Source organism: Styela clava, chromosome 4 (assembly GCF_964204865.1).
Source record: "Styela clava chromosome 4, kaStyClav1.hap1.2, whole genome shotgun sequence".
NCBI lineage: Eukaryota > Metazoa > Chordata > Ascidiacea > Stolidobranchia > Styelidae > Styela > Styela clava.
In genome coordinates this window covers 13,828,796-13,959,628 of record NC_135253.1, presented here as the reverse complement: position 1 = coordinate 13,959,628, position 130,833 = coordinate 13,828,796, and the positions used below count along the sequence as shown (strand labels likewise).

At 38.9% G+C, this 130,833-nt stretch overlaps 3 protein-coding genes across 4 annotated transcripts in view; 1 reads left to right on the top strand and 2 right to left on the bottom strand.

The window, feature by feature from the left end:
• The first annotated feature begins 9,823 nt into the window (after positions 1-9,823).
• Positions 9,824-50,869, top strand: LOC120325768 (homeobox protein Meis1-like). Of its 2 annotated transcripts, none has more exons than XM_078111609.1 (12): positions 9,824-10,011; positions 12,977-13,260; positions 14,778-14,919; positions 16,589-16,645; positions 19,770-19,820; positions 19,995-20,141; positions 28,279-28,474; positions 37,563-37,711; positions 39,090-39,166; positions 48,180-48,238; positions 49,284-49,388; positions 49,474-50,869. In XM_078111609.1, the coding sequence occupies exons 1-12, from the start codon at positions 10,000-10,002 to the stop codon at positions 49,815-49,817; spliced, it is 1,623 nt and encodes a 540-aa protein (XP_077967735.1). In that variant the 5' UTR covers positions 9,824-9,999; the 3' UTR covers positions 49,818-50,869. The 2 variants fall into 2 exon arrangements, with proteins under 2 accessions (XP_077967735.1, XP_039247863.2); XM_039391929.2 differs by lacking the exon at positions 9,824-10,011 and adding an exon at positions 12,030-12,669.
• Positions 50,870-53,784: 2,915 nt separating this feature from the next.
• Positions 53,785-69,141, bottom strand: LOC144421988 (uncharacterized). Its single transcript, XM_078111635.1, has 18 exons — positions 63,679-69,141; positions 63,330-63,518; positions 62,736-63,091; positions 62,061-62,287; positions 61,115-61,332; positions 60,404-60,652; positions 60,033-60,225; positions 59,540-59,763; positions 58,523-58,666; positions 58,227-58,346; positions 57,763-57,906; positions 57,182-57,336; positions 56,616-56,781; positions 56,238-56,434; positions 55,498-55,778; positions 54,905-55,155; positions 54,566-54,755; positions 53,785-54,360 (listed from the first exon to the last, which is right to left on the bottom strand). The coding sequence occupies exons 1-18, from the start codon at positions 69,139-69,141 to the stop codon at positions 54,074-54,076; spliced, it is 9,054 nt and encodes a 3,017-aa protein (XP_077967761.1). The 3' UTR covers positions 53,785-54,073.
• Positions 69,142-114,289: 45,148 nt separating this feature from the next.
• The window catches only part of LOC144421987 (uncharacterized), a 25,253-nt gene continuing 8,709 nt past the window's right edge, over positions 114,290-130,833 (bottom strand). Inside the window, exons 14-31 of the mRNA XM_078111634.1 lie at positions 129,347-129,527; positions 128,019-128,207; positions 127,469-127,618; positions 127,001-127,141; positions 126,381-126,605; positions 126,023-126,109; positions 125,714-125,825; positions 125,142-125,371; positions 124,707-124,807; positions 124,041-124,312; positions 122,923-123,341; positions 122,060-122,238; positions 121,741-121,919; positions 121,269-121,498; positions 120,647-120,946; positions 119,908-119,997; positions 114,759-119,370; positions 114,290-114,303 (exon numbers count right to left, since the gene is read on the bottom strand). Of these exons, the coding sequence (XP_077967760.1) occupies positions 114,290-114,303; positions 114,759-119,370; positions 119,908-119,997; positions 120,647-120,946; positions 121,269-121,498; positions 121,741-121,919; positions 122,060-122,238; positions 122,923-123,341; positions 124,041-124,312; positions 124,707-124,807; positions 125,142-125,371; positions 125,714-125,825; positions 126,023-126,109; positions 126,381-126,605; positions 127,001-127,141; positions 127,469-127,618; positions 128,019-128,207; positions 129,347-129,527 (7,711 nt within the window). The remainder of the gene's footprint in view (positions 114,304-114,758; positions 119,371-119,907; positions 119,998-120,646; positions 120,947-121,268; positions 121,499-121,740; positions 121,920-122,059; positions 122,239-122,922; positions 123,342-124,040; positions 124,313-124,706; positions 124,808-125,141; positions 125,372-125,713; positions 125,826-126,022; positions 126,110-126,380; positions 126,606-127,000; positions 127,142-127,468; positions 127,619-128,018; positions 128,208-129,346; positions 129,528-130,833) is intronic.

The window sequence follows — 130,833 nt, the reverse complement described above, 5'->3', positions numbered from 1 at the left end:
TGTATACATATTATTTTATTCACATTCTCTGCTGACTTTTACGAGTTCAACTTGATTTGTGAAGTTGCCAGTATATTTTATCATGGTCAGCGGAAGTGAAATTTCGCATTACGTTGGCTTGATTTAGGACAAAATTTGAAAAGACTTGTTTTTCATGATATTTACGTATTAGAGGAAAAGTTACAACACAAGTTCGGCAGATTAGGTGTAATTATAGATAAATAAAGACCAAGTCTGGGTAATCGTATTACCTAACGAGCGACAGCAGGATTGAAAGTAGTAGTGACAATATTGCGCGTTTTCGATTCGGCTATGAAATATAAAATTGATATTTAGAAGCACGAACGATTAATTAATTTAATTGTCCGCCTGTGAAGACATGATATTCACCTAATTCGCTGCCGACTTCAGGCTGGGGCGCATTTCGCGCCAGAGCCACGGATATTCCGAAATTGAAAATGAATATTCTCATCGCTGGATAATATCAAAGAAGGTATTGGGTCTCTTTCACTTCTGGTGATTTCTGGGTTGTGTTTTAATTATTTCAATTCGTGATCTGTATATTTTCTTTTACTGGATCGTCAAATCGAAATTCGTGTGTGCGATTAATATCTAAAACTGTCTCCACTTCAATTTTCTGGCAAACCTTTCAGATAGCTGCTGGTCGACTTCGGACTATGGTGAAAATCAGTAAACACAAATTTTTTCCACAGTTCGTTCTGAATGCAGCTCCACTTTTTAACCAGTTTCAGACATCATACATTGATTGCAATTACTCAATGCTCTTTTCTATGACCGATAGGACGACAATAATGGCAAATCATATCACGACGCTCTGCGCCAATTTGAGTAAATTAAAGCGGAATATAACTTCCGCAACTTGTGGATGGCTCTACTTCGTAAGGTCACGACCTTCGACGCTCATTTCTACCCTGTCACAATTTGATTTTATTGTTACCTCGAGGCAATCGTCCGCGCTTCATACGTGCCCAATGATAATTTTGATGGGATATTGCAAAAGTCCTTGTTATCACCATTATCAGCTGATACTGATTTTTGTACGTTCTGACGTATTATTTGTCAAAATCGACAAATATGATCAGGGTCACTGGCCTACATGCACTATGGACCTCCGCATTATTACTAGAAGGGACCTTCAAGTCCTCAAGTTACCTTCAGAGTTGCACTCAACAAACAGCAATATCCGGATACAAAAATTCACTCCTTTTGTGCCCTCGGTTGGTCCGCGTCACGTGCAACTTCGTTTGCTTTTCCATTTCTTTCTTTGGTGATAGCAGACGCCGCGACAATACACAACTTGATCTTCGTTCATGCGTTGTCGCACCGCCATTTTTCTAAATTCGTCGGTGTGGACCGTTCTTCGGTAGTTTATGTGTTGAGAAGGAACATGCGCATTTTTCAGAACAGTAGCCAATTAAATAAGTTTAAAACTACGAGTTTGCAACCTAATAAATATGTTCAATTTCACGTCACGTGTGTTATAAAAAAGTTTAGTTTGCTATGATACTACTTATTACAGAAAGTATAATGCTGTGTGGATTTAGAGGTTTCTATATTCACTGTATTAGAATAAAATAAGCATTTTCCTGTAGACTGAATGAAGTGAGTGAATTAGAAATAATTCATAGAAAGTACTGAATGAAACAGTTTGTTGGAACAATAAAATTTAAAATATTCAAGTAGAAATACTTTATTATTACTCTCAGTCTTGTTTTGCTATTTCCTACTTATGCTGAAATAGTAACATCATCTATTTGTAAGAACAAGCAATTTTGCATTTCAACGACGTTATAAACCTCGAATTACGCCGAATCTTTCTAACAATTTAACAACAATCGAAAACAATCTTTCTACATTTAATATTGTAACATAATAAATTGATTCAGTAAAGGTTTTGTTCTGAAAACAGCAATTTTGTGCTTGATTGCAAGAATAGTGTGGGCGTTACAAAAGTTTGTCAAAGTATGTTATTGAATTACATTTTTTTTTAAACTTTTTGCATAGATAAGAGGCTTAGTGGCAGGATCGACTTGCCCCCAATTCTCAGTCACGATTTATTGCCTATATAAGTACTCCGTACAATAGCTACTGGACGGGTACAAGGAGGCACAACCGCCGTTAGTATTGCGATATGCCTGGTTACTTATATAAAATAAGATAAAGCATCGTTGTGGCGTCCGCTGGTTTCATACAAAAACACCAATTGCTATGCGTCAATCAGTGTTATCTGGGCGGTCGCTGTAATTTACCCGTTCAAACGCAATATAACGTACGTACCACAAACTGCAAAAAATGTTAACAATTTTCTTTAAATACGGTGTACTGTTTCCGACCTAAAAGGCGTTTACAATAGAGCGGTACATAATGATACTTCCAACGTATATCGCATATTCAAAGTGTTCGGCTAAATTATTCAATACAATGAAATCATATAGTTAATTTATCTATTACAATTATATCCCACTTGATGACATCAAAAAAAAATATATTAATTCTTTTTTAACAGTTATGGTAAAAGATAATAAGTCTAGCCTTAGGTGCTTCGAAGTTTATGCTTAGTGTTATTTCGAAGATCATCTAGATCAGTTCGTTTATAACACGACACACTAAATTCGCTGTAAACAAGAAGGCTATTTCATGTTGCCGCCTTTCGTTATACAAAGATTAGATTCTAAATTTTAATTTTTTAAGAATAAGTAGACCTTAATAAACCTCACATTGTACATGCGAAAAATATTTTATGTCGATGACTTTTTGCCACTTTGTACAAGGGTGCCTCTTTAGTTAAAGCAGTCGCGCGGCGTCGATTCATGTCAGCATTCAGACACACGTCAACAAATGTCAAATTTTAATCGGATGGTTTGTCTTTTGCTTTTCGAGAGAATGAACTGTCGCTGCATTGCGAGGCCTATATGGATGTGGGAACCAATCTCAAATTAGTGTTATGAGCACGTAAATTATAGTAGTCTTATCTAACAGTGGAATGGCTTTCATGTCTACTGGAACGTGTTTGGCTTGTACTTATCCAGCAAACAGAATTTATCGAGATATTTTTTTGATGTAAATCATTTCTCTTCCACGGTTGTTTCATCTCTGTCCGTTTGTTGGCGATGCTGTCAAGCAGATTAACGTAATTTACAGAACTTTCAGGTATAGCGGTATATGCATAGCATCTTACAGTATCGGTGCAACGACACGCATCCTTAAAAGTACAATCTGTCTACGTATATGTACTTGTATAAAGATACAGTTGTCACCTTTATTGGTCCCACTTGAATAAGTAATAAGCAGTCCTTGATATGTAAAATTTCGGCTGGTTTTCTTCTTTTTAAAATAAAACTACGCCACAATAAATTATGTTGACAATATACAATGGTTTCTCTATACTTCAAGTCGCCGGTTTAGTTTTGATCCCTCAATTTGTGCGGTATAAATCACGCAACACAAATAAAAATCCGAATCGTTGTTTCATCTCTCCATGATTAATACGAGTTACATTTCATAATATTTTAATGGCCCAAGATTTCGCCCAAGAAGCAAATTGAGAAGATTGTTTGTTTATTTCGTTATTTGGCGTCACGACGGTGCGTCTATCAGTTAGGTTTTCAATAATTGCCGAACGAGATCAGACTAGTTTAGCAACCATATTTTCATTTCTTTTATTAACTTGTTGTTTGGCACAAATTAAGCAAATACTCGCGTATAGTAAAATAAAAATATTTGAACATTCCTATATCTTGAATAAATTTTACAAAACCTACCTTACTTACAGAATGACCAACGAGAATAAAAAATGTGTAGCAATTGTTTAGAATTGAATACACGACTCATTTTATCATTCATATTCAAGGCTTGAATATTGGTTTTCATTATTTACTGTCATTGAATTATTTTATACACGTCTTATATCAGTCAAAATATATTACTTTCATATTTACATGGCTGAATATTTCTTCCCGTAGAAAGTTTTGTCGCATTTTTAAATATTAAGTTTCAATATTTTTTCGTCTTCTATTAGGGATTTCAATATTTAATTTGAGAGTGATGTTTTCGCACCTTTTTATGTCATTATGAACAGAACATGTGCATTACCTATAATAATTTGAAATGAAAATTGTATTATTATACAAATATCAATATTGAAAATTTGTAAGATTTATTGAAATTATATGGGGATAATTTTTGTCACAATTTCTGGGTGTGAATGCTTCGGTAGATAACCCTGAAATTGATTATTATGTTTCAATGCAAATAATTATTTTTCATGATAACTTGATTCCAATAGTATATTTTACTAGGAAAATAACCCGCCGTGTATAGACGACGGATTTCGTTGTTGTTTTTCGTTATCTAATTTATCAGTTACAAGGTCGACATCGCATGGTTCATCTATACTTCCCTCACGTACAGCCATCTCTCCCATATTGTGTCGCCATATATTTTGTGGTTCGGGTTCAGGGGTGAAACACGCGTATAGTGAAAGAGCGACAGACGAGAGGTAGCACAGATAGCCGTGGCATGGCATCATAGATAATGATTTGGCGGTGAATTGAGCTGACAGGTACATAGAATACGCATTACCCCATCAGATTTCAAGTTTTTTTTTTGTCAGCAAGAATACTTTCGTCGTTACTCGCTTTTAAAATAGCACGAGCGTTCGAATGATAATCAGCATTGAATTTTTATTTTCGAGTAATGTAATTTATCAAAGGAAAACTAATCCGACATCTTTAATTCGATCGATGTCATTTTGACCTGACTTATTTGCCCTTCATGTCACAAGCTTTGTCAAATGATTTTCTTTTTCTTTTATATACTTCAAATCTTTCATTCTAGACCGTGAGTCGATTGGTGACTGATTCTTTAATAGACCATCCGATTGCATATGCTTTTTCTGTACGTCAGTAGTAACCTTTAAGGTAGAGACATTTTATTGTATAACACTTTATTTCCGTAATTTGTCGCCAACGTAATACGCACTGTAGCAAAGTTCAAAGGTCAGGTTTATGAGTAATTATATGAATAAAAGATTCAAAAAAAAACAATACATTAAATATGTTCATATTGAAATAATAATAATGAGTACTTGATTTATATTCAATTGCATTACTTTTTGTGATTTACGGTAATGTTACACACATACATCACCTAACACGATTTCTCTAAAAGTTTCAATATTTTTAGATAAATGAAAATATTATTATACAATTTTTTATTGATTTCAATGATACAAGATAAAAAATTATTTTGTTACTTGCATATTCACTATAATTGATAATGAAAAAAATGTTAAATCATTTATAACATCCATCCTAACTTCTTAATTTAACTTTCTGAAATATTCCATGTAAAAATACAGAATTTTCTCAGTCTTCCATATTTAGACAGCGTCAATCAATTTCAAATAAAGTACGCAGTAGTCAAATTAGTGTCAAAACTATAATACAACATGACGGTACGTTTTACAGTTGAATATTATGTAAATACATAAACCATGTTTCGTGGCCTGTATCTTGTGCTTGAGGACATTACTTCGTTTGAAAGTATCGAAAGCATAAGAGATTATTTTATTCTTGTATGAGTCGTTATTTGAAGCAGATTAGAATAAACTCGGAACAATATATCAAGTTTAATGCGGTTATTTTACTCATTTTATTCTGCCATATTTATTACATGGATTTAGTATACTGCACATACCTATTACAAGAATTTCTTAATAATCTAGTTATTCTATTTTGAAGAAAATCATAAAATATATTCAACATTTTATTGATATTAAAAATATAATGACTTCGCTGCAAAAAAACAACAATTTTTTCAAATTTTTTTTTTTTAAAACACCGTTTTTCATAATATTACCAGTTTCAAATTTATTGAACATGAAACTTTCATATATTCCCACCTAAAATTTGACGTTTAACAAAATTTGATTACCAAAAATTGGACTGATATGTATAATTTGAATAACACAATTAATTTTAATAACACAATTCGTTCTAAGTTGTGGTATAAAGTTATGCTTGTTTCATTTGGTACAAACTTTTTAAAGCACCATATTATGTTGTCTCAAACTCAGACGTAGGACAACCAAGTTGCATGGTTTTACAGTTATTTCCTCGCATAGGAACTAATAGTACTAAAATTAAATATTTCAGTAAATATTTTTTTCCATAAAAAGTTGTTGTGTTGATAGCACCGAATATACTGTAGATTGAAAAAATGGTAAGCAAAAATGCATGCTATTAATGTGTAATCATTCTTCAGGCAAAAATTAATTTTACAATTTTTTGCTGATATTATCCTACTTATCAGTTTGACGTATATTAATGGGATGAATCTATTATTCGATTTTTTTTCTTGTACAAGAAGCATGTGTGGACGACGACCAACACAAAACTTCAAAAACAAAATAGGCTGATGATGTTCGGTGCTGATTAGATCATTAGAATAATAAACTTTCTCGTTATCCAGTCACGAGCTGATTCTGTTTTTGATTGTAAAATTCAAATATCTCTTTATCCGATTGCGGATTAAACGCATCAAGGTGAAAATCTCTTTCCTAAATCATTTTTCTTCAGAGCATGATCAGTAGATGGGAGTGCCACATATCTATGAGCCAAATGTACTTTACGTTAATTTCTATTACTCGGTTGATCGTTTTTAGATATACCGAGACGATTTATTTCTTGATAAACTCTCGTTACGTTAATGTTTGAATTCGCTTTTTAAAACCTGTCAATCACTTTTACCACCCTGAATTTGACCAGAAAAATGTGGTTTCCATATATGATATAATACGAGCTTCAAAAGCGACATGTATTTTACAGTATAATTAATGAAAAATTGGATCATCATATAAAGATGTATTTCATGATAAAAAAAAATGACATTGCATAAAAAATCAGTCGAGAATTCGCCATCGAAAAAATTTATTAGAGTACTATTTCTCTATACTGATCTGCGAAGGCAAATTAATACACTCACAAACAAAAGCAAGATAGCCTATTTAAAAAAATACAGGCAGTTGCAAGCAAGAATTCGCAACACTAGGAGATACACTAGTTATAAATGGTTTCTCTTATACAACTCAGACTTAGACTTTTTCTTTTACCATTAAAAAAAGTGAATCAGAAACATTTGTAGTGTTTAATTTGCATAACAATAAGCATGGTTGTCATGTTTTATCTAATTATCGCTTGTTTTAACACTCATTAACACTCCTATTACCGCACTAGTTAACTTGTCACAGACTTCCCCTAATGTGACAAGCAGCAAACAGGGTCTGAAGACATTTTTCATTTGTCACATGGTTTCCAGCGTTTCCTCTTTTATAGGAAATCAATTTGGCAGGTTCATAAAATTTTTTGACAAAGTACCGGTTATATGTATAGCACGTGTATGGTTTGATTACAAGATCTTACTGTAGTTGTTGCAATATATTATGATATCATATACCCACACTTTTCGTAGTCAGTGCATAATCGGTGATATTTGTCTAATATAAGGTACAATATTCCACTGGATTAAACTCTAAATTAGCACTCTGTAGAACTATTCCATCAACTACTGAATACACTCAAGACGAGTGATATTGCACTTCTAACTTGGACGCTTCCATGCAAGCGAAATAAGATACTACGGATTGAATACAGGGCATGTATCATATCTCATATAGTAAAAGTGCACGATTGTCTTTTAATTATCTTGTGATCTTGTTGCATCGATTTCATCCCTACAGGAAGCATTTGATCATAAATCACGACTTAGAATTAAGGTTAAGTATTAGTTACACAAGTTGGATTTCAGACGTCACTTGATAAAATAGACGCATTTGATATATTTTTGTATAGGTTATTTTAATGGTTCAAAATATATTCGTTGTTGCGTTCTGGCATGCAGTTACTTTTTATTGGCACCTCATTAGTAAGCAATAAAGATGATTCGATGCAATAAAATCTCGATCGGGTTTTGTTACGAATGGAACATTGTCTTTGCTAATGGTGAAGCAATATAAAATGCTTGACAAATTTGATTAACTTTCCCGCCACGCCTATTTCGCAGTCTGATTTCTATGCTTAAGTATCGATTTAGTCAACAATAAAGAAATTGTCCTCAGTACGCTTGCATAAGACAATTGATGGGACAAAAACAACATATACTGTAAATTGAGCGAAACAGGGCAGCATGAGAAGCCGGTGCTACTTCACAATGATACGTTCCCATCAACAGAATCTGGTCAGCTTCGTTACTTCCTACGAACGCGAAGACGTAAAAAGGGGATTGCGTTCTGCTTTGGTATTTCACGCTCTACGGACTCGCTGTAGGGGTTGTTAATAGCCAAGAAGGACTTCAGCGAGGTCAACAAACGGTCAGGCGACGATAACGAGTTTCAAGAGCTGATAGAGAGTGGGAAAGAATTGCACAAACACATACCAACACAACAATTCATTTCAAAAACAAAACGAAATCGAGAACCAGTAGAACTACTTTGTTTGATTTTTATATGATTGTCAGTAAGCTCATTGTCGATTTTGACCTTCTTCAATGTTGAGGTTTTTATATGGGATGTAGATATAAGGAATATGGAAATTTATATATATTTTTTTGATTTACGCGTTCGAAATTGTGAATATCGCTTTCTTTCATATTGCCCATCTCTGGAAGATAGGCTTAAAGTTGTTCATTGACTTAACCGGCACTCAAATTTTTATTGTGCGTAAATTTTGTTGTTTCGGAATTATATGATCGAAACAAAATGGAGAAAAGTTGCAATGGTGAATTGATGAAGCGGAAAAAATGTCGATCGAACGCTTGTTTCCCCTTTCTTCACACTCATTGCTTTTACTTGAACTTGCGATCATACGGAACGATAACAAAATGGCGATTTTGCAGCGAACTAGGTAACTATATCTTGTAAATGTTTATTCATTGTGTAAATGGACGCCTACAGTCCATGTTTATTCTGGTAGCTTGTTTTACTTCTGGATAGACACGTCTATCATACGATAGTGTAACTACGTCTGCCGAGTTCACGTCTTCAACGATTCACGAGAGTCTCAAGACGCAGTCTGAACAGGGGAAGCTTTCCAGACTAAACATACTATCCTCGTATACGTACGTATACAGGTATAGCATTCTCTTATAGTAGTTTAGTGAACGTATATCACAATCAGGTAGCTTTATTTTGTTGTAACGTTGGTTGGAGAGATGTCAGCTTTGATTGTATATTACTTATTGAAATAACTTTCTTGTGACCATAAAACAATGTATCACAAGGGTGGTTACCGGGACACAGTCAATTTAGTAGGCTATCCTTATTTGCAACATAAGTCAAAGAGAAAGGAAACTCTATTGTATTGTATCAACTTAACGAAGGTAATCAGGTTTGTTGGTTGGTAAAGTGACGGCTTAGTTTCGTTGACGTTATTAGGGATAGCCTATGCAAGCTCGTAAATATCACATGTTGCTTTAACAGTACCAATATTTTATCTTTCAAAGTAAACATATTACGTAAAATTATATAATCTTGTACTGTAGTCCGGTCCCATGTTAAGCCTACCAATCACAAATGTATCAATGATTTTCGTACGATATATTGTCTCTTTTTTATGTTAATGAAAAGGATGTTAATTCAATATTTAGAAAAGATGATTGACCTTAGACTATGCTTTCAAAATATTCTATCTAACGAATTCTTTTAATATAAACGCAAACAGAGCCAAGGTGTTTGCATCCTGTATTTTCCCATGTTCTGTTCGATGCACCAGTTGCTGACCTTTAACATTCTACTTTCAGGTCAATATTTAATCTGATTGTATTTCACATTACATGCCTTAGAACTTTTATAACTCAACATTAACCTAATATTTCATGAGTGATTCAGTAATTTGTTGTTACTGTTGCATTCAAGCACTGGATTTATTTTTAACTCGGAAAGGCTGCGAATAAATATCCTCACCTATAAAAGAGATCGATTGGATGGCAAATAGGGTAAGTTATTTTTTATATTTTTGCTTAACATTATAGATCATGAAATGCTGTATTTCTAGGGTATTTAGAGAAGCTTTACACAGAAACGGTAAGATAATAAACATTTGAAAAAGAGTTTGAAGCAAGTACGAGTTGAATATTAGGCATTATAATTTTTGACTGAGAAAATAGATGGAATTGCAGCAATGTGGTTACATTCAGGAAAGTTTAAAACTGTATAAGTATGTTTAAGAACGTCAATTTTAGAAAATAAAGATATCTGCAGCTAACTTTGAATAAATTATGTCACTCAATATTGTTATGAAAAGAACAAACACTTTCGAAGCATGTATGTATGTTTATTTATTTCAATGAAAATAAATTTGCAAAAAATATTTTGCCAACGTTTTGTTTTACATGAAATATACTAGTATGTATTGAATATTTTGCAGCAATTAAGCATCGCAATAATTTGTTGGCATATTGTTATCATAATATTATAAATTTCTCATGATTGAATCGAGTTTCTGTTTTATCAAATCAAAGCAAGTATTCTCCCATATTTTGAATATTTTATCCTTGAATACATCAGTCGCCTTTTGCAAATTATTTTCATGCGCGATCAAGACGCGTTTTCATGGGTTTAGCTAACTGCTGGATACTTTGTTTCGATATAACGCGGATGCCAATCAACCTTTGCTGTTGGGATTATAAGGCTACTGTGTTTGGCAGAGGTTTTATCACAGTATGAAACTTGAAGTTCGATCTATGATGGTATATGTACAATAAAATTTCACTTCTTTCTGTAGTTAAATTTTTAACATGCAATTGGCAACATGTTTCAAAATCCATAATTTATTTTCATTTGTAACTAACGTTTTCATCGTTAGATATTTGATTGAATACTAGGGCAAAGCGGTGAAAATTTTCCCTGGAGTTCAAGTATTCAACTAACTGCTGAATAATTCTCTTTTCCATGCCTTCATATATCCACCATGTAATGTTGAGGTACACAGGTCGATTCTAGTGCGTATGATAAATGATCGATTTATTGTCTTGTACTTTACGACAACAGCAGAAAGAACGCTAGGTTCTCAAAAATTGACAAGCAAATGGCATTTGAAATTTAAATGGATTTTTGCGCCGCATAAAAAGCAGCACTAAAATTTTTTTGTTTTATTCCTAGTAAAACAATGAACCACCAAGAGATAGGATATTTAATTTGAAGAAAAAATGGAACATATTGCCTTAGGGAATCTTTTTTGATAAAAAATCGAATTGATTTTTTACCATTTTTTCATATTTTCACTCTTCATCTCGTATTTTTAGAAATTGATAAATTTATAATAATTATTTTGCTCAGTTGTGAAAATGTATAAACATGTTGTTCAGTCATCATCATATGTATATATGCAAATACAGTATATTTAAACAGAAAGGTATTCTGGTTTAGAATTGTAGAGACTGAAGTCTGTGTATTTTCAGGTTTCATATTTTGCATGTGTATTCCATTAACCAGTTCTCATGATAGGCCTCATGATATATATATTACTATTATTTTGGCGAACACCTGTCGTATCTCGGTTAGGCATTGTTATTTAGAGTAGATTATGCACCACGGCTATTGTACTCACTCACCTATTCTAATGATTTCTTTAGGTGATCGAGATAATCATGGTGTTAGACCGATCTAGGGTTTTATATTTGCATATTACGTTGGATTGCATAAAGCCTCTGGTCAACAAATTAATATGTAAAAGAAAAATATACACACTCCGCCATGACTTGTCGCCTTCTTCTGATTACGACGTTCGCGACACAAATCTCGAAGCAATAGATCCGCATTGCCCACATTCTTAGCGTAAGAGAGGAGTTAACAACAATGCGGTTGCGCTTCCAACTCCGAAAAGAAATGCCGCAATCCGAGCGTGAAAACTGACCACCGTAGTTCATCACCTCGCTGACACTGAGTCAGTCGCCTTTTAATATCTCAAACTTATAGTTAGTTGGCCGGAGGGGAGTGACGTTTTTATGATTTAGACGTGAAAAATTTGGGTAGCTTTTAGTTTAGATAACGCGACGATGGTTACGCTAGTGCGTGTAGTCATCAAAAAATAAGTGAAAATATTTTTAATAGAACGTGATACTTGAATAATTGGAAAGTTGAATATAGCTATTAAAATTGTCTTGATTCAGTTGTTATGCTCCATATACTTATGCTAGTTTTGGAAGAAGTAATATTTGTTGAAATATGCTGATAACGCAGATAGTACTATTATTCCAGACAAAGAACTAACGCCGTACCAATTAAAATGGAGTCGCTTTTCAGGCCAGACAGATCACATCTTTAAACGCAGGTACATACACGCACCTACGAATCTAGCAGGCTTTCTTTTTCTCGCACGGTTATGCTAATGTGCGGCGCGTGTAACATTTCGGCATTTTTGCAGTTCAATACGTGACAGTTAATACTATTAGTGTACCTGTGTGTTTTTGTTACATTATCGCGCATGCTAATACACCTGGACCAGCAAAGCACGGCATTCGCGGTATTGTCATAAACCGGATTATATTGCCAGAAGTCGGACAAGTAGCTTAGAATCGAGGTGGAGAGTCAAGAACCACAGAAAAGTGAGAATTGAAGAAGGAATAAAGGCTCAAATGGCCGCGACAGTTTGTGTGAGTTGCGATGAATATTGGAGTTGTTATAGTCGATTGTCGTTTTTTTTTTGTCTATTTTCGATAGTTGTGCGTTGTGTAAAAATTTTGAATCAAAAAGGTAACGTTTTATTGAAGTCGAAGTTGTTAAAAAAAGCAAATATCATGGAAGCAAGTCGAATTTAATTATAGTTAGCAACCCGTCAGCCATTTTATAAATTTGTGACGACAGCATTGAAGAATAAACTTTTTAATGTAGAATAGCCGTTTGACAGTGTTTATGAATAGTTGGGGCTGATTCTATTTAAAGCTATAATATACTTTTTAGTATGACGATCATATGGGCCACTACAACGGCATGGCAGCAACGGATATGAGCACAAACAACTCGGTAAGCGGAGGATTATACAACGGTGAAATCAATCGGTCGATGCCGCATATTCCGCACATCAATCACGGTGGATCTATGTCGCATTACCCGGCCTCTGCGCCTATCACTCCTCAGTCAAACTCTATGCATAATACACAAGCACCTGGATCATCAGGCATAGACGATAGGCTAAATGACACAGAACGTTTGAACATGAAACGTGATAAAGACACAATTTATTCGTGAGTTTATTTTTTATATTAAAATGTCACAATATATTTTGTTAGCTCCATTTTACAGTATGGAATTTTTAAATACAAATTTTGTTTAAATGTTTCCAAAGATATAATTTTTAATCGTATTATATATCAATATTATAATAATATCAAATATTAAACATGACAAATATACACTATTTTACCTATTTTCAACTAATTTATATTTATGGGTTCGTCCGAATTTTTTTATTTATTTTACAACGAGATTCTTTCTTCTATACATGCTAAAAATATCCCAATTCTTCAGAAAAAGTATTTATTTCAATATTGAAATACTAAACAATCAAACAATGAATGCCGTAAAAAAATATTTCCAAAATATGCAAAATTCATGCCACAAGTCATGATCACAAACCGAAATAACCCGAAGCGCTGAAATAAATCAGTTTAAAAATATAAGAAAACGTGGTATTGTTAATTGACTAAATTGTGTAATAGATAAAAGTGGACAATCGCTTGTTTATGGTGGTTGATGATATTTTCGTTTTCTTATCGTTATCGTCTTTTCGTTTATTTGTAAATTGGAGCATGAATGCATATACCATCATCGTTGAAAAATTAGTCGCAAAATTCATCACGTTACAACAATATATCTAAACGTTTGGATAATAATGACGATAAATACAAATATGGCTAAATAACCTGACACGCACATGAATGCTTCAAATTATGTATTCATGCCAAATGTGTAATAATCATATTATTGCGTGTCTGCTACCGAATTACATAACTATCCCTGGCACGACTCCTTCAGGATGTTAAGATAGTTTTCATCATTCGTGCCAAACAATATCACTTAAAGTGAGACACTATCACGAATATGTATGCTAGTTTATATTTATTATTACCTCAGATAAATTTGAATATACTCATAAAGTAAGTAGTTAACGTTTAAAGGTATACTTTGTTTTAATGAGACTTTTAAATACAAAGACAAACTGGGGAAATAAGATAGTAAGGCCATCGACATTCTTCTATTGTTTGTCGCACACTTTGCCGATTTTGAAACTAGGGCACGTGGAAACGCAAAATAAAGAATAATCACAAATCCGTGGCTAATCTCCGCATCAGATCGGAAACTGTATTGCACCGTACAATAAAAAGATTTAACTAAAGTGTGATCTATTTCCGATAGAAAAACTCTGATGAGATTTTTATTTTCATTATGAATGACAGACAGGAAATATGACTAACACTTGACTGTGCAATTGAATCAAAAACGTACAGATTAATTTTTGAGGTGAAACACAGTTTTAAAGTGTTCCTAATTTTAGGCATATTCAATATTATAATCCTAGCATTTTATTATTGCTTTATCAAAGATTTTATTTTATATATATCATGTACACACAACGACGAAATAGTAGACGAAATAATTCAAAAACGTAATGATTGACTGCTTATTTTTATCTATCTTCTCAGCTCAGAAACTTATGAAATTTCTTTCAGTATTGATGTTAACATTTTTTCCTTCTATTTAGACATCCCTTGTTTCCTCTACTAGCACTCGTATTTGAAAAATGCGAACTTGCAACTTGCACACCGCATGATTCTACCGTAACAGCCAGTGATGTATGTTCCTCAGATTCCTTTAACGAAGATATTGCTTGTTTTGCTAAGCAGGTAGGAAAACTGCATAATGTTATCACATGCTAATTAAATTTAATAGAAGCATGCTACTCTGTCAAGATTATATTAGACGTACTAATACATTATCCTTGAGTGCATATGACGACAAAGATTTTGTCTTTTCATATATACGCCACATTAGTTGTGTGTGGTATTTTATCACAGTGGTCTTGTTCTCCTTGTCATGCTGACTATATAATTTCGTAATCTACATTTTTCTTAATGGAAATGCATGCAAAAGAGTTTATAAGGAAGATAGTGTCACCTTGAAAAATATGACCTTAATGAGCCCTCCAAATTAAATTTTATTGCAAACTTGTTCTTCTGCTTATATTTATCCATATGAACGAATAAATTAGCGTAATTAATTTTATGTTTTGTAATATTCCTATTTGCTCCATTCATATAACGTGGATTTCTCGATGAATGAGCGTTGCAAATTATTATGACAAGTCGGCCATGTTGGTTTCGTCAAAACTGACGGCGATCCTCTTTTATAACCCATCACGATATCGGAAGCAATGCAATGAAATATCTTGGTCGTTCAATATTTCTGGTGACATATTGGCATAAACCTTGTCATGAACTTTGATAACACTTGCATTTTGTCACGTTGCCTTTGTCGTTTATGGACAAGCTGTAACCAATATTTCTGAAGTAACCCAAATATTGTTTAATATCGAGACATTGTCTCGTAATCGCGTTTTTTACTCCAAATTTGCTTTTTTAAATAATGTTTATTAAGAGTCGATATGATTCCGTCCGTGGCTGCTTGTTCACCTCTTGTAACAAAATAGAAACAACAGTAGATTCGGCAATACTTCATTTTCATCTAGCATAATTGGTGTACTGAAACAATACAGAAACAAGGATAATAATATGTGTTTCTCAAATTCGATGGTCCGTATCTGTGAATGAGAGTGTGTCGACGGTAACGACAGAATCAAATTGTTATCGCTCTAATCCAACGTGCAAAACATTACAACTCTGTTAATGGGTTAATAAAAAGAGAAATAAATCTGGAGTCGTCGATTGTGGATTCGGGGTGAAGGAAAGGTCGACTCGGATTATGACGTTCCAAATTTGGCACTTCTCACTTAACAATCGTCACCTCCGGCAAATCGCAGCAGTGCGCCGTAAAATCAGTACGAGTTATTGGCTTCTCCTTCGCTCCATCATAATGATATTGTTACCACCATATTACTTTCAATTATTCCTAGCGGTAATAATTGTTCCGCACCCATTTTCCATCGGATGCCCTGTTTGTAAATCGAGCATGTCGATTCGCAGCCGCTGATTATCGCCAATTATCAATTTTTATTCACACTTCTAATTACGACTCACTGCCTTCTCCGTTCAGTTACCATTCTTCTGATTTTTTCCTATTGTAATCGAGTGCCAATTTTTAATCGAATAAACGAACAGCACCGTCACGGTTTCAAATAGATTTCCAGTTTAATTGTATGGATATAGAAAACTAGACCAAATCGCCGTTGGTGGATCCCTGCTACACTTTCCATGAAATCGTTAACAATAACATTTTGTTGATGACTTGGAAACAGTCAATAATTTCAACTGCTGTGAATAATTAGCGGAGTTCTGTGTCATCAGTTCTTTGTGCAATATTACTATACTTAACACTTAAAAAATTTTATATTCACAGATTCAAAATGAAAAAAGACCGATATCTTTCGACCCAAACAATGAAATTGATAATTTGGTAAGTTATGCAATGCTGAATCTCTTCTTTCTGTATTTCCTAACCGTTGTGAATGAAAGCTATAAATTGATTACCAGGGTATGACGACAGCATTGCAGATAAATGGCTAACAACAAAAAGGCAAACTTGGTACATAAATCAAAATAGCACTCGAAACCACAACATGAAATTCAAATTATATAAAGACTTAATTGTCAAAAAGCCACCTTAATCAAAGTAACGATAATCTCAAGATATGATCAAAAATAAAAACCATAACGTTTACATAAAATAGGGCGGAATCTTTGAGGAACGGTTAAAACCAGATATCAAAAGTAAACTACATATGAATCCGTTAGCGGTATAAATTGAATATAAACAAAATTGTATTTCTACTAGCTTTTTTATTGATGCCGATTTTCAGCTTCAACTGTAAAACCAAAACGTCGCAAAGAATTAGCTGCTAGCCGCCGGCATAAATATTCTATTGTTTCAGCTGTGTAGGCAGCAATTTTCTTCCATCCATTGATGCATTTTTAAAATAAAATTTATATTTTATCACAACTATCTAAATTTCATGTCTATTTAAAGTGAAGTTATTCTCACATTTGCATATCTTTGCACCATCAATCCGAGGCTTTTCACAATTGTTAAACGGTTACACTAATTTGACCACATATAGTAGTCGAGTTACCAATAATGTGTTAAAATTTCGTCTAGTAATTTTGTTATTGTATATAATAGCGCTGTTGCTTATTTTGTTAGTTACTTACCTAAACAAAAACGAACAGAAAATTACTGCTAAATTTGAAGGGGAGATAATCATCTTTTTGTAAAAGATAATATGGGACCTGTATTACGAGATAGAAAAATAAGATTGCATGACAATGGCACGAATATTACTTTAACAATACGAACCTAAAATTTAAGGGTTAGCGTGAAATTACGAAGCCTACAAAAACGATTTTGATATCAGGTGTCTTTATTTTGCTGTAGCTGATATTGAACCTCTCTTTGATACGTATGACGCATTGTACTGGAAGAAATAATGATAAGTTCGTGATATAACTAACAAGAAAATCGCTATCTTTTCTCTCAATTTCAATTTTGCACGACAAAACTAGGGCAACGTGAATCTGCTGTTCGCAATGTAATCCCCATTTGCCAAACCGTGTATCATGTCCATACGGAAAAAATTTTGTCGACGTTTTTAACACTGTTATCACTAAACGTTTCTTCCTTCGCAGCAACGGACGGTATTCGGCAAAAGTGCAACTTTTACTTTGAAATATAAAAAGCATTGTGATTCACTATTCCTCCACTATAGACCCCTATATTATATCATAAGATAAATATTTCATCAACGTATTATGTGGTACTAAAAACGATGTGAAGTCTCTGCCACATGTTAATGGAAGCTATCTTTAGTAAAATTTGAACAGGACCAGGAGTATAAATGACAAAATTCCGGAAATAAAATGAAGTTAAGTACCATCGCCCACGTTAATCTTTTTCACACCCGTTTTTAAGATAGCAACTGCCATCATCGCCCAGTCGCTAGTAGTCTTTGTTACTTTCACTTTTTGATGGGCGTCACTCGCCAGGATTAATATGGAGGCTTCCTCATAGATATCGGTATGGTTGAATACCAAATATTAAATGCTGATGCCGCATCCAATGTTCATATATTAGTATATTAATAACTAACAGGCCTTGGACTTGGAGTTCTTATATATATATATGCATATAAATTGTTGAACTACCTTTTGTCCTAACTAAAAATACAGAACAAAAACATCCATTCAAGCTTCAACGTATCAATCAGGTAATCAATCACATTTTTGATTTGACGGCGTGACTTTTTTTTATATAAAATATTGGCGTAGAATGATACTGCAAAACAACCCAGGTGTGTTGCTGGATGATTTCAGTATTACAGCAAAAAGAATTCTATCAAATCTTTTGAAGTAATATCGTATTTAATATAACAACATATAAAAATATACGCTATTTGCATCGTTTATAACACACGACTCTATAGCACATCAGTACAAATATGTTGCGACATTCAGTAGTTATATTAGAGCAATAGTACTTCCCAATATATTTTTACACGGTTTTAAAAAAGGATTGAGCAATATTTTTTTAGTTTATATATTTCTGTTTAAAAATTTGCAGAAATAGTTATGATATATCAATTCGTTAATAGACTTACTATTAAGATAAAATATTGAAATAACATGTCTGTAGAATAGGATTTTGCTAATATACAATGCATTCATTCATTTTTTCAACTATGTATGCACTGCACAATACAAAGTTGATTGAAACTCAATTATTTATATCAATAATATTCCCTACAACGATAATAAATATACAAATAGTAACTAATGCTTTAATTCTTATGTTAATGTTGCGGTAAGAAGGATCGTTCCTTTTTTTACATTTTGTTTAATAACTTCCTTCCACAAGAAATTAGTCGTTTTCCCGTCTCACTTTGATTGCAACAGAAAACAAGAAAAATGATCTGTCATTGTACATGTAGAGGAGACTTGTTGCCTTAAGATCAATAGAATCTGCAGGAGGAATAACTGATATAAATACAATTTAATACTACTTAATTATTGGGCACGAAATGAAACTATGGATCGTTTTGTCATTTTGAATTTCCTTCTTCTTGTTGAGAAGAAATCTCTTTAACAACCGGACCAATTGCTTTGAAATTTTCATTGGTTAAATATTGTTGTTGTCGCTAGAAGGGTATTACTTTCAATAATTTTTAAAAATTTTTGTGGGCTCTATGGAATCCGTTTTTCTCTTCAAATTTTTGTGTGATGACGTCATCAAAGTGGAAAAATGTGCACCGTACCGTGGTTCCGTGACCGCCTTTCTGTGATCTGGTGGTCAAACTACCGGTACAGTGAGAGATTTTATGTTACTTCGTTTGGCCTTTGTGTCCATATATTCAAGCATTGCTGTCTTGTATTTTGAAGGGAAACCACGGCCCACACCGTTTAAACCTATATAGATTTTGGCAATTTAGAAAGTTTTTTTTTGTATGAAATGCCTAATCTTGATAAGAATATAAACATCGTATTCAACGCTATATAAATGGAAATAAACAATAAAAATTACCTTTTTTCAGATGATTTTGTCGATACAAGTTTTAAGGTTCCACCTACTAGAATTGGAAAAGGTAAAAGGAAGATATTATTATTGATTATTATTAATTTTTTTATTAAATAATTGTTTTATTGTTATGTTTAAATTTCTGTGTGTTTTTGTATTAACTCAGTTTTGATATAAATAACAATATATTGCTGTTTTTGCTTCATTTTACTTCTAAGGATTTTGTGTTTTTATCATAAAGGTCCACGAACTGTGCCAGAATTTTACTTCACGTTATATCAATTGCTTAAAAGGAAAAATGCCGATCGATTTAGTAATAGAAGACCGAGATGGGTCGGGCCTAAAAGCAATCGAAGGATTGGAACCTGGTTCATCGGGGTCAGAACAGGTAACGATTTTCTAATTGTTAGCCGTCGACCACTTGATTATATTTTTAATTACTTAGCAGATTATATACTTTATTGAGATGTATTATTTTGACAAAAAGAGTAAAATGAAAAAAGATCATAACAAAATAATAGGCATATTACAATGACATAATAATACTAAGTACTATATCATTATTATCACTAATTTTCTTTGAATTTGTTTATATTATTTCAGTAACCATATTTCGACGTTTATCTTTTATTGTCCAATACTTTTACTAAACTTACTTATCCTAGCCTAACCTAAGATGAAATCCAAGAAAACTTGGTGGTGGGGGTGGGGCAATGATAATATCTAATTTCTATCAAAAAAAAAAAAAAAATTCAGGAAGCTTGAATAAATGGTGTTCACCTTTTGTATTATTTCTGATTATTTTTCTAATTTTTTCCATTTCTTAATTGCATTTTCTGTCATATTTATGATTCCTATTTGATGTAGTTCTAGGGAGTCATGCTATTATGTTTCCCACGTCGTCAATTGGAATGATGTAACTCGTAACTCGCGGTTTCAAAGTCCATCCATTTCTCCGTTGTTTTGAATTCTTAGATAAATGTTTGTCTTGCCACTAACTGGTTGTAAAATTTTGATATAGCGTAGTATACTTAGGAGGTTGGGACTCGTAACATCAGAGATCTCATGAAACAATCTCGTAGAATATGTCTTATTCCCCCGCTACAAAATTTATCGCTGCTGACTTTGCAAGAACATGTACGAAATTTATCACGATAAAAAGCTTGATCGCGAGTTTTATATTGGCCCGTTCTATTTTTGATGAAAGGTTGTTTATGTTATATTGCACTCGAACCAGAAACCATTGGCAACTTTTAAAGAATACATTTCTTGTTTCGCGCGTTTACAATACATATGCATTGTCTGACAACGGCTTACCACTGGAGAGTGATTCTTGTTACGTCGCCTTGTTGACGCTATTCTGACATTTCTAGTTATTCTCGCATACGCTCTGTAATCCACTCCCGATAAGACGACCCATATCTCGAAACCTCTTTTAACCCTTTACGTGTAGTTAGAGATATTTGACCTATGTTTATTACAAATGGCTAGTAACCAAGGGGTATGATAGTACTGGAATCTTTGTGATGTGTCTTAAAGCCAGTACCGCGCCTACTTTCTTATCTCAATCAAATATTCTCCACCTATGCTTGCCGTCTCCTGCTTAGAAATCGTCGTTTTGCTTTCATGTTCCCATCGTAAATCGTAACTAAGACCGCCGTAGTCATTGTGTTACATTGCGCGAAATAATAAATATTATGTAGGTGGGACATTGGAATCACTCTACAACCTTATTAATAAAGACTTAATCAAAACCTAATATATATATGTAACTATGTATAATTAATATGCGTGTGTTTAATACACTAACATTTCAGAGTTATTTTAATATTCAAGTCCGAAGTATATTCCTGTACAAATTATTGGCTTGTTGATATAACTCTCATTTACATTTTCAAAAAATGAGATGTAGTTCGTTACTTTGAAATCAAAGTGAATTATATCGTACTTTTTATTTACTATAATATACGCCTACCCATACAAAGTATACGTCACTCGGACACCAAATGACCACATCAATAAATAAAAGCGTCGCCATGTTAGGGTAAACATGACATCTCGGACCTGGATTTAAACCTTTAACCCTTTAGTAATATTTGCTTGCGTGAAGACAGTGCTTGTTTTCGTTTTCGGAGCCGTTTCATGTGTAATGACAATGTTTATATTTGACGTGTTTGCTCGTTAGGGGAAAATACGCGTTTGGAGCCACTCGGGGTGGACAGTTTTCCCGCCTCTCTTCTTATGTAAAATATTGGTCTGAAAATGCCAATCTATAATTACTGACTGTCATTTGCAATAACTCTTCTGTCAGGATCAAAGTAACTAACCAAACGCTGAAGATATGAACTACGTTCTTCACGCGGAATAATTCTTATTTCACCCAATGTAAATACAACTTTGTATACGAGAAGTAGATCAACTTATGGTTTAAAATGTAGTGGTCATTATGTTTGGCGAGGTGAGAAATCTGATTGTCCTCAGTCTGTATATCGCGTGACGACTATTGAGTTTTGCGTTGTCCAAGAAAATAAACTTTGGTATTTCATGAGTCATTTGCCCACATATCAACAATACAAGACGAGTTGATTGACGTTTGGTCGCTCCGATGCGACTATAAGCGTCTTGGGGAAATTGCTTCTTAGCTGAATTAGATTATACTTCCAAATTGATAAATTCTGAATTCTGCATTAATGCAGGAACACCAACACGGGTATTGGTGCGTAATCTTTTGATAAGAACGATTGTGTAGGTGATTTGTTTTTCAAAAGTATATAAGTTTCAGGTTTCTTAAAAACCCACTTTGGCCATAACGTTCCTCTCTTGAAGTTGATGGACGTGCTTAGATTTTTTGTCGCCCACTTGCTAACTTATAACAATAGGTTATCACACTACTTTTTTTATACTAAACCGTTCCGGACGTCATCAGAAATTAACACTTTGTTTTATTCCAAGAATCATCCACTCCGGACGTGTTTCAGTCAGCTGTATAGCGCAAAACCGGTTTCAAAGCGGGAGTTTCCATTTCCAAACCACGACGTCTTATCGGACGCCATGGCATGTCATTTGTAGCGTGACATAATTTCAAATCATATGTGACGTTCCCAAAGTTAAAAATGTAATTTCAATATGACCTAATATGCGGCCGATACCATTTCAAGTGGAGTTTGCAACGATTTCAGTCACTTAAAACGTCACAATACTAAAATTAAACTTTAATCATTTTGAAATCGGAAATGAACTCTAATTATATTATTGCTAAGTCCCGTGCTAATCGCGCAATACGGTGATTTCCAGTCCAAGGCGAATCATTAGTGTGTTATCTTAGTTCAGAATTCCTATCTTTCTCCTCGCGTCTTCGCGAAGCTCAATCATGCTGATGACACACAAAATTTACGATTTTTTTTTAACAAAAAACAAAGTATATTTTGAACAAATACAAATAACACAATTATAAGTAACCAATAAAACATACATGAGTTTTTACAATGCAAAAAAAAATTGTATTATAAAATATTTTATTTGCATTTTTACCGTTTTGTGGCAAACCAACTTTTAACCTATTTTTATACATTGACGTCAGCTCTATGACTCAACTGATTTGCATTGATATAGTAATTAGCCGTACTACAAATTATTGTGTTATAATTCCTTGAGATCAACGGCTATAGTCTTTGGCATAACTATGTCAGTCTTTTTCACTCGTGTGCTCCAATTATTGTTTCAGACTCCCGATGCATAATGCATAGATCAGTCGTATGATATAATTGCATGTGTTCCGTCTAAAATGATCACACTGCCATTCCGCCCGGTCGAGACGCGCTTCAGAATCTTAATATCTAGGTTTGGGGGCTATCGCTTAGTTCAAAGTCTTTTCAGTCCCGTACTTCAACATATAGAGAAAATGATATATTGGAGCGACCTTTCCCTTACTTATTTTGAGAAGGTTTTCAAAGCAAATATTAGCAATTTGCTTTTACAGGAGACATAAGTGACTATGGTACTGAACTATAATATCAAAATAACTAATATCAATAACTTTGACAACCTTGATGTTCTGTCACAGTCATGACTCATGATTCCTGTTCTCATAATCCTGACAAGTACCTTTACATACAAGGCGTGATTTTCCAATAGTTTTCATTTATATTAGTTGTTATAGAAGTTGTACGTAATGTATGGTATAACGCGAACGATTGTTTTCTGTCATATCAAAAATTTCGTAAAAGGTTTTGGGTGATTCTGAAGAAAACTCTGAGAAAAACGTTATTCAATTTTCGATAAAATGGATTAGAAGCAATAAATTTTCAAGCCTTGTTAGTTATCTATCAATCCATACAGACGATACAAATTGCACGTCAGTGAGGTCATCTTCATCTCGTATCAAATGATCTTTCCAGACAGCCAGTATTTTTGACTGACTACCCAGCATTAATTATGGCGATAACGTGCTTGCGCAGCCATCCTCATGTTTTATGCAAGCTGAAAATAAACAAACGACAAGTGCAAATTTGTGTTATGAAAACGAAATGAACGAGATCGAGTCGATAATGCACTTGGGCAATTCACAAGAAAATAACCGCATCCAAAGCATGTATTTTTGTGTCTTTTTATGAATATAATAATAATTTCCGGGTTCAAAGGTCACATTCTTGCTAATGGTGCTCATATGAACATATCCTGCCGTCCAAATTTATTTCATGCAACTCATTCCGAAATTGGCCATTTCTGAATAAAAATCATGTCAGATAGCAAATTGTATTAAAATCTCATTGCAAAGCTGTTTTAGTTGTTCAAATTATTGAAAATCAACTTTTTGGAATGTCATAAATTTTAAAGTAAGTTTGGTTGGCAGCTCATCATTATGTTGTCGTTTAGAACCTCGAAGCTGAGAAAAAATGTGGCCTCTAAAATTAATAAGAAATGTCTTCTTTCACTTCATTTAAAGTGTAAAACGAAGTATTAATTAATAAATGGGACAGGATAAGTTCTATAACATATTATATTGTAATAATTATGTTGGTTGCATTTCGTTATTATCCATTTCGTGTACTCAAGGTTGAGTTTTCATACTTTTCAGAGAAATTTATTGTCACACTTTTTGCTTTCGTCGTAATCGACTAAGCCTGTATAATTGGACAAAAAGCAACGATAAGGATAGGGATTGACCTATAATTCCCGAATAAACAAATCTATTTTCGGCAACATCATGCCATTTTCTTCGGCGTTTTATTTTATTACAAGGCTATACTTCCAATTTCACGCCCATTCGTCGACCGCTCAGCAATTGTCTCCACAGTCGTGCAATAAATTATTTACTGGGCTTTCAGCCTGGATAGAAGGGAGGCCAAGTCCATAGATTGCCCTTGATAACTAAACGCGAGACAGATAACAAAGACATGCGTTGCAGAGCCATTAGAAATGTCTGAAATATTCATTCAAAAGTCCGACTCGTTGTATTCCGCGTACATCTTTGTGACCGCAAATGATTCTGCTACTCGTCTCGATGAAATGTAGATTGTACAAAAGCCCTATCCCCGCTGATTACGGGAACTTGCTTTGGAATTGTCAACTTAAATTTGGAATTTGTTTTAGAAAATACCTACTTGACTCAAAGTGATTTAATAAATATATATTAAACTAATGACCAAAAGATAATGAAGTACCTCACAGGTGTGGTTAAGCTAATCTCGTGTAGACCTGCAGTCGTTTAGATTGAGATTATGCTAAGATTTTCCAGCCCTAAGCCGCAGAACGGGGCACCCGTCGCGTTTTACAGCATTTCTGCTAGCACAGAACAAAATATCGAGTTAACGCTTCCATAAGATGTTCGTATGTACGCATAACAGTCAGTTCGTTTGTGTTTTGAGATGCAGTTCCAAACACACCTACATTGTTACCGAAATTTAGATAATCCTGTCCAACAGCAACGGATTTTTTCACTATGGTGTTACGAAATCACATACAGAAAACTGATATTTTGAATTCAAATGATAACAAAGAATACAAAGTGACATATCCACGAATAACGTATAAACTTATATCTCAATTACTAACGGTATTTAATAACGTATAAGTCATTTTTCTGGGTACCTAAAAATAATCGTTTGAATCTTTTCTAATAGGTCCCTTTGTAAGTATTCAATTTGCAAATAAACTCTTTAAAATATTAACCAGAGTACGCATCATTTAACCTGATCATTAGGCCAAAACCACAGAAATTCGTAAACTATGTATTACTCGACAACAACTTAATATGTGCCTGATTTTATATTTTATTTTATGACACAATTATCGTAAAATTGTGGATACCGCGATAAAAAAATGTGGTTTTTACCTAAAGTGTATGAGTAATATCAGTTCGGAGATGACGCGATCACAATTTTTCGCTTTTATTTTCATTTTTAAGATAGCTGGTTTTGAATTAAAGACGGCCGTGGTCGAAAATGACTTGTGTGCCACGCATAAAGCTATAATAGTAAGTTCAATGGTCTGATATTCCTGCCTCGTGATTACATGCCTGATTTTGTTGTTCGAAATTTTGTATCCATACCCTCTGGATAATTGACCAATCTGACAGAAAATTAATCTTAGGACCACACACATAAAATATTTGTTTCAACTTTTCAAAATCACAGAAAAAATTATATGAATATCATGATAATGAAAGAGACTTTTTGCAATAATCGTGTAATTAATTGCCGCATTGTATCATCATAACGAATGCAAAAATATTTTTAATAAAACGTGGAGTTTTATTTCTGCTGATTAATTATTTTTTGTAACGATAATATTTTTGAGTCAATATTGTTTTTTTTTATACCTCAACCAATTTATAAGTTTTGCACTCAGCAATACAGCGTTCCATTTACATATATGAACTTGCGGAATTTTCACTACAGTGTAAAAATAAATAAATCTTACTTTATCCAGGTGCTCATATAGAGCCTTTAGCGATATATTTATTTATGTGTTAGGCTTAAGAGTGATTAGCTCTTGTTTCGCCATCGGTTCTCGTTTGTTCATTTGACGTATAACCCTGTCTATCGCCGACAAAATGTATCTTAATGACGGGTTTCATGACTTTAATTGTCGAATGTCAAGGTTCATGCCATAATTATTACATCACAAGGTGTGAATGAGTGAAACCTTTCCATGCGAACTTGGAATCGGGGTTTTGATTATTTGCTCTCAAACTAAAACCAGAATTAGTTTTTATTTGAATAACAAAAATGAAGGAGGATAAGATGATTCGAGGCGCATGTCTTCATTGGTCAATATACCAATATGCCAGCTCAGGATGTGCACCTGTGTTAAAAAATGACGCTGGTTCTTGTCGTTATTATCTTTGGTTAACATACGTTCATGCTGCTTCATTTAAAAACCTGATTATCCCAATCGTGTGCCAACTGCCAATGCGTCTATAATCTGTAGGCGGAGGTGCGACAAGCAACCTAAATGATCGGGGATACTAATCCGACATCAAGCAGCGATGAACGTCAAATCTAACTGCTATTGATGTCAGATATTTTGTTTGTATTATGATTATCGTTTAAGAAAAAATGCAGCTTACAATCCGCTTTTGCTTAATATACATATACTTGTGGTTTTGATCTAATTCTGCATAGAAATCTGAGTGCGAGTCGTTGCAAAGGTCGAAGCTAGAGTTTTCTTAGTATTTTGAAAGGTTACCTACCACCTATTGACGACCACTCGTCGTGTGCCAGTCTTGATTATATCATAGGTAAGATCAATTGCTTTGAACTTCTTTGCGTTTGCGTGGTTACTCGTGGCAACTACATACGACTGTGACGCATTTCCTCTTCCGATAAGATCACAATTTTACCTTTATATGTAAGATCATAATTCTCGCTGTTGAAAAATACAAAAATATAAGGTGTTTCGCGTTTAATAAAGTAGCTTCTTTTAAATAGGGAATGAAAAATTTATAATCTGTCGTTTATAGGCCACGTCAGTGAATTTTTCCAGTCTGCTATTGTAGGTAGAAATTGAATTGGGAAGTTGCGGTTTTCCTCAAATAATACACTTGCGGCAATAGAAATATTGGGAACAGGATTTCAACAATGAAATTTACGCAAACGCGCATCCGATGCTGCAATATTTGCAGCGAATTATTTTCAAATAAACGATGTAGCCAGTCGATTTGTTTGTAGGTATTGTGGTGACGGGGCTTTTGGTTTATTATTCGAATGTTTTTGATAGATAAGTCATTGAAAATTGCTGTAAAAAGACAATTCATCTATATCATTTGCCTTGCACTCTTCAGCATTCAAAGTCAACTTTGCGTACATTGATGCATTTGACTTTATTAGCATAACTTGTTATGAATGATCGATTTTGATCTCCTTTCCAAATTACGTTGTTGTGCAGAATTGTTTTTTTGGGAAGTATTATTTATCCATCGTTTATGAAATATTCAGACTTCATTCCTATATCTCTTAGTATCAGCTTTTTTATTGATCATAATTAATCTTTCACTCATGTATGTTATATATGTTTATTTACAGTCCTTCTTCCCACAAGATATACCGAATATTTCGGGACCCGATCCTGTGACGTCATTAGGTGCAGGAAACAGCAGTTCAGTTGGAAACGTTACTCCAGCGTCATCCTCAATTAACCATCTTCATCACCAAAATCAACAACAATCAAGTCATCACCAACATCCTAATATGAACAACACAGAATCTGCAAGTCCAACAGGTATGTAATTTATGATGATGTTTTTTACTTTAAAATACCAAGTTCATGCGACATTTTTTAGCAATTACGACATAGATAAGGTGATTATATGATTTGATTCATTTCTACTGCAAATGTAGTCAGTTTATCGAATGAGACTTTGTTCACAATCAGTCACTCTGTGGAATATTTTATTATTTAGTTTGGTGTTTCGGTATGTAGTAAGTTTTTGGAAAGTTTTCTAGTTATATTATTGCGTTTTTTTTAAATATTTGCTAATATACTGGCTAAATGGATAACATTTAAATTGAATGTGTATAGACCACGTAAATGTAGACATATATATTACATACCGAAGCTATAGGTTATATACTATGCATATGACCTTTGTAGAAATACATGGGTAATTAAGATCAAGCGCTAATCCCCAAACGTTGAAAACTATAGGGCACATTCCCACGGAATTTTATAGATATTATATAGTTTGTCACTGAATGGATGTCAGTCCAACATTCAGTGATATTCTATGTCGTGATAATTCATTAAATATCTATCTATACATTGTGAACTGATATCAACTGGTTATATAATTTAAACGAAAATGAGCGGCACTATTTTGGAGTAGTAATAAAATTTAAGTAATTTCAACGTCCATTTTTACAAGGCATGTGATGTTGTTTATCTAACGCCTGAAGTCTCGTTTCGGGCGGCTTCCAAGTATGCTATACCCCGATTCGGTTTCCTGGATAACGACACTTTCATTTCACACCTTCTCCGGCCTGTTATCAAACTAATCCGTGCGTCACGAGGCTTATTTTTCAAAGGCAAAAACACATGGTTTGGACTTTAGTGGAAGCCGAGGGTGTGAATAATTTGGAACGATTTGCCCGCTTTGATTTTGACATCGGAATTGACTTTCATAGTTTAATATAACAAAAATGATTGTTATAATATAATTTTGACCAAACACTGAATTTCAGAACGGTTTTTGGGCTTCTGTCTGTCTGTCTTTCTGTTTGGTTAGAATACGTTAGATCAGGTCAAGTTATTGCGTCACTTTCTATCGTATCCTAACATAACCTAAGATTGCTTTGTCCCTAATGCGAACATCAAAATATTTTTGTGTCGGGGAAATTGCAAGCTTTGCTCGTTAACGAACAGTTTTGTGATAATGGACTTCATAATATCGTTCGTGTTTCTCTTTCCATTCAGTTGTAAAAAAACTATGTGTCGGATTTATACATTTTAGGTCCTAATGCCTGTAAATATTGCGAAAAGTTTCATTCGCCATTTTGAATTTTTAACTTACCACTGGAGGTGGTAGACTATTATTATCTGTTCTAACTACAAATCACCAGGCGGGAGTGGGCACCAGTCTTTCGTCAATATTTACTTGTTTTATTCGCCGCGGAGCGCCCGTTGCTTATTGGCGGCTAAATAAGCCTTTCATCTGTATCGTGCACCGCTCGGAAAGCTAACTATATCTTGTATGATTTAATTGGCGCCGTTAAGTTGGCAAACACAGTGACATACGCAATAAAATAGCCGGCCCGCCTTCATGTTGCCATCAATGCCTACTATCGATTATCTGGGGTGCGAATTCTGAACTTCCAAAAACTTTTTCCGAAGGGGGAATTCCCCCACCACATCTACTATTGATTTCTATATGATGGAAAATTACTAAATTTAACTGCAATCAGGGTGCCGTCTATTTTGAAATGGAAATTTAAATTACTGATTCCTACCTAACAAATTACATTATAGTTTGAATGAAAATGTATATATACTTTGAGAAAACAAGTTAATATTACATTCAATCTGTAACGTCGCGATGATTTTTTTCAATTTCCTAATTTTATTTCGTTTTTCCGTGAAAATCAATTATAGCGAACCAACAATAAACGAAAGAAAGTTTTCTTTTTTGCTTTTCGAAACTTGTTTACAGATTGGTTTCAGTAGTTGGCAGCCAGTCTGATAACAATAATAACATCATTAGTGGGAGAAACTAATTCCCTCTGTGGGAAGGGGTCCTACACTCCTGGGCCCTCAAAAACTGGTCTCTGCTTGCATCTCGGAGGTATTTTGAAATCGATAGGGTATAAATATTTAATTTTGGGTCGTCTCGAACGCGCGGCAAGAATATATAAGTATGATTGCTTCTATAACAAATATACAAAGACGCATGCATTTTAAACTGCATATTCCGCAGAAGCGTACATCAAGGGAATCGGTGGAACGATATCCTCGTCAAACTCGTTTGTAAGGTTTAATGTATACGTTTCGTGTATGGACGTGACTTGATAAATCGTTTTCTCAATTCTGGCAATTTGTTGTATTATACTTATTCTATTACTTTTTTGTCTCCATGGATGCTGTAAGGCTATTGTAATTTGCATTGTATGCTTTACCAATACACATTATAGTATAAGCAAATATAGTATTGTCGTTTCCAATGTAGCTTGATACAATCCCCGAATTCTGTTTCGCTTTTGATCATTTATACATTGAATGCAAATGCAGTTAGTTTATTTGAACGATATGTAGAACAAATTTCTTCCTAGGTAAATGCGATGTATGGAAATTTAATATTATAGGATTGCATTTGTATATGAAAACCTCTTATATTTATTACACAATAGTGAAGTGGCCGTGTATCTCCTATTTGTGAAACATAGATTGCATAATCTAAATCGAGGATTAGCTCAGAATCGGATGCGTAGAGCAAGGATTAGGCATGTCGCTCGCGGATGGTCTGTTTGTGAGTTCTTGATGGGCTTGCGCATAATTAGTTGCATCCCGCTGCGTTTTCAATGATGCGGCGTTTTCTCTTGACGCGAATTAACTTGATCGATCCACAATTCAGGTGTCATCGACATCTGTTTACATCCAAATTAATTACATGTCACACCCAGAGGTACAAATTCAATATAGCTTAACTCGTCTTAGATTTGTTAGGTGGTCACAATGAATTGATTTTGTTGTGAATGCAAAGAGAATGGCTACTTGAAATTGATGTTTTTCCTGGGATTTAATCTATTGATGAGATCTGAGAGTTAATCAGAAAATTGGTTTTGTGAACAGACGTATCCCTAGTTGTATAATGATATATATTTCTTTTCGGCTATCATCTACAAAATTCTACACTGACCAAAAGACCAGTGAGTGACTTGAATATCAACTGTTAGTAACAAATAAAGTACTTTTTATATTGCATATCCGGTATAATTCATGAATAATTAGGTTATCAGAATAATAAATGTTGCAAAAAAAAAGTTTTCTCAAATTTTACTTCATGCTCGAATACATATACTGTTTGTTCGTACAATCTCGAACTAGGTCCAGTTTCTCTCACATGGGCATCAATCTCGGCAAACAAATTCAAGTCAAGAGATGTATGATAATTTGTTAAGCCCTGTCCCCATTAGCATTCGATACATCATATCTGGATTATTTGAGGCAGACCAATCACTTGTTTACTGAGTTTGAAAAAGATTTCTTTCACGTTAAACGAATAGAAGAAATTAGTTACATTTAAAGAGACAGGGGTGATTAGACGGGCTCTACGTACTCATAGACCGTTTTAAGCCACGCGGTAATTACCCTCGATGTTATTTTACTGAATTAGGTATTAAGGCGAACTTTTGTAATTATATTTCAACCCAAAACTGAGCCACCGTTCTTGCGGCCACCCAGAGAAATTTATTACTCTCATTATTGCCAATTATCTGTTTTAACGTCTACTACCCGCTGCCAAGTACCGCCATATTTGGATAAAGATGAATGTGGGTAACTGTGAGATAAAGATTGGCATCTCGTTCAAAATGAGAGTTCTAATCACAGTTGGGTATACACATCACTTTTATAATAATTCACAACAGACACTTCTTAGAATTTTTGAATTTTATAAATTGAATTCTAATGCTTGGTTGTAAAAGTTATAAACCAATAATGAATATGCTGCTTATTTTTGCTTACTCGGTTAAAATCAATGTTTGATATAACAGTAAAACGCACAATAAGATTTCAGGAATTTTAACCATAATGCATCTCATCTTAATCAAGATTTATCGACATTATGGTATGCTTAGTATCAGATCTAATGACCCATGATAGCAGGTCGTGGGGGCTTTCGTGGATGCTTTTTGTTTTACATGCATATCCAATATGTTTCGTGAATGAAATCATATTATTGAATATATAATAACATAAATGGTTCTTGAATGGCCTCAATGTAGTAATATAATGTTCGTGGAATGCCTCATTATATAATAACACTTGCTGAAAATTTTAAATAAGTTCAACTTTTAGCTGCGACCAGCCCATGAGTCACAATTGGTTTGTTGCTACAGCTTGATTACACGATTTTACAGCCCACGCACAAACTCATTTTTTTGGCGAAACGAACCCCCAAGTATTGGGCCTTTCTCATAAATAGAAATTCCACCATGTAGGCTAGTGTGCTTTCACTGTTCGTCTGAAGTAGCGTGGAGTGGTTGCTTTAATGATCTAGTTGAGAAATAAACTTCATTAACACATATTTCATGTAGGATATATACAAATATTAATATACAGAAAAGATATATGAGGGGCCATATATATCAATGTGTAATATTTCACTAAATTAGTTTAATAAAACAAATTGAAGACTTCTTTTTCAATTTGGGAACACTTTAAAAGTGCGTGTGGCACGAAACTCCGAAGGCGATGTAATTAGGTTGTTCAGAAGTGGGAAGCGAACAAGAGTACACGTCAGCATAATGATTGGTTGGAATGCGTGAACTTTCAACGACCCCTATTACGAAGCGAGCGATCACGCTGTTATTGTACAAATGAAATGCACGGCGACGAAATCGTCGGTTCCGTAGTTAACGCATATACAATAAAATTGTTAGTCAGTCTTTCTAAACAACTCCGATCGCTATGAATCGACCATTGTGACCTTATTTACGATCACAATGATTGGGATAATGTTTTATTTGTGACCGCGTAATATTTTGATACATAAAACGCCAGTTTGTTGTCTCAATGGGTCAGCCAGCGGTTGAGATTGAACAAATACAAGTTTTCTTTAGTGGACTGAATAAACCAAAATAGTTTAAATCAAAACAGAAATTGTTTCATTGTAGTGTATATACTTTTTACTGAATACTCTAATCGTTACAAATTAAAATATGTTTATCATGATATTTCAAACGTAGTTTTGTTGTCGAGAACAATAAGAACATCGCGTTGTTGGTGTTGTAATGCAAGATTGTCCTCAATTTGACTATGTCCAAGTTATTCATTTTGATAATACAATTATTTTATAGGCTATACCTGTTTTAACATTCGATTTACCGTATGGATATTCTTTTTTTCCTAAAAAGAAACTCTTGTGTTGACACTGTATCAAGTCAAGTTTTGGCCGCTAGATAAAGCCCAAAATATCAGGTCTACCGTGAACAGAAGCACTACATTCAAGCACCTTCTCTCGTTTGTATTTGATCACGATGCGCTTAAATCTTTGATTCGACGTAAAATGGCGAAACGTACAAAAGCTCGAAATATATTCTCGGCGCCCTCCATTTTGTTTAGATAGCTTACGTGTATCGTCGGCGCATTGAAATTTCAAACTTGAAACAATGCGACTAAAACGTGGAAAATAGGGAACAACCAAGAGTGGACCCCACGAACGATGTAGTAGTTAATTTTTATAGCATAGCATAAAGAGATTCTATCCTAATAATCTACTTCGCATGTCGCTGTTATACCAACAGAGACGTTTGGGACAATTATAATAATAACAACAAACTACAAAATATACTTTCACAAAGTGATTTTCTTCTTAAAATGTGATATAGAGTGTCTGCTACCCCACGGAAGTTTAACTTGTTTCGTATTAGCGCAACAAGTTCATATTTATATGATTTTCTTTGCATTTTTGCCCGTTTCATTAATTATGGAAGGTGTACTCCGACGGATCCCTCGGTCTATATATGTCTGGTCTCTGGTAAACAAATGCCATTCTAGTACCACAGGGTAATGAAAAAAAAAATGACTCTTTAAATTCAATAGTTTTAATTTTGTTGAAACCATTCCGTGATTATTCAGGGTTATATTTTTGAACTTTTTAATAATATAACAAGCCGTTTCCAATGTGTTGTCACAAAAAGTATTGTGTGCTGAAAAAACTTGCATTTTAAAAAGAATTGCGGTTTCGGTATAGCTTTGAAATTGATATCGTTGCAAGTTTTCCGCTTTCCCGGTGTAAAAAATAATAATTTTAAAATAAGTTATAACTCGATTATTTGAATTCATAAGTATAGTAAAATTGAAATAAACTAAATATTAGTAATGATTTAGACATTATAAAACATATCATGCCTCGATTTCATTCATATGGAATGAGAATATATCTTCTTTAGAGCAGGAGATAATCCGAAATCGACGAGATCACAATATTTCCTATACTGACGACCAAAAATATTTTTTAATGGGAGATGACACAGGTGACGAACTCATTGCCAAAGAAGGCGGTAAAAGCATCATTTGCTCGACAAAGCTATTTCTACCATTTGGCTCATGCATTAATGATAAGGCGTTCTCTGTCTCGTTGCGGCAATGCCGGTATACACTGTGAAAATGTGTGAAAACTACTTCATGTCGTTTGCGATAATACAATGCGATCATGTCATTAGCCTTATGTACCATATTCTAAAAAATAAAAAGTAAAGTCTACAAAATTCTTATCTATTTTATGCGGTTGTATATATTTGTTTCTTCTAAATTACTTCAAAATTCAAGTTTTATTTACAAACATTTTCCAAAGTACAGGATCACTTTCACGCGGGATCTAACTGGAGTCGCGTAACATTACGAATAGCAATGTGCTTAGCCGTGGATTACCTGACTAATCTAATTGGCGAAGGTTTCGCAGCCGCCCAAGGATTTGAAACCCGTTAAATATGCATTAAACTACACGGAATCGCATTGATAATGTGACTCGGTGGGAATCAAATATGTTACGGTCTAGAAAAGCGATTCGCAAATTACTATAAACGTATTATGCCACCGGAAAATTGGCGGATACCGTTTCAACAATTTCCGATTAAATGCATTCACGTTAATTTTGTTTCATATTATTTTAACTGTGATATCTGTTTTGAGAAACGATATGCATACTTATTAAATTAGTTTTGTTGATTTCAATTTAGCGACACAACATGATATAAAGTTAATACAATCGCCGTTATTGCTTAAATAAATCTGGCATCCCTGAAGTTATGAATGTTGCGTCGACCTGTCATCCACAGAATTATTACATGGCAGGCGAATTATGGAAAATAATTTTTTTCGCCGCAAATGTGGTTCCTTCAGATGTGTAATGGAATTTCGCCATTTCCCATTATACGGTCAGCCATCCATATGGCGCCTTTGGATTTACTTTACAATTGAATATATAATGGTATATATTGAAACGTGTAGTGCACTGTTATAAAAGTCAAGTAAATTTTCCGTACTTTTCAAAATGCCCATTTAGAATGACTCATTTTTTTTTTCAAATCGAATTGCTGCTATGGAGGATATTATAGAAAAGACTATGCGCCCAAAAGAAATTGTTTTAATGGATCGAGTCGTTGTAGTTACTTTGAAATATCATTAAATTTAGTTGGATTTTATGCAGCGTGTGCTATGATGTGAAAAACAAATTGCAGGAAGTTTTCGTGTCCGTTCTTCCGATGCGATGCCTAATCGGACGCCCTCATGGGACAGTAGAGAAGTGAGACGGGACAAAGCCAGCGAAATCGGAGTCGTCGCGCGGTCATCAAGGTCGTTCATGCTGGAAAATAATGTTTTCTTCATAAAAAAAATTGCCATTTGTTCTTCATAACTTACCAACGTTGGAAAAAACTGATCATGGTATTGCATTTGCATTCTGTCCGTTTAGGTCAAACATTTTGTTCATATTAAGGATATCACGAGGGAACTAATTATAGAGAATATTACCAAAAAATGTTAGTGTCTCGTAAACATCCGTTAGTTAAGGATTGATATTGTAGATTGGGTATGTAGAACTAAAACATGACTCCAACAAATTCATATTCATCATATTGCATTTCGTCTTTGCCAATTTCGTCATTGTACTCACATTTTCATATTTGAGCCTATGCAAGGTGATGTTACATTTCCCATTGATGGTAACCGTCCACGCAAGGCCGGTTACCATATCTATTTCATTACGACAAGTCTCCTCTCGAAAAATATTATTTTATTTTCATTCCAGTCAAATCGCTAATGGATCGCTTTACTGAAACACACCGTATCGATGTATCATGGGGAAACCATAGACGTATAGGCATGCATCTTCCACTCTCATTTTTGATAATATAAAAACCATGTACCAAGGCATTCTCTTTTATATATCTTATAACTTTCCTGCAAAGACAAAAAACAACGACGCGGGTCGGAACACGAAAAATCTAAAAGGTCGTTCCGCGTATTAATAGTGTCTTAATCCTCAGTCCGAACTACGCCTACTCAAAATCATTTGTACCGTGCCTAATTTCTAAATCCGCATAAGGACAGTGGCGTAACGGAGGTTTTTACAATACGATGATGTTTGGTTTGTAGATTTGCTTCATATAACCGTGTCAATACACTTACTCCAAATACTTTGTCCAGATGACCAATGATGGAACCATCAAACGTTTTACAATCCGCACTTATACAGGTTCACACCTGTAGTTGGCTATGGAACACAGTGAACATATCATATCCTTAATTATAACACCATGAAGTACTGCTTTGCAAGTTGCTGCTGTCGCGGGAAGCGATCAGTCGGTACTTTCTTAATTCTGCGGTTAAATTTCATAATTTGACAGAAAGTCACAAAGAATTCTCATGAAATCATCCCACTTATTTACGTGAGAATTTCATCCCAAAACTTGTGAACTTGGAGTCTTATAATTGCTATAAACTAGGTGAATTGCTTTGAATAATTCACGATGTCGTGTTTTGAAGTGTGACTGCAAAACTATGTTGTGTCTTTGATACTATCTTGCGCGTTCTGTACCTGACAATACAAACATCAATAATAAAAAATAAGATTACGAATAATTTTCTTTTGTAGAAAGTACTCTGGAAGGAAGTACCTATTCAGGAGAAGGTGGGGCTGAAGACAATGATTCCGATCCCTGCAAGAAGCCACAAAAGAAGCGAGGAATTTTTCCAAAGCAAGCAACAAATATCATGAGAGCATGGCTCTTTCAAAATTTAACAGTAAGATATATTACTCTGAAGCGTAACCTCAAACATTAGCGTATCGTTTCAATCGAAATAAAAAAATGTTCTTTTGTATTTCACCTCAAAATACGCCGAGACTATAAGCGTACTTTTAGTTTGTTCCCTAATGTTTCTCCACTTTATTATAGACTGACAACCTTACCCTATTTTTATTTTTATCCTGTTGATAAATTTATACTACTAATTAAAGCATAGACTTACATCTCCTAATGATGACTCACGTAAATAGCGCAGGTTATGTATTTATAAAGTTCAGAGTTTGTCCTATCATTTTTGACATATCGTGACATCACTAAATATCAGGTATTTTTAAACATTCCAATAAATATATTAAAGCGATTAGACAATAACGTACCTCGGACAAAATGTATTAGGTAACACTGATTTGATTGTAATTCATAATTTCCATCACTTTTCAAAAACTAAACATGATTTAAATTTTTTCTTTACCATTTTTGAAAATGTTCAAAATACAAGTCTGTTTTGTAAAAGTATAACCATGTCACAACTCACAAGTCCCTTGTATTTGAAAATAATTTTGTAACTTGGTCGCTATTTTCTTCAACATTCCTTCACGGTAGTATTAATAATTTTGGTTCTGTATTTATTAATAAGTTTTTCTCTCAATTCCACGGATCGTCTTCGTATGATAAAAGTATGTTAAAGGTACTTATCCGAAGAGAAAAGTCCTGTCCAAAAAAGTTACCATGTCAAAAAATTCGATGAAAAATCAATTCGAGCGAGTACGTATGCGACTCGGACACGAGTTTCATCGATTTCTTGCATACGCCGATTACATGACAACTTGGCAGGCAAAAATAAATAACAATCACTCATTGGAGCTTTTAAAAATCCCGAGAGCGAATTTTTGAGTAATACAGTTTGCCAGCATGTTTAGAAGTTCATTTTATTTTATTTTTTCAATTGGCATCTTTATTATTTGCAACAACAGTACAATTTCGGAAAATTTTAAAAACGTCAAAAATTGTTACACAAAATACAAACGTTAACGGCAGATAACGCTGACATGTCGCTGGCGAACACAGAGGCCAAAGGATTTGCCATATAGCCCGCGGCGAAGTCATCGACATGCGTCGCGCGCAGGTCCGCTTTCATCTTGCTCTAAATGTGCCCAGGTGCCAGGTGCGGTGGTCCTATCACTCGGTATCTTGATGACTTACGCCCGAATAATGCCAAAGCCTTATGATCCTAATATCTCGTAATACAGAATTACATCGCGGTTTAATAGTTTGCCATCTATTATTCCACAGCAGTAAGATTACTAATTTAACTACAGAACCAAACTGAATCTTTAGTATGGAAATCAAACTCAATCTGCCTTTTCTCCTTACAGCATCCTTATCCGTCCGAAGAGCAAAAGAAATCACTAGCTAGCCAGACAGGATTAACCATACTGCAAGTTAATAACTGGTAAGTAACAAAGTGTTGTTTAGGCTCACACCCAAGATTATCAAACGTATCATTAGGACTTTTTGAATCAGCGAGTTATTTTCTCGCACTTTTAACTCCATAAACTATCTGTTTAAAACGCGTCACATTTTTTGTAATCATTCAGAATCTTAATTTTTTTTTGTGATCAGCACTTGGTCCTGAAGCATAGATTTTATATCACAGATTACGATTTCAAATACTTGGTTATGTAATTCAATAGTTATCAGAATTTGCTAACGCCTCACCAAAGGCGGCCAGACAGAATATGCTGATTTGAAAAATACATTTGTTATAATACAATATTTAAAAATATATATGCGCCTACTTTGTTCGGCGGATTCAAAAAATGCACATTGCTGTAGACTTTTAGTGTCCGGTCGCAATTATAGCTTATCACCAAATTCCATTGTCAGATTTCGACGCCTAAAATTTGGCCCCCAGGCCTGCAAACGGTCGTTGTGCGTTCCGGTGGATTCGGTTGCCTAATCTGCAAATGATCACAGGGGGTTTATACCACGCTCGTGGCAGTTTTGCTAGTTGGACTTTTCGTACACGAGCTAGGAAAGTTGAATAGGATTAGATAAGATTTGAATGCCACCCACTGCGTCGTAATTCAATCCAGTCATTGACTTTTCATTGTCGTTGCGTTTGAACTTAGAATACATTTTAAGAGTCAGGACGAAAAAATCTGAAAGAGTTAGAATACACCTAATTCAAATAAACATTAGCCACCTCTGATCATTTGTCTTTTCCATGCATGTTTGTAGTGGTATTTGACTAGCTTTTCGCGCGGATCCAAAGTTTATTAATTCAAATAAACTATCCACAAACCAAATTCTACTGCTATCGAATAAAAATTTTTTTTAAAGCTGTATCACTCTAATTTGTCTAGATATTGCACAAACAACGATCAACTTTTAATGATTCCATCATCGTTTTGGTGGCTTTAGATATCGATGATTATCCAGCATGTTTCATAGATGTGCAGCACGTAATCCCATATGTAAACGAGCTTGAGCGATAATATGTCATATATGTATGTACAGACCGAGAGGTTTCTCAAAATAGCAGACAAGTTCGTTTGACGTTATCTGTACAGGTTATTGAGCTACGGATGAGCGATAGGTTGGCTTACCTAAAACTGATCGGGCGATAAATTAACATTACTGTCGATCGAATGCCATATCTGTCTTTATTGAAACCCTATTATCCATTGACTTCCAAGCGCATCACGTACAGCCTACTTGCAGATTTGCGCCCTGAAGTGAATTCTTAAAGCGAAAAGAGCAGCGGTAGAGTGTATTTTAAATTTTTAGGAAAACTTATAAAATTTTATTTCCTTGTATATAATATATTATTTCACTGTACCAATATATTCATGCAGTTATCTAATCATCTGTAGACGGTTCAGCAGTACTGAAATGTACAATTTTGCCATCTCTTCGATCTGGTAAGCGGAAAGAATTGATAAGATGTGGTATACTTCTTTGACGCGGTCGATCAGCGCTGTCTTTGATTGGAGATTAAATCGGGTATTTGTTGAAGGCAAAATAAATAAGACAATAAAACCGTATTAGATGTTACCGATTATTTTATTCGCCTAAATTTCTAACCACAAACTAAAGTTAATTTTGAAATGAGAGTTTAGGATGATGAAAGCTTGACTATTCTTCTTTGAAGATTTGAGGATAAGCTTTATAAAATTAGTTTTTTTTTCTGAGTGACAGTAATGCTCAACACTACAGTTTTTGATCAATTACATCAAAAATTGATACAACATACAATTCTTTTTTAATTCGTAACTTCGTTTTTTCAAGTTGTCAGTTTTTGTTTTTTCAATACCTTCCTGTCGAATTTCCCGTCAAAACGGATTGTTACGTTCTATAATTACAAACAGACGTGGTCAAAAGCTAGATTTCTTCTGTGCAATCAAACCTCGCAAAAATAGAATTGTGTAGTAATGTAGAGTTGTTTAATGGCCGTGGGAATATCCTAATTTTGTGCTCAAGTCCGAAAAACAGGATTTTTCACATTCAACCAACCCTTCTCCACGACGATACAAGGCTGCAGTTACAACTATGTCAGACAAAAGTGTGATCAATTGGCATTGAAGTCGATGTCCGAGCCGTCGGGTCGATAGCCAAACCGTTTGTTTTTATATTTAGGCGCCAACACAAAGCTCTCGTAGACGAGGAGAATATGGTTTTGGTTGCGTTGTCCCCTTTGGAGAGGCGTCTGGGAAAACTCTCATTGTCGCTTCTGAAAATGTCGAAATTGATGTTTTCGAAAATACTCCATGTTATACACAGACGTAACATGAAATTCTGAGCCAATCTATGTACGTACTATTTATTCAATCACTGAGACCAAGCCAGCTATCTTCGCAATAAATTCCCAACGTCAAAGTCTCAAAACGCCCTCGCGCGGTTCATACAATAGATTCGCGCGACGATCGTCTGTTTACAACGGACCATGTCATGATAAGTCGTTACTTCCATTCGTGTTGCTAATATAATCACTCGTTATTAATCGATCCATCAAACAATTGAATTTCAACACCTTTATGGTTACCAAACCTCAATGATGCCAAACACAGTAAAATTAACGCCTTTACACGCCGATAAGCTTCTGCGAATACTAGATGCGCTACTTGTTAATTTTCAAAAATTCTTCCGCCTACTTTTCTCATTCATATTGGCTTTTGTCGAAATATATTTGCCGGTCGTGCCCGCTCAATAGAATGATTTTACGGTGACAAGGAAAGTGTGGGTTTTGTGGTGATCTGGAAGGCCGGGCAAACAAGAGTAGTCACGAGCTACAGGTTTATTGTGCTACTCCCTATGTCGACAAAAAGCTCTTATACGTTGAATAACCAATGGAATGACATTCTGTACCTGATCGATCATATTGGGCGGGCTAGGACTGCCTTCCTATGACCTACGATATTATTGATTTGACAAACATGCCTTCACAAAGTAGGAATATCATCGTTCTATTGCTACCGTTATAAACACGGCCTCGCATTAGTGCAATAATTTGATCGAGTCATGCGTAGTTGACTGTGGAATGTCGACTTACACAACGCACTATGTAAAGCAAGAGACAATGGCAAAAATGGAAATAATGATATAAAAGGGTGGTCGCGATTTTGGCAATTTTGTCAGTAGTTTACTTACCCCCAACCGAAATATCATCATCCATCATTGGTTTCCGGGATTGTCTCATTGTTATTCATTTTTATCTAACTTGCACTAGGGTAACGTGTTAATCTGATAAATAATGATGTTGTCATTAGACTGCTTCATTCAATTCCAATATGTTTGGGCCAGTTAGGCACTTATTTGGGCATGGATAATGTTGCCATTCTCTTTTTACCCTTATTAATGAGAATATGGCGGCATTACAATATTCTCGTTTCAAAATAATTAAAATAAATAACTGGTCACAGAGGCATTCCACTCGTCAATTCTCAGCATTGTTGTTTCAGATGACTTCACATTGTCACGTCACTGTAGTTATATTTTTACTATGTTGCTCATGACAACAATTCCGAAAAACATAGATCAATGAAGTTTGCCAACAGATGTGCTACCGACATACCCCACTACATAAACAACTGGTTGTCTTTAGAGTAAACGCGCCTATTTTTCATATTACATTTGCTGTCAGGAGTACAAAGGTTGGTAGTGTGTAAGGAACGTGCTCGAAACCCGACACATCGAATTCTTGTCCGATCAGTTGGATTCTAACCAGCTTGGATTTTATTTTCTTCATTCAATTCAATAAATTTTTTTAGAAAAGCCGTTTGAAAATGAGATATAACCACGGGGAGGGATAACACGACAAAAAATCCATCGTCCGTGTTTACTTAAGCGATTTCACAAAAGATGGGGCGAGGCGCTAAGCACACTAAAGGTCTGGTAATAGCTCAATATGGGCGGGAAATATATTTTATCTGCTGGGTACTGGAAACAAAACAAAAAACGACAAAAATTTGGGATGACGTCACCCAATCAGTCATCTTTTAGTTTGTACCCAAGCTTTAGCTTTTCTATATTAGTGTCAGATGGGATTCTTTGTTGATATTAATATACAAAATTATCACGGAAAGCGCCCCTGTTGCAAAATATGATTGCTTTAAATTTTCCATTTAGTCAAAAAATAAAATAAATCCCTACACATGGAAGAATTTCCGATGAAGTACACAAAACTCAAATGAAAATTTAAAATATCTTAATTTTATGTCATCAAACCATGTTATGTCAATGTTTAGCATATTGGTGGGTTTGTTTCCATCTTCATGCCCCGTTGTTACATCGCACTTGAGGTTCAGAATTCAAATTTTGTTTAGTGCGTTTGTAGGCATTGTTAACCAATAAACCGTATTGTTGGTTTTGCAGGCGATCTCACATAAAGGTCACCCATGAACACCAACGTTGACGGTTAAAGCAATTCAATACAAACGCGTAACAACGCCATTATATCCTCTCCGCCCGCTCACTTATATAACCATGTAACAATACAATGTAAACGTTTCTTTTCTCGCCAATTGTAATTAATGTATGATTGCGGTCAGGAATCCACCGACCCATTGTGAAATGGACGAAATTTTAGATGCTTTCAAATTTATCATATTTTTAAATGAATTTCAATCTATATTATGTATTTCCTACCTCAGTGGCAAAACGAGTAGAAATCCGCTGTACAGTGGGCGTTTTTGTCTGCAATATAAAATACAAAAACATTTTATTCAACAACCCTCTTAAACCGCAGACAAAGCAGGGCAAAGAGAGGCTTATAAATAGGAGATGAGCCCACGATTTGTTATGATGTTGTTTTTAACAAGAAAAACAATAATGTACTTCGTTCCCATTGTCGCCATCCCTAAGATAAACCCTCATGTCCGTCTGCGCTCTATATATGAAACATTGACCCACGATTTTGCTGTGCAGATTTGGCGGGCAACACAATTTACTTTTCGACTGCAACGCCTACCTGAAGAATACGTTTGAATCATTTATGGCTATTGATGATGGTGATGGCTAAAAATAGAATTTACTACTCGAAAAATGAATTCACCAGTCGTTTTGTATTTGAAGGAACAGCAGTCAATCATTCGTCAGCCGTTTTCACGACTTCAAAGGTCACGCCCTTAAAATTTTAATCTTCGTTACTGTAAATAAGAATTATAGGATTGCTCTCGTGCGGGGGCTATCACGTACTGTTTGCAATTTGGATTTACAAACGCTGGTTTCTTATAGTGAATTTAAAAAAATTGTTGTTGATTGGCCTACTACTAAACTTCGGTCACGTCTCAGTTGAAAGGCCTTTATTCAGCAACGCTAAATCTCAACAGAATACGGCCGTGTAAAGTACTTTTGTAGTTGGACACGAAATGGACCGATATACCGTTTTGGTATTATGCTGTGATAGTTCTTTTTCTCGTTAGTATAAAAAAAATCGCATTTGTCTTTATTGCTTTGAAATTTTCCGTGATTAAAAATTGTTGTTGTCGATGGAATGCTATTACTTTTATTTATTTCAAATTTATGTGAGCTTTATGAGATTCGTTTTTTTTGTCTGTAATTACGTCATCAAAATTAAAAATGGCAATTCGGCGTTTGCGTTCGTTATCGCTGCGGTGTGTAGTTCAGTCGAAGTTGAAAAGACTACGAAGGATTACAACATACCCGTTCTACCACATTTTGGTCTCCGTGCCCACCTATATGAGCATTCCGCTCTGGTTCTAATTTACGTGTGTTTCCTATTAAAAAGTTGATATTCTCACGCATCATGGTCCACCCTTATAGCTGGAATGTTGTATCATCTTAATTCACTTGTATATAATCTGCAATTATGTTCAATTTTGTTCATTTTGTTACATATGTTTTTATACGCTCCTGCGACGTTAGACATTGTAGAATCAAGACCTTGTTTCAAATCAAATCCAATGTCCCAATGTTCGCCTTGGATTAAATTTGATGGGCTATATGCTGAAACGAAAAAATGCCGTTACTTTTGAAAGTCTACTAGCTAGAGCAGTTGTTTTCAACCTTTTTGGTGGAGAGGAACGCCGGTAAAACTTCTAGGCTGCTCAAGTAACCCCTGTGGAATGGTTTAATTATATGAGCTATAAATATGTATAAAAGCGAATCTAATACTGGCAAAAAAATGGTCTTTAGGTGGAGCATGTTCAATATTAGTGGCAAACCTAATACTGATTTAATTTTTCTCAAACAATAGACATATTTGAATCGGATTTGAATGAAAACTCGCGGAACTCCTGGACTGTACTAGCCGAACCCCGTGGTTTAAAACCACTGGTCAAGAGTCTTGCTGTTAGCGAAAAGTATCATAAAATATCAAGCACCAATTCAGAATATAAAGGAAAAAATGTATTGAATACAAAAAATGACTTTGCTGTTATGAAATTTATTGGAAAGTAAGCGTAATTTAATTTCTGTAAGTGATGTCGTCTGAGTAACGAGTCTCACACAATTAATCCAAGTTCAAATATTAAAAATTGTTATTATGATCAGGCAATTTTTTCTTTATCTGAAGCGGTATTGGCTACCAACTTAAATTTCCTAATGAATGAGCTGGGAAAGCAACTTTGCGGGATTTCGGAAATGGATGGTTAATGACTCGTAAATTCAACAAATAACATCACTCCATAACGATATAATATATACTGTAACAGCTTGTATTGTATCACTAACACCGGTGTCATTTTAGGGTCATCGATTCACAAAACATTATCCTAGTGGAACGCGGGTTAGCCTTTCAATACCTTTAGCGCGGACTTTACTGCGGTAGGCTGCTTATTTGTCGAACCATATCGCCACCTAGAGGTATGTAACTTTGAAACCAGTGTGACGTTTTTGTCATTAGGTCTCGTCTTTCGTCAGCAGCTCGTGTCATGGTGGCACGCAGCTATATCTAATAGGCGTGTCGCGAGAGAATATTTCTGGATCAGATGTACGTGACGTTTCAATGTGGCATCGGCTTACAAATGGGTCACCTGGACATTATATCGAACGTTTATATTTTGGCGCAGCAGGTGGTATACTGCTTTTTACCCAGGTGGGGTAGCCGGACAATTGGGTATCACGTATTTCACGCACGATCTGTATCATGCCCACCACAATATTTAATTTAGACAATATAATATAGATATCGCGACTTCATTACATTCAAGTTTTGGATACCCCATACATTCTGCCAGAAAGCCAGCAATCCTGATACGGTTTTACTGACTCACAGAAAAATAACGTATTAAAGTTTTAGGTGGTGTGCGTACTCATAAACTCAATTTTAGACCAAATTTATTTGCGGCTATTGTCGATACTTGTTATAGGATTTAGTTGAAACCATTCAGAAGCGAAAGATTTGAAAATTAGAAAAATTGAAAACACGTTCCAACTTTGATACTTGCAATGACCCGCGTCGACAAACTTTCGCTCGATCGCGAATCACCCCACTCAGCTTTTATCCCATTATTGCACCCACAAAACAAACTACGCGCTTGGGTGAAACTGAGTACCTGTCAGAATATCGTCGGTCGTATTTCATAAATCCTTACGTGTACACGACGTCTTCCCTTGTTATTAGGTGTTCCACAGCTCATTCAAAGATGAGAGTTATATAATATTGTTTGCCGTTCTATATTAAATTCACTCGTACATCTCCTTGTTGTGTTACTAATGTTATGTAAAATGGTCAGCCATTGACAATTCAACCGTAACCTTAGATGCAATTACCTTATCTCAAGCGGGGGTCCCCACTATTAAGAGTGTTGGCGTCTGGCTGAGCCCCAAAATTTTGTTTTTAGTTATCGCCGGATTAACAGCGGTTTACCGATAACTCAATGCTAATGAGAAAACTCAATTAGCCGCTGTCTCAGTAGGTGGTGTGATTGGGGCAAAACATTTTTCAACCTGAAAAATTTACATCAGCACAAATTATCAGTCACATTTACGGACGATCTCCACAATACCACAAGTATTTTAATTTGAATTAATAGTCGCGCGGAAGTGCGTATAACAGTTCCTGTAATGGCATCATCAGTATGAGTGTTACAAGCCCATTTATAGTCGTCCTCGCCAACGCTAGTACGTTTAATGAATTGTTTTTCTTTGTGGAGCCAATGGTTTTTTTCGTGAACTCGGTCGGACATGCTCAATGAAACCTTTCGTGGAACACGGTCACGCGCAATTAATTCGACAGAATGCACAACAGTTTTTGACAACAATCATCTCCGGCAAAAACCACAAATTTTTGTATACCACAAAGTGATGCTCAATCCGTAGACTAAAGTCGGTACTGGATCACTTGCCAGTCATCGATTTTTATTAAACTTAATTTTATGTGACGAATATAGTATGCTTATATAGTGCTTTTTTTGATAGTTTTCTACTATGCAACCTGTTTGTGACCCTTAGTCGAACGCTCCGTACGATGTGAAAAGTTCACGCTGGGGTTCTGTCATAGCGTAACCTAACACCGCCTCCCCTTTCGACTGTGTCTTGCTTCGATGGCGGTACACTATAGAAATGGGAATTCCTTTGCTATTGTTGTTAATGCATTTGCGAGAAAAATGCTTTTTCTTTGCTAAGCTACAGAACAACAGATGTACTCGATGCGCTCCATAGATTTTCCTGATTATCGTTCCGATTTCTGGTAGGCAGTGGGTAGCGCAAAATTGCCGAGATAGTTATCTTTTCAGTGCAATGCGATAATAAAGACGGATGAAAGTTGTACAGTGTGCTTTCATTATAATTTAACTTCGTTACTGAAAGGTTTATCGATTAAAATTTCAACAGCAGAAGTAACTTTCCTTGTATGTGGTAGTTTTATTTCATCCCGCCATTTTTTTTTTATAAATAGCTATCGTCATATCATTATTAAAATATGTTCATGGCAGGTATTGTTTTCAAACAAATATTTAGTGCTTTCACATATTATTTTGAAAGTGTTTCCATTTTTATTTTAGGTTTATCAATGCAAGGCGGAGAATCGTGCAACCCATGATTGACCAATCAAATAGAGCAGGTTTGTTTGTATTCATTTTATCTATTCGCCCTGATATTTATTCCGGAAAATTGTGGGATTATTTGTACAAAGATCCCGCCAACGTTCAAAATAAAAAAAATAGTAGGTATAAATTTAGGGTTAGGAATGCAGATTGCGCTGAAAATTCAAATTTTCAAATCATTCCTAATCCTAACTGGATAATTACTAATTTTTATTTTAAAACGTGACGGGGTGTTTTCCTCCAATTTCACATTTTTGAATCAGTGGCGGGGGCTTTGTACAAAATATCCAAATGTTGGTATTGAAATGAATTAGACTTGTTTTTCTCGCTGGCTTCAATAATAATTTTTGTCAGATTGTTTGTGAATAGCAGTACAAAATGTACTTTTATCGTGCGTTTGAATGGTTACTTTTCCTCGTGCTTCATACACAATCTTTAAAAACGCGATATAGTTTGATATGCATATAAAAAGTATTTCCTACCTACGTTTTGTTGCCCAAAATCGTAACATTAGCCAGTAATAGTTGCGAAATGCAGAGAATACTAAAAGCTTGAAAGTTTTTAGTTGACCGTTCACCAGTCGTTTCCTTATAATGTCGCGTATTTTTATCTCGGTTTCTAATCGACGACCTTTTAGCAGTAAAACTTGTATGCTTATTAATATTTCATTATATCTAAGTGATATATTATGTCGCTGATCTAAAAGATTCCGTTATCAAAAAGCATTTTCTGAATCGTTTGAATATTCCCGCAAGTATGAGACATACGTATTTCGTTAAATGCGCATATCATGTAAGTTCATACTTGAAGAGGATCATGCAAACATAAGAAATCGAAGTTTGGACGGAGCTAAAACATTGGTATCTTTCCGTTTGTAGTATTTTCGTACCAGACGTTGAAGTTCTGTTTCTTTTCATTACATATGCCTAATCATGCCATGTTTTACGTCTGCCAATTTTTTATTATTTTTTGCATTTGAGATACTAAAATCTCCCCCCATTTATTTAATATGCTTGATGCGTTAGTGCATTTGCAAAAATTGATATTGTTCTTTTGTTTTAGTGAGTGGTGCAATGGGCGGTTACAGTCCTGATGGTCAACCCATGGGTGGATTCTTGATGGAAGGACAAGGCCCTCACATGCCATTGCAATACGGCTGGCCATCAGGTGCGGTATTTATACTTTAATCATCCAGTATTACACTTGTGCGACTAATTTTTTATAATAATAATTTTTGTTTTATGTATTATAGGAATGCAAGCGGCAGACATGATGGCAGCTAGAAACATGCAGTTTAATCCTTCTGTAACGATGTCACCATCGCACCATCATCATCACGGAGCAGGAGCTGGCGGCCTATCTCATCAATTACGGCCACCCCCGGTACACACACAGGCTATGGCGCTGCTTCCAGGCCAGTACCCAAATCCGCACGCTGCTGCAGCAGCAGCGATGATGATGCCTCATCACACTGGACCGGGTCTCGGACATTCTCATAGCCATCACCCCGGACAAAGCCCGACAGGCAGCTTTAGTGAATCATATCGGTACCCTGGCTCTCACGTGTTAACTATTGCTGGCGTTGAACAAAATTGATCTTTTGTGTTCAAGAGTGAAGCTTACTCGTGCTGGCCATAACCGAGTACATGTTTGTTGGCGACGCGTAAAGATCTCACATGTGATGTCGATTGTCGGATGAAGTCCCAACTGTACCATCGCGGAAAACTACGAAAACACCCTGGTTTATATTCAAAGAAGCCGTCCATGATTTCAAATACTGATGCCGTATGTGCAGAATGACATACAATTCATTTTATCATCGACGATGACATCAAATTCAGTCAATCATCGAGAACGTAAAATTTGATTTCTATAACAGTTTCCTGTAGGATTGGACTAATTGCGATTGATACTTGATTTTACAATAATGTACAGAATAACAAAATTCCTGGAGAGCAAACTTCATGACCCGCAGAATTTTTAAGAATTTATATAAATAGTTTTATAATCTAATAGCGTGGAAGGTCAAGAAGTAATTTCAAATTCAACCCGTTTACAAGGGTTTCCCTACGCCACAATAAATATAAGCGCAGAATTTGGTCCAAACACTGGATTATTTTTTATTAGAACTTAAATGACATTTAACTACTACCGTAAAAATTTTAAGTTGTTTCCTCTGCGTCCGTGAAAGTGCTTTGGAATGGGGCCAATTTGTATCCTTAAAAACGCACAAAAAATATTGTCTATCCTTGTAGCTCAGGGACGCTGGGGAAATGCTATCAGAAATAAAAATTTTAAAGGGAGTAAACAAATTTGTATTTGGAAGATAAAGTTGCAACAGTTGCTCAGTTCACACAAATAATTAAAACTAATCAATGTAATAAACCTCCAGATTATTATACATGTGTCGAATGTGTTTTCATTATTATTTTTATTGTTCACAACATTCACAAGCACCGTTTCTTTGTTTTTGTATTTCATTTTTTGCTCTTACGATGAGCTTTCTTACATTCTTTTTAACATTGATTCTTTTCTATTGTTTACTATTATTGTTATTATTATTAATATTGTTATTCTTAAATTTCCAGTATTCTTATTCTATCGACTCAAAGAACGAAGAATTTTAATAAAGGGTAAAGGCGATCGTGTTTTTTTGGTTTGATTTCTGAAATTGCACTGCACCATTCCCAATGTAAAATTTTTACTTTTGGCAAAACATGCTTTAGCTGTTAAGGGAGTACTCCCGGAGACTGTCTATATTAGCCAAGCGAATATACCCGCTGCCCATAGGCTTCCGTCCTTATACTCAGCTTGATGTAATGTAGGCAAAAAAATAGTTACCTCCATATACACACACTTCTGGAGCGCCGTCTAGGGTATATTAAGGCATAGATTATAAACAAGTATTTTTGTCATTAGCATTCAGTGAGGTAAATTCAGTATTGTAAGATAGAAAGAGTCTAAGCCCATTTCATTGCTATCCCAAATCAGAGGGAACCGCCAACACTATCACAGAAACCCAACTCTTTATAGGAATGTAGAGCGTCGATATCGTTTTTAAAATTCGCAGATGATCAGCAGGAGAATGGCTAAATGCGGTCTATACGCATTTTCAATTAGGCATAATGATAGACGATATGCCGAGGTTGTGGACATCGTTGCACAAAACTTGGTCCAAGACCTGTGGGCGTGGAGCGTGATTACTATTCAGTGCTGAAGTATTTTAGCCAATATGTAGATGACTCTAAGGCAGTGCTCGTCAACCTTTTTTGTAATGATACACCCTTTCAACCATTTCTTAAAATCTGTTATACCCCGCTCGTCCTACATTTTTAATACAAAAAAACTCAATATTTAGAAGTTATATATGTTTATGTTGACGCAATAATTTATTATTTAGTTAATGTGACCGTTGCTGTTGGATTCTATCGGTCATTTGTTCTTTTCAGGATTTAATTTCAATGAGTGCAGACAACCCTTGTTTGGAAAGGTATGTCGTAGGGCTGTAGGCATTCGGACGAATATGGTGAGAGCTTTTTGTGAAAGATTGCGATACTCGGGAACTCCTAATAGTGCTGCTTAAAATTAGTTGTCGTTTTTATATGTGTTGAACTCTGCCTTTTGTAAAAGATCTGATTGTATTTCACCAGCTATCTAGTCAAGAGCAACCTCTCCACTTGTAAATGGCTGGCTGAATGGCCCATATTAGAGAAACAAGATACTGATACTCAACATCCGAAAAATAGGCTCCGAAGTTTAGCAGTAGCACATCAAGATGCTTACCGTGTTTCCCCGATGATAAGACAAGGTCTTACTTCATTTTCTTTTCTTTCTATACTTTTATTTTTATTCATCAAAAACAAAATTACAAAGTAGAGAATTACGAAATTTTCAAATATACTTACTACTCATAAATAACACGTTCTTATTTAAAATAACTGCTAAATATAGATTATTAATCATTTGAAACGTATAGATGTCATGCTATTGGATAGATCAAAAAAAATTCGCTACCGAGTACCGACTAAGGAGTAGGTCCTATTTGAAGGGGGGGCTTATATTGAGATCATTTTAAAAATCCAGGCTAGGTCTTACGTTTGGGCTGGGCTTTATTTTCGGGGAAACACAGTATATATGAACAATTGATCTCATCTTGGTTTCCATCTTCCCGTTCATAAGTCTCAGTGAAATAGTCCAACCATTCCAAATTTAAAAAATCACATTTTGATACAATATTCTGCCACAATTTCATTTTAAAATATTCAATCTTGCTACTAGCTTCAAAATTATCACATCCTTTCCCCCTCGATAAATTTAACTGATTTGTGATTTTAAATATGGCTGTTAGATAAGACAATTTTGCAAGCCAAAGGATATCTTGAAAATGAGCAGCCATCGAAAGTCTTTCCCGGGTTGGACGCATATCGTGTGATAGTGTGTATCTTACAACATTCGGTACGGTACACCCTATTAATGTGGTACATCATTCAAACTTTTAGGTACACCCTGGGTACTATATACCCGGTTGACGAGCACTGCTCTAAGGACTGACGCAATTGCGACAAAGAGTAGAAAATGCAGTTTTGCGACTTCGCAAGCAGCAGAATCTCTGTATATTACTTCATTAGGCCTACTAACATTTTACCTGATTTTGTTTGCCAAGACATTTGAAGGTTTAAGTCGCTGGTTTGTATCTCATGTCCATTTTATATGAAAAAGAGTATATACCGTATATCACGAATGTTTATACTCAACAGCAACCTTTCGTCGCTCGCGGGCCAAATTAAGGGTTGCAAGCCATTGGCGGGCCGCACACATTTTTAGAAACTTGAAAACCGAACGGAGGATACTTTTTATAATAAGAATGAAGCAGTGATACATATCTCGAATAGAATATAGATTTATTTCCTCATTGTGCATCTCAAAAAAATTCCTTTTAATATTTTCGGCGCCATCGAACCCTTTGCACTTAGCATCAATTTTTCTGCGTTTTGTCGCGTTTGTCTAATTATAATTTAATTATAGGCTCATTAAACGAGTGCTTGTGAATTTTATACTTGTTAGATTATAATATACTTTAGTCTACATGTGTCTCACAATAAATTCTGTTACGTAAAGTATAAAATCGTCAAAACAGCTGTTTACTATAATTAAGTGAAACCTCGCGGGCCGCGTTATATTACTCCGCGGGCCGTAGGTTGCCGACCCATGCTCTACGAAAATGAAATTCTGCCGTAATTCAGTCGCCTTTTTCAAGCATTGTAAATATTTCCTCATTTTTGTATATAATTTGTCAAATTTTAGTCGTGTTTCTATAATTTAACAATAAATCAAATAACTCAGTTATCATTTTTCGATGGAGGGTTTTCCTTTAGATGTATTTCTGAATGAAATAGCAAAATCATTCACAAAATGAGAATGGAAACCTCTCAATGCTTTCTACAAAGTTTCTTATTTTTTATATCAAAGATCGTGGACACATGTAATATCTATACTCGCAGTCGACTTTATCCTGATTATCAATTTCCCACCTAGTTCCTGTTCGATGTAAACCAAAAGACAGTTTGTTTAATTTGCAGGATGATTTTATTATTTTTCTTACCATACAAGAAATGATAAAATGGCACTATACTTTTGTTAGATAATAATTGCACTGAACAAAACTCACGATGTAAACATATGAAGAAATATAGTATATATATATATTCTACTTTTTTTAAGTCGGCTAAAACAAAAGAAGCGCATGCTGATATGTGAATAAGTTCAAGTATGGCAAGGTGAGTTACAACTATATGACCAAAATAAAGTTCAACTATCTATGTATATACACAAGAGAAACGTCGTCGATGTATTCAAGGTTCAACACACACTGATGCATGACATTGACACTCTGTTGCTGATTTGTACGTCTTTGTGATAACCGATCCATCCGGACATTTCAGATTGACTTCGACTTCTTTGCTATCAACAGCAGTACAACAGCTGCAAGACTTCGTAAAATTTCCTGATTCGAGCGAGAATGTTGATGTGCTCACGCAGCTTCCAGTACAAGTTGACAATGTGACCTTCTCATCACTGGAACATCCCTCGTATTCTAAGTATGAGGCCAACAATGGCATCGGCGAGCATTCTGTTGGAACTGCGTAAAAAATAATCACTGTTAACAATCGACAGCAATAATGAAATCTTCATACCAATACATGCATGACTTTGAAAGCGAGAAACTATAATATAACCCCAAATAAAGGGATAAATCAAATAAATATTTGCAAATCTGACTGAAACAAATAATCTGAGGTATTTGAATGATATACAAAGAGAAATATGTCATGAAAAACACTCACTAGTTCTAGTTGGGTCGCAATACGTGCAGCAGCCATCTGGAGTGGTCAATATTTTGTCCGCTGGGCATGATGGATCAATGGGTGGACAAGTCGTGTCTAAGCATGTAGTATAAACTTCACCGGTGTCTGGGTTCATTTCACAAGTACATGTTGTGCAGAGATTGTCGTCCTGAGCCCAGGATTGACCAACCTTTAGACAAAACGTTAAAATATTTAATTCAACCCATTGGCAAAATTCTTAATATATATCAATAGAACCATAAATCTCCATCGCACGAGACTAGTGTTTGTAACTAAGTATATCCAAATAAAATATTTGAGTTATTATGTATATCTCACAGCATATTGAGCCCCGTCGTGATGGCAAGTGATAGGCACGCAATCTCCACAGCAGCTTCCAGCAACAGGAACGTATGTGAATCCTGAACTACATGTTCCGCATTTGATGTCTCTGCATTCAGATTCATATTCACCAAGCGAGTTAGTAGTGCTCGAACATGTACATTCCACACAAAGGTCTTCGGTCCAACTGGAGCCTGGTTCATGTGTCTCGCCATTGTAAACGCAATGTTTAGGTGCCTCGCAAGTTCCTGTTGAACAAAGTAATACAGTATTACATAGAAAGCTACTAATTTGCAACCCCAAGTACTCAAGTCTAGTCTTACAAATAATCATGCCAAATCGTGTTGGTGGTGACTTTACTGCAATACACTATTCAGAGATAGAACAACAACTTGATTTAAATGTTGAATTGAATAAACACAATACAATTTGGGTCTATTGCTACCTTTCCATCAATTATCTATAATTCTGACAAGCGTAGTTTTTATTGCCTTTCCATTAACAAATACCTAAAATGAGAGAGCAATGAAAAATAATTCAACGCTCCAGATGATGCATGGATTGTCTGAATATTCAACAATTCAACTTACTGATTATGCAATCACAATCGTCCTTAACGTCCTTCACAACCCATCCTGCTTTGCATTCAATCGGTGCTTCACACTTGTTGCATTCGCAAACGACTTCTTCGCAGCAATTGTCTACCAGGGAAACGGTAGCATGTTTGTTTGTTGGACACCAGGTACTGCCGGAATCACATTTATGAAGGTCACAAGCACATTGTGGTGTTGTGCAGCATGCGGAAGTTTGTTCATACACGACAGATTCGTATTTGCCACAAACTGGTTCCTTGACGACTGGGCAGAGTGAACTGAAATGAATGATAAAGATTGTAGTAAATAGTCCCAAACCGTACTGGTTTTCAAGATTTTTAGATGGTCGTAGTCTTTATTGGACACATTCCTATTGCCTCTCGTCTTAGTAATCGCACTTACGGTACTTTGGCATTTGAATCATCACTCAATAGCACGCACCGCAAATTCGGAATATGCATTGATGCAAAAAAATAATATATATGTTTCCGAATTTGAAAGTAGTTTTATAATAACAAGATGACTTTTTTGAGTGAATGAGTAGTTGCTGTCACTTTCAAAAGAACTTGAAATGTTCGTTTTTGTTTAAATCAAAGCATTTTGTATTTCCAGTGGCCATGTAGTTTGACAGCGGGCAACTTTTATCCCTTAGTAATCAAAATAAATTTTGGTGATAATTAAAAAATTAATTCAAGTACAGTAATTTATCATAAAAATGATAGAGAGTGAAAACTCACCTGTCACAAACGCAAATACGTTCATACTGTACTGGGCAACAGCTTGGTAGGCTGTATGCAAATCGTGGTGTAATGGTTGTGATCAGTTTATATCCAGCGGTCGCATCGCAACTGATATCCAAAGCGGCTGGACAAGCAGTTTCGTCACATTCGCATTCAACTATCTCTTTACAACAAGCGTCTTCAACAATTGTTTTCTGAAACGATGTGAACGATTTCATTTCTAATAACCAAATGTAGCATTGGAAATATTCAATTAAACCAGGCTATTTCTATGCCCTGTTTGTACAAGGTAAAATTGAATGGAGTGCAATTGAAACTTATTCTTTAAGTACATAATATGCAAAATAAAATACCCCAAAAGCTATTTGGCTATACCTTAACTTTATATCCTGTTGGGCAATACTCAATTGCACTTGGGCAAGTGGATTCGTCGCAAACACATTCGTAAACAACGCAACATTCAGATGTTCGTTTGGGTTGAGCTGTTTCACCAGGTGCACATGTTGGCATAACAGTTTCGCTACAGTATGATCGATCACAGCTAAAAAGACAAAGCGGATGAAATTAATTCTACATTCGAAAAAAATAAGGAGAATAAAATTCATCGAATAAGTCAAATAGTAATATTCACATTGTCTATTGCGATATTCATTTAAATATGCGTTTGGATTCTGTTGTCTGGGAGAATTTGCCATGGATAATTAATTCATGGAGTATCACAATGCGATTATAATCTTTGGTAACGTACGCGAGTCAAGTCACAACAATGACAACGAGCTAATTTGTCCGTTTTTACAAAATGTATACATTAACCCACACTATTATGCTAGTTTGCAACAAGCCATACTTGTTCGTTTGCATCCGTTAAGACAAAATTTCACGGGAAAATTAACCTAGGCTCTAGAAATCTTTGATCAGACGTTAACATTATCAGCTCTTACATGCATTCGTAAACTGGACAGCATCTTCCAGAAGAGACCAATGAAAGATGATAACCTTCCCCAGTGCAAGTTGGTACTGTGCATGTGTTGGCATGACATTCGCATACTTTAGTCGAGCAGCATTCAGATGACTTCGTTACCAAAACTTCGCCCTCCTACGAAGAACGAAATAGAATGTTATTGGTCGTAAGTACATTTACTTACATATACAGTGAGTTGGGCTCAGTTTTTGAAAATTGTCAATTCAAACAGTTTATGCAAATACTAATTTGGTGATCAGGTACAATATTGTAATACCAATTTTCCCATAATACCCATCATATACTCAGTAGTTAAAGACAAATTGTCTCCAAGAAGACTTATTTTTCAATAATTTTCATGTTTTTGATAATTATAAAAAGCTTGTTCTTTTATCCCAACGTTTGCTAATCGTCTAACCGTCTGTATTTACTGGTGTTTGATTTCAGGGAGAGTGGTAAAGTAACGCCACATTTAGATGACTTTAGTCTATGTGTAAGAACTTTGTGGAATTATATTTGTGCACTGCTCTCTCGTATATTAGACCAACATATGCTACTAACTTCACATGTTGGATCAGGCAACACTGGGCAGGTATTCTTGTTGCAGACACATGTCATTTCAACGCAGCATTCGTCATGGACAATTGCTTGCACTTCTTCTCCTGCCGCACATGTGAATACATCGTACACAGGGCAGGTAACGTCCTAAATAAAATCATTAATTCATCAGTGTATTAATACACCTCAGCGAATCATCATAGGTCTTTATCCAATTTTATTACAAAAACATTGATGCATTTGCCAGTAACGCTGGCTTGACCCAGAGGTAGGTTTTTCTTTTAAATAAATAATAAATTTGAGTCAACGCGGCGAGCAAATCACATACAAAAAATACGAAAAATAAAAACAAAACAAATATAAAAGATGTTCAGAAGGGCTGGCTACCTCGGCAATGGGTTCAAGTAAGAAAGATATATAACAGAATTTAAGTATCACATAAAAACATAGAATTATGGTTCACTCACTTGGCATTTTTCGGAAGGAATACATTCATACGTCGTGCAGCATTCGTCCGCACCCACTTGTACTTGCGTCTCACCATCAGCGCATTTCTTTTCTTCTGGGCATACAACAGGAGTTTGTACCTGCAATTAAAGTCCGGGCTTAAAACCTATGGATTCCGTAATTTGATAACTTTCTTTGTTGCAAACATGTTGGTCATTCAAGGATTATTTTCAGTGTTTAATTTGTATTTGTACTTAATGCTTTGTGATAATATTACATTTATATAATATATTTATATAATATTTCGTTTTCATACCAATGTTCCATCAGATGTTGTGGTTACAACAGTACATGCATCACTGTGACTAATCCAGATGTCTCCTGCACAATGAGTTACACCGATTTCATCAGTGTAAACTGGACATTCGATAGATTTAGAGCACACTCCGTCAATGGAAACCTTGTGAAAAAAAAATACAATATACTAATGAATTAGTACACACAATATTAGTAATTTATACCCTTCAAAACCAACTATGTTGGAGGCTTAATGACCACATGTCCATTGGTTCAGATTACGCTAAGTTAGCATAGTAAAATACAGCCTTGGTCTATACCAGTGGTTCCCAAACTTTATAGTATCGTTAACCCTAAATAGAATTCCCATTAAGTTAAGCTCAATTACCGTAATTACCATAAGCTTAATTAATTAATAAAATTACATTTGGAACGTGTAAATAAACAAGTCCAATAGCGAGAAAAACATAAAAAATCCATTCAAACAGAAATACAACTTCAGTGGAAATTTTCAGTGGAAATTTCACTGTTTCACTGATAAACCAATGCAAAGTGGACGACAGACAGCATCACATATCGTCATCAGGCATAAAAAAAGAAAGTATTAAAACGGTGAAAGGCGGTGAATTACCTTCTGAATAACGACGCCTAGTCACACCCTGAACAAGGCCCCATACGAGCATCCAATGATATCTTGCAATAGGTGACGAACTACTATTATTTGAGAGGACCAGAATCTTTCCGATTCGATATTGCCTATAGCCAATTTATTACACCCTGGGTTAGGTTGGGGCATTGGATTTGGACCCAAGTTGTGTAGTCTGCAATGGCAACACAGTTAATAACGCTTTACCTGCTAGGTCGTGGCGCCTTCCTAAAATTGTCAAAATCCCCCTTAGCTTACTGATATTTCCTAATCTACTACATTGTTTATTAACGAAGCTGACACTGACACTGACACTGACAGCAATCATTTTTAGAAAGATAATAAGTTTAGTTATTTGATTCGAATAGGCTGAGGCTACAAATATCTCACCATATCGTCAGAGCAGAAACATCCTTCAACGTCGAACGTTGCTTCGACTGTATTGAATTCTTTATAGTTTTGACATGTTCTGAGCGTGCTAGATCCACATGCTCTGTATTCCATATTTGAAGGGCAAGTGTATGGACAATGTGATCCTGTTCTCCACTCGATACAGTGTCCAGCAACGCGACAGGCAGATGCTAATTCGGCATATACATCACAGGCACTTCCACCTTAATTAATCCAAAATTGAATATGCTATTGATATCAATAATAATATTATGATAATAATATAATGAATAAAATTAAAATTGGACATTATGGAGATTCCTCTGCCATTATCACACTTATATGATCGTAATAAAAAATTAGTGAGTAAGAAAAATCATTTTAATTTACTTATTCAGCCATGTAATGGTATTTCAAATAGTTCATAGATGCCACTTTGCATTTATGTTTTTGTTTGAAATTCAAAAAGATAATTTTTCTTCACTGGGTATACCTTTGCTTAAATCAATGATGCAGGCCTCCACGTACAGATTCTTGCTGACCGGGCATGATGCGAAAATATCAAGATGTTGGTAACAAGCTTGTGAAATTTCATAAGACACTGTTGAAATATCCGGAACGTCGATGACGTTTTCTTCCAAATTCACACCGAACGAACTTATGAACTCAGCAGGAGTTGATACAACCTTAGTGAAGTTGAAAGATGAAATATTTATATTTTTGCGGCAGATTTCCAAAATCAGTATTTGCATATTGAGTACGTCAACACCATATATATTCCAGTGAAATACAACACAATTTGATATAAGACGAAGTTAAATAGAAATAAAGTCTGAGGGTATTTGCAATTATGCGACTCCTTACCTGGAATCCATCCCAGAGGTCGTTGTCTTTCACACCATCACATAATCCACAAAGTCCTGCTGTTCTTCCACGATAATTAGATGGAGCTGTTACTGACCAAGCTCTTCCTCCCTCACTGAGTGTACAATGAATCTCGGTTGACAGCATATTAACCGCAAGTTTGTTGTTTATGTCTTTGGTAATTCGGAATCCCTTCTTACGTAATGTTCCTGAGGTTTCTACGTGGACCTCAGCTCCGTCGATGTAAATCTAAAAGAAATAATATGAAATTTAAAAACAAACACGACCCATATTTGAATATGATACCAAATTATATACATTTTTACACTATATCGTTTTGGTCTTTCCATGTTTAATGTACACATCTATCAATCTGGTTTGCATAGGTTTTATTTACCGCGCTCAAGCATTGAGCAATGTCGCGTATAGTTTCGTAAAGTCAACATTAAAGTACATTGAAACCAAGGGTTGCATCACGATCAACGTAAATACAGGCTCGATCGGTTTATTCGAGAGAATTTGTTATATTCATATAGCGCCATAGCGCCACAACAGTGAGGAGTATGTGCTGAACATACCTTGATCCAAACCAAGATTACAAGGAGTACTTGACATCACAAAAATAATGGATATCAACGCAATTCAATAAAATTCAAAAATCAATGAAGCTAAAATAAGTCAAGCTGATTATTATAGACATAATATTTTTACCTTGCCGTCGGATGTCATTTTCAAAACGTTAGAACCAACATTATCATGCAACTCTAAATAATCCACACATGCAAGAGCACCGCATTTCATCTTGGTGATATAAATTTTGAACTCTTTAGTTGTAGAATCCTCAACGAGTAACGCTGTGCCTAAATCGCCGGAGCTGATGTACTTTTCGTCGAACGTGTTCCATGATAGATCTATACCTCCGCAATAGCCTTGAATAATTGAATAAAAATGTGTAAAAACTTTTCTATCTTCTACTGTTTGTTGTCAGAAAACGATTGCTAAACTATTGGTCAGTGCTTTCATAAAAAATACCTCATGTGCACCGCGGCCCCTTGAGAATAAATAATTGAACATCAAGTGGACTTTGTTTTGCTAACTTGTTGCTGATGTTCTTGTTATTGGGATTGTTGTTATTGGTGGGAATATATCGCTTTTCTCCGTAATTAAGAAACTATTCGATTTCAAATTTTCTGTACTTAGAATTGTAGAAATAGCTAGAATAAGATATTACAACCAAAATTTTAGAAATAGCTAGAAGAAGATATTACAACCAAAATTTTCCCGTATGAAAACACTTTATTCCGTAACGCTTTTCAACAGACTCGGTGCTCAGCTACGGCCTTGCTGTTAACGATGTGTGACTTTCGTGTTCATATATTAAAACATCGATAGCTTACAATAAAAAGCACCATGTTTTTTTAGAATATTTACCACATTCGACACTGTGAACATCGAAATGATAGTACTAAAGGAAAAAGTAACTTAACTTATCATGCAATTTAAAATTGATCTGGAACGTACATGCTTAAAAAATAAATCGTCTACTAAGTCACTTATATTTTATAATTTATATGTACTGAATTATATTCGCTTGAAAACAGCACAAACAAAAATACGAATTTCACATTACTTCAATATAAGCATGTTTATTACTTACAATCACACGTGTAAGTGCTGCAACATCCATCTTCGGACAACATTTCAGTAGGCGAAGCCCCACTGGCACACTGGGTAATTTCTGACGCTGGGCAGGACACAGATGAGCAGGACAAAACATTGTGCGCAGTGCATGTACATTTGGTACACGAATTCTGCGGACAAGTGAACACATCTCCAACGTTTCTCCATCCACCAGCAGTATCCAAACAGCCACTTCTTTCGCACCTGTGTGAGATTATGAGATAAAAAAAATATGTATTTTATCTCCATACTAGTGTAGAAATGCTTGACAAAAATGTATAAGTATAGAAGCATATAATGCATGGTTTGAATCTATGAACAAAATATTTAATAGGTAAAATATATATTAAAAATTTCAATGTTATATGTAAGTAAAATGAATAGTAAAACATAGCAAGCGTTACAAAATGTGAATACTTTCGCAATCTATATGTTTCGCAACACTATTTGACTTTTATAAAAAAAATGTGAGACAAAAGGCTAATTATCCTGGTAAAAACATGGAATAGAAGAATCAGTAATCGGCATCGTATGAGTTACTTATATAGTGATTTGGTATTTATTTCGTTCAATTTCAACTTTCGTTTAGCTGAACACACGGCAAATATGCTTTCCAGTTTATTTTTAGACGATTTAAATATTAATTACATACGTGTACGTGGAGCAGCAGCTGTCTGTTCCTTTATAGACTTTCATTTCATTTGATTCACAGAAAGTAGAGGGGCATGATTCCGGTTGGCAAACACATTGGTATTCCGGACAGCAAGCGCCATCACTGGTAACGGGTATTGCTTTGTAATGCTCGGGGCAATCCGGAACAACATTTTTGCATAAGTTCATATCACAGACGCACTCTTGAGCCGGACAGCAACCTCCAACTTTTTGTACTAGTTGATAACCATTTTCGCAGACTGGAACGACTGATGCAGGACATTCCATTGGACTACATTCAATTCCGACTTGAGTACAAACGCATGTCTGACAATCCTCCGACCATACTTCACCAACCTGGAAATATAGAATAATTGCTTCGGTCATTTTTACGAAAGGAATATTTTCTACGTATGGTTCAGAAGAATATGACTGAAAAATCTCGGAAACTTATGCAAGAAAAAAATGCAATGGAAATTTTGTTTCACTGACTTGCATACAATATATGAACTTTATGATCAAACAAACAATACAATTTACAAGAAAATAATAAACATTACTACATAACAGCAAAAAAAAATTGCAACACTGATACCTTTTTAGTTCCTTCAAGGCAGGTAACGTCCAGTTTCACACAAGTCGGGCAACATGTGTCTTCGGCTTGAAATAAAACGTATCCAGCTTCGCAAGAAATGATTTCACATACTTGAGGAGAGCATTTAGCATGACCACTGATACAAATACAATTGACACATCCATTTTCCTCCTTCCAAATCGAGCCACTCTAAAAAATATATAAATTAGTATAGCACGAGTATTCAATCGAACACCGTTTGTTCAGGCTTTATAGCACACAAACAAAGTATGGCGATTGAAGAAGTCGATTTAGGAAAACAATCAATAGTTTGAAATAAGAAAGCAATTGATTAAAACTGATAACGAACCTTTCTTCTTATGTCTCGATTAATGCAAGGACAATCTTCAACAGGCACACATTTGGTTCCGTCAAAAGCAAAACCTTCAGTGCACTCAGATTTGCCATCCAAATAAATAACACCGGGGCATACATTGGATATAGGAACGGATGAATATTCATTTAGATCGGAAGAAAATTTGACAAGTTTGTCTTCAACAATTTGTTCCGGAGGAGTTACGATATCGGCATATAAAGAGGAAGTGGTGTGGCTAGATACGTCATTGTCAAACGTTGGTGCATGATTATAACGAGCTATGTCATTAGCTTCACCAATTCCAAATATTACTCCGTCAGTAGCACACGGTGTTAGCTCACCTAATACATCCTTTGATGTGTGTGGGATGTACGAAGTCACTGAAGAATCTGATTGAATGTAATTGGGTGAATTATCACCAACAAATTTGTCCCGGTATAGGTCCTTCAAAATCTCATGATTGTCGCCCAATAATACAGCATTTGTGAACGGTTTTAAATGGTCAGCTGGTAAAACTGCACCGCCTAAGAAGCTGTTGCTGCCATCCGCGCAAGGTACAAGGTTCTCCGCAATCGGAACACGTACGTGCCCATCTGTTGAACTACTCCCGTCATTCATCATCACAATTGGGCTGTTTCCTAGATGTGCTTGGTTACCGAACAAATCTGAATTCATAGCATTCATTCGAGATGGAGCGAAGTTATCATATCCTTTGCCGCAAGGAGCGTACATAGGACTAGATGGTGCATATGGCAAGTTATTGAAACCAGGCATACGGCTTGCGGGTCCAAATCCGATAGCTCCATCATGATACGGCGATCCAACAGGATGTTGTGTGAAAGGTCCAGCGTTGCTGGATCCGCCTATTATAAGAGTATTTGCAACGTCAGGACTATCACTGCTTGGTAATGATCCATATTCGTAATTTGCTATATCCTTTGCAAATGATGGCACATTCGATTCACCAATTCCAAATATTCCTCCGTCAGTAGCACACGGTGTTAGCTCACCTAATACATCCTTTGATGTGTGTGGGATGTACGAAGTCACTGAAGAATCTGATTGAATGTAATTGGGTGAATTATCACCAACAAATTTGTCACGGTATAGGTCCTTCAAAATCTCATGATTGTCACCCAATAATACAGCATTTGTGAACGGTTTCAAATGGTCAGCTGTTGAAACTGCACCGCCTAAGAAGCTGTTGCTGCCATCCGCGCAAGGTACAAGGTTCTCCGCAACCGGAACACGTACGTACCCATCTGTAGAACTACTCCCGTCATTCATCATCACAATTGGGCTGTTTCCTAGATGTGCTTGGTTACCGAACAAATCTGAATTCATAGCATTCATTCGAGATGGACCGAAGTTATCATATCCTTTGCCGCAAGGAGCGTACATAGGACTAGATGGTGCATATGGCAAGTTATTGAAACCAGGCATACGGCTTGCGGGTCCAAATCCGATAGCTCCATCATGATACGGCGATCCAACAGGATGTTGTGTGAAAGGTCCAGCGTTGCTGGATCCGCCTATTATAAGAGTATTTGCAACGTCGGGACTATCACTGCTTGGTAATGATCCATATTCGTAATTTGCTATATCCTTTGCAAATGATGGCACATTCGATTCACCAATTCCAAATATTCCTCCGCCAGTAGTACACGGTGTTAGCTCACCTAATACATCCTTTGATGTGTGTGGGATGTACGAAGTCACTGAAGAATCTGATTGAATGTAATTGGGTGAATTATCACCAACAAATTTGTCACGGTATAGGTCCTTCAAAATCTCATGATTGTCACCCAATAATACAGCATTTGTGAACGGTTTCAAATGGTCAGATGTTGAAACTGCACCGCCTAAGAAGCTGTTGCTGCCATCCGCGCAAGGTACAAGGTTCTCCGCAACCGGAACACGTACGTACCCATCTGTTGAACTACTCCCGTCATTCATCATCACAATTGGGCTGTTTCCTAGATGTGCTTGGTTACCGAACAAATCTGAATTCATAGCATTCATTCGAGATGGACCGAAGTTATCATATCCTTTGCCGCAAGGAGCGTACATAGGACTAGATGGTGCATATGGCAAGTTATTGAAACCAGGCATACGGCTTGCGGGTCCAAATCCGATAGCTCCATCATGATACGGCGATCCAACAGGCTGTTGTGTGAAAGGTCCAGCGTTGCTGGATCCGCCTATTATAAGAGTATTTGCAACGTCGGGACTATCACTGCTTGGTAATGATCCATATTCGTAATTTGCTATATCATTTGCAAATGATGGCACATTCGATTCACCAATTCCAAATATTCCTCTGTCAGTAGCACACGGTGTTAGCTCACCTGATACATCCTTTGATGTGTGTGGGATGTACGAAGTCACTGAAGAATCTGATTGAATGTAATTGGGTGAATTATCACCAACAAATTTGTCCCGATATAGGTCCTTCAAAATCTCATGATTGTCGCCCAATAATACAGCATTTGTGAACGGTTTTAAATGGTCAGCTGGTAAAACTGCACCGCCTAAGAAGCTGTTGCTGCCATCCGCGCAAGGTACAAGGTTCTCCGCAATCGGAACACGTACGTGCCCATCTGTTGAACTACTCCCGTCATTCATCATCACAATTGGGCTGTTTCCTAGATGTGCTTGGTTACCGAACAAATCTGAATTCATAGCATTCATTCGAGATGGAGCGAAGTTATCATATCCTTTGCCGCAAGGAACGTACATAGGACTAGATGGTGCATATGGCAAGTTATTGAAACCAGCCATACGGCTTGCGGGTTCAAATCCGATAGCTCCATCATGATACGGCGCTCCAACAGGCTGTTGTGTGAAAGGTCCAGCGTTGCTGGATCCGCCTATTATAAGAGTATTTGCAACGTCGGGACTATCACTGCTTGGTAATGATCCGTATTCGTAATTTGCTATATCCTTTGCAAATGATGGCACATTCGATTCACCAATTCCAAATATTCCTCCGTCAGTAGCACACGGTGTTAGCTCACCTAATACATCCTTTGATGTGTGTGGGATGTACGAAGTCACTGAAGAGTGTGATTGAATGTAATTGGGTGAATTATCACCAACAAATTTGTCACGGTATAGGTCCTTCAAAATCTCATGATTGTCACCCAATAATACAGCATTTGTGAACGGTTTCAAATGGTCAGCTGTTGAAACTGCACCGCCTAAGAAGCTGTTGCTGCCATCCGCGCAAGGTACAAGGTTCTCCGCAATCGGAACACGTACGTGCCCATCTGTTGAACTACTCCCGTCATTCATCATCACAATTGGGCTGTTTCCTAAATGTGCTTGGTTACCGAACAAATCTGAATTCATAGCATTCATTCGAGATGGAGCGAAGTTATCATATCCTTTGCCGCAAGGAGCGTACATAGGACTAGATGGTGCATATGGCAAGTTATTGAAACCAGGCATACGGCTTGCGGGTCCAAATCCGATAGCTCCATCATGATACGGCGATCCAACAGGATGTTGTGTGAAAGGTCCAGCGTTGCTGGATCCGCCTATTATAAGAGTATTTGCAACGTCAGGACTATCACTGCTTGGTAATGATCCATATTCGTAATTTGCTATATCCTTTGCAAATGATGGCACATTCGATCCACCAATTCCAAAAATTCCTCCGTCAGTAGCACACGGTGTTAGCTCACCTAATACATCCTTTGATGTGTGTGGGATGTACGAAGTCACTGAAGAATCTGATTGAATGTAATTGGGTGAATTATCACCAACAAATTTGTCCCGGTATAGGTCCTTCAAAATCTCTTGATTGTCGCCCAATAATACAGCATTTGTGAACGGTTTTAAATGGTCAGCTGGTAAAACTGCACCGCCTAAGAAGCTGTTGCTGCCATCCGCGCAAGGTACAAGGTTCTCCGCAATCGGAACACGTACGTGCCCATCTGTTGAACTACTCCCGTCATTCATCATCACAATTGGGCTGTTTCCTAGATGTGCTTGGTTACCGAACAAATCTGAATTCATAGCATTCATTCGAGATGGAGCGAAGTTATCATATCCTTTGCCGCAAGGAGCGTACATAGGACTAGATGGTGCATATGGCAAGTTATTGAAACCAGGCATACGGCTTGCGGGTCCAAATCCGATAGCTCCATCATGATACGGCGATCCAACAGGATGTTGTGTGAAAGATCCAGCGTTGCTGGATCCGCCTATTATAAGAGTATTTGCAACGTCAGGACTATCACTGCTTGGTAATGATCCATATTCGTAATTTGCTATATCCTTTGCAAATGATGGCACATTCGATTCACCAATTCCAAATATTCCTCCGTCAGTAGCACACGGTGTTAGCTCACCTAATACATCCTTTGATGTGTGTGGGATGTACGAAGTCACTGAAGAATCTGATTGAATGTAATTGGGTGAATTATCACCAACAAATTTGTCACGGTATAGGTCCTTCAAAATCTCATGATTGTCACCCAATAATACAGCATTTGTGAACGGTTTCAAATGGTCAGCTGTTGAAACTGCACCGCCTATGAAGCTGTTGCTGCCATCCGCGCAAGGTACAAGGTTCTCCGCAACCGGAACACGTACGTACCCATCTGTTGAACTACTCCCGTCATTCATCATCACAATTGGGCTGTTTCCTAGATGTGCTTGGTTACCGAACAAATCTGAATTCATAGCATTCATTCGAGATGGAGCGAAGTTATCATATCCTTTGTCGCAAGGAGCGTACATAGGACTAGATGGTGCATATGGCAAGTTATTGAAACCAGGCATACGGCTTGCGGGTCCAAATTCGATAGCTCCATCATGATACGGCGATCCAACAGGATGTTGTGTGAAAGGTCCAGCGTTGCTGGATCCGCCTATTATAAGAGTATTTGCAACGTAAGGACTATCACTGCTTGGTAATGATCCATATTCGTAATTTGCTATATCCTTTGCAAATGATGGCACATTCGATTCAACAATTCCAAATATTCCTCCGTCAGTAGCACACGGTGTTAGCTCACCTAATACATCCTTTGATGTGTGTGGGATGTACGAAGTCACTGAAGAATCTGATTGAATGTAATTGGGTGAATTATCACCAACAAATTTGTCCCGGTATAGGTCCTTCAAAATCTCATGATTGTCGCCCAATAATACAGCATTTGTGAACGGTTTCAAATGGTCAGCTGGTAAAACTGCACCGCCTAAGAAGCTGTTGCTGCCATCCGCGCAAGGTACAAGGTTCTCCGCAATCGGAACACGTACGTGCCCATCTGTTGAACTACTCCCGTCATTCATCATCACAATTGGGCTGTTTCCTAGATGTGCTTGGTTACCGAACAAATCTGAATTCATAGCATTCATTCGAGATGGAGCGAAGTTATCATATCCTTTGCCGCAAAGAGGGTACATAGGACTAGATGGTGCATATGGCAAGTTATTGAAACCAGGCATACGGCTTGCGGGTCCAAATCCGATAGCTCCATCATGATACGGCGATCCAACAGGATGTTGTGTGAAAGGTCCAGCGTTGCTGGATCCGCCTATTATAAGAGTATTTGCAACGTCAGGACTATCACTGCTTGGTAATGATCCATATTCGTAATTTGCTATATCCTTTGCAAATGATGGCACATTCGATTCACCAATTCCAAATATTCCTCCGTCAGTAGCACACGGTGTTAGCTCACCTAATACATCCTTTGATGTGTGTGGGATGTACGAAGTCACTGAAGAATCTGATTGAATGTAATTGGGTGAATTATCACCAACAAATTTGTCCCGGTATAGGTCCTTCAAAATCTTTTGATTGTCGCCCAATAATACAGCATTTGTGAACGGTTTTAAATGGTCAGCTGGTAAAACTGCACCGCCTAAGAAGCTGTTGCTGCCATCCGCGCAAGGTACAAGGTTCTCCGCAATCGGAACACGTACGTGCCCATCTGTTGAACTACTCCCGTCATTCATCATCACAATTGGGCTGTTTCCTAGATGTGCTTGGTTACCGAACAAATCTGAATTCATGGCATTCATTCGAGATGGAGCGAAGTTATCATATCCTTTGCCGCAAGGAGCGTACATAGGACTAGATGGTGCATATGGCAAGTTATTGAAACCAGGCATACGGCTTGCGGGTCCAAATCCGATAGCTCCATCATGATACGGCGATCCAACAGGATGTTGTGTGAAAGGTCCAGCGTTGCTGGATCCGCCAATTATAAGAGTATTTGCAACGTCAGGACTATCACTGCTTGGTAATGATCCATATTCGTAATTTGCTATATCCTTTGCAAATGATGGCACATTCGATTCACCAATTCCAAATATTCCTCCGTCAGTAGCACACGGTGTTAGCCCACCTAATACATCCTTTGATGTGTGTGGGATGTACGAAGTCACTGAAGAATCTGATTGAATGTAATTGGGTGAATTATCACCAACAAATTTGTCCCGGTATAGGTCCTTCAAAATCTCTTGATTGTCGCCCAATGATACAGCATTTGTGAACGGTTTTAAATGGTCAGCTGGTAAAACTGCACCGCCTAAGAAGCTGTTGCTGCCATCCGCGCAAGGTACAAGGTTCTCCGCAATCGGAACACGTACGTGCCCATCTGTTGAACTACTCCCGTCATTCATCATCACAATTGGGCTGTTTCCTAGATGTGCTTGGTTACCGAACAAATCTGAATTCATAGCATTCATTCGAGATGGAGCGAAGTTATCATATCCTTTGCCGCAAGGAGCGTACATAGGACTAGATGGTGCATATGGCAAGTTATTGAAACCAGGCATACGGCTTGCGGGTCCAAATCCGATAGCTCCATCATGATACGGCGATCCAACAGGATGTTGTGTGAAAGGTCCAGCGTTGCTGGATCCGCCTATTATAAGAGTATTTGCAACGTCAGGACTATCACTGCTTGGTAATGATCCATATTCGTAATTTGCTATATCCTTTGCAAATGATGGCACATTCGATCCACCAATTCCAAAAATTCCTCCGTCAGTAGCACACGGTGTTAGCTCACCTAATACATCCTTTGATGTGTGTGGGATGTACGAAGTCACTGAAGAATCTGATTGAATGTAATTGGGTGAATTATCACCAACAAATTTGTCCCGGTATAGGTCCTTCAAAATCTCTTGATTGTCGCCCAATAATACAGCATTTGTGAACGGTTTTAAATGGTCAGCTGGTAAAACTGCACCGCCTAAGAAGCTGTTGCTGCCATCCGCGCAAGGTACAAGGTTCTCCGCAATCGGAACACGTACGTGCCCATCTGTTGAACTACTCCCGTCATTCATCATCACAATTGGGCTGTTTCCTAGATGTGCTTGGTTACCGAACAAATCTGAATTCATAGCATTCATTCGAGATGGAGCGAAGTTATCATATCCTTTGCCGCAAGGAGCGTACATAGGACTAGATGGTGCATATGGCAAGTTATTGAAACCAGGCATACGGCTTGCGGGTCCAAATCCGATAGCTCCATCATGATACGGCGATCCAACAGGATGTTGTGTGAAAGGTCCAGCGTTGCTGGATCCGCCTATTATAAGAGTATTTGCAACGTCAGGACTATCACTGCTTGGTAATGATCCATATTCGTAATTTGCTATATCCTTTGCAAATGATGGCACATTCGATTCACCAATTCCAAATATTCCTCCGTCAGTAGCACACGGTGTTAGCTCACCTAATACATCCTTTGAAGTGTGTGGGATGTACGAAGTCACTGAAGAGTGTGATTGAATGTAATTGGGTGAATTATCACCAACAAATTTGTCACGGTATAGGTCCTTCAAAATCTCATGATTGTCACCCAATAATACAGCATTTGTGAACGGTTTCAAATGGTCAGCTGTTGAAACTGCACCGCCTATGAAGCTGTTGCTGCCATCCGCGCAAGATACAAGGTTCTCCGCAACCGGAACACGTACGTACCCATCTGTTGAACTACTCCCGTCATTCATCATCACAATTGGGCTGTTTCCTAGATGTGCTTGGTTACCGAACAAATCTGAATTCATAGCATTCATTCGAGATGGAGCGAAGTTATCATATCCTTTGTCGCAAGGAGCGTACATAGGACTAGATGGTGCATATGGCAAGTTATTGAAACCAGGCATACGGCTTGCGGGTCCAAATTCGATAGCTCCATCATGATACGGCGATCCAACAGGATGTTGTGTGAAAGGTCCAGCGTTGCTGGATCCGCCTATTATAAGAGTATTTGCAACGTCAGGACTATCACTGCTTGGTAATGATCCATATTCGTAATTTGCTATATCCTTTGCAAATGATGGCACATTCGATTCAACAATTCCAAATATTCCTCCGTCAGTAGCACACGGTGTTAGCTCACCTAATACATCCTTTGATGTGTGTGGGATGTACGAAGTCACTGAAGAATCTGATTGAATGTAATTGGGTGAATTATCACCAACAAATTTGTCCCGGTATAGGTCCTTCAAAATCTCATGATTGTCGCCCAATAATACAGCATTTGTGAACGGTTTCAAATGGTCAGCTGGTAAAACTGCACCGCCTAAGAAGCTGTTGCTGCCATCCGCGCAAGGTACAAGGTTCTCCGCAATCGGAACACGTACGTGCCCATCTGTTGAACTACTCCCGTCATTCATCATCACAATTGGGCTGTTTCCTAGATGTGCTTGGTTACCGAACAAATCTGAATTCATAGCATTCATTCGAGATGGAGCGAAGTTATCATATCCTTTGCCGCAAGGAGCGTACATAGGACTAGATGGTGCATATGGCAAGTTATTGAAACCAGGCATACGGCTTGCGGGTCCAAATCCGATAGCTCCATCATGATACGGCGATCCAACAGGATGTTGTGTGAAAGGTCCAGCGTTGCTGGATCCGCCTATTATAAGAGTATTTGCAACGTCAGGACTATCACTGCTTGGTAATGATCCATATTCGTAATTTGCTATATCCTTTGCAAATGATGGCACATTCGATTCACCAATTCCAAATATTCCTCCGTCAGTAGCACACGGTGTTAGCTCACCTAATACATCCTTTGATGTGTGTGGGATGTACGAAGTCACTGAAGAATCTGATTGAATGTAATTGGGTGAATTATCACCAACAAATTTGTCCCGGTATAGGTCCTTCAAAATCTCTTGATTGTCGACCAATAATACAGCATTTGTGAACGGTTTTAAATGGTCAGCTGGTAAAACTGCACCGCCTAAGAAGCTGTTGCTGCCATCCGCGCAAGGTACAAGGTTCTCCGCAATCGGAACACGTACGTGCCCATCTGTTGAACTACTCCCGTCATTCATCATCACAATTGGGCTGTTTCCTAGATGTGCTTGGTTACCGAACAAATCTGAATTCATGGCATTCATTCGAGATGGAGCGAAGTTATCATATCCTTTGCCGCAAGGAGCGTACATAGGACTAGATGGTGCATATGGCAAGTTATTGAAACCAGGCATACGGCTTGCGGGTCCAAATCCGATAGCTCCATCATGATACGGCGATCCAACAGGATGTTGTGTGAAAGGTCCAGCGTTGCTGGATCCGCCTATTATAAGAGTATTTGCAACGTCAGGACTATCACTGCTTGGTAATGATCCATATTCGTAATTTGCTATATCCTTTGCAAATGATGGCACATTCGATTCACCAATTCCAAATATTCCTCCGTCAGTAGCACACGGTGTTAGCCCACCTAATACATCCTTTGATGTGTGTGGGATGTACGAAGTCACTGAAGAATCTGATTGAATGTAATTGGGTGAATTATCACCAACAAATTTGTCCCGGTATAGGTCCTTCAAAATCTCTTGATTGTCGCCCAATAATACAGCATTTGTGAACGGTTTTAAATGGTCAGCTGGTAAAACTGCACCGCCTAAGAAGCTGTTGCTGCCATCCGCGCAAGGTACAAGGTTCTCCGCAATCGGAACACGTACGTGCCCATCTGTTGAACTACTCCCGTCATTCATCATCACAATTGGGCTGTTTCCTAGATGTGCTTGGTTACCGAACAAATCTGAATTCATAGCATTCATTCGAGATGGAGCGAAGTTATCATATCCTTTGCCGCAAGGAGCGTACATAGGACTAGATGGTGCATATGGCAAGTTATTGAAACCAGGCATACGGCTTGCGGGTCCAAATCCGATAGCTCCATCATGATACGGCGCTCCAACAGGCTGTTGTGTGAAAGGTCCAGCGTTGCTGGATCCGCCTATTATAAGAGTATTTGCAACGTCGGGACTATCACTGCTTGGTAATGATCCATATTCGTAATTTGCTATATCCTTTGCAAATGATGGCACATTCGATTCACCAATTCCAAATATTCCTCCGTCAGTAGCACACGGTGTTAGCTCACCTAATACATCCTTTGATGTGTGTGGGATGTACGAAGTCACTGAAGAATCTGATTGAATGTAATTGGGTGAAATATCACCAACAAATTTGTCCCGGTATAGGTCCTTCAAAATCTCATGATTGTCGCCCAATAATACAGCATTTGTGAACGGTTTCAAATGGTCAGCTGGTAAAACTGCACCGCCTAAGAAGCTGTTGCTGCCATCCGCGCAAGGTACAAGGTTCTCCGCAATCGGAACACGTACGTGCCCATCTGTTGAACTACTCCCGTCATTCATCATCACAATTGGGCTGTTTCCTAGATGTGCTTGGTTACCGAACAAATCTGAATTCATAGCATTCATTCGAGATGGAGCGAAGTTATCATATCCTTTGCCGCAAGGAGCGTACATAGGACTAGATGGTGCATATGGCAAGTTATTGAAACCAGGCATACGGCTTGCGGGTCCAAATCCGATAGCTCCATCATGATACGGCGATCCAACAGGATGTTGTGTGAAAGGTCCAGCGTTGCTGGATCCGCCTATTATAAGAGTATTTGCAACGTCAGGACTATAACTGCTTGGTAATGATCCATATTCGTAATTTGCTATATCCTTTGCAAATGATGGCACATTCGATTCACCAATTCCAAATATTCCTCCGTCAGTAGCACACGGTGTTAGCTCACCTAATACATCCTTTGATGTGTGTGGGATGTACGAAGTCACTGAAGAATCTGATTGAATGTAATTGGGTGAATTATCACCAACAAATTTGTCCCGGTATAGGTCCTTCAAAATCTCTTGATTGTCGCCCAATAATACAGCATTTGTGAACGGTTTTAAATGGTCAGCTGGTAAAACTGCACCGCCTAAGAAGCTGTTGCTGCCATCCGCGCAAGGTACAAGGTTCTCCGCAATCGGAACACGTACGTGCCCATCTGTTGAACTACTCCCGTCATTCATCATCACAATTGGGCTGTTTCCTAGATGTGCTTGGTTACCGAACAAATCTGAATTCATGGCATTCATTCGAGATGGAGCGAAGTTATCATATCCTTTGCCGCAAGGAGCGTACATAGGACTAGATGGTGCATATGGCAAGTTATTGAAACCAGGCATACGGCTTGCGGGTCCAAATCCGATAGCTCCATCATGATACGGCGATCCAACAGGATGTTGTGTGAAAGGTCCAGCGTTGCTGGATCCGCCTATTATAAGAGTATTTGCAACGTCAGGACTATCACTGCTTGGTAATGATCCATATTCGTAATTTGCTATATCCTTTGCAAATGATGGCACATTCGATTCACCAATTCCAAATATTCCTCCGTCAGTAGCACACGGTGTTAGCCCACCTAATACATCCTTTGATGTGTGTGGGATGTACGAAGTCACTGAAGAATCTGATTGAATGTAATTGGGTGAATTATCACCAACAAATTTGTCCCGGTATAGGTCCTTCAAAATCTCTTGATTGTCGCCCAATAATACAGCATTTGTGAACGGTTTTAAATGGTCAGCTGGTAAAACTGCACCGCCTAAGAAGCTGTTGCTGCCATCCGCGCAAGGTACAAGGTTCTCCGCAATCGGAACACGTACGTGCCCATCTGTTGAACTACTCCCGTCATTCATCATCACAATTGGGCTGTTTCCTAGATGTGCTTGGTTACCGAACAAATCTGAATTCATAGCATTCATTCGAGATGGAGCGAAGTTATCATATCCTTTGCCGCAAGGAGCGTACATAGGACTAGATGGTGCATATGGCAAGTTATTGAAACCAGGCATACGGCTTGCGGGTCCAAATCCGATAGCTCCATCATGATACGGCGCTCCAACAGGCTGTTGTGTGAAAGGTCCAGCGTTGCTGGATCCGCCTATTATAAGAGTATTTGCAACGTCGGGACTATCACTGCTTGGTAATGATCCATATTCGTAATTTGCTATATCCTTTGCAAATGATGGCACATTCGATTCACCAATTCCAAATATTCCTCCGTCAGTAGCACACGGTGTTAGCTCACCTAATACATCCTTTGATGTGTGTGGGATGTACGAAGTCACTGAAGAATCTGATTGAATGTAATTGGGTGAATTATCACCAACAAATTTGTCACGGTATAGGTCCTTCAAAATCTCATGATTGTCACCCAATAATACAGCATTTGTGAACGGTTTCAAATGATCAGCTGTTGAAACTGCGCCGCCTAAGAAGCTGTTGCTGCCATCCGCGCAAGGTACAAGGTTCTCCGCAACCGGAACACGTACGTACCCATCTGTTGAACTACTCCCGTCATTCATCATCACAATTGGGCTGTTTCCTAGATGTGCTTGGTTACCGAACAAATCTGAATTCATAGCATTCATTCGAGATGGAGCGAAGTTATCATATCCTTTGCCGCAAGGAGCGTACATAGGACTAGATGGTGCATATGGCAAGTTATTGAAACCAGGCATACGGCTTGCGGGTCCAAATCCGATAGCTCCATCATGATACGGCGCTCCAACAGGCTGTTGTGTGAAAGGTTCAGCGTTGCTGGATCCGCCTATTATAAGAGTATTTGCAACGTCGGGACTATCACTGCTTGGTAATGATCCATATTCGTAATTTGCTATATCCTTTGCAAATGATGGCACATTCGATTCACCAATTCCAAATATTCCTCCGTCAGTAGCACACGGTGTTAGCTCACCTAATACATCCTTTGATGTGTGTGGGATGTACGAAGTCACTGAAGAGTCTGATTGAATGTAATGGGGTGAATTATCACCAACAAATTTGTCACTGTATAGGTCCTTCAAAATCTCATGATTGTCACCCAATAATACAGCATTTGTGAACGGTTTCAAATGGTCAGCTGTTGAAACTGCACCGTCTAAGAAGCTGTTGCTGCCATCCGCGCAAGGTACAAGGTTCTCCGCAACCGGAACACGTACGTACCCATCTGTTGAACTACTCCCGTCATTCATCATCACAATTGGGCTGTTTCCTAGATGTGCTTGGTTACCGAACAAATCTGAATTCATAGCATTCATTCGAGATGGACCGAAGTTGTCATATCCTTTGCCGCAAGGAGCGTACATAGGACTAGATGGTGCATATGGCAAGTTATTGAAACCAGGCATACGGCTTGCGGGTCCAAATCCGATAGCTCCATCATGATACGGCGAACCAACAGGATGTTGTGTGAAAGGTCCAGCGTTGCTGGATCCGCCTATCATAAGAGTATTTGCAACGTCAGGACTATCACTGCTTGGTAATGATCCATATTCGTAATTTGCTATATCCTTTGCAAATGATGGCACATTCGATTCGCCAATTCCAAATATTCCTCCGTCAGTAGCACACGGTGTTAGCTCACCTAATACATCCTTTGATGTGTGTGGGATGTACGAAGTCACTGAAGAATCTGATTGAATGTAATTGGGTGAATTATCACCAACAAATTTGTCACGGTATAGGTCCTTCAAAATCTCATGATTGTCACCCAATAATACAGCATTTGTGAACGGTTTCAAATGATCAGCTGTTGAAACTGCACCGCCTAAGAAGCTGTTGCTGCCATCCGCGCAAGGTACAAGGTTCTCCGCAACCGGAACACGTACGTACCCATCTGTTGAACTACTCCCGTCATTCATCATCACAATTGGGCTGTTTCCTAGATGTGCTTGGTTACCGAACAAATCTGAATTCATAGCATTCATTCGAGATGGAGCGAAGTTATCATATCCTTTGCCGCAAGGAGCGTACATAGGACTAGATGGTGCATATGGCAAGTTATTGAAACCAGGCATACGGCTTGCGGGTCCAAATCCGATAGCTCCATCATGATACGGCGATCCAACGGGCTGTTGTGTGAAAGGTCCAGCGTTGCTGGATCCGCCTATTATAAGAGTATTTGCAACGTCGGGACTATCACTGCTTGGTAATGATCCATATTCGTAATTTGCTATATCCTTTGCAAATGATGGCACATTCGATTCACCAATTCCAAATATTCCTCCGTCAGTAGCACACGGTGTTAGCTCACCTAATACATCCTTTGATGTGTGTGGGATGTACGAAGTCACTGAAGAATCTGATTGAATGTAATTGGGTGAATTATCACCAACAAATTTGTCACGGTATAGGTCCTTCAAAATCTCATGATTGTCACCCAATAATACAGCATTTGTGAACGGTTTCAAATGATCAGCTGTTGAAACTGCACCGCCTAAGAAGCTGTTGCTGCCATCCGCGCAAGGTACAAGGTTCTCCGCAACCGGAACACGTACGTACCCATCTGTTGAACTACTCCCGTCATTCATCATCACAATTGGGCTGTTTCCTAGATGTGCTTGGTTACCGAACAAATCTGAATTCATAGCATTCATTCGAGATGGACCGAAGTTATCATATCCTTTGCCGCAAGGAGCGTACATAGGACTAGATGGTGCATATGGCAAGTTATTGAAACCAGGCATACGGCTTGCGGGTCCAAATCCGATAGCTCCATCATGAAACGGCGATCCAACAGGATGTTGTGTGAAAGGTCCAGCATTGCTGGATCCGCCTATTATAAGAGTATTTGCAACGTCGGGACTATCACTGATTGGTAATGATCCATATTCGTAATTTGCTATATCCTTTGCAAATGATGGCACATTCGATTCACCAATTCCAAATATTCCTCCGTCAGTAGCACACGGTGTTAGCTCACCTAATACATCCTTAGATGTGTGTGGGATGTACGAAGCCATTGAAGAATCTGATTGAATGTAATTGGGTGAATTATCACCAACAAATTTGTCCCGGTATAGGTCCTTCAAAATCTCATTATTGTCGGCCAATAATACAGCATTTGTGAACGGTTTTAAATGGTCAGCTGGTAAAACTGCACCGCCTAAGAAGCTGTTGCTGCCATCCGCGCAAGGTACAAGGTTATCTGCAATCGGAACACGTACGTGCCCATCTGTTGAACTACTCCCGTCATTCATCATCACAATTGGACTGTTTCCTAGATGTGCTTGGTTACCGAACAAATCTGAATTCATAGCATTCATTCGAGATGGAGCGAAGTTATCATATCCTTTGCCGCAAGGAGCGTACATAGGACTAGATGGTGCATATGGCAAGTTATTGAAACCAGGCATACGGCTTGCGGGTCCAAATCCGCTAGCTCCATCATGATACGGCGATCTAACAGGATGTTGTGTGAATGGTCCAGCATTGCTGGATCCGCCTATTATAAGAGTATTTGCAACGTCGGGACTATCACTGCTTGGTAATGATCCATATTCGTAATTTGCTATATCCTTTGCAAATGATGGCACATTCGATTCACCAATTCCAAATATTCCTCCGTCAGTAGCACACGGTGATAGCCCACCTAATACATCCTTTGATGTGTGTGGGATGTACGAAGTCACTGAAGAATCTGATTGAATGTAATTGGGTGAATTATCACCAACAAATTTGTCCCGGTATAGGTCCTTCAAAATCTCATGATTGTCGCCCAATAATACAGCATTTGTGAACGGTTTCAAATGGTCAGCTGGTAAAACTGCACCGCCTAAGAAGCTGTTGCTGCCATCCGCGCAAGGTACAAGGTTCTCCGCAATCGGAACACGTACGTGCCCATCTGTTGAACTACTCCCGTCATTCATCATCACAATTGGGCTGTTTCCTAGATGTGCTTGGTTACCGAACAAATCTGAATTCATAGCATTCATTCGAGATGGAGCGAAGTTATCATATCCTTTGCCGCAAGGAGCGTACATAGGACTAGATGGTGCATATGGCAAGTTATTGAAACCAGGCATACGGCTTGCGGGTCCAAATCCGATAGCTCCATCATGATACGGCGATCCAACAGGATGTTGTGTGAAAGGTCCAGCGTTGCTGGATCCGCCTATTATAAGAGTATTTGCAACGTCAGGACTATGACTGCTTGGTAATGATCCATATTCGTAATTTGCTATATCCTTTGCAAATGATGGCACATTCGATTCACCAATTCCAAATATTCCTCCGTCAGTAGCACACGGTGTTAGCTCACCTAATACATCCTTTGATGTGTGTGGGATGTACGAAGTCACTGAAGAATCTGATTGAATGTAATTGGGTGAATTATCACCAACAAATTTGTCACGGTATAGGTCCTTCAAAATCTCTTGATTGTCGCCCAATATTACAGCATTTGTGAACGGTTTTAAATGGTCAGCTGGTAAAACTGCACCGCCTAAGAAGCTGTTGCTGCCATCCGCGCAAGGTACAAGGTTCTCCGCAATCGGAACACGTACGTGCCCATCTGTTGAACTACTGCCGTCATTCATCATCACAATTGGGCTGTTTCCTAGATGTGCTTGGTTACCGAACAAATCTGAATTCATAGCATTCATTCGAGATGGAGCGAAGTTATCATATCCTTTGCCGCAAGGAGCGTACATAGGACTAGATGGTGCATATGGCAAGTTATTGAAACCAGGCATACGGCTTGCGGGTCCAAATCCGAAAGCTCCATCTTGATACGGCGATCCAACAGGATGTTGTGTGAAAGGTCCAGCGTTGCTGGATCCGCCTATTATAAGAGTATTTGCAACGTCAGGACTAGCACTGCTTGGTAATGATCCATATTCGTAATTTGCTATATCCTTTGCAAATGATGGCACATTCGATTCACCAATTCCAAATATTCCTCCGTCAGTAGCACACGGTGTTAGCCCACCTAATACATCCTTTGATGTGTGTGGGATGTATGAAGTCACTGAAGAATCTGATTGAATGTAATTGGGTGAATTATCACCAACAAATTTGTCCCGGTATAGGTCCTTCAAAATCTCTTGATTGTCGCCCAATAATACAGCATTTGTGAACGGTTTCAAATGGTCAGCTGGTAAAACTGCACCGCCTAAGAAGCTGTTGCTGCCATCCGCGCAAGGTACAAGGTTCTCCGCAATCGGAACACGTACGTGCCCATCTGTTGAACTACTCCCGTCATTCATCATCACAATTGGGCTGTTTCCTAGATGTGCTTGGTTACCGAACAAATCTGAATTCATAGCATTCATTCGAGATGGAGCGAAGTTATCATATCCTTTGCCGCAAGGAGCGTACAGAGGACTAGATGGTGCATATGGCAAGTTATTGAAACCAGGCATACGGCTTGCGGGTCCAAATCCGATAGCTCCATCTTGATACGGCGATCCAACAGGATGTTGTGTGAAAGGTTCAGCGTTGCTGGATCCGCCTATTATAAGAGTATTTGCAACGTCAGGACTAGCACTGCTTGGTAATGATCCATATTCGTAATTTGCTATATCCTTTGCAAATGATGGCACATTCGATTCACCAATTCCAAATATTCCTCCGTCAGTAGCACACGGTGTTAGCTCACCTAATACATCCTTTGATGTGTGTGGGATGTATGAAGTCACTGAAGAATCTGATTGAATGTAATTGGGTGAATTATCACCAACAAATTTGTCCCGGTATAGGTCCTTCAAAATCTCTTGATTGTCGCCCAATAATACAGCATTTGTGAACGGTTTTAAATGGTCAGCTGGTAAAACTGCACCGCCTAAGAAGCTGTTGCTGCCATCCGCGCAAGGTACAAGGTTCTCCGCAATCGGAACACGTACGTGCCCATCTGTTGAACTACTCCCGTCATTCATCATCACAATTGGGCTGTTTCCTAGATGTGCTTGGTTACCGAACAAATCTGAATTCATAGCATTCATTCGAGATGGAGCGAAGTTATCATATCCTTTGACGCAAGGAGCGTACATAGGACTAGATGGTGCATATGGCAAGTTATTGAAACCAGGCATACGGCTTGCGGGTCCAAATCCGATAGCTCCATCATGATACGGCGCTCCAACAGGCTGTTGTGTGAAAGGTCCAGCGTTGCTGGATCCGCCTATTATAAGAGTATTTGCAACGTCGGGACTATCACTGCTTGGTAATGATCCATATTCGTAATTTGCTATATCCTTTGCAAATGATGGCACATTCGATTCACCAATTCCAAATATTCCTCCGTCAGTAGCACACGGTGTTAGCTCACCTAATACATCCTTTGTTGTGTGTGGGATGTACGAAGTCACTGAAGAATCTGATTGAATGTAATTGGGTGAATTATCACCAACAAATTTGTCACGGTATAGGTCCTTCAAAATCTCATGATTGTCACCCAATAATACAGCATTTGTGAACGGTTTCAAATGATCAGCTGTTGAAACTGCACCGCCTAAGAAGCTGTTGCTGCCATCCGCGCAAGGTACAAGGTTCTCCGCAACCGGAACACGTACGTACCCATCTGTTGAACTACTCCCGTCATTCATCCTCACAATTGGGCTGTTTCCTAGATGTGCTTGGTTATCGAACAAATCTGAATTCATAGCATTCATTCGAGATGGAGCGAAGTTATCATATCCTTTGCCGCAAGGAGCGTACATAGGACTAGATGGTGCATATGGCAAGTTATTGAAACCAGGCATACGGCTTGCGGGTCCAAATCCGATAGCTCCATCATGATACGGCGATCCAACAGGATGTTGTGTGAAAGGTCCAGCGTTGCTGGATCCGCCTATTATAAGAGTATTTGCAACGTCAGGACTATCACTGCTTGGTAATGATCCATATTCGTAATTTGCTATATCCTTTGCAAATGATGGCACATTCGATTCACCAATTCCAAATATTCCTCCGTCAGTAGCACACGGTGTTAGCTCACCTAATACATCCTTTGATGTGTGTGGGATGTACGAAGTCACTGAAGAATCTGATTGAATGTAATTGGGTGAATTATCACCAACAAATTTGTCACGGTATAGGTCCTTCAAAATCTCATGATTGTCACCCAATAATACAGCATTTGTGAACGGTTTCAAATGATCAGCTGTTGAAACTGCACCGCCTAAGAAGCTGTTGCTGCCATCCGCGCAAGGTACAAGGTTCTCCGCAACCGGAACACGTACGTACCCATCTGTTGAACTACTCCCGTCATTCATCATCACAATTGGGCTGTTTCCTAGATGTGCTTGGTTACCGAACAAATCTGAATTCATAGCATTCATTCGAGATGGAGCGAAGTTATCATATCCTTTGCCGCAAGGAGCGTACATAGGACTAGATGGTGCATATGGCAAGTTATTGAAACCAGGCATACGGCTTGCGGGTCCAAATCCGATAACTCCATCATGATACGGCGCTCCAACGGGCTGTTGTGTGAAAGGTCCAGCGTTGCTGGATCCGCCTATTATAAGAGTATTTGCAACGTCGGGACTATCACTGCTTGGTAATGATCCATATTCGTAATTTGCTATATCCTTTGCAAATGATGGCACATTCGATTCACCAATTCCAAATATTCCTCCGTCAGTAGCACACGGTGTTAGCTCACCTAATACATCCTTTGATGTGTGTGGGATGTACGAAGTCACTGAAGAATCTGATTGAATGTAATTGGGTGAATTATCACCAACAAATTTGTCACGGTATAGGTCCTTCAAAATCTCATGATTGTCACCCAATAATACAGCATTTGTGAACGGTTTCAAATGATCAGCTGTTGAAACTGCACCGCCTAAGAAGCTGTTGCTGCCATCCGCGCAAGGTACAAGGTTCTCCGCAACCGGAACACGTACGTACCCATCTGTTGAACTACTCCCGTCATTCATCATCACAATTGGGCTGTTTCCTAGATGTGCTTGGTTACCGAACAAATCTGAATTCATAGCATTCATTCGAGATGGAGCGAAGTTATCATATCCTTTGTCGCAAGGAGCGTACATAGGACTAGATGGTGCATATGGCAAGTTATTGAAACCAGGCATACGGCTTGCGGGTCCAAATCCGATAGCTCCATCATGATACGGCGCTCCAACAGGCTGTTGTGTGAAAGGTCCAGCGTTGCTGGATCCGCCTATTATAAGAGTATTTGCAACGTCGGGACTATCACTGCTTGGTAAAGATCCATATTCGTAATTTGCTATATCCTTTGCAAATGATGGCACATTCGATTCACCAATTCCAAATATTCCTCCGTCAGTAGCACACGGTGTTAGCTCACCTAATACATCCTTTGATGTGTGTGGGATGTACGAAGTCACTGAAGAGTCTGATTGAATGTAATGGGGTGAATTATCACCAACAAATTTGTCACGGTATAGGTCCTTCAAAATCTCATGATTGTCACCCAATAATACAGCATTTGTGAACGGTTTCAAATGGTCAGCTGTTGAAACTGCACCGCCTAAGAAGCTGTTGCTGCCATCCGCGCAAGGTACAAGGTTCTCTGCAATCGGAACACGTACGTGCCCATCTGTTGAACTACTCCCGTCATTCATCATCACAATTGGACTGTTTCCTAGATGTGCTTGGTTACCGAACAAATCTGAATTCATAGCATTCATTCGAGATGGAGCGAAGTTATCATATCCTTTGCCGCAAGGAGCGTACATAGGACTAGATGGTGCATATGGCAAGTTATTGAAACCAGGCATACGGCTTGCGGGTCCAAATCCGTTAGCTCCATCATGATACGGCGATCCAACAGGATGTTGTGTGAATGGTCCAGCATTGCTGGATCCGCCTATTATAAGAGTATTTGCAACGTCGGGACTATCAGTGCTTGGTAATGATCCATATTCGTAATTTGCTATATCCTTTGCAAATGATGGCACATTCGATTCACCAATTCCAAATATTCCTCCGTCAGTAGCACACGGTGATAGCCCACCTAATACATCCTTTGATGTGTGTGGGATGTACGAAGTCACTGAAGAATCTGATTGAATGTAATTGGGTGAATTATCACCAACAAATTTGTCCCGGTATAGGTCCTTCAAAATCTCATGATTGTCGCCCAATAATACAGCATTTGTGAACGGTTTCAAATGGTCAGCTGGTAAAACTGCACCGCCTAAGAAGCTGTTGCTGCCATCCGCGCAAGGTACAAGGTTCTCCGCAATCGGAACACGTACGTGCCCATCTGTTGAACTACTCCCGTCATTCATCATCACAATTGGGCTGTTTCCTAGATGTGCTTGGTTACCGAACAAATCTGAATTCATAGCATTCATTCGAGATGGAGCGAAGTTATCATATCCTTTGCCGCAAGGAGCGTACGTAGGACTAGATGGTGCATATGGCAAGTTATTGAAACCAGGCATACGGCTTGCGGGTCCAAATCCGATAGCTCCATCATGATACGGCGATCCAACAGGATGTTGTGTGAAAGGTCCAGCGTTGCTGGATCCGCCTATTATAAGAGTATTTGCAACGTCGGGACTATCACTGCTTGGTAATGATCCATATTCGTAATTTGCTATATCTTTTGCAAATGATGGCACATTCGATTCACCAATTCCAAATATTCCTCCGTCAGTAGCACACGGTGTTAGCTCACCTAATACATCCTTTGATGTGTGTGGGATGTACGAAGTCACTGAAGAATCTGATTGAATGTAATTGGGTGAATTATCACCAACAAATTTGTCACGGTATAGGTCCTTCAAAATCTCATGATTGTCACCCAATAATACAGCATTTGTGAACGGTTTCAAATGATCAGCTGTTGAAACTGCACCGCCTAAGAAGCTGTTGCTGCCATCCGCGCAAGGTACAAGGTTCTCCGCAACCGGAACACGTACGTACCCATCTGTTGAACTACTCCCGTCATTCATCATCACAATTGGGCTGTTTCCTAGATGTGCTTGGTTACCGAACAAATCTGAATTCATAGCATTCATTCGAGATGGAACGAAGTTATCATATCCTTTGTCGCAAGGAGCGTACATAGGACTAGATGGTGCATATGGCAAGTTATTGAAACCAGGCATACGGCTTGCGGGTCCAAATCCGATAGCTCCATCATGATACGGCGCTCCAACAGGCTGTTGTGTGAAAGGTCCAGCGTTGCTGGATCCGCCTATTATAAGAGTATTTGCAACGTCGGGACTATCACTGCTTGGTAAAGATCCATATTCGTAATTTGCTATATCCTTTGCAAATGCTGGCACATTCGATTCACCAATTCCAAATATTCCTCCGTCAGTAGCACACGGTGTTCGCTCACCTAATACATCCTTTGATGTGTGTGGGATGTACGAAGTCACTGAAGAGTCTGATTGAATGTAATGGGGTGAATTATCACCAACAAATTTGTCACGGTATAGGTCCTTCAAAATCTCATGATTGTCACCCAATAATACAGCATTTGTGAACGGTTTCAAATGGTCAGCTGTTGAAACTGCACCGCCTAAGAAGCTGTTGCTGCCATCCGCGCAAGGTACAAGGTTCTCTGCAATTGGAACACGTACGTGCCCATCTGTTGAACTACTCCCGTCATTCATCATCACAATTGGACTGTTTCCTAGATGTGCTTGGTTACCGAACAAATCTGAATTCATAGCATTCATTCGAGATGGAGCGAAGTTATCATATCCTTTGCCGCAAGGAGCGTATATAGGACTAGATGGTGCATATGGCAAGTTATTGAAACCAGGCATACGGCTTGCGGGTCCAAATCCGTTAGCTCCATCATGATACGGCGATCCAACAGGATGTTGTGTGAATGGTCCAGCATTGCTGGATCCGCCTATTATAAGAGTATTTGCAACGTCGGGACTATCACTGCTTGGTAATGATCCATATTCGTAATTTGCTATATCCTTTGCAAATGATGGCACATTCGATTCACCAATTCCAAATATTCCTCCGTCAGTAGCACACGGTGATAGCCCACCTAATACATCCTTTGATGTGTGTGGGATGTACGAAGTCACTGAAGAATCTGATTGAATGTAATTGGGTGAATTATCACCAACAAATTTGTCCCGGTATATGTCCTTCAAAATCTCATGATTGTCGCCCAATAATACAGCATTTGTGAACGGTTTCAAATGGTCAGCTGGTAAAACTGCACCGCCTAAGAAGCTGTTGCTGCCATCCGCGCAAGGTACAAGGTTCTCCGCAATCGGAACACGTACGTGCCCATCTGTTGAACTACTCCCGTCATTCATCATCACAATTGGGCTGTTTCCTAGATGTGCTTGGTTACCGAACAAATCTGAATTCATAGCATTCATTCGAGATGGAGCGAAGTTATCATATCCTTTGCCGCAAGGAGCGTACATAGGACTAGATGGTGCATATGGCAAGTTATTGAAACCAGGCATACGGCTTGCGGGTCCAAATCCGATAGCTCCATCATGATACGGCGATCCAACAGGATGTTGTGTGAAAGGTCCAGCGTTGCTGGATCCGCCTATTATAAGAGTATTTGCAACGTCAGGACTATCACTGCTTGGTAATGATCCATATTCGTAATTTGCTATATCCTTTGCAAATGATGGCACATTCGATTCACCAATTCCAAATATTCCTCCGTCAGTAGCACACGGTGTTAGCTCACCTAATACATCCTTTGATGTGTGTGGGATGTACGAAGTCACTGAAGAATCTGATTGAATGTAATTGGGTGAATTATCACCAACAAATTTGTCCCGGTATAGGTCCTTCAAAATCTCTTGATTGTCGCCCAATAATACAGCATTTGTGAACGGTTTTAAATGGTCAGCTGGTAAAACTGCACCGCCTAAGAAGCTGTTGCTGCCATCCGCGCAAGGTACAAGGTTCTCCGCAATCGGAACACGTACGTGCCCATCTGTTGAACTACTGCCGTCATTCATCATCACAATTGGGCTGTTTCCTAGATGTGCTTGGTTACCGAACAAATCTGAATTCATAGCATTCATTCGAGATGGAGCGAAGTTATCATATCCTTTGCCGCAAGGAGCGTACATAGGACTAGATGGTGCATATGGCAAGTTATTGAAACCAGGCATACGGCTTGCGGGTCCAAATCCGATAGCTCCATCTTGATACGGCGATCCAACAGGATGTTGTGTGAAAGGTCCAGCGTTGCTGGATCCGCCTATTATAAGAGTATTTGCAACGTCAGGACTAGCACTGCTTGGTAATGATCCATATTCGTAATTTGCTATATCCTTTGCAAATGATGGCACATTCGATTCACCAATTCCAAATATTCCTCCGTCAGTAGCACACGGTGTTAGCTCACCTAATACATCCTTTGATGTGTGTGGGATGTATGAAGTCACTGAAGAATCTGATTGAATGTAATTGGGTGAATTATCACCAACAAATTTGTCCCGGTATAGGTCCTTCAAAATCTCTTGATTGTCGCCCAATAATACAGCATTTGTGAACGGTTTTAAATGGTCAGCTGGTAAAACTGCACCGCCTAAGAAGCTGTTGCTGCCATCCGCGCAAGGTACAAGGTTCTCCGCAACCGGAACACGTACGTACCCATCTGTTGAACTACTCCCGTCATTCATCATCACAATTGGGCTGTTTCCTAGATGTGCTTGGTTACCGAACAAATCTGAATTCATAGCATTCATTCGAGATGGAACGAAGTTATCATATCCTTTGTCGCAAGGAGCGTACATAGGACTAGATGGTGCATATGGCAAGTTATTGAAACCAGGCATACGGCTTGCGGGTCCAAATCCGATAGCTCCATCATGATACGGCGCTCCAACAGGCTGTTGTGTGAAAGGTCCAGCGTTGCTGGATCCGCCTATTATAAGAGTATTTGCAACGTCGGGACTATCACTGCTTGGTAAAGATCCATATTCGTAATTTGCTATATCCTTTGCAAATGATGGCACATTCGATTCACCAATTCCAAATATTCCTCCGTCAGTAGCACACGGTGTTAGCTCACCTAATACATCCTTTGATGTGTGTGGGATGTACGAAGTCACTGAAGAATCTGATTGAATGTAATTGGGTGAATTATCACCAACAAATTTGTCCCGGTATAGGTCCTTCAAAATCTCATGATTGTCACCCAATAATACAGCATTTGTGAACGGTTTCAAATGATCAGCTGTTGAAACTGCACCGCCTAAGAAGCTGTTGCTGCCATCCGCGCAAGGTACAAGGTTCTCCGCAACCGGAACACGTACGTACCCATCTGTTGAACTACTTCCGTCATTCATCATCACAATTGGGCTGTTTCCTAGATGTGCTTGGTTACCGAACAAATCTGAATTCATAGCATTCATTCGAGATGGACCGAAGTTATCATATCCTTTGCCGCAAGGAGCGTACATAGGACTAGATGGTGCATATGGCAAGTTATTGAAACCAGGCATACGGCTTGCGGGTCCAAATCCGATAGCTCCATCATGATACGGCGATCCAACAGGATGTTGTGTGAAAGGTCCAGCATTGCTGGATCCGCCTATTATAAGAGTATTTGCAACGTCGGGACTATCACTGCTTGGTAATGATCCATATTCGTAATTTGCTATATCCTTTGCAAATGATGGCACATTCGATTCACCAATTCCAAATATTCCTCCGTCAGTAGCACACGGTGTTAGCTCACCTAATACATCCTTTGATGTGTGTGGGATGTACGAAGTCACTGAAGAATCTGATTGAATGTAATTGGGTGAATTATCACCAACAAATTTGTCCCGGTATAGGTCCTTCAAAATCTCATGATTGTCGCCCAATAATACAGCATTTGTGAACGGTTTTAAATGGTCAGCTGGTAAAACTGCACCGCCTAAGAAGCTGTTGCTGCCATCCGCGCAAGGTACAAGGTTCTCCGCAATCGGAACACGTACGTGCCCATCTGTTGAACTACTCCCGTCATTCATCATCACAATTGGGCTGTTTCCTAGATGTGCTTGGTTACCGAACAAATCTGAATTCATAGCATTCATTCGAGATGGAGCGAAGTTATCATATCCTTTGCCGCAAGGAGCGTACATAGGACTAGATGGTGCATATGGCAAGTTATTGAAACCAGGCATACGGCTTGCGGGTCCAAATCCGATAGCTCCATCATGATACGGCGATCCAACAGGGTGTTGAGTGAATGGTCCAGCATTGCTGGATCCGCCTATTATAAGAGTATTTGCAACGTCGGGACTATCACTGCTTGGTAATGATCCATATTCGTAATTTGCTATATCCTTTGCAAATGATGGCACATTCGATTCACCAATTCCAAATATTCCTCCGTCAGTAGCACACGGTGATAGCTCACCTAATACATCCTTTGATGTGTGTGGGATGTACGAAGTCACTGAAGAATCTGATTGAATGTAATTGGGTGAATTATCACCAACAAATTTGTCCCGGTATAGGTCCTTCAAAATCTCATGATTGTCGCCCAATAATACAGCATTTGTGAACGGTTTCAAATGGTCAGCTGGTAAAACTGCACCGCCTAAGAAGCTGTTGCTGCCATCCGCGCAAGGTACAAGGTTCTCCGCAATCGGAACACGTACGTGCCCATCTGTTGAACTACTCCCGTCATTCATCATCACAATTGGGCTGTTTCCTAGATGTGCTTGGTTACCGAACAAATCTGAATTCATAGCATTCATTCGAGATGGAGCGAAGTTATCATATCCTTTGCCGCAAGGAGCGTACATAGGACTAGATGGTGCATATGGCAAGTTATTGAAACCAGGCATACGGCTTGCGGGTCCAAATCCGATAGCTCCATCATGGTACGGCGATCCAACAGGATGTTGTGTGAAAGGTCCAGCGTTGCTGGATCCGCCTATTATAAGAGTATTTGCAACGTCAGGACTATCACTGCTTGGTAATGATCCATATTCGTAATTTGCTATATCCTTTGCAAATGATGGCACATTCGATTCACCAATTCCAAATATTCCTCCGTCAGTAGCACACGGTGTTAGCTCACCTAATACATCCTTTGATGTGTGTGGGATGTACGAAGTCACTGAAGAATCTGATTGAATGTAATTGGGTGAATTATCACCAACAAATTTGTCCCGGTATAGGTCCTTCAAAATCTCTTGATTGTCGCCCAATAATACAGCATTTGTGAACGGTTTTAAATGGTCAGCTGGTAAAACTGCACCGCCTAAGAAGCTGTTGCTGCCATCCGCGCAAGGTACAAGGTTCTCCGCAATCGGAACACGTACGTGCCCATCTGTTGAACTACTCCCGTCATTCATCATCACAATTGGGCTGTTTCCTAGATGTGCTTGGTTACCGAACAAATCTGAATTCATAGCATTCATTCGAGATGGAGCGAAGTTATCATATCCTTTGCCGCAAGGAGCGTACATAGGACTAGATGGTGCATATGGCAAGTTATTGAAACCAGGCATACGGCTTGCGGGTCCAAATCCGATAGCTCCATCATGATACGGCGCTCCAACAGGATGTTGTGTGAAAGGTCCAGCGTTGCTGGATCCGCCTATTATAAGAGTATTTGCAACGTCGGGACTATCACTGCTTGGTAATGATCCATATTCGTAATTTGCTATATCCTTTGCAAATGATGGCACATTCGATTCACCAATTCCAAATATTCCTCCGTCAGTAGCACACGGTGTTAGCTCACCTAATACATCCTTTGATGTGTGTGGGATGTACGAAGTCACTGAAGAATCTGATTGAATGTAATTGGGTGAATTATCACCAACAAATTTGTCCCGGTATAGGTCCTTCAAAATCTCTTGATTGTCGCCCAATAATACAGCATTTGTGAACGGTTTTAAATGGTCAGCTGGTAAAACTGCACCGCCTAAGAAGCTGTTGCTGCCATCCGCGCAAGGTACAAGGTTCTCCGCAATCGGAACACGTACGTGCTCATCTGTTGAACTACTCCCGTCATTCATCATCACAATTGGGCTGTTTCCTAGATGTGCTTGGTTACCGAACAAATCTGAATTCATAGCATTCATTCGAGATGGAGCGAAGTTATCATATCCTTTGCCGCAAGGAGCGTACATAGGACTAGATGGTGCATATGGCAAGTTATTGAAACCAGGCATACGGCTTTCGGGTCCAAATCCGATAGCTCCATCATGATACGGCGATCCAACAGGGTGTTGTGGGAATGGTCCAGCATTGCTGGATCCGCCTATTATAAGAGTATTTGCAACGTCGGGACTATCACTGCTTGGTAATGATCCATATTCGTAATTTGCTATATCCTTTGCAAATGATGGCACATTCGATTCACCAATTCCAAATATTCCTCCGTCAGTAGCACACGGTGTTAGCTCACCTAATACATCCTTTGATGTGTGTGGGATGTACGAAGTCACTGAAGAATCTGATTGAATGTAATTGGGTGAATTATCACCAACAAATTTGTCACGGTATAGGTCCTTCAAAATCTCATGATTGTCACCCAATAATACAGCATTTGTGAACGGTTTCAAATGATCAGCTGTTGAAACTGCACCGCCTAAGAAGCTGTTGCTGCCATCCGCGCAAGGTACAAGGTTCTCCGCAACCGGAACACGTACGTACCCATCTGTTGAACTACTCCCGTCATTCATCATCACAATTGGGCTGTTTCCTAGATGTGCTTGGTTACCGAACAAATCTGAATTCATAGCATTCATTCGAGATGGACCGAAGTTATCATATCCTTTGCCGCAAGGAGCGTACATAGGACTAGATGGTGCATATGGCAAGTTATTGAAACCAGGCATACGGCTTGCGGGTCCAAATCCGATAGCTCCATCATGATACGGCGATCCAACAGGATGTTGTGTGAAAGGTCCAGCATTGCTGGATCCGCCTATTATAAGAGTATTTGCAACGTCGGGACTATCACTGCTTGGTAATGATCCATATTCGTAATTTGCTATATCCTTTGCAAATGATGGCACATTCGATTCACCAATTCCAAATATTCCTCCGTCAGTAGCACACGGTGTTAGCTCACCTAATACATCCTTTGATGTGTGTGGGATGTACGAAGTCACTGAAGAATCTGATTGAATGTAATTGGGTGAATTATCACCAACAAATTTGTCACGGTATAGGTCCTTCAAAATCTCATGATTGTCACCCAATAATACAGCATTTGTGAACGGTTTCAAATGATCAGCTGTTGAAACTGCACCGCCTAAGAAGCTGTTGCTGCCATCCGGGCAAGGTACAAGGTTCTCCGCAACCGGAACACGTACGTACCCATCTGTTGAACTACTCCCGTCATTCATCATCACAATTGGGCTGTTTCCTAGATGTGCTTGGTTACCGAACAAATCTGAATTCATAGCATTCATTCGAGATGGACCGAAGTTATCATATCCTTTGCCGCAAGGAGCGTACATAGGACTAGATGGTGCATATGGCAAGTTATTGAAACCAGGCATACGGCTTGCGGGTCCAAATCCGATAGTTCCATCATGATACGGCGATCCAACAGGATGTTGTGTGAAAGGTCCAGCATTGCTGGATCCGCCTATTATAAGAGTATTTGCAACGTCGGGACTATCACTGCTTGGTAATGATCCATATTCGTAATTTGCTATATCCTTTGCAAATGATGGCACATTCGATTCACCAATTCCAAATATTCCTCCGTCAGTAGCACACGGTGTTAGCTCACCTAATACATCCTTTGATGTGTGTGGGATGTACGAAGTCACTGAAGAATCTGATTGAATGTAATTGGGTGAATTATCACCAACAAATTTGTCCCGGTATAGGTCCTTCAAAATCTCATGATTGTCGCCCAATAATACAGCATTTGTGAACGGTTTTAAATGGTCAGCTGGTAAAACTGCACCGCCTAAGAAGCTGTTGCTACCATCCGCGCAAGGTACAAGGTTCTCCGCAATCGGAACACGTACGTGCCCATCTGTTGAACTACTCCCGTCATTCATCATCACAATTGGGCTGTTTCCTAGATCTGCTTGGTTACCGAACAAATCTGAATTCATAGCATTCATTCGAGATGGAGCGAAGTTATCATATCCTTTGCCGCAAGGAGCGTACATAGGACTAGATGGTGCATATGGCAAGTTATTGAAACCAGGCATACGGCTTGCGGGTCCTAATCCGATAGCTCCATCATGATACGGCGATCCAACAGGGTGTTGTGTGAATGGTCCAGCATTGCTGGATCCGCCTATTATAAGAGTATTTGCAACGTCGGGACTATCACTGCTTGGTAATGATCCATATTCGTAATTTGCTATATCCTTTGCAAATGATGGCACATTCGATTCACCAATTCCAAATATTCCTCCGTCAGTAGCACACGGTGTTAGCTCACCTAATACATCCTTTGATGTGTGTGGGATGTACGAAGTCACTGAAGAATCTGATTGAATGTAATTGGGTGAATTATCACCAACAAATTTGTCCCGGTATAGGTCCTTCAAAATCTCATGATTGTCGTCCAATAATACAGCATTTGTGAACGGTTTCAAATGGTCAGCTGGTAAAACTGCACCGCCTAAGAAGCTGTTGCTGCCATCCGCGCAAGGTACAAGGTTTTCCGCAATCGGAACACGTACGTGCCCATCTGTTGAACTACTCCCGTCATTCATCATCACAATTGGGCTGTTTCCTAGATGTGCTTGGTTACCGAACAAATCTGAATTCATAGCATTCATTCGAGATGGAGCGAAGTTATCATATCCTTTTCCGCAAGGAGCGTACATAGGACTAGATGGTGCATATGGCAAGTTATTGAAACCAGGCATACGGCTTGCGGGTCCAAATCCGATAGCTCCATCATGGTACGGCGATCCAACAGGATATTGTGTGAAAGGTCCAGCGTTGCTGGATCCGCCTATTATAAGAGTATTTGCAACGTCAGGACTATCACTGCTTGGTAATGATCCATATTCGTAATTTGCTATATCCTTTGCAAATGATGGCACATTCGATTCACCAATTCCAAATATTCCTCCGTCAGTAGCACACGGTGTTAGCTCACCTAATACATCCTTTGATGTGTGTGGGATGTACGAAGTCACTGAAGAATCTGATTGAATGTAATTGGGTGAATTATCACCAACAAATTTGTCCCGGTATAGGTCCTTCAAAATCTCTTGATTGTCGCCCAATAATACAGCATTTGTGAACGGTTTTAAATGGTCAGCTGGTAAAACTGCACCGCCTAAGAAGCTGTTGCTGCCATCCGCGCAAGGTACAAGGTTCTCCGCAATTGGAACACGTACGTGCCCATCTGTTGAACTACTCCCGTCATTCATCATCACAATTGGGCTGTTTCCTAGATGTGCTTGGTTACCGAACAAATCTGAATTCATAGCATTCATTCGAGATGGAGCGAAGTTATCATATCCTTTGCCGCAAGGAGCGTACATAGGACTAGATGGTGCATATGGCAAGTTATTGAAACCAGGCATACGGCTTGCGGGTCCAAATCCGATAGCTCCATCATGATACGGTGCTCCAACAGGCTGTTGTGTGAAAGGTCCAGCGTTGCTGGATCCGCCTATTATAAGAGTATTTGCAACGTCGGGACTATCACTGCTTGGTAATGATCCATATTCGTAATTTGCTATATCCTTTGCAAATGATGGCACATTCGATTCACCAATTCCAAATATTCCTCCGTCAGTAGCACACGGTGTTAGCTCACCTAATACATCCTTTGATGTGTGTGGGATGTACGAAGTCACTAGAGAATCTGATTGAATGTAATTGGGTGAATTATCACCAACAAATTTGTCACGGTATAGGTCCTTCAAAATCTCATGATTGTCACCCAATAATACAGCATTTGTGAACGGTTTCAAATGATCAGCTGTTGAAACTGCACCGCCTAAGAAGCTGTTGCTGCCATCCGCGCAGGGTACAAGGTTCTCCGCAACCGGAACACGTACGTACCCATCTGTTGAACTACTCCCGTCATTCATCATCACAATTGGGCTGTTTCCTAGATGTGCTTGGTTACCGAACAAATCTGAATTCATAGCATTCATTCGAGATGGACCGAAGTTATCATATCCTTTGCCGCAAGGAGCGTACATAGGACTAGATGGTGCATATGGCAAGTTATTGAAACCAGGCATACGGCTTGCGGGTCCAAATCCGATAGCTCCATCATGATACGGCGATCCAACAGGATGTTGTGTGAAAGGTCCAGCATTGCTGGATCCGCCTATTATAAGAGTATTTGCAACGTCGGGACTATCACTGCTTGGTAATGATCCATATTCGTAATTTGCTATATCCTTTGCAAATGATGGCACATTCGATTCACCAATTCCAAATATTCCTCCGTCAGTAGCACACGGTGTTAGCTCACCTAATACATCCTTTGATGTGTGTGGGATGTACGAAGTCACTGAAGAATCTGATTGAATGTAATTGGGTGAATTATCACCAACAAATTTGTCCCGGTATAGGTCCTTCAAAATCTCATGATTGTCGCCCAATAATACAGCATTTGTGAACGGTTTCAAATGGTCAGCTGGTAAAACTGCACCGCCTAAGAAGCTGTTGCTGCCATCCGCGCAAGGTACAAGGTTCTCCGCAATCGGAACACGTACGTGCCCATCTGTTGAACTACTGCCGTCATTCATCATCACAATTGGGCTGTTTCCTAGATGTGCTTGGTTACCGAACAAATCTGAATTCATAGCATTCATTCGAGAAGGAGCGAAGTTATCATATCCTTTGCCGCAAGGAGCGTACATAGGACTAGATGGTGCATATGGCAAGTTATTGAAACCAGGCATACGGCTTGCGGGTCCAAATCCGATAGCTCCATCATGATACGGCGATCCAACAGGATGTTGTGTGAAAGGTCCAGCGTTGCTGGATCCGCCTATTATAAGAGTATTTGTAACGTCAGGACTATCACTGCTTGGTAATGATCCATATTCATAATTTGCTATATCCTTTGCAAATGATGGCACATTCGATTCACCAATTCCAAATATTCCTCCGTCAGTAGCACACGGTGTTAGCTCACCTAATACATCCTTTGATGTGTGTGGGATGTACGAAGTCACTGAAGAATCTGATTGAATGTAATTGGGTGAATTATCACCAACAAATTTGTCCCGGTATAGGTCCTTCAAAATCTCATGATTGTCGCCCAATAATACAGCATTTGTGAACGGTTTCAAATGGTCAGCTGGTAAAACTGCACCGCCTAAGAAGCTGTTGCTGCCATCCGCGCAAGGTACAAGGTTCTCCGCAATCGGAACACGTACGTGCCCATCTGTTGAACTACTCCCGTCATTCATCATCACAATTGGGCTGTTTCCTAGATGTGCTTGGTTACCGAACAAATCTGAATTCATAGCATTCATTCGAGAAGGAGCGAAGTTATCATATCCTTTGCCGCAAGGAGCGTACATAGGACTAGATGGTGCATATGGCAAGTTATTGAAACCAGGCATACGGCTTGCGGGTCCAAATCCGATAGCTCCATCATGATACGGCGATCCAGCAGGATGTTGTGTGAAAGGTCCAGCGTTGCTGGATCCGCCTATTATAAGAGTATTTGTAACGTCAGGACTATCACTGCTTGGTAATGATCCATATTCATAATTTGCTATATCCTTTGCAAATGATGGCACATTCGATTCACCAATTCCAAATATTCCTCCGTCAGTAGCACACGGTGTTAGCTCACCTAATACATCCTCTGATGTGTGTGGGATGTACGAAGTCACTGAAGAATCTGATTGAATGTAATTGGGTGAATTATCACCAACAAATTTGTCCCGGTATAGGTCCTTCAAAATCTCTTGATTGTCGCCCAATAATACAGCATTTGTGAACGGTTTTAAATGGTCAGCTGGTAAAACTGCACCGCCTAAGAAGCTGTTGCTGCCATCCGCGCAAGGTACAAGGTTCTCCGCAATCGGAACACGTACGTGCCCATCTGTTGAACTACTCCCGTCATTCATCATCACAATTGGGCTGTTTCCTAGATGTGCTTGGTTACCGAACAAATCTGAATTCATAGCATTCATTCGAGATGGAGCGAAGTTATCATATCCTTTGCCGCAAGGAGCGTACATAGGACTAGATGGTGCATATGGTAAGTTATTGAAACCAGCCATACGGCTTGCGGGTCCAAATCCGATAGCTCCATCATGATACGGCGCTCCAACAGGCTGTTGTGTGAAAGGTCCAGCGTTGCTGGATCCGCCTATTATAAGAGTATTTGCAACGTCGGGACTATCACTGCTTGGTAATGATCCATATTCGTGATTTGCTATATCCTTTGCAAATGATGGCACATTCGATTCACCAATTCCAAATATTCCTCCGTCAGTAGCACACGGTGTTAGCTCACCTAATACATCCTTTGATGTGTGTGGGATGTACGAAGTCACTGGAGAATCTGATTGAATGTAATTGGGTGAATTATCACCAACAAATTTGTCACGGTATAGGTCCTTCAAAATCTCATGATTGTCACCCAATAATACAGCATTTGTGAACGGTTTCAAATGATCAGCTGTTGAAACTGCACCGCCTAAGAAGCTGTTGCTGCCATCCGCGCAAGGTACAAGGTTCTCCGCAACCGGAACACGTACGTACCCATCTGTTGAACTACTCCCGTCATTCATCATCACAATTGGGCTGTTTCCTAGATGTGCTTGGTTACCGAACAAATCTGAATTCATAGCATTCATTCGAGATGGACCGAAGTTATCATATCCTTTGCCGCAAGGAGCGTACATAGGACTAGATGGTGCATATGGCAAGTTATTGAAACCAGGCATACGGCTTGCGGGTCCAAATCCGATAGCTCCATCATGATACGGCGATCCAACAGGATGTTGTGTGAAAGGTCCAGCATTGCTGGATCCGCCTATTATAAGAGTATTTGCAACGTCGGGACTATCACTGCTTGGTAATGATCCATATTCGTAATTTGCTATATCCTTTGCAAATGATGGCACATTCGATTCACCAATTCCAAATATTCCTCCGTCAGTAGCACACGGTGTTAGCTCACCTAATACATCCTTTGATGTGTGTGGGATGTACGAAGTCACTGAAGAATCTGATTGAATGTAATTGGGTGAATTATCACCAACAAATTTGTCCCGGTATAGGTCCTTCAAAATCTCATGATTGTCGCCCAATAATACAGCATTTGTGAACGGTTTCAAATGGTCAGCTGGTAAAACTGCACCGCCTAAGAAGCTGTTGCTGCCATCCGCGCAAGGTACAAGGTTCTCCGCAATCGGAACACGTACGTGCCCATCTGTTGAACTACTCCCGTCATTCATCATCACAATTGGGCTGTTTCCTAGATGTGCTTGGTTACCGAACAAATCTGAATTCATAGCATTCATTCGAGATGGAGCGAAGTTATCATATCCTTTGCCGCAAGGAGCGTACATAGGACTAGATGGTGCATATGGCAAGGTATTGAAACCAGGCATACGGCTTGCGGGTCCAAATCCGATAGCTCCATCATGATACGGCGATCCAACAGGATGTTGTGTGAAAGGTCCAGCGTTGCTGGATCCGCCTATTATAAGAGTATTTGTAACGTCAGGACTATCACTGCTTGGTAATGATCCATATTCATAATTTGCTATATCCTTTGCAAATGATGGCACATTCGATTCACCAATTCCAAATATTCCTCCGTCAGTAGCACACGGTGTTAGCTCACCTAATACATCCTCTGATGTGTGTGGGATGTACGAAGTCACTGAAGAATCTGATTGAATGTAATTGGGTGAATTATCACCAACAAATTTGTCCCGGTATAGGTCCTTCAAAATCTCTTGATTGTCGCCCAATAATACAGCATTTGTGAACGGTTTTAAATGGTCAGCTGGTAAAACTGCACCGCCTAAGAAGCTGTTGCTGCCATCCGCGCAAGGTACAAGGTTCTCCGCAATCGGAACACGTACGTGCCCATCTGTTGAACTACTCCCGTCATTCATCATCACAATTGGGCTGTTTCCTAGATGTGCTTGGTTACCGAACAAATCTGAATTCATAGCATTCATTCGAGATGGAGCGAAGTTATCATATCCTTTGCCGCAAGGAGCGTACATAGGACTAGATGGAGTATATGGCAAGTTATTGAAACCAGGCATACGGCTTGCGGGTCCAAATCCGATAGCTCCATCATGATACGGTGATCCAACAGGATGTTGTGTGAAAGGTCCAGCGTTGCTGGATCCGCCTATTATAAGAGTATTTGCAACGTCAGGACTATCACTGCTTGGTAATGATCCATATTCGTAATTTGCTATATCCTTTGCAAATGATGGCACATTCGATTCACCAATTCCAAATATTCCTCCGTCAGTAGCACACGGTGTTAGCTCACCTAATACATCCTTTGATGTGTGTGGGATGTACGAAGTCACTGAAGAATCTGATTGAATGTAATTGGGTGAATTATCACCAACAAATTTGTCCCGGTATAGGTCCTTCAAAATCTCTTGATTGTCGCCCAATAATACAGCATTTGTGAACGGTTTTAAATGGTCAGCTGGTAAAACTGCACCGCCTAAGAAGCTGTTGCTGCCATCCGCGCAAGGTACAAGGTTCTCCGCAATCGGAACACGTACGTGCCCATCTGTTGAACTACTCCCGTCATTCATCATCACAATTGGGCTGTTTCCTAGATGTGCTTGGTTACCGAACAAATCTGAATTCATAGCATTCATTCGAGATGGAGCGAAGTTATCATATCCTTTGCCGCAAGGAGCGTACATAGGACTAGATGGTGCATATGGCAAGTTATTGAAACCAGGCATACGGCTTGCGGGTCCAAATCCGATAGCTCCATCATGATACGGCGCTCCAACAGGCTGTTGTGTGAAAGGTCCAGCGTTGCTGGATCCGCCTATTATAAGAGTATTTGCAACCTCGGGACTATCACTGCTTGGTAATGATCCATATTCGAAGTTTGCTATATCCTTTGCAAATGATGGCACATTCGATTCACCAATTCCAAATATTCCTCCGTCAGTAGCACACGGTGTTAGCTCACCTAATACATCCTTTGATGTGTGTGGGATGTACGAAGTCACTGAAGAATCTGATTGAATGTAATTGGGTGAATTATCACCAACAAATTTGTCACGGTATAGGTCCTTCAAAATCTCATGATTGTCACCCAATAATACAGCATTTGTGAACGGTTTCAAATGATCAGCTGTTGAAACTGCACCGCCTAAGAAGCTGTTGCTGCCATCCGCGCAAGGTACAAGGTTCTCCGCAACCGGAACACGTACGTACCCATCTGTTGAACTACTCCCGTCATTCATCATCACAATTGGGCTGTTTCCTAGATGTGCTTGGTTACCGAACAAATCTGAATTCATAGCATTCATTCGAGATGGACCGAAGTTATCATATCCTTTGCCGCAAGGAGCGTACATAGGACTAGATGGTGCATATGGCAAGTTATTGAAACCAGGCATACGGCTTGCGGGTCCAAATCCGATAGCTCCATCATGATACGGCGATCCAACAGTATGTTGTGTGAAAGGTCCAGCATTGCTGGATCCGCCTATTATAAGAGTATTTGCAACGTCGGGACTATCACTGCTTGGTAATGATCCATATTCGTAATTTGCTATATCCTTTGCAAATGATGGCACATTCGATTCACCAATTCCAAATATTCCTCCGTCAGTAGCACACGGTGTTAGCTCACCTAATACATCCTTTGATGTGTGTGGGATGTACGAAGTCACTGAAGAATCTGATTGAATGTAATTGGGTGAATTATCACCAACAAATTTGTCCCGGTATAGGTCCTTCAAAATCTCATGATTGTCGCCCAATAATACAGCATTTGTTAACGGTTTTAAATGGTCAGCTGGTAAAACTGCACCGCTTAAGAAGCTGTTGCTGCCATCCGCGCAAGGTACAAGGTTCTCCGCAATCGGAACACGTACGTGCCCATCTGTTGAACTACTCCCGTCATTCATCATCACAATTGGGCTGTTTCCTAGATGTGCTTGGTTACCGAACAAATCTGAATTCATAGCATTCATTCGAGATGGAGCGAAGTTATCATATCCTTTGCCGCAAGGAGCGTACATAGGACTAGATGTTGCATATGGCAAGTTATTGAAACCAGGCATACGGCTTGCGGGTCCAAATCCGATAGCTCCATCATGATACGGCGCTCCAACAGGCTGTTGTGTGAAAGGTCCAGCGTTGCTGGATCCGCCTATTATAAGAGTATTTGCAACGTCGGGACTATCACTGCTTGGTAATGATCCATATTCGTAATTTGCTATATCCTTTGCAAATGATGGCACATTCGATTCACCAATTCCAAATATTCCTCCGTCAGTAGCACACGGTGTTAGCTCACCTAATACATTCTTTGATGTGTGTGGGATGTAGGAAGTCACTGAAGAATCTGATTGAATGTAATTGGGTGAATTATCACCAACAAATTTGTCACGGTATAGGTCCTTCAAAATCTCATGATTGTCACCCAATAATACAGCATTTGTGAACGGTTTCAAATGATCAGCTGTTGAAACTGCACCGCCTAAGAAGCTGTTGCTGCCATCCGCGCAAGGTACAAGGTTCTCCGCAACCGGAACACGTACGTACCCATCTGTTGAACTACTCCCGTCATTCATCATCACAATTGGGCTGTTTCCTAGATGTGCGTGGTTACCGAACAAATCTGAATTCATAGCATTCATTCGAGATGGACCAAAGTTATCATATCCTTTGCCGCACGGAGCGTACATAGGACTAGATGGTGCATATGGCAAGTTATTGAAACCAGGCATACGGCTTGCGGGTCCAAATCCGATAGCTCCATCATGATACGGCGCTCCAACAGGCTGTTGTGTGAAAGGTCCAGCGTTGCTGGATCCGCCTATTATAAGAGTATTTGCAACGTCGGGACTATCACTGCTTGGTAATGATCCATATTCGTAATTTGCTATATCCTTTGCAAATGATGGCACATTCGATTCACCAATTCCAAATATTCCTCCGTCAGTAGCACACGGTGTTAGCTCACCTAATACATCCTTTGATGTGTGTGGGATGTAGGAAGTCACTGAAGAATCTGATTGAATGTAATTGGGTGAATTATCACCAACAAATTTGTCACGGTATAGGTCCTTCAAAATCTCATGATTGTCACCCAATAATACAGCATTTGTGAACGGTTTCAAATGATCAGCTGTTGAAACTGCACCGCCTAAGAAGCTGTTGCTGCCATCCGCGCAAGGTACAAGGTTCTCCGCAACCGGAACACGTACGTACCCATCTGTTGAACTACTCCCGTCATTCATCATCACAATTGGGCTGTTTCCTAGATGTGCTTGGTTACCGAACAAATCTGAATTCATAGCATTCATTCGAGATGGACCGAAGTTATCATATCCTTTGTCGCAAGGAGCGTACATAGGACTAGATGGTGCATATGGCAAGTTATTGAAACCAGGCATACGGCTTGCGGGTCCAAATCCGATAGCTCCATCATGATACGGCGATCCAACAGGATGTTGTGTGAAAGGTCCAGCATTGCTGGATCCGCCTATTATAAGAGTATTTGCAACGTCGGGACTATCACTGCTTGGTAATGATCCATATTCGTAATTTGCTATATCCTTTGCAAATGATGGCACATTCGATTCACCAATTCCAAATATTCCTCCGTCAGTAGCACACGGTGTTAGCTCCCCTAATACATCCTTTGATGTGTGTGGGATGTACGAAGTCACTGAAGAATCTGATTGAATGTAATTGGGTGAATTATCACCAACAAAATTGTCACGGTATAGGTCCTTCAAAATCTCATGATTGTCACCCAATAATACAGCATTTGTGGACGGTTTCAAATGGTCAGCTGTTGAAACTGCACCGCCTAAGAAGCTGTTGCTGCCATCCGCGCAAGGTACAAGGTTCTCCGCAACCGGAACACGTACGTACCCATCTGTTGAACTACTCCCGTCATTCATCATCACAATTGGGCTGATTCCTAGATGTGCTTGGTTACCGAACAAATCTGAATTCATAGCATTCATTCGAGATGGACCGAAGTTATCATATCCTTTGCCGCAAGGAGCGTACATAGGACTAGATGGTGCATATGGCAAGTTAGTGAAACCAGGCATACGGCTTGCGGGTCCAAATCCGATAGCTCCATCATGATACGGCGATCCAACAGGATGTTGTGTGAAAGGTCCAGCGTTGCTGGATCCGCCTATTATAAGAGTATTTGCAACGTCGGGACTATCACTGCTTGGTAATGATCCATATTCGTAATTTGCTATATCCTTTGCAAATGATGGCACATTCGATTCACCAATTCCAAATATTCCTCCGTCAGTAGCACACGGTGTTAGCTCACCTAATACATCCATTGATGTGTGTGGGATGTACGAAGTCACTGAAGAATCTGATTGAATGTAATTGGGTGAATTATCACCAACAAATTTGTCACGGTATAGGTCCTTCAAAATCTCATGATTGTCACCCAATAATACAGCATTTGTGAACGGTTTCAAATGGTCAGCTGTTGAAACTGCACCGCCTAAGTAGCTGTTGCTGCCATCCGCGCAAGGTACAAGGTTCTCCGCAACCGGAACACGTACGTACCCATCTGTTGAACTACTCCCGTCATTCATCATCACAATTGGGCTGTTTCCTAGATGTGCTTGGTTACCGAACAAATCTGAATTCATAGCATTCATTCGAGATGGACCGAAGTTATCATATCCTTTGCCGCAAGGAGCGTACATAGGACTAGATGGTGCATATGGCAAGTTATTGAAACCAGGCATACGGCTTGCGGGTCCAAATCCGATAGCTCCATCATGATACGGCGCTCCAACAGGCTGTTGTGTGAAAGGTCCAGCGTTGCTGGATCCGCCTATTATAAGAGTATTTGCAACGTCGGGACTATCACTGCTTGGTAATGATCCATATTCGAAATTTGCTATATCCTTTGCAAATGATGGCACATTCGATTCACCAATTCCAAATATTCCTCCGTCAGTAGCACACGGTGTTAGCTCACCTAATACATCCTTTGATGTGTGTGGGATGTACGAAGTCACTGAAGAATCTGATTGAATGTAATTGGGTGAATTATCACCAACAAATTTGTCACGGTATAGGTCCTTCAAAATCTCATGATTGTCGCCCAATAATACAGCATTTGTGAACGGTTTTAAATGGTCAGCTGGTAAAACTGCACCGCCTAAGAAGCTGTTGCTGCCATCCGCGCAAGGTACAAGGTTCTCCGCAATCGGAACACGTACGTGCCCATCTGTTGAACTACTCCCGTCATTCATCATCACAATTGGGCTGTTGCCTAGATGTGCTTGGTTACCGAACAAATCTGAATTCATAGCATTCATTCGAGATGGAGCGAAGTTATCAAATCCTTTGCCGCAAGGAGCGTACATAGGACTAGATGGTGCATATGGCAAGTTATTGAAACCAGGCATACGGCTTGCGGGTCCAAATCCGATAGCTCCATCATGATACGGCGCACCAACAGGCTGTTGTCTGAAAGGTTCAGCGTTGCTGGATCCGCCTATTATAAGAGTATTTGCAACGTCGGGACTTTCACTGCTCGGTAATGATCCATATTCGTAATTTGCTATATCCTTTGCAAATGATGGCACATTCGATTCACCAATTCCAAATATTCCTCCGTCAGTAGCACACGGTGTTAGCTCACCTAATACATCCTTTGATGTGTGTGGGATGTACGAAGTCACTGAAGAATCTGATTGAATGTAATTGGGTGAATTATCACCAACAAAATTGTCACGATATAGGTCCTTCAAAATCTCATGATTGTCATCCAATAATACAGCATTTGTGAACGGTTTCAAATGGTCAGCTGTTGAAACTGCACCGCCTAAGAAGCTGTTGCTGCCATCCGCGCAAGGTACAAGGTTCTCCGCAACCGGAACACGTACGTACCCATCTGTTGAACTACTCCCGTCATTCATCATCACAATTGGGCTGTTTCCTAGATGTGCTTCGTTACCGAACAAATCTGAATTCATAGCATTCATTCGAGATGGACCGAAGTTATCATATCCTTTGTCGCAAGGAGCGTACATAGGACTAGATGGTGCATATGGCAAGTTATTGAAACCAGGCATACGGCTTGCGGGTCCAAATCCGATAGCTCCATCATGATACGGCGATCCAACAGGATGTTGTGTGAAAGGTCCAGCGTTGCTGGATCCGCCTATTATAAGAGTATTTGCAACGTCGGGACTATCACTGCTTGGTAATGATCCATATTCGTAATTTGCTATATCCTTTGCAAATGATGGCACATTCGATTCACCAATTCCAAATATTCCTCCGTCAGTAGCACACGGTGTTAGCTCACCTAATACATCCTTTGAAGTGTGTGGGATGTACGAAGTCACTGAAGAATCTGATTGAATGTAATTGGGTGAATTATCACCAACAAATTTGTCACGGTATAGGTCCTTCAAAATCTCATGATTGTCGCCCAATAATACAGCATTTGTGAACGGTTTCAAATGGTCAGCTGTTGAAACTGCACCGCCTAAGAAGCTGTTGCTGCCATCCGCGCAAGGTACAAGGTTCTCCGCAACCGGAACACGTACGTACCCATCTGTTGAACTACTCCCGTCATTCATCATCACAATTGGGCTGTTTCCTAGATGTGCTTGGTTACCGAACAAATCTGAATTCATAGCATTCATTCGAGATGGACCGAAGTTATCATATCCTTTGTCGCAAGGAGCGTACATAGGACTAGATGGTGCATATGGCAAGTTATTGAAACCAGGCATACGGCTTGCGGGTCCAAATCCGATAGCTCCATCATGATACGGCGATCCAACAGGATGTTGTGTGAAAGGTCCAGCGTTGCTGGATCCGCCTATTATAAGAGTATTTGCAACGTCGGGACTATCACTGCTTGGTAATGATCCATATTCGTAATTTGCTATATCCTTTGCAAATGATGGCACATTCGATTCACCTATTCCAAATATTCCTCCGTCAGTAGCACACGGTGTTAGCTCACCTAATACATCCTTTGATGTGTGTGGGATGTACGAAGTCACTGAAGAATCTGATTGAATGTAATTGGGTGAATTATCACCAACAAAATTGTCACGATATAGGTCCTTCAAAATCTCATGATTGTCATCCAATAATACAGCATTTGTGAACGGTTTCAAATGGTCAGCTGTTGAAACTGCACCGCCTAAGAAGCTGTTGCTGCCATCCGCGCAAGGTACAAGGTTCTCCGCAACCGGAACACGTACGTACCCATCTGTTGAACTACTCCCGTCATTCATCATCACAATTGGGCTGTTTCCTAGATGTGCTTGGTTACCGAACAAATTTGAATTCATAGCATTCATTCGAGATGGACCGAAGTTATCATATCCTTTGTCGCAAGGAGCGTACATAGGACTAGATGGTGCATATGGCAAGTTATTGAAACCAGGCATACGGCTTGCGGGTCCAAATCCGATAGCTCCATCATGATACGGCGATCCAACAGGATGTTGTGTGAAAGGTCCAGCGTTGCTGGATCCGCCTATTATAAGAGTATTTGCAACGCCGGGACTATCACTGCTTGGTAATGATCCATATTCGTAATTTGCTATATCCTTTGCAAATGATGGCACATTCGATTCACCAATTCCAAATATTCCTCCGTCAGTAGCACACGGTGTTAGCTCACCTAATACATCCTTTGAAGTGTGTGGGATGTACGAAGTCACTGAAGAATCTGATTGAATGTAATTGGGTGAATTATCACCAACAAATTTGTCACGGTATAGGTCCTTCAAAATCTCATGATTGTCGCCCAATAATACAGCATTTGTGAACGGTTTCAAATGGTCAGCTGTTGAAACTGCACCGCCTAAGAAGCTGTTGCTGCCATCCGCGCAAGGTACAAGGTTCTCCGCAACCGGAACACGTACGTACCCATCTGTTGAACTACTCCCGTCATTCATCATCACAATTGGGCTGTTTCCTAGATGTGCTTGGTTACCGAACAAATCTGAATTCATAGCATTCATTCGAGATGGACCGAAGTTATCATATCCTTTGTCGCAAGGAGCGTACATAGGACTAGATGGTGCATATGGCAAGTTATTGAAACCAGGCATACGGCTTGCGGGTCCAAATCCGATAGCTCCATCATGATACGGCGATCCAACAGGATGTTGTGTGAAAGGTCCAGCGTTGCTGGATCCGCCTATTATAAGAGTATTTGCAACGTCGGGACCATCACTGCTTGGTAATGATCCATATTCGTAATTTGCTATATCCTTTGCAAATGATGGCACATTCGATTCACCTATTCCAAATATTCCTCCGTCAGTAGCACACGGTGTTAGCTCACCTAATACATCCTTTGATGTGTGTGGGATGTACGAAGTCACTGAAGAATCTGATTGAATGTAATTGGGTGAATTATCACCAACAAAATTGTCACGATATAGGTCCTTCAAAATCTCATGATTGTCATCCAATAATACAGCATTTGTGAACGGTTTCAAATGGTCAGCTGTTGAAACTGCACCGCCTAAGAAGCTGTTGCTGCCATCCGCGCAAGGTACAAGGTTCTCCGCAACCGGAACACGTACGTACCCATCTGTTGAACTACTCCCGTCATTCATCATCACAATTGGGCTGTTTCCTAGATGTGCTTGGTTACCGAACAAATCTGAATTCATAGCATTCATTCGAGATGGACCGAAGTTATCATATCCTTTGTCGCAAGGAGCGTACATGGGACTAGATGGTGCATATGGCAAGTTATTGAAACCAGGCATACGGCTTGCGGGTCCAAATCCGATAGCTCCATCAAGATACGGCGATCCAACAGGATGTTGTGTGAAAGGTCCAGCGTTGCTGGATCCGCCTATTATAAGAGTATTTGCAACGTCGGGACTATCACTGCTTGGTAATGATCCATATTCGTAATTTGCTATATCCTTTGCAAATGATGGCACATTCGATTCACCAATTCCAAATATTCCTCCGTCAGTAGCACACGGTGTTAGCTCACCTAATACATCCTTTGATGTGTGTGGGATGTACGAAGTCACTGAAGAATCCGATTGAATATAATTGGGTGAATTATCACCAACAAAATTGTCACGATATAGGTCCTTCAAAATCTCATGATTGTCATCCAATAATACAGCATTTGTGAACGGTTTCAAATGGTCAGCTGTTGAAACTGCACCGCCTAAGAAGCTGTTGCTGCCATCCGCGCAAGGTACAAGGTTCTCCGCAACCGGAACACGTACGTACCCATCTGTTGAACTACTCCCGTCATTCATCATCACAATTGGGCTGTTTCCTAGATGTGCTTGGTTACCGAACAAATCTGAATTCATAGCATTCATTCGAGATGGACCGAAGTTATCATATCCTTTGTCGCAAGGAGCGTACATAGGACTAGATGGTGCATATGGCAAGTTATTGAAACCAGGCATACGGCTTGCGGGTCCAAATCCGATAGCTCCATCATGATACGGCGATCCAACAGGATGTTGTGTGAAAGGTCCAGCGTTGCTGGATCCGCCTATTATAAGAGTATTTGCAACGTCGGGACTATCACTGCTTGGTAATGATCCATATTCGTAATTTGCTATATCCTTTGCAAATGATGGCACATTCGATTCACCAATTCCAAATATTCCTCCGTCAGTAGCACACGGTGTTAGCTCACCTAATACATCCTTTGAAGTGTGTGGGATGTACGAAGTCACTGAAGAATCTGATTGAATGTAATTGGGTGAATTATCACCAACAAATTTGTCACGGTATAGGTCCTTCAAAATCTCATGATTGTCGCCCAATAATACAGCATTTGTGAACGGTTTCAAATGGTCAGCTGTTGAAACTGCACCGCCTAAGAAGCTGTTGCTGCCATCCGCGCAAGGTACAAGGTTCTCCGCAACCGGAACACGTACGTACCCATCTGTTGAACTACTCCCGTCATTCATCATCACAATTGGGATGTTTCCTAGATGTGCTTGGTTATCGAACAAATCTGAATTCATAGCATTCATTCGAGATGGACCGAAGTTATCATATCCTTTGTCGCAAGGAGCGTACATAGGACTAGATGGTGCATATGGCAAGTTATTGAAACCAGGCATACGGCTTGCGGGTCCAAATCCGATAGCTCCATCATGATACGGCGATCCAACAGGATGTTGTGTGAAAGGTCCAGCGTTGCTGGATCCGCCTATTATAAGAGTATTTGCAACGTCGGGACTATCACTGCTTGGTAATGATCCATATTCGTAATTTGCTATATCCTTTGCAAATGATGGCACATTCGATTCACCTATTCCAAATATTCCTCCGTCAGTAGCACACGGTGTTAGCTCACCTAATACATCCTTTGATGTGTGTGGGATGTACGAAGTCACTGAAGAATCTGATTGAATGTAATTGGGTGAATTATCACCAACAAAATTGTCACGATATAGGTCCTTCAAAATCTCATGATTGTCATCCAATAATACAGCATTTGTGAACGGTTTCAAATGGTCAGCTGTTGAAACTGCACCGCCTAAGAAGCTGTTGCTGCCATCCGCGCAAGGTACAAGGTTCTCCGCAACCGGAACACGTACGTACCCATCTGTTGAACTACTCCCGTCATTCATCATCACAATTGGGCTGTTTCCTAGATGTGCTTGGTTACCGAACAAATCTGAATTCATAGCATTCATTCGAGATGGACCGAAGTTATCATATCCTTTGTCGCAAGGAGCGTACATATGACTAGATGGTGCATATGGCAAGTTATTGAAACCAGGCATACGGCTTGCGGGTCCAAATCCGATAGCTCCATCAAGATACGGCGATCCAACAGGATGTTTTGTGAAAGGTCCAGCGTTGCTGGATCCGCCTATTATAAGAGTATTTGCAACGTCGGGACTATCACTGCTTGGTAATGATCCATATTCGTAATTTGCTATATCCTTTGCAAATGATGGCACATTCGATTCACCAATTCCAAATATTCCTCCGTCAGTAGCACACGGTGTTAGCTCACCTAATACATCCTTTGATGTGTGTGGGATGTACGAAGTCACTGAAGAATCCGATTGAATATAATTGGGTGAATTATCACCAACAAAATTGTCACGATATAGGTCCTTCAAAATCTCATGATTGTCATCCAATAATACAGCATTTGTGAACGGTTTCAAATGGTCAGCTGTTGAAACTGCACCGCCTAAGAAGCTGTTGCTGCCATCCGCGCAAGGTACAAGGTTCTCCGCAACCGGAACACGTACGTACCCATCTGTTGAACTACTCCCGTCATTCATCATCACAATTGGGCTGTTTCCTAGATGTGCTTGGTTACCAAACAAATCTGAATTCATAGCATTCATTCGAGATGGACCGAAGTTATCATATCCTTTGTCGCAAGGAGCGTACATAGGACTAGATGGTGCATATGGCAAGTTATTGAAACCAGGCATACGGCTTGCGGGTCCAAATCCGATAGCTCCATCATGATACGGCGATCCAACAGGATGTTGTGTGAAAGGTCCAGCGTTGCTGGATCCGCCTATTATAAGAGTATTTGCAACGTCGGGACTATCACTGCTTGGTAATGATCCATATTCGTAATTTGCTATATCCTTTGCAAATGATGGCACATTCGATTCACCAATTCCAAATATTCCTCCGTCAGTAGCACACGGTGTTAGCTCACCTAATACATCCTTTGAAGTGTGTGGGATGTACGAAGTCACTGAAGAATCTGATTGAATGTAATTGGGTGAATTATCACCAACAAATTTGTCACGGTATAGGTCCTTCAAAATCTCATGATTATCGCCCAATAATACAGCATTTGTGAACGGTTTCAAATGGTCAGCTGTTGAAACTGCACCGCCTAAGAAGCTGTTGCTGCCATCCGCGCAAGGTACAAGGTTCTCCGCAACCGGAACACGTACGTACCCATCTGTTGAACTACTCCCGTCATTCATCATCACAATTGGGCTGTTTCCTAGATGTGCTTGGTTACCGAACAAATCTGAATTCATAGCATTCATTCGAGATGGACCGAAGTTATCATATCCTTTGTCGCAAGGAGCGTACATATGACTAGATGGTGCATATGGCAAGTTATTGAAACCAGGCATACGGCTTGCGGGTCCAAATCCGATAGCTCCATCAAGATACGGCGATGCAACAGGATGTTGTGTGAAAGGTCCAGCGTTGCTGGATCCGCCTATTATAAGAGTATTTGCAACGTCGGGACTATCACTGCTTGGTAATGATCCATATTCGTAATTTGCTATATCCTTTGCAAATGATGGCACATTCGATTCACCAATTCCAAATATTCCTCCGTCAGTAGCACACGGTGTTAGCTCACCTAATACATCCTTTGATGTGTGTGGGATGTACGAAGTCACTGAAGAATCCGATTGAATATAATTGGGTGAATTATCACCAACAAAATTGTCACGATATAGGTCCTTCAAAATCTCATGATTGTCATCCAATAATACAGCATTTGTGAACGGTTTCAAATGGTCAGCTGTTGAAACTGCACCGCCTAAGAAGCTGTTGCTGCCATCCGCGCAAGGTACAAGGTTCTCCGCAACCGGAACACGTACGTACCCATCTGTTGAACTACTCCCGTCATTCATCATCACAATTGGGCTGTTTCCTAGATGTGCTTGGTTACCAAACAAATCTGAATTCATAGCATTCATTCGAGATGGACCGAAGTTATCATATCCTTTGTCGCAAGGAGCGTACATAGGACTAGATGGTGCATATGGCAAGTTATTGAAACCAGGCATACGGCTTGCGGGTCCAAATCCGATAGCTCCATCATGATACGGCGATCCAACAGGATGTTGTGTGAAAGGTCCAGCGTTGCTGGATCCGCCTATTATAAGAGTATTTGCAACGTCGGGACTATCACTGCTTGGTAATGATCCATATTCGTAATTTGCTATATCCTTTGCAAATGATGGCACATTCGATTCACCAATTCCAAATATTCCTCCGTCAGTAGCACACGGTGTTAGCTCACCTAATACATCCTTTGATGTGTGTGGGATGTACGAAGTCACTGAAGAATCCGATTGAATATAATTGGGTGAATTATCACCAACAAAATTGTCACGATATAGGTCCTTCAAAATCTCATGATTGTCATCCAATAATACAGCATTTGTGAACGGTTTCAAATGGTCAGCTGTTGAAACTGCACCGCCTAAGAAGCTGTTGCTGCCATCCGCGCAAGGTACAAGGTTCTCCGCAACCGGAACACGTACGTACCCATCTGTTGAACTACTCCCGTCATTCATCATCACAATTGGGCTGTTTCCTAGATGTGCTTGGTTACCAAACAAATCTGAATTCATAGCATTCATTCGAGATGGACCGAAGTTATCATATCCTTTGTCGCAAGGAGCGTACATAGGACTAGATGGTGCATATGGCAAGTTATTGAAACCAGGCATACGGCTTGCGGGTCCAAATCCGATAGCTCCATCATGATACGGCGATCCAACAGGATGTTGTGTGAAAGGTCCAGCGTTGCTGGATCCGCCTATTATAAGAGTATTTGCAACGTCGGGACTATCACTGCTTGGTAATGATCCATATTCGTAATTTGCTATATCCTTTGCAAATGATGGCACATTCGATTCACCAATTCCAAATATTCCTCCGTCAGTAGCACACGGTGTTAGCTCACCTAATACATCCTTTGAAGTGTGTGGGATGTACGAAGTCACTGAAGAATCTGATTGAATGTAATTGGGTGAATTATCACCAACAAATTTGTCACGGTATAGGTCCTTCAAAATCTCATGATTATCGCCCAATAATACAGCATTTGTGAACGGTTTCAAATGGTCAGCTGTTGAAACTGCACCGCCTAAGAAGCTGTTGCTGCCATCCGCGCAAGGTACAAGGTTCTCCGCAACCGGAACACGTACGTACCCATCTGTTGAACTACTCCCGTCATTCATCATCACAATTGGGCTGTTTCCTAGATGTGCTTGGTTACCGAACAAATCTGAATTCATAGCATTCATTCGAGATGGACCGAAGTTATCATATCCTTTGTCGCAAGGAGCGTACATAGGACTAGATGGTGCATATGGCAAGTTATTGAAACCAGGCATACGGCTTGCGGGTCCAAATCCGATAGCTCCATCATGATACGGCGATCCAACAGGATGTTGTGTGAAAGGTCCAGCGTTGCTGGATCCGCCTATTATAAGAGTATTTGCAACGTCGGGACTATCACTGCTTGGTAATGATCCATATTCGTAATTTGCTATATCCTTTGCAAATGATGGCACATTCGATTCACCTATTCCAAATATTCCTCCGTCAGTAGCACACGGTGTTAGCTCACCTAATACATCCTTTGATGTGTGTGGGATGTACGAAGTCACTGAAGAATCTGATTGAATGTGATTGGGTGAATTATCACCAACAAAATTGTCACGATATAGGTCCTTCAAAATCTCATGATTGTCATCCAATAATACAGCATTTGTGAACGGTTTCAAATGGTCAGCTGTTGAAACTGCACCGCCTAAGAAGCTGTTGCTGCCATCCGCGCAAGGTACAAGGTTCTCCGCAACCGGAACACGTACGTACCCATCTGTTGAACTACTCCCGTCATTCATCATCACAATTGGGCTGTTTCCTAGATGTGCTTGGTTACCGAACAAATCTGAATTCATAGCATTCATTCGAGATGGACCGAAGTTATCATATCCTTTGTCGCAAGGAGCGTACATAGGACTAGATGGTGCATATGGCAAGTTATTGAAACCAGGCATACGGCTTGCGGGTCCAAATCCGATAGCTCCATCAAGATACGGCGATCCAACAGGATGTTGTGTGAAAGGTCCAGCGTTGCTGGATCCGCCTATTATAAGAGTATTTGCAACGTCGGGACTATCACTGCTTGGTAATGATCCATATTCGTAATTTGCTATATCCTTTGCAAATGATGGCACATTCGATTCACCAATTCCAAATATTCCTCCGTCAGTAGCACACGGTGTTAGCTCACCTAATACATCCTTTGATGTGTGTGGGATGTACGAAGTCACTGAAGAATCCGATTGAATATAATTGGGTGAATTATCACCAACAAAATTGTCACGATATAGGTCCTTCAAAATCTCATGATTGTCATCCAATAATACAGCATTTGTGAACGGTTTCAAATGGTCAGCTGTTGAAACTGCACCGCCTAAGAAGCTGTTGCTGCCATCCGCGCAAGGTACAAGGTTCTCCGCAACCGGAACACGTACGTACCCATCTGTTGAACTACTCCCGTCATTCATCATCACAATTGGGCTGTTTCCTAGATGTGCTTGGTTACCAAACAAATCTGAATTCATAGCATTCATTCGAGATGGACCGAAGTTATCATATCCTTTGTCGCAAGGAGCGTACATAGGACTAGATGGTGCATATGGCAAGTTATTGAAACCAGGCATACGGCTTGCGGGTCCAAATCCGATAGCTCCATCATGATACGGCGATCCAACAGGATGTTGTGTGAAAGGTCCAGCGTTGCTGGATCCGCCTATTATAAGAGTATTTGCAACGTCGGGACTATCACTGCTTGGTAATGATCCATATTCGTAATTTGCTATATCCTTTGCAAATGATGGCACATTCGATTCACCAATTCCAAATATTCCTCCGTCAGTAGCACACGGTGTTAGCTCACCTAATACATCCTTTGAAGTGTGTGGGATGTACGAAGTCACTGAAGAATCTGATTGAATGTAATTGGGTGAATTATCACCAACAAATTTGTCACGGTATAGGTCCTTCAAAATCTCATGATTATCGCCCAATAATACAGCATTTGTGAACGGTTTCAAATGGTCAGCTGTTGAAACTGCACCGCCTAAGAAGCTGTTGCTGCCATCCGCGCAAGGTACAAGGTTCTCCGCAACCGGAACACGTACGTACCCATCTGTTGAACTACTCCCGTCATTCATCATCACAATTGGGCTGTTTCCTAGATGTGCTTGGTTACCGAACAAATCTGAATTCATAGCATTCATTCGAGATGGACCGAAGTTATCATATCCTTTGTCGCAAGGAGCGTACATAGGACTAGATGGTGCATATGGCAAGTTATTGAAACCAGGCATACGGCTTGCGGGTCCAAATCCGATAGCTCCATCATGATACGGCGATCCAACAGGATGTTGTGTGAAAGGTCCAGCGTTGCTGGATCCGCCTATTATAAGAGTATTTGCAACGTCGGGACTATCACTGCTTGGTAATGATCCATATTCGTAATTTGCTATATCCTTTGCAAATGATGGCACATTCGATTCACCTATTCCAAATATTCCTCCGTCAGTAGCACACGGTGTTAGCTCACCTAATACATCCTTTGATGTGTGTGGGATGTACGAAGTCACTGAAGAATCTGATTGAATGTGATTGGGTGAATTATCACCAACAAAATTGTCACGATATAGGTCCTTCAAAATCTCATGATTGTCATCCAATAATACAGCATTTGTGAACGGTTTCAAATGGTCAGCTGTTGAAACTGCACCGCCTAAGAAGCTGTTGCTGCCATCCGCGCAAGGTACAAGGTTCTCCGCAACCGGAACACGTACGTACCCATCTGTTGAACTACTCCCGTCATTCATCATCACAATTGGGCTGTTTCCTAGATGTGCTTGGTTACCGAACAAATCTGAATTCATAGCATTCATTCGAGATGGACCGAAGTTATCATATCCTTTGTCGCAAGGAGCGTACATAGGACTAGATGGTGCATATGGCAAGTTATTGAAACCAGGCATACGGCTTGCGGGTCCAAATCCGATAGCTCCATCAAGATACGGCGATCCAACAGGATGTTGTGTGAAAGGTCCAGCGTTGCTGGATCCGCCTATTATAAGAGTATTTGCAACGTCGGGACTATCACTGCTTGGTAATGATCCATATTCGTAATTTGCTATATCCTTTGCAAATGATGGCACATTCGATTCACCAATTCCAAATATTCCTCCGTCAGTAGCACACGGTGTTAGCTCACCTAATACATCCCTTGATGTGTGTGGGATGTACGAAGTCACTGAAGAATCCGATTGAATATAATTGGGTGAATTATCACCAACAAAATTGTCACGATATAGGTCCTTCAAAATCTCATGATTGTCATCCAATAATACAGCATTCGTGAACGGTTTCAAATGGTCAGCTGTTGAAACTGCACCGCCTAAGAAGCTGTTGCTGCCATCCGCGCAAGGTACAAGGTTCTCCGCAACCGGAACACGTACGTACCCATCTGTTGAACTAATCCCGTCATTCATCATCACAATTGGGCTGTTTCCTAGATGTGCTTGGTTACCGAACAAATCTGAATTCATAGCATTCATTCGAGATGGACCGAAGTTATCATATCCTTTGTCGCAAGGAGCGTACATAGGACTAGATGGTGCATATGGCAAGTTATTGAAACCAGGCATACGGCTTGCGGGTCCAAATCCGATAGCTCCATCATGATACGGCGATCCAACAGGATGTTGTGTGAAAGGTCCAGCGTTGCTGGATCCGCCTATTATAAGAGTATTTGCAACGTCGGGACTATCACTGCTTGGTAATGATCCATATTCGTAATTTGCTATATCCTTTGCAAATGATGGCACATTCGATTCACCAATTCCAAATATTCCTCCGTCAGTAGCACACGGTGTTAGCTCACCTAATACATCCTTTGAAGTGTGTGGGATGTACGAAGTCACTGAAGAATCTGATTGAATGTAATTGGGTGAATTATCACCAACAAATTTGTCACGGTATAGGTCCTTCAAAATCTCATGATTGTCGCCCAATAATACAGCATTTGTGAACGGTTTCAAATGGTCAGCTGTTGAAACTGCACCGCCTAAGAAGCTGTTGCTGCCATCCGCGCAAGGTACAAGGTTTTCCGCAACCGGAACACGTACGTACCCATCTGTTGAACTACTCCCGTCATTCATCATCACAATTGGGATGTTTCCTAGATGTGCTTGGTTACCGAACAAATCTGAATTCATAGCATTCATTCGAGATGGACCGAAGTTATCATATCCTTTGTCGCAAGGAGCGTACATAGGACTAGATGGTGCATATGGCAAGTTATTGAAACCAGGCATACGGCTTGCGGGTCCAAATCCGATAGCTCCATCATGATACGGCGATCCAACAGGATGTTGTGTGAAAGGTCCAGCGTTGCTGGATCCGCCTATTATAAGAGCATTTGCAACGTCGGGACTATCACTGCTTGGTAATGATCCATATTCGTAATTTGCTATATCCTTTGCAAATGATGGCACATTCGATTCACCAATTCCAAATATTCCTCCGTCAGTAGCACACGGTGTTAGCTCACCTAATACATCCTTTGATGTGTGTGGGATGTACGAAGTCACTGAAGAATCCGATTGAATGTAATTGGGTGAATTATCACCAACAAAATTGTCACGATATAGGTCCTTCAAAATCTCATGATTGTCATCCAATAATACAGCATTTGTGAACGGTTTCAAATGGTCAGCTGTTGAAACTGCACCGCCTAAGAAGCTGTTGCTGCCATCCGCGCAAGGTACAAGGTTATCCGCAACCGGAACACGTACGTACCCATCTGTTGAACTACTCCCGTCATTCATCATCACAATTGGGCTGTTTCCTAGATGTGCTTGGTTACCGAACAAATCTGAATTCATAGCATTCATTCGAGATGGACCGAAGTTATCATATCCTTTGTCGCAAGGAGCGTACATAGGACTAGATGGTGCATATGGCAAGTTATTGAAACCAGGCATACGGCTTGCGGGTCCAAATCCGATAGCTCCATCATGATACGGCGATCCAACAGGATGTTGTGTGAAAGGTCCAGCGTTGCTGGATCCGCCTATTATAAGAGTATTTGCAACGTCGGGACTATCACTGCTTGGTAATGATCCATATTCGTAATTTGCTATATCCTTTGCAAATGATGGCACATTCGGTTCACCAATTCCAAATATTCCTCCGTCAGTAGCACACGGTGTTAGCTCACCTGATACGTCCTTTAATGTGTGTGGGATGTACGAAGTCACTGAAGAATCTGATTGAATGTAATTGGGTGAATTATCACCAACAAATTTGTCACGGTATAGGTCGTTCAAAATCTCATGATTGTCGCCCAATAATACAGCATTTGTGAACGGTTTCAAATGGTCAGCTGTTGAAACTACACCGCCTAAGAAGCCGTTGCTGCCATCCACGCAAGGTACAAGGTTCTCCGCAAATGGAACCCGTACGTGTTCATCTGTTGAACTACTCCCGTCAGCCATGACCACAATTGGACCGGTTTCAATAAATGGTTGGTTCTGGAAGAGATCTGAGTGCATAGGCACATTAGATGGTCTGAAGCTGTCATATTCATTATTACCTATGTAGGATTGACTGGTGATTTGATGTTCTTCTTGCTCAGGAATATAATTCGTTACATATTTTGATAACGTTTCACCAACAACTTTCTCATCTTTTTTCAAATCTCCAACCTTGTAAAGAATGCATAAATTTAAATGAGAATACTCCATCTGACTGTGTGTATAATTAAAGAGAGCGGCAAGTATAGCCGAAATGTCATCTTGATATTTTGATGTTGATGAAATTTATCTTCCTAATTTGGGTTATAATTTAGTGTGCTTTCAAACTCGCGTGATGAATACCTTTTTTTATTTACGTTTCATTTCAATTGTTCAATTTTAGCTCCATTTCATAAATTCAACGAATTGTAATCGCTTTGAATCGATCTCCCCAAGCGACTGCTTCATTTGTACCAGTGCAGTCAAACTCGTCGCAATACGTATAATAAATTCTAAAAAGGGTAGACCCAACTTCTGCAGGCAATTTACATGCTAAAATAGTTGTGTTTTCATTTATTTCATCATTTTTGCAGAAATAGAATACATTCGAATTAATGTTATTTCCGCATTGTGTATTTTAATCAATATTGGCTTATGGTTACTATTTCAAAGCATTTATTACCCATGAAAATTTCCATCTAAATGCAGATATATACTTACAATACTTACAACATCTGTATCCGGCGAATTGAACACAGCAATTGTTGACGTAATTTCTGGTTCGAAATCTGGCAAATATCCATCATCAGTTTCTAGAAACTAAAGTGAAGTGCATGTAGACTTTTAGTTAAAACAAACACTCAAGCATCAAATGTTTACAAAGACTTCAAGAATTATTTAGGTTGCATTAAAGGTCAAATGTGATGCAAGACATAAATTCATTACAATCTGCGAATATCCGCAAAATTGTGCAACAAATAATAGAAAGTTATGTTCAGTGTGAAGTACATTCATCTCAAAGAATAGACAAATTTTCTGACACAAGAGTCTGACACAAAATATACGGGTCAAATTATCCCAAGCTATTGTCTCAATCTTCTCTTATTTTGAATGACAAATGACATACATTTAACGCTAATACCTAACGAAACCTAATTCTGTAAACAGGCTGCCAAAGACATCGATACTCAAGACAACGATAGTAACGAAAGAATCTACATAAAACATAATATAAGCATTGGCATTCAGTTAGCTATGTGTTAAACGGAATAACCAGCGCCAATATAACATCTGAAAAAAATACACAATAACATATTATTTTACAAGTCATTATTGAATAAATTATTTGATAACAAAAGGACTACTTCTAAAAGTCCTATGTGTTCCGCGGTACCAAATACAGAAAATACAACATATCATTTATCAAATTATGCAGACAAATGAACCAAGTTTTGATTTATATTCTTGCCTGAGATTCGCCCACTGCATCTGCTAAAAGGTGTTGTACAGCAGACTCAACAACGGACGCCTCGGTAGCAAATGCTTCGATTTGAGCCTCCGGACTCGATTTCTCAGCTTGCTCGTAATCTACTGCATTAGCGGAGTAGCTTGGATATGAACTGGTGTCTACAACAACAACTTCTTCATCAAATGCCACTGGCAAAAGTTCGAGTTCAGGCTTGCAAGCATGTAGTGTGGATGTTTCTAAAACGTTGTTCCAACAGTAGTAACGAGTACATGTCACCCTGCAGTCCCAATTGTCACCAGGCTATAAAACGTAATGTACATATCGCATTTAAATATTGGCATTCTACTATTTATTAATATTCATGATCTGACAAATCAATAGAAAATATCGAACAAATGCGTATCAGGGCATTCTTGAATACATCATGAACAAGTATAACTTAAAGCTCCTTTTTATTTCAATTACTAGAAATAAACTAATGATTGCATTTTACTAAAGAAAAACTGCCTATGTTAAGGTCGAGATTCTTTTGTGAACGATGATTGGGCATTTGGAATATGCATTCTTGGTATAACAATATTTCTATATCGCCACATACGATTGAGAATAAATTTTTGCTTACGGCAAGAATATTTCCATTGGGTAACAGACAAGTACAGTCTTGAGCATCAACGCATGTAGCGTCATCTCTTAACACCTGTCCCTTTGAGCACTTTGTAATAGAATCCCCGCACGTTAAACAACATTCATCTTTTGCTCCATGTAAACATTGATAAGTGGCTGCACTCCAGCTATGACAAAGTTGATTGCACCTGTAGCCGCATGTGTCACGTATTTCAGCAGGACAAGTATCTGTAATTAGGAATCCAAGAAATATAAAATCAGTTTTAATCGACATGTGTACCAATAAAGTCACACTTTTTGGTAGAATATAAACAGGATACCGCAGGAGGACTATTGAATTAGATCATGATCCTAATTTTCACCAGAAAGTTAGCTCGAAATGGTAAGGATGGCTCGAATAGTTCGCCATTTCACCATGACATGCATAAAGCATAGGACGGTGGCAGTAAAAGAAGGTATAGTATCATCACCTGTGGCCTTTTCGATTTCTGTAATGCACTCTTCCTCTGATGGCCTCAGTTTGAAAGGGCTATACTTCTTATATCTTAAGCTTGGCTTCCAATATTGAATTGTACAGGGTAATTCAGGCGGCGTGATTCTTTGAGGACAGGGCAAACCAAGACATTGTACCTCGTGGTCCATGCAGTAACTAAATAAAAATGATTTTTTTTTTCATTAATTGAAAGACCATTTTGCATAATAACATGTTAAATATGTTAGACAAATTCATAGTTTTCAAGCATGAAACTGTCATCCCCAATTAAATGAGCCAAATTAAATATAACTAACCAGCTCTTGCACTCGTCTGACATGCTCCAAACTTTATCACCTTCACCATAGGCTATTCCACCAATCACTGTACATATGCAGTCCATTTTGTCGACACAACATTTCTCTTTTTGGTCGTAAATTAAGTCACCCTTGCAGGCGCATCCTTCAACACACGAATCTTCGCATTCAGCTTCAACCTGGGAGAAGCAGCGAAAGAATAGAAAAGAATTTACAAATATGATTTCAGAATTGACATGGCATACACTTCATGCTTTGTGTTAAATGGTTCACTGAAGGCTACCTATAGAATATAAGTAAACTTGATCAGTATTTTTAGCGCGCAGTTCCTGCTACAAAATAACAATAAATAAACTAAGAATAATTAAATAAATAGTTAAATAGATAAATTTCATTCTGGGGCCAAGGGTGTAAAAAAACTTGACACTTTCTATCGCAATCAGCGGTATTTAACAGCAGATCACATTGATCGCCAGGCTACTCCAAACACACAACAAATATATTTGACATGTTTTACGTCAACTGTTGTGAAAAACCTTTTTATTTCAGGTTCTGGATAAACAATTTTTTAAAAACTAAACAAAGCTTCTAAATATTTACGTAACAAAATATTACATGTGGTGAATCAGATCTCCGACCCACATTAGCCTATTTTCAAATGCGATGAAATGTGTAATTTCAATGTGTTTCAAGACCAGAAGTACTCATATTTTTGTGTTGCGTGCACCCGTACGCACTTTCCCTCATTTTATCAACGCAGTTATATTTGAATCTCATAACGATATAAGTCTGTAGGCTCCACATGTCACATAAGCCACAAAATATATATTTATACCTTTGTTGCACAATACAATTCAACTTACTTTCCAAGCGTAATGATAATTTTCACATGTAATTGGGCAGGCTGATTCGCACGGATCGTACACACGATATCCATCACATTGCATGGGGCACATTTCCCTTGTTCTCCAGTAAACGTGCACACCTTTTTTGTTACATTCATTGGCGTACGCTGACACCGCGGTACAAAAGCACTCGCAATCTCCACCTGTGTCACAAGCGCAAGTGTCAAAAACGCATCTTTGGTAGTAAGCATCCGGTGGTACATGACCGTGGCACTCTTTGAAGGTTGTTTTAATGACACCGCAGCGAGCTTCAGCCCATGCTTTGCGATGGGGATTTGACGCGCATGTGTCCACTTCAGTCAAATCGGTTCCAGCAGCACACGTTGTTGTTTGCCATGATTTTATAATTTCCATGCGATCATTCGTCGGTGTGTCATCTGAAGTAAAGATTGGAGTTTACTAGAAAAGACAGAAATTCGAATTTCTTTTTTTGGAAACGTCCGGATAATAGTATTCTTTATAAACAATAATGGTTTTTATATTCTGCTATTAGAGCAGCAATTCCAGTTTACTCAAAAAGATTTTAAGGCTGAATTACCAGTTTGCTAATTTATCGTAATAGTAAAATATGTGGATATTGAAACATTTTTACTCTTTTTTTCAAAACATAATTTGAAAATCGCATTTAATACTAATCCAATATTTTTTTTCACTATTTCAGCAATTCCAGCATAATTTAATGTCCAAATTATCAGTTAGCAGAAGCTTCATTAGTTTTAACATATTTCAGCTTTTTGAATAAGAAATGCAATCATTACTACAATTACATTACAATTGTAAAACTACATTTACAAATAATGACTTTCTATATTCTCGTTACAAAACTCTAAAAAAAATTTTCGTGAAAATACGGAGGAGTTTTTCATTCAAATAAAATGAATCGTTCGATTCACGATGAGCAGTATTTTTTAAAGATTGGTATTTTGCCATTAAGCGCGTCAGTTGTTTGCAAACTTACTTACACAGCTCCTTGTAGTCGCAGTTACTACGTTGAAAGACTAATCAGTATTCAACAATTAAGTATAATAATCACTGACAAAAGAAGCTTTATAAAACCTATGTTAACAATGGCATACCTTTATGTATCAAATCATTTCCAGAATTGTTGTCAAAATCTCCACACAAACCACGTACTTTTCCGCTGTGTTCAGGTTCTAGTTTAACGATAACGTGCGTGCCTTTATCCCATTGAATGGTGATGCCAATATTTGTATCGATGAAAACATATAAACCCGCTTCTCTTGTAGAAAACGCCGAACCCTTTGTCACAGTTACAGGCTTGCCTTTAGCGAGAATAAGAGTGTCTTCCTCTGGTGTTCCCGGGTTAATACGAAGTGTGATGCATTTGCTAAAGTATGACACATTGAACTGAAGTAAAAATCGTAGGCAAATAGACTCCATGCCAATGATCGTTTAGGATTTCTAGATCATAACAACCCTACATTTAATATTTGATAGTGAAGTTTAGCATATTTATCATACAATTTATAATATATAATAGGTAATAGGTATATAATAACTTTTTACGTATTTAGAGCTGAACCTTTCTAAAGTTGGATTTTCGGCCGTGATAACCAAGCGATCGCATGATTCTTTTCATAATGAGGTTTAATAACTAATAACGTACTTCATACTGAGTAATAGTTAATTTTGTGTGATTTGAATACATTATTTCTACAAACTATCTTACTGTAAAGTGAAATTGATTTTGTTTACAGTGATAAAAACTACGAATTGTTTACCTGCACGTTGTGCCCAGAGTACCACATGGGATATTCTCTACAGTTATGTCGAAATTACGTTCGTTTTCTTCGGTACTTTCAGTCAATGTGTAGACGCAATCCTGAAAAAAAGGAATATTATTTTGTAGTTTATAAAAATGATATAGACTGATAAAAAGAATTGAACTTCTTATTTTGATGGGCATTTAGAGAAGTTTTCAGATACAATGATAATGTATGAATGTGCAGCATGAGAAGATAAAATTAACTACTCAAAATGACTCATGATAATCTTCCATTACAAATCGTTGCAGAAGTGTCTGCCAGTTAACTAACATCGCTATGAACATTGAACTGCCGACATTATGCCACAAAAATATACAAGAACAGGCAAAAACAACGCTATACATGACGATAACTAGAATTTTAGTTTTGGGATTAGAATAATATTTATACCTTCGATACAAGGTAGTTCATGCCATCATAGGTTGTGACGTGGCTCGGACCGTAAACACGACATTGAGATGAGCACTGGTTTTCTGTACAAGTCCAAAGTCCCCCGCTGCATGTGCAACTGTTGCAATCTTTTTTCATCTTCTCCCCTTCTCTATAACTTCTGCCGCCATAAACGCACGGACAGTTTTCTGGGAGTACACACGCCCCACTAAGTTCGTCCAAAACGTATCCTATTGAGAAAAATATTATTTGTTTCATCCCCAGTTATATAGTATTTATCTTATATACTGCTATACTATACTGCTTAATTTATAATAATTTGTACTTAATAATACTGGCTGAAAAAGTGATGATTACCTCACAGATATCAAAGTTATTTTCAACTTTGACCTGTGGTTATAGGCCGAATTCTGTCAAAACGTTACTTGCATGAATCGAAATTGTTTAGTTTCCACCAGTTGATTGTCATGAATTCAAAGAAGTCTTAACTTTCTTTTAATACTATAATATTTTTACTACAACCTCTTCATTTCGGTTTCAAACTTTTTCCGTGCATTAATATTAAAAATTACCTTCAAGACATTGACATCCTGACAAACAACGTTCTGGTTTGGTTGGCTCGTCCAACGGCAAATGCATTGCAAAGCAAGTCACCTGTTTTTCCCATTTGCATAGAACAAATTCCTGCACAGTAAAGAATGAGTAGTAAGAGCAAAATAAATAAGTTCGAAGCTTTATGCTTTTAAATGTAACACGCCTACATGAAGGGCATTTGTGTATGGCGTGCATTTTGAATATGATGTCATATGTACGAAAAAAAGGATTGTCATTTTCGCTAAGACTCGTGTATGAAATTTCATATATAATGTTACTCTGTTTACCTCATTTTCTTTGCATGAGTCTTCCACGGGGCAATAGTTTTCAGTACATTGCCAAGCTCCTTTGTAACATTCACATATGTTGCAATCCTATACCATTAAAAATATCAGTTAAGAGACTCAAAAGTGAAGCAGATCCTCTGTACTATGAAGCGTTACTGTAGTGTATAGTGTTGCTAACTCATCTTGTGGGAAAATCTTTACAAGTTCGATCGATAAAAGTAATCAAGAGACCTTTATATTAAGACATCAAGTGTTACACATATTAATATCTGACTAATTTAGTATTCTGGAATTCTTTCCTAATCAGAGTAAATCAAACACAAAATAATAATAAATTATGAAGATATATAAATCTTACCAGCATTCTTGATTCTCCAGGCATGTACTTAACGTCATCGAAATAGCAAGGGCATTGATAAATAGATATACACTTATCATCATATCCACGAACGAAACCCTCAGAGCACGTGCATCCTGGAACACATTCTTCACTACAAGGGATCTCTGAGGCGATTGCGCCACATGATGCATAACAAGAACGGCCACATTCTGACCACACTTCATTGGATGGGCACACTTCCTCCTGGATTGGGTAAGTGGTGAAAAAATAGGAGATTCGTTTAAACAACTTTGAATATTACGAAACTTGTTTATCTACGATTATATCCCATAATATTTATTCGGATCTATATATTATATAATTTGGCTCTGTGTGGTGCTCATTTCGTATTCATATATTCATATGGTTGAGAAATTCTCGATTGTCCGTACATATGAATTGCACCGAAAAGTAGATGTCGTCTCAGAAGTGATGTCTATACCTGGCCCTAAATATGATCTAAAAATTTATAGATTTTCGGTGTCGATATCCTACGACCTACGCTACTTAATTCCTAAAAAATATATATACTTTGTAACAATCATAAAAAGACTGTATTCTAAATAGGTTACATATTTTCGTCAAAGAATGGAACTCACTTCACATGTAGCTTCGCTTCTCCAGTCTTTGATAACCACGCCGTGTTTTGCGCAATCCATAGCATATGTAGCAAAGACACTGCACGCAATTGTTTTGCTCGGAAGGTTACAATAGTCGTACAAGCAGGCTTCGAAGTATGGCTGGAACGCACAAAAAGGATTTGATGAGTTAATCCTTCGGATTTTCCGTCATAATAATTTTTGTTGATGCCCTGAATTGCTTGGCTACAGCCTACTGGTCTGTGCGTTGGGATGATTTTACCTCGCAGACTCGAAATATCAAGTTAAAATTTCAAAGTAACAAGTAACAAACGAAAAGATTATGGTCATAAACGGTCACATAAAAAGAAAAGAAAGCATAAACCCCTTTATATTTTTACTTTATACTTCAACGTACACCGATTTGTGTACACACACTAGCATTACAAAGCAGTCCTTATAATTCGAATACATTCCTCACACATATACCTGGTAATCAACAACTTCGTGGCAGGCAAGAAATTTGAAATCTCTCAAGTGTCCACACATATCTTTTGCGCTTCTCTTGTTAATCGAATGAGTATCACAAGAATGCTCCAAAAGTGGATCGACTTTGGGTGCATCTTGACAAATCTTTTTCTGTTTAATAGGAAATAATAATTGTGCCAAAGTTTGCTAAAACCAAGAACACCAAAAATGGAAAGAGCGCTGATAAAAGTTCTAATAGACAACTGCCTTGCTGAGAGTTACATAGCAAAACATTCATGATAATGAAATAGGGTATACATACCAAGAATTCAAAAACCTCGATTCGATTGTGGTAGCAGTATATGGTAACATATTAGTCTAAACCGCATTATGCGCTCTCGTGTATATTATGTTCCAAATATGCTGAGAGTATTGTTTTAATATGATACAAGATACGATTCACCTAAACTTCGAAAATTCCATTTTCAGAAGAAACTACAGAATGTCACATTCCCGAAACTAAAAATATTTTTAATATTAGAGTCAGTATCTAACCACAAAAATAGCAAACCTGCCACAAACTTGCGAATTCATAGACATCTTCATGAGTGACACCATCGGGTGCCCACATGTCGTCATCTTGGACGGAATTAAAGTTACCACAAAGACCAGCCATAGTACCACACATGTTGCTCTTGGCCCTGATGAATATACGGAGTTCCTTGTCCCACAAAATAGTCATTCCATTATAGATTGTAACCTGAAATTGAATCATTGCATAATAAATCACTTTTTTACACTTTTTCAAACGCATCAGAAACAATTTTATATAAACAGTAATATAGTAGCGAACAATCAATATATAATTGCCCATTTATTAAAAAATCATCATTTTTATAGGCTAATATATTTTTAACTTTGAAGGTGGCTCTATTCCCTATTACTTTATTCGCAGTTGATACAAGGCGAGGTTATTGGGATGAAGAATAATCGTTGTTTGACAAATTGCTGTTGGACAAAGTTAAACATATTACGAATTATCAATGAAATATTATAATAGTTTAGAACAAGCTCACGCAGGAGCATAGCTCAAAGCTGTAATTCGTATCGAGTGTACCAGTTCTGATTCAGAATTAAAATAGAAACTGGTTAGCTTTCGGCGTTTACTTTGAAAAAATAATGTCAAAAGCAAAAAAGCATAGCAATGTCTGCATGACCCCGTGCCATAGATATTGAATGATAATCGAATAAGTTGAATTGACTTGTAATAATTAATTAATAAGATATATTTGTCACTTTCTCACTCACTAATATTTGCTCGAGGAACTGACAATGAATTTTTTGGCTTTGAACTTGTTTTCAGAGATAAAATGGAGTGCGAGTGCGAACTTACAGTATCATGACTTACGTTTTTTTTTGCAAACCGGTACTTCTCGCAGTTAGAAGGAATAAAACAATATCAAGTCTGCCAATAGTGATATTGGGTTAAGAATTATATTTTGTAATATATTTGTATAGGGCTGTGTGTATAGGGTTCAGAAACGTTTCCTTGTCCTTTTTGTGCATGTATATTCAATAAAAGGTCCCAAACGAAAAGTACTGACAGAAGATTTGCAAACCACTGAAGCGCAAAGATCGGGCTTCGGAATTTAGAGTTGCAAATAAAACAATAGATTACTCTTTTTAAGCGTTGTAAATGCTGGCCAAATATTCACGAAGTCTTTCCAATCGTATATTTCCAGCTCATAAGTATTTTTTGCATTTGCCTCAGTATGGCTAGCGTGATATTGGAAGTCCGCTGATACTTTTATTCCGCATATTATAGTGTAATGCCCCGTTAACTACAAACGATATTTTCATCTCAATTTCGATCAAGATTTCATAACATATTTCACTAACCTTCTGGAAGCTGCCTGTAACATCTTCAACAGCAACGTTGTCCGCCACAAAAGGAAGTTCAACTTCTTCGTTTTTGAGAAATACCTTTCCTCCTGACTTCAAATGCAGTGTTTTCCCATCAACTTTTACAATCATGTTTCTGGTGCATGTTTGCCATTTCTTCACCCCAGTTGCAGTTGACCTATTTATAACAACTCATATAATATAGTGCCGAAGCATCTACTATGTAAACTAAGTATATTGCTATAATAGTCTTAACACATGATTACCTGTTATATATAAATTGTAAAAACATTTAAATTTTTTCGAGTTTGAGCAAGAGGTTCGTGTACCTATACACAGTATGCAGAAACTAATAACAAACAAGAGAGCTACGCCCAAATATATGGACACGTCTGTTTGCAGTACAGTACGGTTTACCGTACCGTCAGATCACAGCCTACAAATATCTTCACACCAAGCGAAGCAGTACAGTAGGACACAAAATGGCGTCCGATGTCCGCAGAACGTTTAATGACGTCATAGCAAACAAAAACAAATGTCACAGAGCTAACAGAAATATTTAAAATGAATAAAAGTAATAGCCTTCTGGGTAAACATTTTATCTTCAACCACTGAAAATTTCAAAGCAATTGGTCCAGTATTCGAAGAGAAAAGCGGTTTTTTAATATTTCCACTAGGTGTGTTATTCTGTGTCAAACAACAAGAACAAGAACAACATAACATTGAAACGATCGTTATGTCCACTACGTGTCCAATAAACGCATGAAATATTACGGACAATAATGAGATATATAACTTATACAGGTTAATAAATATTAAAACATAGTGTGGTAGGTAAATTGTCAATATAAGCTCTAATTAGTCAAGTAGGTAATCCAAAACCTACACGGAATTCGACCCGGTATATCTCACTACATTCTTGTTTAACATGACACTATATGGATAAGAAGCAGGGATGGCGAATGTTCTCTAACCTATGGTTCATAATTAATATTTTTGTTATAGAAAAAGATCAATGCTTGCATCAAAAAGAAACGTGCTTTTGCATATTTTCCACAGTTTTTATAATCTTCGAAATCTTCGAAATTTATGGTCCTCGATATTATGAAGTAAGCGTGAAAACACCTTTTCGCTCGCATATAAATTACCGAAAAACGTTTATAATGTTATAATGCTACGGAAAAACTTTTCAGGGTTCGAAACGAATTTGGGAGGGAATTCGAATTCCACTCTGATTGAAATATATATTCTTCGATCGCCTTTCCAGATTTCGGTAGCCGTTTATTTAAGTAACTTTGCTTTACAAACGACATTATATGTGAGAGAAGACTTATATAGCACCTAGTCCTTGCATACCTCCAAAATATTTTATTGCTTTACAGTTACAGGTATATCGAGTCCGAGTTTCGGCAGTAATGTCAGTAATGTATAAAAAAAATCGCCTTTCTCATTAACTGTCTGCTCAATTGCCTTGAAATTTCTAG

Bases quoted from the DNA above. Each gene is read 5' to 3' on its own strand.
- LOC144421988 (XM_078111635.1), bottom strand. From the start codon at position 69,141: ATGCCTGGTTTCAATAACTTGCCATATGCACCATCTAGTCCTATGTAC. The intron at 63,092-63,329 runs GTATCAGTGTTG...CTATATTTCCAG, and splicing joins GCCTTGAAGGAACTAAAAAG to GTTGGTGAAGTATGGTCGGA. The intron at 56,435-56,615 runs GTATAGCCAAAT...ACATCGTTTCAG, and splicing joins CAACAGGATATAAAGTTAAG to AAAACAATTGTTGAAGACGC.
- LOC120325768 (XM_039391929.2), top strand. The intron at 20,142-28,278 runs GTAACGATTTTC...GTTTATTTACAG, and splicing joins GTTCATCGGGGTCAGAACAG to TCCTTCTTCCCACAAGATAT. The intron at 49,389-49,473 runs GTGCGGTATTTA...TATGTATTATAG, and splicing joins GCAATACGGCTGGCCATCAG to GAATGCAAGCGGCAGACATG.